Source organism: Sciurus carolinensis, unplaced genomic scaffold (genome assembly GCF_902686445.1).
Source record: "Sciurus carolinensis unplaced genomic scaffold, mSciCar1.2, whole genome shotgun sequence".
Lineage (NCBI taxonomy): Eukaryota > Metazoa > Chordata > Mammalia > Rodentia > Sciuridae > Sciurus > Sciurus carolinensis.
Window position 1 is genome coordinate 212,810 of NW_025920269.1, and position 133,614 is coordinate 346,423.

General features: G+C 37.8%; 2 pseudogenes; both read left to right on the forward strand.

The window, feature by feature from the left end:
• LOC124975413 (chromodomain-helicase-DNA-binding protein 1-like) overlaps positions 1–2,771 on the forward strand; it is a 97,781-nt pseudogene extending 95,010 nt beyond the window's left edge.
• A 9,954-nt stretch (positions 2,772–12,725) lies between these two features.
• Positions 12,726–102,404, forward strand: LOC124975415 (chromodomain-helicase-DNA-binding protein 1-like; annotated as a pseudogene).
• Positions 102,405–133,614: the final 31,210 nt, after the last annotated feature.

Below are 133,614 nucleotides of genomic sequence, written 5' to 3' on the forward strand. Positions count from 1 at the left end.
TATATCATATATATTATATAACAGTTTCTTTATCCATTCAGCAACTGAAGGACATCTAGGTTGGTTCCACAATCTGACTATTGTGAATTGAGCAGCTATGAACATTGATGTGGTTGTATCTCTGTAGTATGCTGATTTAAGTCCTTTGGGTATAGGCCAAGGAGTGGGATAGCTGGGTCAAATGGTAGGTCCATTCCAAGTTTTCTAAGGAATCTCCACACTGCTTTCCAGAGTAACTGCACTAATTTGAAGCCCCACCAGCAATGTATGAGTGTACCTTTTTCCCCACATCCTCTCCAACACCTATTGTTGCTTGTATTCTTGATAATTGCCATTCTAATTGGGTGAGATGGAATCTTAGTGTGGTTTTGATTTGCATTTGTCTTATTACTAAAGATGTTGAACATTTTTTCCATATGTTTGTTGATTGCTTGTAGATCTTATTCTGTGAAACATCTGTTCATATCCTTAGACCATTGTTGATTGGGTTATTTGTATTCTTGGTGTAGAATTTTTTGAGTTCTTTATATATTCTGGAGATAGTGCTCTATTGAAGTATGAGTGGCAAAGACATTCTCCCACTCTGTGGGCTCTCTCTTCGCATTGCTGATAGTTTCCTTTGCTGAGAGAAATCTATTTAGTTTGAATCTATTCCAATTATTGATTCTTGCTTTTACTTATTGTGCTATGGGAGTTCTGTAAGGAAGTCTGATCCTTAGCCAAGATTGAAGATTTGGACCTACTTTTTTTTCTATAAGATGCAGGGTCTCTGGACTGATTTCAAGGTCCTTGATCCATTTTGAGTTGATTTTTGTGCATGGTGAGAGATAGGGATTTAGTTTTATTCTGTTGCATATGGATTTCCAGTTTTCCCAGCACCATTTGTTGAAGAGGCTATCTTTTCTCCATTGTATATTTTTGGCACCTTTGTCTAGTATGAGAAAATTGTATTTATTTGGGTTTGTGTCCATGTCCTTTATTCTGTACCATTGATCTACCTGTCTATTTTGGTACCAATACCATGCCGTTTTTGTTACTATTTCTTTGTAATATAGTTAAAGTTCTGGTATGTGATACCACCTGTTTCATTCTTTCTGCTAAGGGTTCCTTTAACTTTTCCGGGTTTCTTATTCATCCAGATGAATTTCATGATTGCTTGCTCTAGTTCTGTAAGGTACATCATTGGGATTTTAATTGGAATTGCATTGAATCTGTATAGCACTTTTGGTAGTATGGCCATTTTGACAATATTCTTTCTGCCTATTCAAGAACATGAGAGATCTTTTCATCTTCTAAGGTCTTCCTCAATTTCTTTCTTCAATGTTTTGTAGTTTTCATTGTAGAGATCTTCTACCTCTTTGGTTAGATTGATTCCCATGTATTTTTTTTGGGGGGGGCTCTTGCAAATGGAGTTGTTTTCCTCATTTCTCTTTCAGATGTTTCATCACTTGCATATAAAAATGCTTTAGATTTATGTGTTTTGATTTTATAGCCTGCTATTTTGCTGAATTCATTGATGTTGTCTAGAAATTTTCTGGAATTTTTTGATTCCTCTAAATATAGAATCATGTCATCAGCAAATAGTGACAGCTTAAGTTCTGTTATGGGGCGCAACTTAAGAACAGACTGATCACCACTGAAAAGTAAAAATTTGAGAGTCTTTATTAAGGTAGCCAGCTGACTCTCTCACACAATGCACCAAAAAATGGCTTTTGGGAGAACAGACTGGACCACAGTGTTCTTATACCAAAAATCACATTTATCATAAGTGTCTGTTGCTATGATTCGAAATTACACATGAACATAATTAGATCACCAACAGAGGGGGAAGTGGGTCAAAATGACCCTTACCTAGGAACAAACTAAAGAATGGTTACTAACATCCACAGAACCACCATTCACATAATACATTGTTTAGGAGCAATAGTGAGCAAAAGAGAGCAATGTTTCTTTACATAGGAATTATCATTCTGTAGTGTTAATCATGTCACACTAAGTAACGGATGATGGGCACATAGGCGCAGTGTTCCCATGGGAGAATCTTATTTCCTACATAACATGGATTCTCAGAGCAAAATGGAGTCTATTTAGTCATTTCCCTTAGAGTCTGGCCTGTAACATTCTCATGGAGACAGATCTGTCAGCCCATTAAATTTCCCAGTGGTTTTTTGTACTTAATCAAATCTTTGTTGATTCATTAGTAGTGTAAGAGAAAAAACATGATTAACATTTTTTCAGTCTTATCTTTAGACAGTGGATGGGGTCTCTGAGGTCTGTCCATTTTTCTGTTGTCTTAACTCAGATGTGATGAGTTCATGTTATGAGTAAGGTCCCTTCCATTTCAACTGGGTGTTAGTCCTTTCTGGATCAATTTGATGTAGACATAGTCTTCTGACTGAGATGGGTGTTGGAAATTAGTTGTCTCTTGGGGCTGGTTGTCTCATAATTTGAACCTGTTAGAGAGACTTAACAATAGGTTAGAACAGGAACAGGTTCTTGGTAAGGGTGGAGGAAGGACTCTGAAACATTACCATTTTAATTTCTCAGAGGTCATTTGCCTCCAACATTCTGGACCCAATATGGCCTTTATTTTTGTGTTTTAACCCAACTTACCTATCTATATTGACTGTCTTTTAAAATTTTTTTTATTACTTCTCTAATTTTAGGGACTTTCTAATGCTGTAAGGAAAATGGCTGATGACCGATCTTGCTGCTTCAAGTTGAGAGGGGGCGACATGGGGTGGGTTAAAGCAGTAAAAAGTTCCTTTTAGAAATTGGGTCTTTCGAGGGGTAAAAGTCTTGTTTTATGAAAGAAACAAAAAACCATGAGTACAAAATATATAGCATCTGGAACATGTCAATGAATATCATGAAGCTAATAGAAATTAATAATCTCTTACCAGGAAATGGAAGAGCTGAGATGTTGTTTACATAAAAAGGCCTAACAAAGTCTAAGAAGGTTGGAGAAGATAAGGCCTTAATTGTAAACCTTATCACTGTTGGAGTTATCAGGAATATAAACACACCATTTAGTTAAGCTACTTACTGTTATCTGATTTTTGCAAAATATCTTTTTACTGGCATAATATTTTTGTTTAGTAGAGATCCTTTATTTTTGTTACTCAGGGTTAGAGAATTGTACTAGCAAACATTGATTAAGTCTACCTGTATCAATGGTTAGAAATATCTGTAGGCTTAAACTGACTAAAAATATAACTGATAGTTTCTTTTGATAATTATCAGGCATTTTGGTCTAAGAATTTTTTTTTGTTACCTTTAGTTCTACTTATTTTGGGGGGACTAACCCAAGTGTATATTCCAAGTTACATTAAAGTAACTATTGTTTAGTTTTTAAAATGTCCACGAATGACTGTGTTTTGGTTTTAACTGTTTTGCTAGGTGTTTAAGATCAAGCTTGTCAAATTGACCTTCTTCCTATCTGCTGTTAAGAGATAGCTGAGTTCCCACAGGGGACACTCTTGGGGAACTTGAGAGCAGCTTCTTAGCTCCTTTAGTGCCATTCACCTGGTAGGTTCTCCTTGATGAGATGGCTTCCTTTGGAAGCATTAGGGATATCTCCCTTCCCTGAGGATCCTCCTCTGCAGTAGGTGCACTGATTGACTTCTTATCCTCTAGTGGTCTCAACATTTTCCCTGATTGGAAGGTTGTGTGGCCCAGAGTTGCAAAGCTCCTTAGAGAAGTTCTCTTGTTCCCTGGGTTTAGGCTGACTCTGAGGGCAAGAGCCAAATATTGATTCTCTTGACCCCTTATTTTAATCTCAATCTTTAACTTTTGATCTTAAACATCCACCACGTCAGTTTCATCAGTCATAGAGTAAGAGTACTGGGTTTTAACTTTAATGACTATGACTTTATAGTTATTTACCAACTTTTATTAAACTGGGTCTATATTATCTGTCCTGTAGGTGATGACTTATTATCTCAAATTAATTTTAGGTTGTTCTTGAAACAGTACCTCTGTAAAACATTAATCAGTCAACAGTTACAGAGTTTACAAGGAAAATACAAAATGGAATTAACAACAGTAAAAACATATTTAGTTGTGTAATAGCTATCTTAAGTTTTGAATGAGCTATATATTATATCCCCTGTTTGAGATCAGAGTAATTTTACAATTAAAAAACAATCTTTTGAATATAACTTTAAGTGAACTGAAGTCTGCCTTATTTTGGAGCCTCTGTAACATGTAGTAAGGTGGGAGGCAGAACCTTATCTCAGGTAAGGCAGGGCTCTTCATAAATACATGAATGTTAGTTAACATAGTATGATATTACACCTAAAGTGTGAATCAAAGAAAGCTTAGAGAGCTTTTAATTTTCATTTTGTGTAGTAAAGTGGCAAAATATTTTTTCTGTTCCATGATATTAGCCTTTAAACATATCAGACTCCTATTATCTTTTAGAAATACATTGACATTTTTATCCCAGTGCAGAAGGAAACATAAGGTTCAGATTCAGTTATGGAACACTAAATGATATAAATAAATCCCCAATAAATTTCTTATTCTGGTAAGTTTTAAATTACCATTACAATTTTAGGTTGGAGAACACCAGCTTGATAAAATGTTCTTTTAAACCTTTTAAAGACTTGTATACCTGTAAGATATGAACACATTTAATATATAAATAAGAGTAATAGAATCATATTTACATTGATGTTTTTATATTAACCATGTTTAGCTTTTAAAGAAAATTTAGACTTTGTAATGTAGTGTAATTCTCTAAAATAACAGTTGCTGTTTAACCAGAATTGTACAAACCCTTAATTTTTAAGACTAATTGCTCTATAAAATAAAACTTAATAGATACAATGTTAAGAGTAAATTAATATTTTAAGAATTATTGGTCATTTTAGCAAATATACTGAAATTGGTTTATATCAGTACATTAATATTTGACCTTAGGAAAAAACCTTGAATAGTTTTAACTGTTGTGTTACTTCTATATACACATAAACCTTTTGAAATTTACGCTTGATTAACACTTTTTAATTACTTAATTAGACACTCTAGTTGTTTAATTAGATGAATTACAGCCTTATTTATCACATAAAGACTTTTTATCTAGAAACATTTTATTAAATATATTTTTATATTTAAAACCTTATAATGTTTTAATCTGTTGACCTCCTTTTTAAAATTTATGTTCTGAAACAACTATAAATTTTGAATTTAGATAAATTACTCTATTTTCATCTGATGAATACTTTGTACTTACAGAATTCTATTTAAATACACTTTAAATTTTTGGACCCTTTATATAGAATAATATCTGTTAAGACTTTTAGTAATCATGTTTTCAGTGATAACATGAAGTAAATTTAAATTCTTTTTTATTTACCAATTTATGAAACACTAAAAATGTTTTAAGTATATTACTCTGTGGAATTTAAGGAGTTAAGACTACTTGATGTTATATTTAACAGCATTCTAATTCTTTAAATCAATCAGATATCTCTAACAAACACATCCATGATCAATCCTATAATGTTAATATAATTTAGTTATTTTTTTTAACAACCAAGGTATCAGAAAATTATATTGAGCTATATTAGTCATTTCTTTCCTGTTGAAGAAAAACCTAGAAACAATGGATATTAGACATTTTATAAAAATTAACATTTTATTTACTTTTTTACCACCTGGAAACAAAACTGTGTTAGTAACTTGAAAACCATACTTTTGTTTACCCAATTTAAAAACCTTTTAAATCATTTAAATAAAAAAAGTATTTGGATCCATTTTTTGTGAATTTTAATTTATGAGCTCATATGTCAATTTTGGTACCAAATATATGTAGACATGATAATACACTGGTGTACATATACATAAAATAAACAGATGGAAAAGGCCTTATAACTTATTTTAAAACCCATTAGATTGAGAGTTAACCCTTGTAAACTGGCCTCTGAATTAACAGAGCATTAAGAAAACTTTATATTTGAGTAAAATATGTCTGATAAAAAAATCAACTTAGGCACACCAGATCGAAATTATGAACTCAAAAGAATAGAATTTTAAAGTTGTTTTGGACTCCATCCTGATGTGGTCCCTCTCATTGGAGATGAAAATGAATTAAGAGAATAAGACAAATGTTATGCCCTGTCCTTCCCTGAAGGAGTTTCAAAAAGATACAGCAAGGGAGCTGCTTCCATTGGTCTCCTGGGAGAGCTACCTCAGTTTGGGGTCTTGTTCTAAACCAGTTTTTCTGTTCTCTTGGATAGCAGCCATCAAAATGTTAGCCTGGCATTTTGGTGGACCAACTCCAATAGTTGGAAGTTCCTATTGGCAGCAGTTTACATTTTAATGTACGCTTCAGCGAACATGGCTAAAAACATTCCTAACCATTTTTTTTTTTTTACCCAAATTGACTATAAAACATTTGATCAGGATGTTCAGGTTGCCCAAAAATATTTGGTGGACCCCTGAGGGGGTCATCTGACCTCAAAAGTTGGTCATTATCTCTCACAGAATTTAGAGAGAGAAAAGACATTGCAGTGGGTTTCATAGTCACTGGCTCTTTTCTGGAATTCCTGGAAATTAGTTAACTTGCTCTGGAGGGGAGTACATACACATGCTTATGCTTAAAGGTAACAAAAAACAGAAAAGGACAAACAAACACAGAACAGATAAAATACCAAAGACACAGACAAGTGGCCACTCAGATTCCAGACCAGAGGAACTGAGCAACATCTTGTCAGTTCTGGACTCAGGAAGTAATGCTGCGTCCAGCCTTCCTCAGAGCCCCCAGATGCAGATCTGCCAGAAACAAACTTACCAGTCCCCCAGGGGTGCAGAAAATAGTGACTCTCAGAGAGTTAGTTCACTCCTGGGGTGGGGCTCCCCAGACCTTGCAGCCTGGGGCTGAGGAATGTCTCTCAGAGACCTTCCCCTAGGAGCAACGCTGTGGCCTCTCCCCTCCACAGGAGTTTCCAGGTCAGAGGTAAGAGGTGATTGCTCACCATGCAGTGAGGTTCTCGCTGGGGCCTCCAAGTGTTATGGGGCACAACTTAAAAACAGACTGATCACCACTGAGAAGTCCAAATTTGAGAGTCTTTCTTAAGTTGGCCAGCTGACTGTCTCACACAATGTCCCAAAACATGGCTATTGGGAGAACAGCCTCAAACACAGGGTTGTAGGGATTCTTATACCAAAAATCACATTAATCATAAGTGTTTGTTGCTATGATTCAAAATTACACATTAACATAATGAGATCATCAACAGAGGGGGAAGGGACTCAAAGTTACCCTTAACTAGTAACAAACTAAAGAATGATTACTAACATCCACACAATAACCATTCACATGGTACTTGTTTAGGAGCAATAAGGATCAAAAGTGCTTGCGAGGCAAGCACTCTACGAGCTGAGCTATCTCCCCAGCCCAGAGCAATGCTTCTTTACATAGGAATTATCATTCTGTATTGTTAAACATGTCACACTAAGTAACTGATGATGAGCACAGAGGCTGGGTGTTCCCAAGGGAGAAAATTTTTTTCCTGCATAACATGGATTCTCAGAGCAAAATGGAGTCTGTTTAGTCATTTCCCTTAGAGTCTAGCCAATAACATTTTCATGGAGTCAGATCTGTCAGCCCATCACAGTTCCTCTTTTCCTCTTTGTATCCCTTTAATTTCTTTTGTCTGCCTATTTGCTCTGGCTAGAGTTTCTAGGACCATGTTTAATAGAAGTGGTGAAAGAGGACATCACTGTCTTGTTCCCATTTTTAAAGGGAATGATTTCAGTTTTTCTCCATGAGGAATGATGTTGGCCATGGGCTTAGCATAAATAGCCTATACAATGTTCAAGTATGTTCCTATTATCCCTATTTTTTCTAGTGTTTTGAGCATTAAGGGGTGTTGTATTTTGTCAAACGCTTTTTCTGCATCAATTGAAATAACCATATGATTCTTATACTTAGGTCTATTGACATGATGGATTACATTTATTGATTTACAGATGTTAAACCATCCTTGCATTCCAGGGATGAACCTCACTTGACCATGGTGCACGATTTTCTTAATATGTTTTTGGATATGGTTTGCCAATATTTTGTTAAGGATATTTGCGTCTATATTTATCAACTCATTATCCTGGTTTGGGTATGAGGGTGATATTAGCTTCATAGAATGAGTTTGTTAGGGTACCCTCTTTTTCTATTTCCTGGAATACTTTGAGAAATATTGGAATGAGTTCTTCTTTGATGGTCTTGTAGAACTCCGTTGAGAATCCATCTGGTCCTGGGCTTTTCTTGGATGGTAGGTTTTTATTGGCTTCTTCTGTTTCGTTGCTTGATATTGATCTGTTTAAATTGTGTATGTCCTCCTGGTTCAGTTTTGGAGGAGCTTATGTCTCTAGAAATTTGTCAATGTCTTTCGTAGTTTCTATTTTGTTGGAATACAGATTTTCAAAGTAGCTTCTCATTATCTTATGTATCTCAGTGGCGTCTGTCATGATATTTCCATTTTCATCACAACTTTTATAAATCTGAGTTTTCACTCTCTTTCTCTTTGTTAGTGTGGCTATGTGTTTGTCTATTTTGTTTACTTTTTCAAAGATCGAACTTTGTTTTGCCACTTTTTTGAATTGTTTCTTTTGTTTCAATTTCATTGATTTCAGCTCTGATTTTAATTATTTCCTGTCTTCATTTACTTTTGCTGTTATTCTGTTCTTCTTTTTCTAGGGCTTTGAGTTGTAATGTTAGGTCATTTAGTTGTTGACTTTTCATTCTTTTCTTTAATGTGCTCCATGCAATGAATTTTCCTCTTAGTACCACTTTCATAGTGTTCCAGAAATTTGATATGTGGTATCATTGTTCTCATTGACCTCTAAGAATATTTTTTTTATCTCAACACTGATGTTTTGTGTTATCCATGTTTCATTCAATAGCAAATTAGTCTCCAGGTGTTGGAGTAATTTCTCTGTTTTATTTTGTCATTGATTTCTACTTTCAGTCCATTATGATATGATAGAACACGTCAGTATCTCTATTTTTTTGCATTTCCTAAGGGCTGCTTTGTGGCATAACATATGGTCTATTTTCGAGAAGTTTCCATGTGCTGCTGAGAAGAAAGTGAATCTGCTCGTTAATGGATGTAATATTCTATATATGTCTATTAAGTCTAGGTTATTGATTGTGTTATTGAGTTCTCTGGTTTCTTTGGTTTGTTTTTGTTTGGAAAATTTATCTAGTGGTGACAGTCATGTGTAAAATCACCCAGAATTATTGTGTTGTGGTCTATGTGATTCCTGAAATTGAGAAGGATTTTTTTTTTGATGTACAGGAATGCACCATTGTTTGGGGCATAAATATTTACTATCATTATGTCTTCCTCATTTATGGTTCCCTTAAGCAGTATGAAATGTCCATCTTTATCCCTTCTGACTAACTTTGGCTTGAAGTCCACTTTATCTGATAAAAGGATGGAAACCCCTGCTTTTTTACTGAGTCCATGTGCATGGTAGGTTTTTTCCCATCCTTTCATCTTTAGTCTGTGGATGTCTTTTTCTTTGAGATGAGTCTCTTGCAGGCAGCATATTGTTGGATCTTTCTTTTTAATCCATTCTGACAGTCTATGTCTTTTGATGGATGAGTTTAGGCCATTAACGTTCAGGGTTATTAATGAGATATGATTCGCATTCCTAGTCATTTGGGCTTGTTTTTGGTTTTTAAATTGGCTTTGTTTCTCCTTTGAGTGGTTTTTCTCTAAGGTAGTTCCTCCCTTTGCTGACCTCCATTGTTGTTTTTTATTTCCTCCTCATGGAATATTTGTTGACAACATTCTGTAGCACAGGCTTTCTATTTTTAAATTCTTTTAACTTTTGTTTATCATGGAAGGACTTTATTTCATCTTCAAATATGAAGGTTATATTTGCTGGGTATAGGATTCTTGGTTGGCAACCATGTTCTTTCAGAGATTGAAATATTTTGTTTCGGGCCCTTCTACCTTTTAGAATCTGGTTTGATAAGTTGGCTCCTATCCATATTGGTCTCCCCCTGTATGTAATCTGATGCTTTTCTCTCACGGCCTTCAAAACCCTATCTTTGAATGTTAGGCATTTTCATTATAATGTGCCTTGGTGTGGATCTGTTGTGATTTTGTGCTTTTGGTGTTCTATAAGCCTCTTGTATTTGATTTTCCATTTCATTCTTCAGGTTTGGGAAATTTTCTGATATTATTTCATTGAATAGGTTGTTCATTCCTTTGCTTCATATCTCTGTGCCTTCCTCAATCCCAATAATTCTTAAATTTGGTCTTTTCATAATGTCCCATAGTTCCTGGAGTTTCTGTTCATGATTTCTTACCATCTTCTCTGTTTGGTCAACTTTATTTTCAAGATTAAATGTTTTGTCTTCATTGTCTGAGGTTCTGTCTTCCAAGTGGTCTAGTCTTTGGTGATGTTTTCAATTGAGTTTTTATTTGGTTTACTGTTTCCTTCATTTCAAAGATTTCCATTTTTTTTTGAGAATCTCTCTTTGTTGAAATGATCTTTTGCTTCCTGCACTTGCTCTTTAAAGTGCTTATTGGTATTATCATTCATTGCCTGCATTTGCTCTCTTTTCTCATCCTTTGCTTTGTGAATCATCTTAATCATGTATAATCTGAAGTCCTTTTCTGACATTTCTTCTAATATACTGTAATTGGATTATATTAATATAGAATCTAGATTTATTTGGAGCATTTTCTTCCCTTGTTTTTTCATGTTGTTCATGTAGCTTCCCCTCTAGCAGTGCAGATCTGGGGTATTGCATATTTCCTCCTATAGGCCTATAGTGGCCCTATAGGTTTCCAGAATGTTCTCTTTAAGGGGAGATCATTATTAGCAGTGCCCTATTCAGACACTAAGTAATTCTAGACCAAATAACCCCTATGAGGACAATAACAAAATTTTCATAATAAACAGTATGAGTTCAAATATTATCTTCAGTAAAAGCAAACAGATTTGCAATAAAGTCTGCAGTTTCTAATGGAGGACAAAGAGGATGCAGGGGGATGTAGAATGTGACTGTTAATGGAATAAGAATAGAATATACAGAAGTTCTGGATAATGGAAAGTGTGAGAGTGTTATCAAAAGAAATTGGATGTTAGCAGGCAAAAAAAGGAGAAAGAGATTCTGAGGAAGCAGGTGAACAAATGGAAAAGAGAGCAAGGAAAGTAAATAAATAAAAACTTAAAATTTTTCAATAAGGAAAAAAATGAAAATATACAATATAACAGTCATATAGTAATGAAACCTCCCAGTGTTCAGTAGCCTGATGCATGAGAGGTACCTGACATTGAGCTTCAAGTCTCCAGCAGTCATCTCAGGATGGGATGTGCCCCATCTAAATATCGGAGCTCTGGCTTCCAGGATTTTCCATGATAGCTGCTCTGGCTTCCAAATACGTTGGCAATGGGGAGCTGCAGCTCAGGGTGTGGACATGGTGAGCTGGAGGTCCTGGAGTTGGGGTGTGGTTGTTCAGGCAGGGGTCCTGGAGTTTGGGTGTTTGGTGTGGTTGTGGGATCCTGGAGCCCAGGTGAAGTTGGTCTGGGATCCTGATGACAGTGTGCAGCCGGTTGGTCTGGGGGTCCTGGTGGCAGGGAGCAATCAATGTGAGGGTCCCAGAGGTACAAAGTCATTGGTCAAACTGAGGTCTCCTGGAGACGGGGCTCAGTCAGTCTGTCCAGGGGTCCTATAGGGCCTGGTTGTTGTTTCAAAATGATGGCAGCCACATGTAATCAAACCTGCAGGTACTGTAACAGTAAAGTTCTAGGCAAGAGCAGGCAGCTGGCACTGCACTGGCAGTCGGTGATCAGTTTGCTGACTATTGTTGGATGATCAGGAGATGAACCTCATGTGTTTGGTGATGGATAGGTGTAAGGCAGGCCCCGTACAGGTGAGAGGCAGGCAAATGTTTGATGATAGGTGCCTGACAGTGAGTAATCTGCACTCAAAAAAGGCATTGATATACTGGCAGACTGCAGGTGGTCACAGCATACAAATGGGGTAAACAGCAGGGGATTGATAAGCAGCAAAAACTACCTCACCAAGAAACAAATATCCTCTGCTGGAAACTGGAGTTACGGAGTGACAAGGAATGCAGCCTCCCTCTAGTCCACCATCTTGGATCTCCCTTGTGCTTATTGTTGAGGTATGTGGTATTGGTGTTTTGATTCATGTATACATTGAGTAGTGATCAATTTAGATAATTAGCATATCATATATTCAAACTTCTTTATGTTGAGTATATTCAAAATTGTGTCTAAATTCTAATTGGTTTGAGATATATAATGCATTATTGTTAGTTATATTAAAATGTTCAATATCATTAATCATCAGGAAAATGCAAATCATAACCACAATGAGAAACTACCTCACCCGAGTGAGAATGGATATTAGAAAAAGACAAAAAAACTAACAAATGCTAGCAAGGATGTGGTGAAAGGGGAATTCTGATATACTGCTGGCAGAAGTAATTGTTCCAAACATAATGGAAAACAGGAAGGAGTTTCCTCAAAAAACAAAACTAGAACTGCTGTACAATTCAACAATCCCATCAAATGAAGGAACATCAACATGACACAGAGATATCCCTACTCCTGTGTTTATTGCAGCACCATTCACAGTACCCAAAATTTGGAACAAACCTAAATGTCCATTAGCAGATGAAAAAAGGAAGTGTGGTGTATGTACACAATGGAATACTACTCAGTCATAAGACAACATGAGTATCAGTCTTTTTGAGGCTAGAGATAGGGTGGGTAGCAGCAGCAAGTCACAACTCCCCAGTTCCCCGGATGAACATGAGTGTAAATAACTAATACTCTACAGTGTTCTATGTTGTCAGTGTTGTTTAGACATGGGTATTCATTAAATTACATCAAGTATTCAACAGTTTTTCATAAAGTATTATTATATTAGATTATTTTGCCTGAGTTGACTATTGTAAGTGTTGTGAGCACATTTAATGTAGGGTGGGCTAAGCTGTGATGTTTGGTTTGGTAGGTCTGTTAAATATATTTTTTACTTACATGATATTTTCAATTTGTGATGGATTTATAAGAATGCAGTCACTTTGTAAGTCCAGGAGTGTTTGTACTATGAAAATTGCTATACTAACCTAGAATGCAGAATTAGCTTGAAAATGAGGAAAGTAAATTATTACTATATGTTCTCTAGTAGTTCAGTGCCTTTGTTGTATTTTTGAACCACTCTCTTGTATTTTTTTCCTTACACAGCAAGTGAACCACACAACCTCTTCCAGCCATTTATGCTGAGGAGTGTAAAAGCTGAGGTAGCTACAGACCTTCCCAAGAAGACAGAAGTAGTGATATACCATGTCATGTCAGTTTTGCAGAAAAAATACTACAAGGCTATTTTGATGAAAGACCAAGGTAATCAAGAGAACTTCATCCATTTAGAAACTAAATGAGGATGTGATTTGGGGGCAGGGAAATATTTTATAATTACACTCACATTGTATAGCAAGAATATATGGCAATATTTTGCATTCTGAATGATACTCAGGTCAGCTGCAGTAAGACAATGGCAGAGTTAAGTGTATCAGACTTAGTTGCTGCATGATGAAATTTCCCTTTTCCTTTTGCCTAGTTTTTCTTATTCCTTAGAGAAAAGCACATACTTTTAAATATCCATTCATGCCCTATGTCCTCCATTTGCCTTTCCCCCCTCTTAAATCCACAATAGATGTTAAAGAAGAAAATTTCAGAAATTTCCAGTCATTATAAAAATCTACCCCCAAGTTCAATTTGTAGACTTTCTTCTCAAAACAAAGTGATGTATAGGAAAGTTCCATGTGGATATGCTATTAATTCTCAGTGCAGATGAGCCACTGGGAGTTAGTATAAATTTGAGGAATGTTCAATAAAATTAGTAAGGTTATTTATAAAGTGTTGGGTTTGGTTTTTTGTTTTTGTTTTTGATTTGTTAGTCCATTTTCCTTTCTATCTTCAAAATTACAGATGCATTTGAAAATGAGATGGCAAATAAAGTTAAACTTCAGAATATCTTATCCCAGCTTCAAAAGTATGTGGATCATCCATATTTGTTTGATGGTGAGGCAGTGTCCTTTATCCCCACATTGTTTTTCTTTAGTAGTTCTGGGTTCAAAATCATAGCAGAATTCTTCAAGAAAAAAAAACTATCTGTATTTACTGTATGCATTTTGCTTATTCTCATTTTCTCTATATTATCTAATGTTATTCAGATTTCTTCAGATGTTCCTGTAATGTGCCTTATGCCTATGTTTTTATTTTTCTCTCTTAATCTAAGATCCATAGGTTCTGTATTGCATTTACCATGTCTCTATTTTTCTGCAATCTAGAAATGTTTTTAAGCTTGGGGGGGTGCGGGGAGGGGACCTTTTTGTCTTTCATGATGTTGACAGTTATGGAGAATAAAACTGGTATTTTTTCAGAATGTGTCATAATCTGGATTTGTCTGAGCATTTCTTTGTGATTAGATTTTCTCTAGTCTTGAACCTACTCAGCCACTATGCCAAGTTCACCAGTGATCTCTGTGATGTCCAGAGATTGTCAATTCACATTTCAGTTAACTTCTCAGAAACCCTTGACACAGTAGATCACTTTTTCCTTGAAATACTCTTGACACAGTAGATCATTTTTCCTTGAAATACTCTTCAATCAGTTTCTGAAGTAGCACTTTCACTTGCTTTTCCTCCTGCCCACATGCTTCTTAGAATCACTTGCTGCTTCCCCTTCATCTTACTGACTTCTGTATGTTTCTATGCTTTAGTGCTTTTCTACAAAACTGATGTGTTGTGTTTTCATTTTCATTCAAATAATTTTTTAACACACTCTGATAGGCAATTCTCTGGCCATGGAGGCTCCAGTATAGAAAGAATGCAAAAGATTTGCTGTACTTGTGTTAAAAACTTTTTGCCAAGTAGCACTGTGAACTATTTAAAAGTTTAACAGGATCTTAAGCAGATGCACATTAGAATATTATTTTTAAGGAAGAAGAGGCATTAGGATGTAGATAATCTTTATGTTTTCAAAATTTGTTCTAATTAGTTGTACATGATGGTAAAATGTATCATACATTTTGTAGATCATACATAAATAAAGTATAATTCTCATTTTTCTGATTATACATGTAGGATCACATCGGTCATTGTAGTCATGCATGTACACGAGGTAAAAATGTTTGTTTTACTCAACTGTCCTTCTTACCCCCATACCTCTTCCCTTCCATTCACTCCCTCTACCTAATATAAAGTAACTCTATTCTTCCTCTACCCCACCTTATTATGAATAAGCAACTGCATATCAGAGAAAACATTTGGCCTTTAATTTTGGGTGTTTGGCTTATTTCACTTAGCATGACATTCTCTAACTCCATCCATTTACCTACAAATGTCATAATTTCATTCTTTTTTTAAAGCTGAGTAGTATTCCATCATATATACATACCACATTTTCTTTATCCATTCATGTGGTTGAAGGGCATCTAGGTTGGTTTCATAGTTTAGCAATTGTGAATTGAGCTGCTATAAACATTGATGTGTCTGCATCACTGTAGTATGCTGATTTTAAGTCCTTTAGGGATAAACCAATGAGTGGAATACCTGGGTAAAATGGTGGTTCTATTCCAAGTTTTCTGAAGAATCATCATACTGCTTTCCATAATGGTTGCACCAATTTGCATTCCCAGCAGAAATGTATGAGTGTACCTTTTTCCTCATATCCTTGTCAACATTTATTGTTGCTTGTATTCTTGACAATTACATTCTAATTGGAGTGAGAAGAAATTCTAGAGTAGTTTTGATTTGCATTTCTCTAATTGCTTGCAATTGAAAATTTTTTTTCATATATTTATTGACGATTGTATAACTTCTGTGACATATCTGTTAGCCCATTTATTCATTGGGTTATTTGTTTTTGGTGTTAAGTTTTTGAGTTGTTTATATATCCTAGAGATGAATGCTTAATCTGAGGTGCATGTGAAAAAAAGTTTCTCCCACTCTGTAGGCTCTCTGTTCACATTATTGATTGTTTCATTTCCTGAGAAGTTTTTTAGTTTGAATCCAATTTCATTTATTGATTCTTGATTGAACATATTGCAACCTTTAGAGGTCTTGTTAAGGAAATCAGATTCTAGGCTGACGTGGTATAGATTTGGGCTAGTTTTTCTACTATTACGCCTGAGTCTTTGATCTTCTTTGAGTTGAGTTTCATGCAGGGTGAGAGATAAAGATGTAATTTTTATTTTGTTACATGTTCTTTTCATTATTCCCAGCACCATTTGTTAAATAGGCTATCTTTTCTCAAGTGAATATTTTTGGCACTCCTGTTCTAGTATGAGATACCTGTTGTTTATGTGGGTTTTTCTCCGTGTCTTCTGTTCTGTACTATTGGTCTATGTGTCTGTTTTGGCACCAAACCATGCTGCTTTATACTATACCTCTGTAGTATAGTTTAACATCTGGTAATGTGATATCTCCTCCTTCACTATTCTTGCTAAGGATTGCTTTGGCTATTCTGGATCTCTAATTTTTCCAATTGAATTTCATGATTTTTTTTCTAGTTCTATGAAGAATGTTATTGGGATTTTAATAGGAATTGCATTAAATTTGTATAACACTTTTGGTAGTATGGCCATTTTGATAATATTAATTCTGCCTTTCTAGGAACATGGGAGGTCTTTCCATCCTCTAATGTCATCTTCAGTTTCTTTCTTTCATGTTCTGTAGTTTTCATTGTAGCCTTCTTTCACCTCTTTTGTTAGATTGATAACTATTTTTTTTTTGAGGCTACTGTGAATGGGATAGTTTACTCTCTTTTTGGGGGGAGTGGGATATTTTCTTATTTCTCTTTTATTGAATTCATTTATAATGTATAGGAAGGCATTTAATTTATGGGTATTGACTTTATATCCTGCTACTTTGCTGAATTTATTTATTAGTTCTAGAAGTTTTTCTCATGGAATTCTTAGATCTTCTAAATACAGAATCATGTTATTGGCAAATAGTGACAGTTTGTGTTCTTCTTATCTATTTATACACTTTTAATTTCTTTCTCTTTTCTAATTGCTCTGGCTAGAGTTTCAAGGATATTTTTTGCATAAAAGTGATGAAAGGGCATCCTTGTTTTGCTACAGATTTTAGAGGGAATGCTTTCCAATTTTTCTCCATTTAGAATTATGTTGGCCTTGGATTTAGCATATGTGGCTTTTACGATGTTGAGGTTTGTTCCTACTGTACCTAAGTTTTTCTAGTTTTTAAACATGAGGGGTTCTGTATTTTGTCAAATTCTTTTCTGCATCTTTTGAGATAATAATTCTTGTTTTTAAGTCTATTGATATGATGAATTACATTTATTTTTTTCCATATGTTGAACCAATTCTGCATCCCTGGATGAACCACACTTGATAGTGGTGCACTATCTTTTTTAATACGTTTTGGTAGAAATTTTCCAGGATTTTATTGAGAATTTTGCATCTGTGTTTATCAGGAATATTGGTCTGAAGTTTTCTCCTCTTAATATGTCTTTGTCTGATTTTTGTATCAAGGTGATATTAATCTCATAGAATGAGTTTGAAAGGTTCCCTCCTTCTATTTTATGGAATAATTTGAGGAGTACTGGTATTAATTCTTCTTTGAAGATCTTCTATAACTCAGCTGAGAATTCATCTGGTTCTGGAATTTTCTTAATTGGTAGAATTTTGATGGCATTTCTTATTTTATTACTTAAAATTATTCTGTTTAGATCATGTATGATTTCAAGATTCAGATTAGATAGGTCATATGTCTCTGGAAATTTGTTGATATCTGCAGTATTTCTTTTGTTGGAGTATGAATTTTTCCAAAATAGTTTCTAATTATTCTGTATTTCAGTTGGGTCTGTTGTGATATTTCCTTTTTAATTTTGTATTTTGTTAATTCAGGTTTTCTCTCTCTCTTCATAGTGTGGCTAGGGATTATCAATTTTATTGATTTTTCAAAGAACCAACTTTTGGTTTTGTCAATTTTTTTTCAATTTCATTGATTTCAGTTCTGACTTTAATTATTTCTATCTTCTCCTACTTTTTGGTGTTGATTGTTTCTTCTTTTTCTAGGGCTTGAGATATAATGTTAGGTCATTTACTTGTTGACTTTTTATTCTTTTAACAAATGAGCTCAATGCAGTGAACTTTTTCTCTTAGTACTGCCTTCATTGTGTTCCAGAGATTTTGGTTTGTTGTATCCATATTTTCATTTTCTCTAAGTATTTTCTTCATGTCATCCTTGATTTCTTCTACTATCCATTTGTCTTTCAATAGTGTATTATTCTCCATATGTTACAGTAGCTTCTATTTTTTTATCTTATTGATTTCTAATTTTAGTCCATTATGATCTGATAGACTGTGGGGTATTATCTCCATTTTTTTTTTGTATTTACTAAGAGATACTTTGTGGCATATTATGTGGTTTGTTTTAGAGAAGGATCCATGTACTGCTGAGAAAAAAGTGTATCACTCATTTATATATGAAATATTGTATATATGTCTGTTAAGTCTAAGTTATTTATTGTATTATTGAGTTCTATAATTTTTATTTAGATTTTATTTAGATCTGTCCAGTAGTGAGAGAGATATGTTAAAGTCACCCAGTATTATTTTGCTGTGGTCTGTTTGATTCTTGAAATTGTGAAGAGTTTGATGTACATAGATGCTCCATTGTTTGGGTCACAAGTATTTATAATTACATGTCTTGCTGATGTATAATTCCCTTCAGTAGAATGAAATGACTTTCTTTGTCCCTTCTGATTAACTTTGGCTACAAGTCACCTTTTCTGATATAGGATGGAAATCCCTGATTGTTTCCACAATTCATATGAGTGATATGTTTTTTCCCATTCTTTCACCTTCAGTCCTGTGGATACGTTTGCCTATGAAGTGAATCTCTTGGAAACACCATATGTTGGATTTTGTTTTTAATCAATCTGCAAGTCTTATCTTTGCTTGATGAATTGGGACCATTAACATTCAAGGTTATTACTGAGATATGATTTGTATTCATGCTCATTTCATTTATTTCTGGCTTTTAATTTGATGTAGTTTCTTCTTTGACTATTCCTTTAGTGTAATTTCTCCCTTGCTGGTTTTCACTTTTTTTTTTCCCTCTTCATCCTCATGGAATATTTTGTCGAGAATGTTGTGTACTGCAGACTTTCTAATTGTGAATTTTTTTAACTTTTGTTTTTCATGGAAGGTTTTTATTTCATTTTCAAATCTGAAACTTAATTTTGCTGGTTATAAACTTCTTGCTTGGCATCCCTTTTCTTTCCAAGCTTGAAATATGTTGTTCTATGACCTCCTAGCTTTGTGGGTCTGGATTGATAAATCACTTGAGATCTGAATTGGTTTTATCCTATATGTAATTTGTTTTTTTTTTCTCACAGCCTTTAAGAATTTACCCTTATTCTGTATTTTAGTCATCCTCATTTTAATGTGTCTTGGTGTGGGTCTGCTGTAATTTTGTACATTTGGAGTCCTGTAAGCCTCCTGTATTTGATTTTCCATTTTATTCTTTAGATTTGGAAAATTTTCTGATGTTATGTCATTGAAAAGATTATACATTCCCTTGGTTTATACCTCTGCTCCTTCATCTATCCAGGTAACTCCTAAATTTGGTCTTTTTGTGTTTTCCCATTCTTGGAAGGTCTGTTCATGGATTTTTGCAATCTTCTCTGCATGATGAACATTATTTTCAATAGTAAATAATATTGTCTTCATTGCCTGAGGCTCTGTATTCTAAATAGTTTAGTCTGTTGGTGATGCTTTCCATTAGAAGTTAATTTGGTTTATGGATAACTTCATTTCAAGGATTTCTGCTTGTTTTTTTTTTCCCATAATCTCTAACACTTATTGAAGTGATCCTTCACATCCTGTATTTTCTCTTTGATTTCACTCTTTATACCATCCTTTAATCATAGATCAGTTTAAGTATGTACATTCTAAACTCCTTCGAGGACATTTCTTCTACTGTTATGTCAGTGGATTCTAATATTGGGGCATCTCGATTTGTTTGGGGCACTTTTTTTCCTTAATTTTTCATGTTGCTTGTGTGTTTCCCCATCTGTCTCTATGAATCTGAGGCACTACAGATGCTACCCTGTAGACTATATTGTCCCTGAAGTTTTCTAGTACACCACCATTAAGACGCTACCCTGTAGAAATGTATTGTCCCTGAAGTTTTCTAGTATACCACCATTAAGAGGGAGACCAACCTCAACAGCACCCAGTACAAACAATACACAAGCCTCAAATCTAATAGCTTCCACCAAGGTGTTCACTGCCCTCTACCTATAAACAGCAATGATGAGTTCAAACACAGTCCACAATATAACAGAAAATTTGCCAAAGGATTTGCAATTTCAAATATTGGACACTGAGAAATCAGAAATAGTGCAGGACATGATGTTCATGGAGGAGGGAGAGAGAAACGACAAGCAAAATCCACAGGAAGAGTGGAAGAAGAACCAACAGAGATTGACTATTAGGGAGAGAAAAGTTAGAAAGGGAATCCAGAGAAACAGACAAGGAAGTAGAAGAATATATATATATATATATAGATATATATATATATATATATGGAGAGAGAGAGAGAGAGAGAGAGAGAAAGTTAAAAATAATATAATATACAGCAGAACTGCAAAACACCATGCATAACTCCATCCTCAACAAATTGGTGCATGAAAAACACCATGCTCCAAATACAGTGGAGAGAGATGCCAGGGGAAAAAATAAAATAAAATGAATAAATAAAATAAAATGAATAAAATAAAATAAAATAAATCTCAGGAGAAAATTGAAAAACTGTCTCTGCTAGTATCCAAAAGTTTCTCAGCCCTACTCTGCTGGGGTCCAGCGCTAGCATGGGTAGTAGTGGTCACAGGTGATGGAGTAGGCATTGGCAAGTTGGAGAACAAAGCAACACAAACTCAAGGGATGGATGCTAAGTTCTAAATTTTATTTTTCCCAGACAGATTTTTATACCTTAAAAGGTTGACAGTTACACATGTTTTTCCAGAACAGAAAAAGAGCACAAGGAAAAATAACAAAAATATCTTGTATAATCATTACTAGACCAGGCAATGAAGTGTTCTAATTATTTTTAGTAATTGCTTACTCATGATAAACTATAACTAAACACTAAGACATATTATTATTATTATTATTTTTTTGCAGTACTGGGGATCAAACCCAGGTCTTTGTGCTTGCAAGGCAAGCACTCTACTGACTGTGCTAGCTCCCCAGCCCAAGACATATTAATATTGCTTAACTAATCATAAAGGTTAAAGCAAGTTCAGCAGGGTTGAGTACTTACTCAACCCTGTGAGTTGTGTGGCTACTGCTGTGGTTAATAAGTGCTAGACAGTTTAAGCTAACAATAATATTACATCATCTTCTTCTGTGTGAACTTAACATTGAGGAACTTTTTCTCTGGGGGATGGGTGGCCAATAATATTTACAGCAGTTAGTAAATCCTAATCTTTAAGAAATGGAATATTTTGTACTCTTGTATGTATACTTTCAAACCAGATTATAACATGTCCTGATTTTACATCTAAGTATCCCATGGGAGATAAAGGAGGGATCTAAATTCAGGGGCTAAAGAGTCATCCCTCTGTAAGGATGTCATGGCTTTCCATTAATTATATAAGCATTATCATAAGGTGTTTTAACTGTAGAAACTGTATTTTCTTTATTTCTTCTGTTCCTGTTAATCATTCCTGATGGGGTTGGAGTTATTTGCCTACATACTTCAGGTCATCTGAGAGTAGTCAACAGGGGATCAGCAGCTAGAATCTATTTTTGTATTTTCTCATAACATTCTTGGTTACTCAGTTTTATTACAAATGACTAAATCTGAAATCACTGTTCCATTAGAAGTCTGCTTTCTATGTTTTAAACCTGGTTCTGTTAAGACTCCTGTTTTCAGGGAGAACACATAAAATATTAATAGTAAGCCTACACATATTAGGCAAGCAAGGAAGGAAAGTTTGCAACTGAATTTCCAATACGATGAGACTTTGCAAACACCTTTGTTACTCAGCAGAAACCTTGTCAAGCACTGAGGGGAATTGCAGGTGGTGTAACACTACCCCTGACTTCCCACAAGACTTCCTGGCCCAGAGAGGCCCTGACAGACCGAGTCACTATTCCACCAATCTGGGCCTCATATGTCTTAGGTTTGCCCATGTTTCAGTCCCAAGAACTCAACGATATTGGAATTTGGAAATACAAAACCAGGGATGAGCAATCCTGAGAGACAATAACTAGATGGCAGCAACCAACACCCCCAGGAGGAAGACCCCAGGTACAGCCAAACCCACAGGCACCTGACACTCAACCTCCAGGTCCTGGTGGGTGTTCCCAGACAGGTGCACCTTGACTCCCCAAGATTGCAATAGCAGGAAACACACCAGAATCTCATACCTCAGGCTCTGACTGGTTTCTCAAAATGGATACAATCATGTGCAACTAAATCTGGAGTCTCCCTGGAAGCAAACCTCTGGGCAGTGGTAGAAGTGGTAAGTGGCAGGGGGTCAGTGACAGCAGGCAGGTGCTCAGCAGCAGCTCAGTCATTTGTGTTGTTGGCAGTGGTGGGGGATCAGCAGCCACAGTGGTGGCAGCTGTAGCTGTAGCTGCAGTGGCAACCAGAGAGAAGATCTTCAAGTGACCTCCAGCGAGCAGCAGCACCTTTGGCAGCAGGGATATCAGGGGAAGCAATGTCAGTGACAGCAGTGTAGACCACAGGCATGAGCAGAGAAAAGACCTCTGGTGTGCAGCAGCAGTGTGGGCAGCAGGAGCACCCAAAGAAAACACCTCCAGGCATCTGGTCAGTGGCCTCAGGGTCACTTTTGCCCCAACTAAGAGAAGACCTCCAGGCAATGACCCCTTCCACAATATTCTGACTGCCACCCCATACCTTGAGAATCATTTATATACACCTAAGCCCGTTTCTTGATTCCTTTTGGATATTCTTGACCTTTGGCATCGCCCTTTGCCTCAGTTTCCTAAAGAGTGGGTTTGATTCCTAGGCAAGTATTTATAAGACTTTTTTGGATGTGCCAGTCTCTGCAATTGGTGTTAAGCTGCACTGAGATAGTAACATAAGCAAATAGTTATAAAATGCCTCAGATAGATGTGACTAAGGGACATAATGGATTAAAAAGAGAAAGGGTTCTCTTGCTGTTGCCTACCTATTGATTTTTCTATTCAAGAAGTTTGCCCTGAGTCAGGGCATGTGATTGGGAATGGGCCCTTTCTTTTCCAGGTGTAGAGTCAGAGCCTTTTGAAGTTGGAGACCACCTGATTGAGGCTAGTGGGCAACGTCACCTGCTGAATGAGTTGCTGGACTTCCTGCATTCCAAGTACAGGTATATGTACTGCTCTCATCTGGCGACTGTTTAAAACCTAATTAATGAGTAACTTACTTATTTCGTGAGACTGATTCAAGTTTTCCTCTTTTACAAGACCCTAATTCAGGGTCAAATTTCTCTGAAATTAAACACCCACACCATTTTATCTCATACAACCCCACTCTTCCCCACCATTATTCTTTCTTTCCTGAATTCCTATACCATTTAAAATCCCTCTCCAGCACTTGGCAAACTCTACATTAATCTACTGCCTGATTGATCAGTGTATGTTCACTTCATCCATCCAGCTATATTGTTTAGAGCCACAAGGACAGAGTCAGCATTGAGCATTTCTTTTATAATTGCCTGCTGGCACTTTGTGTTAAATTGACACATAATAAAGGCTCAGTAAGCATTTATTCTTGTTAACCTGTGGGGTTTGAATTAAACTCAAGGGGTAATTGGAATAGTCTTTCCCAGAAATGTGAGCTGGGTATCAGAAGACCAGAATTTCAAAATTGTCCCTTTAGGATGACTGTCCCAGGTGTGGCCTGAACTAACCTAATATTTCAGATTTGGCAAAAATTTTCCAATCTTTTGCAAGTTAAATATTTGCATGTATTACTGTGCTTAATCTTCTTTGACATATCAACTATAGGTGTGTTAGAGATGGAGAAAAGACCATAAATACCTTCCATGCAAGTTTTTTATGTCCCAGACCCAGAAATGTCTTGTCCAAATTCATATAGCTAGCAAATGTGAGAGATGAGATAAGAATTGAAGTACTCACCTTTATTTAAACTCAATGCTTTCCCAAAAATTTGGGCTAGAATCTGGCAGGAGTTCTTCCTAACTCTTGATCTTATGTTTGTGGTAAGCTTAAATTAAGTTCATTTTCTTAAAAAAGAATATTGTTTTGTCAGCACTTCTTTGTTCAGGCAAATTTTAAAACAGTGTCTGATAATAAGAAATTCTCAGCTTGATTTTGTTCTTAATACATTATTTTGAATTTTTTCCTCTTTTCACTATCTGTATGCAAGTTTCCTCATGTATCATGGGGGAATTGCTTCTCTAAAGTGATGCTTCTCAGACTTTTCTAGATGATAATGACTTACACCCCCAAGTGAGGAATAGCAGTAAATAGCTGACCACAGCTCTTTAGGATCTTGGGGAAGGGGTACACACATAAGTGAATCTTGCTGTTTACCCTACATGTGTTTATTTATTTCACTATTAATGTGAAAGTTTATATTTATTTTCAATGTGTGAAGTGACATTCAAGAAATAGGCTCCTTGGTTGCTCTAGGGTTTCCATAGTTCCTGTTGAATTGACATGTGCCACTGTAGCTTTATAACTGCTCTAAAGGATGCAACTACATGAAGAGGCACTTTGTATTCTTATGTAAACTATGTAGAGTTTCTGAGAAAGTTATGTGACATTTATATTTCTACTTTAGTATTTGACTTACTTATAAAATTGTATTGTTTGATAAATTTTGTGTGAGGATAACTCACCTTAAATACTACTACAGTTTCTCCTTTTCTTTTCCTTGCCAGAGGCCATTGAGCTTTACTTTTCTCCCAAATGACCCATATGTTGGATATTCTCCAAGATTATATGAATTACAGAGGTGATGCCCCTGGGCCACTATATTACTGAAGACTTTTTTAGATTTAATGATCAAATAGGTTCATGATGAGTATTAAGGTGTGTGGGAATGTTACAGAGGAAGAAAGTGCAAAAACATTATTCAGAAACAAAAGAAGATGAGGAGAGGGGATAGCACTATGTGAAGCAGATGTGAAAATGTTGAGTATCTTCAAAATATGATGTCAAGTTTCAGTGACAGAAATTTTCAGTGTCTTGGAACATTCAACTCAACACTTCTGTACTTATTCAGGATTAGTAAGAAAATGAATATTGATAGTATAGAGATCCCACAAATCATGCAGGGGAAGGTAAGACCAATTATTTCTATAAACAATAGGGAATGCAAGGCAATTACCTGAGAACTCTGTTTTATATATAATAAAATTGATGTGAGAAAATGGGAAAAAGCTTAAACAGTGGATGATTTTTGAGCCTTTGGTAGATTATCAGCTGCAGAAATAAGAGTTTTAAAATTTAGTTCAGAGTGGTCTCTCAGATCCACTTGATGCCCTCCAAGTACTGCAGTAATGGAAACTTCAGAAATGCCATTGGCACATTGAGGAATCTCCACTGTCAAAACATGATGAATTTATAATTCCCCTTTCTGACCTGATGCATGGTGGTAACTGGAGAGCCTGAAAGATTCCTTGAAAAGCAGATGCTGGATAATCAATCAGGCAGGCTCCTAAGTGCTTGTATTACTGGTTGACTAAGTAATGATTGTATCTCAGCAAATAGAAATTGACAGAGAATGTGGACTTTTAGGGTTGCCTAGGAATAATCAAAACTGAATATTATCAGTTTTAAGTGCCAAAACTTTGGATGAATGTATTTTAAAAACCCAGGATAGAGTGTTATGGTGAGTTTTTTTTTTTTTTTAAAGTGATGTATTGTCCCCCTAAATTTAGATTTTTCCCATGGGATTTTTTTAAAGTAGGGTCATGCCTGGATATGGAAAAGACAATATAGGCATTTGGTTTAGGAATGACTTGACTTTTTTTATTTCCTGAAGAGTCCTTGAAAAGAATTAAACTCTGTTTTTGTTCTTGTCTATTAAAGGCTACGGCTATGAGCATGTGGATGATTCCGTGAGAAGAGAATAGAGACACCTGGCTATAAAGAACTTTGGGCAGCAGCCCATTTTTATTTTTCTCCTAAGTACTAGGGCAGAAAAGCCACATAAATATTGATGAAAGCAGACAAAAAAGGAGTTGTGTAGTACTTTTACATCCCAAACATTGGTACATTTTTTTCATAATTCTCTGAAAGGTGAAGTTATTATCAAGGAGTATAATAAAAGGAGAGAATCAAAGCAGTTGACATAGCAAAGTACTGGACTTCTACTTTGGAGCTCTTTTCTGTCCCACCTGTCTAAGTTGTGATTTCACAAAGAAGTGAAGCTGGAACCTGAGCTTATTTGAAAGTAATTCTGATCTCCTTTGACCTCTGACCTGGGAAAGTCCTGGATTTTTTTTTTTTTGTAATTTTGAGGAAGTTTTATTTATATTCAGTGGAGGCAGCTTTACTTCTCAGCTGTGAATTTGGAAAATAAGATAATCTTGTTGCTAGTTGCCTCTCCTCCATGAGTACCCCTGGAATAGTGTTGTAAAGTTTAACAAACATTTTGTTATTTAAAATGTGATCATAGTGATACTGCCAGAGATTTGTAATTCTTATGGAATTGTCCATATGACTTAAATCATAAATATCATATGACATCTGAGGTGCTTTGTCAGTTATGGGGTGCACTCATGTACTATTAAATAATTTGATATCAGTTATGGGAGATGGAATTTTCTTACATCCTGAATTGAAAAGACCTTAAATCAATTTTGAATTCATAATCTGAGTCTCATTATCCTATTTTTATAGACCTTAATTCATATGGAATACATATAGAAATACAAAAAGGATGTGTGTCCTTGATGAAAGAGAGATTAATATATTTATAAAAAGAAAGTTCAGACTTATTTTGAAAGCATTTATTAAGTGCTTTGTAATATATGGGTATATAAAAGAGGTGTTAGATATAATCCTTGAGTATAAGAATATTATTTCTCCAGTATATGTCTTTCTGTCTAATAAACTCAATAATAAGATATAATCAGACTCCTTTGGCCTTAGTCTCTTTCAAGGTCACATGCTACTCCCTGCATCAGAGCCATTCATTCAGTTGTCTCATGGTTAGTCTTAGGGGAAACTTGAAGGATCTAGACAAATGCATCATCAGGTTGTGAGAGGAATTTCATTTGTGTTTTAAAGATTTTATTATTCATATTTAGAGAGCAGATATTTGAATCATCTAAAATTAGAAAGAAACATCTGCTTTTCCATTAATCTCCCTGGAAACCTTAGTAGATTATCTAGGATCTGAAGCAGTCCTAGATGTTAACCTTTCCAAACAGATTGTCATATTTGGTATCACATTTTTGCTATAGTTCTGCAGCATTTTCATTTAATGGGTTTCCTTCCAACTTTCAAGAGGTGAGTTTGTTACCACATATTGCCAGCAGGTGGCAGTGATAGCTTATGACTATGTCCCAAACAACTAAATACAGCTTAAAATGTTCCCCTTAGTGAAGAAGAGCTGCACTAGCCAACTTGAACCCAAGAGGAAGATAATTTTTATGGTATACATTTTTAAATAAAATGATTGTCTAGGTAGTAGTAGGATAGAGTGGATAAAAAGTTTCTGGAGCCAAGTGCAGTAGTGCATGCCTATAGTCCCAGTTACTCAGGAGGTTGAGGCAGAAGGATGGTGTGAGCCCAGGAGTTCAAGTCCAGTGAGGGTAGCACAGCAGAATCCTGTCTCAAACCCAGGAGTAATAACCACAGATTCTTAAATATGGGCTGGAGTCCTGACTCTCATATTCTAGTGGTGCAACTTCAAAGAAGTACCTTAATCTAGCTGTGTTTCCTTTTCAGCATCTGCAAAATGAGAATTATACTGGAAAGGATGCAGAGTTGTGAGGGTTAAAAATTAATTCATGAAAACCTTTTTGAACAATGCTTAGTGAATAGTAAAGTAGAGGTATAATGTCATTATTAGATATAATTTAGCATCTCTCAGTTATCAGTCATTATTATTTCTTTTTTCCAACTTTAAATTTATATGAAGGCTTTAATGAGAATGTTCCTGCCTGACTTGTCTTGAGATCCAGCTGAGAGTCAGTAGTCCTTATGAAGAGGAACCCTTCATTCAACTCTTGGAACAAGTCCTTTTAGACTTGTTTCAGCCATGAGCTGTAACAACCCTGGGAAGAATAGTCTGCTCTATACTTGTTTTCATATTAATCAAAGAGAATGTTGTAATTTACCTTCAAAGTGGTCTAAATTCCTGTAACCCAAAGTACTTCCTTGACCCTTTTTCTGCACCACTCAATAAAGACCAGAAAGTAGTTGCATTGAGTGTTCTTGTCTTGAATTCATTTTACGACTTTGTCTTTGATTAATGTGGAAACCAATTCAGGAAGACATGTTCAAGTTTTCTCTCATCAGAGGCAAGTAACATCCCATCTTCTCATTAACTGGCTTCAGGGACTTCCTATCTTGTAGCTTGCAAGTGTGTTTAAGTGCTTTTCTTAATGTGCATTGCAGACCTCTCCTTTTTTTAAATACATATTTTAGTTGTAGATAGACACTGTATCATTCAGCTTTTTTACCAATGTGACTAAAAGACCTGACCTGAACAACTATAGAGGAGATAAGTTTATTTGATGGCTCATGGTTTCAGGGGTCTTAGTCCATATTAGGCTGGCTTCATTCCTTGGGGCTCAAGGTGAGGCTGAATATCATGATGAGATAGTGTGGCAGAGGGAAGCAGCACACATCATGATCAGGAGCAGAGAGAGACTCCACTTTCCATATAAATTATATACCCCATATCTATGCCCCCAATGAGCAAGTTCCTTCAGCCACACCATACCTGCCTCTAATTACCATTCAGATAATCCTATTAGGGTTTTATTAAGGTTTTAGGCCAAAGCTAGAATCCAATCATTTCTCCTCCAAACATTCTTGCATTGTCTCATATGTGAGCATTTTGGGGACATCACATCTAAACATAACAGACAATATTTTTATTTTGTTTATTTTCATGTGGTGCTGAGGATTGATCCCAGTGCCTCACACATGCTAGGTGAGAACACTCTCACTGAGCTACAATGGTAGACCCAAGACCTCTCATTTTTGGAGTTGTTTTCTGTGTCCTTATTCACAGATTTTTCTAAGCAAAATCCTATCAAGGTTTTCAAACATGGCTTCACAGCATTAAATTAAGCATTCTTTTCTGCCCCTTACCTCTGATTCTGTTATATTTGATAATTAAATTTTCCCAGGTCAGGCAACATAAGATGAGGTGACACTTTTGGCCACTCCAGGGCTCTGGAGTTGGGGGCAGAGATGTCAGCCTGAAGGAGGAAACCACTCAGTTGAACTGATTTCAGGTGTTCAGTAGGACCGAGTCTAGCCTTGTGTCTGTTTTCCAGTTCCTTATTTGTATGTTGCTGATCATGCTTCTTTTTTGCATAGTTTGCTGGTGGAATTGGCATAAACTTAGCAGCAGCAGATACTGTTATTTTTGTTGACAGTGATTTTAATCCTCAAAATGACTTACAAGCAGCTGCCAGAGCTCACCAAATTGGCCAGAACAAGTGAGTGAGTTAAACATCTTCATTTTCCTGTGCTGTTGGCTTGTAGTTCTGGATTGGGGAGGAAGGTGAAGAATGTAGTCCTGACAACAGTGTCATACTGGGAGTTGAGAACCACTGGGTTTTAACCCCATTTTGGCACTGACTTGCAGAGTCATGTTCAGTGGGTCACATGATCAATTCAGTCTCATTTTGTTAAAAAGAACAGTTAAATTACAAAATGATTAGAATAAACTTTTAGGCATTAGTTAGAACCTAACTCAGTTTACAAATGGAGTTAAAGCTGGTATGGTGGCACATACCTGTAATCATAGCAACTTGGGGGGCTGAGGCAGGAGGATCACAAGTTCAAGGTCAGCCTTGGCAACTTACTAAAACCCTGTCTCAAAATAAAATATTTTGGGACTGTGGTTGTGGCTCACTGGTAGAGCACTTGCCTAGCATGTGTGAGGCAGTGGGTTGAATTCTTAGCACTGTATAAAAATAAATGAATAAAATAAAGGTCCATGAATATCTATAAAAAATTTAAGTAAATAAATAAAAATAAAACATTTTTTTTATAAAATGCTAGGGATATAACTCATTGGTAATGCTCCCCTGGATTTGCTTTCCAGTACCAGGAAAAGGAAAAAAAGTGGGGTAAGAGGTTGTGGAACTACCCTTTGACCTCAAGATAACATGCCTGCCAAGGTTTGTCCTTGACTATAAATTAAGTCCCAATTGTGGTCACTTCAACATTCTTTCCCTGACTCTTTTGGAAAAGGTTCAGAGATAAGTTGAGGCCAGATCTCTCTAACAAGTTCTCAGGTCCAAATGAGCAATGCCCTTTGAATTGTTTTCTTAATATGGTCTTTGGTTCTGCTTCCTTTTTGGTGTATTTTTTTTTTGGCATGCTTTTCCCCCCAGCTTTGCAGACTCATAGCACACTGATCTCACTTGACATGCATACAGGGTTATGAAACTCATTTGACTGATTGGCCAAGACACTGTAGAAGAATTAATTTATAGGAAAGCAACCTCCAAACTGCAGCTCACCAACATGATTATAGGAGGACATTTTACTCTTGGAACCCAGAAACCTTTAGCTTATGCTCACCTCCAAGTAAAATATGTTGTTCTTTTATTTAAAGTCCCATGATTTATAATCAGCACTCTCTGTGGATGTGAATTCAAATAAAAAGTACCAGTATTAACCACCCTTTGTCTCCAGTTACATTTTAGTTTGTTACCCTAATTCATACCCACTCAGTACCTTCTACATGCAAGGTGCTATAGAAGCTAAATGAGTGTGGCATTTAAAGGCAGAGAAAGTAGAATAAAGAGAATGGACTTTAAATAGTCAAATTTGGATTCAGATTTACACCTTATCACTTACTGGATGTATGACTTTGAGCAGGTAACTTAACATCATGGATATAATCTCTCTGGGGTTTCTAAAAATGAGTATGCCACTAGTTATCTCAGAGAGAATTTGTTTGTTTGGTTTTTTTTTTTTTTGGTTGTTGTTGGTTTTTAAAAAATAACTTGACTTAATCAGTAATGATTAATTCCATACCTCCTCTTTAATCCCAGACCCTTTATGCAGTGACTTACAGTACTCATTCTATACCCAGAGGAGGATGAACAAGATTGGGAATTCAAAATTATACCATAGGATATATGGATAAAAGGCAAGAGTTAATTTGCTTGAGGAAACAAAAATTAGATAGGAGTCAAATGCTGACTTGGAAGATTCTGGAGAGAGCTCTCTTTTGGAAAAAGGCTTAGAGTTATTCCATAGTAGCAGCTTTTGAACTAAAATTAGAACCCTTATTATAATATACCCTAGGTCCTTTTGAGGAATTAGATACACAGAGATCAACCCCTAGGATTCTGGAATGATTCAGGCATGAAGTGAGTAAGAAATGGCTGACAAGGGCAGTTGCTGTGGGAAGGTCTGCTGTAGGAAACATTGCAGAGAAGAAATGACAGGAGTTGACTGTTTTTTTGAGGCAGGAAGTGAGAGAGATAGCAAATACAAAGATGACTTTAAGGCTTTAAGCCTGAATGATGAGAATAAAAATTAGGAAGATAGGTGTTAAAGTGTTACAAAGGTAAAAATAATGTAGACTTTAGTCAACAGGGTTTGTAGTAAATATCAATGTAAATTGTCTTTAGAAGGAGACTCAAAAAGGAAGGGATTTCATTTAGAAAAGTTCACAGGAAAAACCAGACTTTAAAGACCAGCTATCAAAAGATTCAAGAGGTATGCAAAAGGGGAAAAATTACACAGTATTATAAGCAGAATTATCAAGTGTACAATTACCCCAAGTGTGGGTTAAAAAATAGCAGTTTTCTCTCACGCACACCTGTATCTTTGCACATCAGCATTGCAGACAGGGATCAGTGCTATTTTTTTAGGGAGTCATTGCCATGCATAAAAAGTTCACAGTTTTTTGGGGTACTAGGACCTGAAAGAAGAACACTAGGTTTTGTTTGTTTACTTGGTTTTTGTTCACATTAGGGAGTAACTATGGAGTCTGGCTTTTTCTATATTTTTAGTGTTCTGCATACTCATCTGTCATGATGGCAGGGCAGCTATGCATTTTGTTTTCATACTATTGAAGAGGCAATTACAAATGTAAGGTGAAAGCTTGAGAGAGAGGTAGGTATATACTGTAGATGTCTAAATACATTTCTTCACAGACCCTTGAGAGATGAGATCATTGTGTGCTGTAGTGAAGGTGAATATATTGGGAGTTAGAGGAGATGAGGTCACAAATGCTCAAACTCTTCCCCAGTGGAGGAAACTCCAGGCATTCAATTAGGGGTTTCCCTGTGATGTGGTCTACCAGAACATCATTGTGAAGTGCACAGGCACAACTTCCTGCTGTGGGCCAATGTAGACTACTGGCTGTTGGAGAGGAACTTGATGGGACTTCATGCCCAGGCCAGGGGCAAAAAAATCTCATTCTGGTTCTGTATGATTTTTTTCCTCCCCATCCAGACAATGAGTTATTTATGGTTTCCAAGGGCAAGGGTAATAACTCACTGCCTTGTCTCAAAAGAAAGCAGGGCATTTTTAAAAAATTATTAAAGAATCTAAAAGTAAAAGACATGGTTCTGGTTTGATAAATCTAAGAAGTGTAGAGTTGAGAAGTCCTGAAAAAGGACAGAAGGTTCTTTATCCTGCAAGGAGAATACAACAGAAAGAGAGGGACAGATATAGATATAGTGAACATTTATTGAATGCTTACTGTGTGCTAAGCATTGTCTGAGGTGTACTTTTTCCAGTTGTTTTATGAAGAAGAGTAACAGAAGAATGACATAGACAATGTCCTTAAAATTTTTAAGAAATTTTCTAAACATCATTCAGAGCCACTCTAATCTAAGCACTCTGTGACTTCCAAATATATGCTCTTAATTACTATAATATACTGTTTTCATTTTTAAAAAAAGGGAGTTTCTTAAAAACACATTGTGAGTGCTCAATAGCAAGGGAAGTCAGGAGATTTTTAAGTCCAAGGGAGTGGAAGGGAGGGTCCCAGTATGAACTGAGCTTCATCATAAATACTTGACTTTCTTCTATTTTGGTTACTAAATGCCAAAGCCGTTTGCCTTGGTTTATATATATGTATTTTTATATTTTATGTTTGTATATATAAATATATATGTATATATATATATATTAATATAAGTAATTTATATACATATTCATGTATATGTCTCTCTGTGTGTGTATATCATACACACATACAAAGGCTAAATGTAAATATATCCAGGTATGTTCTTGCTTAGTTTTTATCTCAAGTGTTTTTAAGCTACAGAATACCTTTAAGGTTTCAAGTTACAAAATAGACACTCTAGAGATAACTAACCAAAACTAAAAGGGCAAAATGCAAATGAGGGCCCATCATGTGGATTCCAATTGTTTCAGAACTCTTAAGTGATAGTGCTTAGGAAGGTGTAAAGTTGGAAGTAGCAAGTGAAAGCCAGGTAATACTATCTAAGCTTTCTGGGTGGTTCCTGTAGCCTTAGGAAATAGACAGAGTATCCCCTATGGAGGAGTGAGAGGAAAGGGCAGGATAGGGAGTGCACAGGACTCTTCAGGGTTCCATAAAGTAGTGAGGTAGGAAAGCAATTTGACAAAGGAAAGGAGTCAGCTTATTATGAAGTGAAGTACTGAGTGGCATCTTCTCTTTCTAAGAATTTTGACAATGGGAGAGGTAGGAAGGTAGCTAACAGGGTCTCTGACTTCTCACAGGACTGCTGGAAGTACTTGGAAAAAATTGCTGGTGAGAGGTGCTATAGAAGATGCAGGAAATCATTTTATTCTTACCATCCCCCCAAAATAAAAGAAATTGGTGGCTAACAATTTTTTTCTTGCATTTATAGATAATTATCAAAATCAATAGCTCTGGCGATCGTTTATCACATTTATGCTTATTCCTCATCTAACCCCACAATAGCCTGGTTCAAGTCATTTGCCATGGGAGAGAAGAAAGTTCACAAGGGAAGGAATGTGCTTGGTGTCACTTAGCCACTCAGCAGATCACCACATCCTGATCTTTGTTTTCATGAGAACTACTGGATTTTTTGTTTTCTCCATTCAAGTTGAGTGAAATACTCAAATTTGGCTTTGATAAACTGCTGTCTTCTAAGGGGAGCACCATGGACGAGATAGACCTGGAGTCCACCCTGGGATAAAAAAAGTGGCCTGTGGGTCTCAGATGCCTTGCCTGCAGCTGGAAGAGGGAGCAGAAAGCAGTAGGAAGGAAGTGATTTGGGGGTTAGGGTGAGCAAATGGCACAGTCACCTCAAGCTAGGGCATGAGTGTTATGCATCTCCATAGGAAGTCCTGTATCCTACACCCTGGGACCTCTTTTTCCTACCCAGTCTTATTGTCATCTTGAGCACATTCTTTAAGCTTCTTGATCCAAGAAATTGAAAATATATCTGGCTGTTCCCATGTGACTGAACTTTGAATCCAAGTCATGATATTAATGTATATGGTCCTGTCATCAAGGGTTCAGTTTGTAGCTTTTCTCTCTTGGTGCAGACATCTTATCTGGTTTTTATTTGAGAAGCATGCTATCTTTATGATGATGCTATGCCCAATGATTTCTCTTCTCAATAGATTTTTTTACTTGTAGCTAATATTTATGGGCATTTTTTGTGGGTTCATCAACAGCGCTGCCAACTATGTCATGTGCTTTATATCTTTTTCCATTTAACCTTCATAAGACCCATGAGGTGTAGATTATTTGTCTTCCTTTTTCTTTTTTCTTCAAATTTGGTTAAAATATGTATTTTTAAAGCATTTTTTTGTAGATGTAGATGGACAGCATGCCTTTATTTTGTTTATTTACTTTTTGAATGCAGTGCTAAGGATCAAACCCAATGCCTCACACATGCTCAGATAGGCAAATGCTCAGATACTAAGCTATAGCCCTAGTACCAATATTTTTCTTTTTATCCTTTTCTGAAATTTTTGAAATTCAGATTTGAAGGGATTTTACGGTTTTGTTTTTTGTCTTTTCTTTTCACATAATGACTTTGTATCATGCTCCCTAATATTGCATAACTTTTAAAATGACTGTTTTCCTGTATCAGCAGTTATAGGTTGTCAATATGGCCTGGAGTGAGAGGGTTCTTACTGAGCTTCTTAATTCAAGAGTTCCTTCTAGCTGAGCATGGTGGTGCATGTCTTTAATCCAAGTGGCTCAGAAGCAGAGGCAGGAGGATCCTGAGTTCAAAGTCAGCCTCAGCAAAAGCAAGGCACTAAACAACTCAGTGACACCCTGTCTCTAAGTAAAATACAAAATACAGCTGGGGATCTGACTCAGAGACTGAGTGCCCCTGAGTTCAATCCCAGAACCCCTAACCCCACAAAGAAGAGTTTCTTCTCCAACCAATACAGAGAAGCACCATGGTTTCAGTAGGTGGTGCTTCCTTTACTGGTAGGGAGTGGGCTGGGAAGGGCTTTTGGTTTTGTAATTCTCAATTTTTACTCTTTGCTTCTTTCTTTCTCTTTGCCATAAAATTGTCAAAGGATGCCTCCCTTTTTAAATTACCTCTTTCTCACCTAAAAGCAGTTTTTCCTCAAATTTTTAAATGCATCGACTTTCTGGCCTTTCTCTTTTGATTCTTTAGTAGGCACTGCTGTGATCTACCAGGACTCAGACCCATCCTCATTGTTTTCCCATTTTGAGTGTGATTCTCATTTTGGAGAATAAATTTCCTCTGGCACTACTAGAAACCCACTGTCTTTCTCCTATGCAATCTCTGTCTGCCTACCCAGACAAGTGAGCACTTCAGAGTTGGCTCACGTGGTTTGGGATGTTCATTTCTCTACTTACCTACAAATGGAAGTTTAGAGTAGTTTCTGATTCCTAATTTTGTAGTAGGCTTTGATTAGGGGTGGTTTCATTATTCTTGTTGATTGGTGCAATTCTTCCTCTTCCTCTTCTTTTTTCAAAAAGAATCCCTTGATCTTACTAGCAGTTTTCCTGAAACATCTTGTGTCCTGTGACTTTCTGATCAGGGTGCTGGTGAAATGCCCCAAAGCTGACAGATAGTTCTATTGTAAGCAGGTGGACAGCCTTTGGGCCTCATGCCAGCAGCACTGGTTGGCAAGTCATCTTTTGCACTGGGGGAGTCTTTCCAGACACCCAGATTTGAAGACATAACTAGACAACTCATTTTATCCTTAGACGAGTCCTCTTTTATCATTCTTGGAAGATAAACCATTACAGAAAAATTGTTTAATTTGAAAATACAGGGATCCAAGAGCTCATGGTGCTCCCATTACTTGGTGTGTGGATCCCTTCAGTTCCCCCATGTCATGGTGCCCTGTAAGGACCATGAGTCTAGGCTTTTAGAGTATTCAGAGGGTTTCTATTCCTCTAGTTAGTCCCAGCTGGATACCTGTGTTTTGGTTCCCCAGCTCTTCTTAAACTGTTTTCATTTTCCAAAGAGTTTGTGAACATTTTAACATACCATTGCCTCATACAGCGTTTCGGTAATCCATTTATTGTCATTTAGCTGTTTCAGGTGAGAGAAAAAATAAATGTGTATGGTCATAATTTTAAGTTATATTTGATGACCTTAGTATCAAGTTTGCACACTTTTCTTTAGTCATCTATATTAATTTTATTTGCTAGAACAAAATAAAATTGCAGTGTTTTTAGAAAGATGATTGTATATCTTCACCTGCCTAAAAAAAGGTATTTTTCCAGACAATCTAACTGCCAAAAAATTCTCCAGTTTGATTAAATTCTGGAATGTTGTCTTCAATGACCATGTCCTGGTTCTCTTTGTGATGATAAATGATTCCTCTGGCAGGATACAGATGAGGGTCTAGACCTGTGGGCTCCAGCTGCCTATTAGAAACAGACTAAATACATGGAGCATCATTAAAAATAATGTAAATAAACATTAAAGATTAGTAATTATAGCAGCCCAATCAAATTTAAGTAAAAAGTAAGGTTTCTTTTCCTTTAATGCTAAAGTTTTTTTAAAAAGAATATTTACATGGTAAATTGAGAATTTCATGCAGTTTGATGCTATATATGTTGATCATATTTGACACATCTCAGCTCTTTATTTTTTCCACTTGTTGATAGAGTGCCTCACTGAATGCCCCCTGCTGATTTAAGTAGCAAATGCCAATTAGTATTACACCTGGTTAGATTTGGATATAAGTGTGAAGCAATTGATCTCTAGAGAATGAAAATATTTTGTTTTCATACTCTCTAGGGAAAACATACTTTGAGTTGATTTCATAATGCTGTGAAAATACATTATTTGATAACATGTGTTATTAAATACGCTTCACTTTTGAATCATTATCTTACCTCTCTGTGGTTACTGGTCTTGGTTTTTTATCACTTGATTCATGATCTTGGCAGATCACGCAACCACATTGGACTTTTGTGTCTGCATCTGTAAAATAATGCTATTAATATCTTCCTTACTCCTTTACACAGCTGCAAAAATCAAATGTGGTAATAGATGTGAAATTGCTCTGATAGTATAAAGTGCTACTTAAGAGTACTATATCAGCTGGCTGTGTCACTCAGTGGTGGAGCTTTTACCTAGCAAGTGTGAGTCCCTGGGTTTGATCCCAAGTACTGCAAAAATTAAGGAAAAAAATCAAACTATTTCCTTGTTGTTTTTGCCATAATTATTTGCAAGATTGTTTTCTCTCTAATTTTCTATACACACTAATCTACTAAAAAGAACATACTTACCTTATAATCAGAAAAACCTACCTTATTCATTTTGTAGCAGAGAGAATTAAGGAACCCTTTAATCCCTGTGTGAATCTCAGTTTCCTCTTTCATAAGTGGGGTTAGTTATACCAGGATTGAGGTAAGAAACATGAAGATCCTTTGTGAGGTCTACAGAGAATATTATAAATATAAGGAATTATTTTTTGTGACTTTGTAAAATTTCTTATAGATTTGCCCCTTGTTCCTTTTAATATTATAGAAAAAGGGAAAAAGAGTTGAGTATTAAAAGTGTGTTTGGACTAAAATTGTTGAGATTTTATTAGGGGATCTTAAAAGTCAGGGAGATTTGCACTGGGAATATTTGTGGAATGCATGAATGATTTGAGACTCAGCAGTGTAGAGGGATTAAGCAGAGATTCCCACATCATGTTGGGTGGACAAAAAGAGTTTAAGCCAATACTCTGTCCTTTGAAAAGTGAACATGTTTAGAACCTAAACTCATCAGTATTGGTGCAACAGGAAATGAAATGCCTTCCTCACAAGCTGGTCTTCACCCATTTAGAGTATGGGCTATTCTCTTATTCACCTAGTTATTATTTGAATAGCATTAACCTATTTTTCAATGTCTTAACATTTCTCACTCTGTGTTTTATATTCTTAGACAACCATATGTATTTATTTGATGGTAAAGATTATTCTAAAGAGCCCAGTAAGGAAGATAGAAAATCCTTTGAACCACTGGTGAATCTTCAGAAAAATCTTTTGAAAAAAAAAGTCAAGAGGGTCGGTTACTCCAAAATAAAGGCAGTGTAAATGCTGTTAATTTGTGTGAGATCATAAATTCTTCCAAACTTTCTTTCTATAAAAGAACCAAAAATGATCCAGTATCATTTTTTTGTTCTCTTATGATGATTTAAGAAATAAGTGTCTCTTGAAATGTAACAAATTAACTGAACCCTAGTATAAAAGCTATGTAAAAATCTAGGATAAAAAACATTAATAAGGTGAGTATATTGTACAATTTAGTGTAGGTAAAAGCAGCTCTGTCCCTCTTCTAAACCACCCCTAAAGGGATCACCATATTAAATCAAAATATCATATCCTGTTGTCAATAATCATGATTCTAATTCATTAAGAGAAGATGGCAATCACAAATTATTTATGTAATGTTCACAGTGTTGGTGCTTAAAATGTACTTTCTAAATGTTATCTATCATTAAGATAATCATGCTAAAATTCTCTGTATTAAAATAAATTGTACATTTATAGAAAGTTTTATGTTAAAATTGTTTAAACTTTAAATGATATCCTACAATGTATGCTTTCAATCAAGGGGAAAATATCTATTTTGAATTACCTTATTGCTCATGAAATGAATCAAAATGACTGTACTATCCATGTGAGTACTTTGGCTGAACTTAGAACTCAGTGGCCACCATGCCAATTAGATTCATAATATGAACAGTAAATTGAAGTATCTTACTGCCTGTGTCCACCACACAGGGATACAGTGTTTTGTGAAAGCCTAAGCATGTTGTCTCTGTAGAGAGTCTGCTTTGGGGATAAATGAAACTCATGGAGGAAGAGGAAGATCCTGACCTTCCTGGCTTTTGATCTTTTCCTTCCTGCAGGTTCTTATCCCAGGCCTCTTGGAGGGGTCTACCAAAAAGAAGAATATTCTGAGCCCAGAAGAAATGGAGGAAAGACAGAAAAAAAGAAAGAAGCAGCAGCCAAGAGAAAGAGACTAATAGAGGAAAAGAATAGGGAAAAGGAAGAAGCTGAACATAAGAAAAAGTATGCTAGAGAGTACTGTCATTTCCAGTGACATAGATATTTTGGTCTTCTCCACTAGAATCACTTAAAAATTTAAAAACTTATCAATCTGCTAGTTCCTGTTGGTAGCAGAATACTTTTTTTTTTTTTTTAACTACTGTTTGAACCCAGGGGCACTCTACCACTGATCTATTTCTCCAGTCCTTTTTATTTTTTTTATTTAGAACAGGGTCTCACTAAGTTGTTTACTTGGCCTCCAACTTGTGATCCTCCTGTCTTAGTTTCCTGAGTAGCTAGGATCACAAGTTTGCACCACCACACTTTTTTAAAAGATTCAGCTTTAACATTTAGTCTACTTTAGTGAGAAGACTTCAGTGCCTAAAGCAGAGAAGATGCTTTCTATTGAAACAAGAAATTTTAAAGGTTTTATTGTAGCCAATGTGGAACCATTAATTTAACAGTCCATTTTAGTCATGTTCTTAAAAACAGGGACATTTGGTGGATGATCATTATTGAAGTGTAATCAGGAGAGCGGCTAATGAGTAAAACTTGTTTATTTACAAATGAGCAAAAATCTTTGCAGGGTCCAGCCCTAGCAGGGGTCGGGGATCATAGGTGGATGGGAGGCTTCAGTATAGTGGAGAAACAGCACACAGAGACACCAAGTGTTCTGAGGCTGATTCTGAATCTTTATTTTTCTGCCAGTCTTTTTATAGATTCTTTCTTTAGTAATGATTATATCATTTTATGTTTATAAAATGATTATATCATTTTATGGTTAGTTTAAAACAAGAAAAACCTTCAAAAGTACAATCTATGCTTCTTCCCAAAGTACACATTCACTCTGTATGATAGTCCAGACTAAAACAACCTTATTTCCCAGCTAGATTAAAACAATCTGTCTCCCAGCTAAACTAAAAAAAACTTGTATCCCAGCTAAACAGAGGGCACCATGATCTGCCAGCCTTCAATCTTCAGAACAAACACATCACTAGATTTTCTGAGAAACCACCCCCACCATGAATTCCAGTGTTTAACAGATTTTACTATTATTAAAGGGCAAAAAAAAAAAAAATCAATTTATACTTAATATTTTGTCTATTCTAATTTTATATATTGGCAGACTACAATCTTATTCTGATTCTCAAAGAATTAGACTAAACATAGGAAAAACACAAGTTATATGTATGACTAACCTAAATGTTTTTATTATGTAAACTATCTCCAGAATCAACTATTAAAACTAGGAAATCTACAAAGGCCAAACGCCACATCCAAGCTCAGTGGAATGCCTCTTTATCCATCTATTATTATACTAAAGCAATCACAGTCTCCTTTAATCTTGAGCACAGCTACAATTGTTTATTTTCATCTATTTATTTATGTATTACTGCTAAATTTTCAGTGTGCACTATTTTGTGTCCCAATACAGTAAAACCTTCTCAATGTTTTCCAATTAGCTTCTAATGTTATATTGTTTATTAATAATAAAAAGCAACTACACATGGAGACATGCCACACCTATGGCCCCCAAGAGGGAGGATGGTCAACAGAATCATGTCAAGTTTTCAGTCCTCTATTCCAACAGACCATGTCAAGTGTTGGATCCTGTACTCCAAGAAAGCCATGTCGAATGTTGGAGTGGCAGGAAATAGACATGGCAAAACTTTAGTCAGGGTGTTTCTAATTACATTTTACTTGGTAGTTATTTTTTTGTGAATAGCAGTGCAAAATGTGCTCCAAGAAGTGGCTAATTTTTTTTCTCTCTGTTGAGTTAAAGGATGGCTTGGTGGGAGTCCAACAATTACCAATCATTCTGCTTGCCCTCTTAGAAGAGCAAGTCTGAGGAACTTGAGGATGGGGAAGATGAGAGTGCTCCCTAATTGGGTTATGATGACACAGACTCAATCTCCATCAAGTATGTTAGTGGTGATGTCATGCACACTCAGACAGTGACAGAGGATGCTCTCATGGTGCACTGTATATGTATAAGAAATGGTGTGGGACAGGGAATGTGCCTCAGTCTTTATGGTGCCAGGAAATTGAGAAGATGAGTCTAAATCATGACTTAAGGGTGCTTGTCCCAGTGCAATGTCATATGGTCAAAAAAGCATGAATCGTAGAATCAGTAGACACGAATTTGACTCTTGGCTTTTTGGTTTACCTGATTGAGTTACCTACTTTCCCTAAGCATGAGCTTCCTAATCTATATTAATGGGATAATATCTGTCTTATTCTCTGCATAAGTTTTTTAAGATGGTGAAATGAGGCTACATTTTAGAAGAAAAATGCATTCTCTCAGAAACTCCCTGTGTTTCCACCTCACAACTGTTGGGGGCTGTGCCAGCCAGAACAGTGCCTGATTACATCGGCAGTGAGGAGGTTAATTGCCATAAGTGCACTCAGGTAATTTATCACTGCATATTCAGTTAAGTCCATGTGCACAACACATGCACAGGTGTTCCTGAGTGCACCTGCTTGGGCGTGCTCATTTTTGATCCTTGTTGTGATGGGGCAGCTGGCTTCTCGCCTGATTACAACTGGTGTGGCCCTGCCCTCCACCTCCTGGAGGGAATACAGGCAGGTGGTGGGCGGGGATGTGGGAGTAAGGAGTAAGGAGCGACAGTAAGGAGCAGCAGCAGAGATAAGTGGCAAGGAGTAAGGCGTGACAGAAAGAGCAGCAGCTAGCAGAAAGAAGTGGAGTAGTAGCCATTAGCATAAAGGAAGAAGAAGAAGCGGCAAGCAGATAGAAAGCACCTCTGAAAAGAAGCACCTCAGATATACCTACCCTTAGTTCACAGGATGCAGGATGTACCTTTAAGAAGATGCAGCAGCACTAAGAAGAAATAGGTCTCTGATAAGCGTAGAAGCCTCTTTCTCTAAAACTTTTTCTCTAAGCAAAGTTTCTCTTCCTCTAAGCAAAGACTCTCTTCCTCTAAGCAAAGTCTCTCTTCCTGATAAGCAAAGTTTCTCTTCCTTTAAGCAAAGTCTATCTTTCTCTCAAAGTCTCTCTTCCTCTATAAATTAGTGAATATAGGAAAAATAGTTTATTTCCAGGCCCCTCCGATAAATACCTGTGCAACTGTTGCCATGGGTGGTGACAACAACCTCTGCATGTTCTGTATCCTCTGCCTGGAACCTTATTTTCTCTAATCACATCAAGCATTATTTAAATGTCTGCCTCTCAGAAAGGTCTTACCTGATCACCTCATATAGAACAGTTCACATGCCCCCTCTGTTACTCTTTGCCCTCTTTCTACCCTACTTAGCTTTATCAACTCCTCATATGTTAACATATATATCTGTTTATCTCCTTCAGTTAGAAAATAAGCTCAATAGAAGAGGATTGTGTATGTGTATATGTGCACTGCAGTAGCTCCAGTACCTAGATGATGTTTGACATGTAATACATGTAAACAAATATTTGTGGTATAAATGAGTATAAATACAAGGTGCTAACCCACTATGTTAATGAAAACTTGAATGAGTCATTTAACTTTTCCTCTTCCTGACCTGTAAAGTGGGAGTTGTATGCCATGATATTAACAGCACTTGCTCATTGCTTTGTTCCCCCCACTCTCCACCCTTCCATATTCACCTCCCCCAGTGTTATAGACCCACCAGAGATTTTTCTCATTCATAACACTCATTTTTTAGATGTCTTTCTGTTCCAATGACCAGGTATATCTTTCAGAAAACCTGAAAATATTTGAGAATTCAACTATGATTCTCCTAGGAGATCAGATAAAGCTTTCCTTCAGTTTGAAAAATCATTCTTCTACAAGCCTATTTTGTGTGCTTTTGTTTCTCTAAATTGTGGGCTTTACCTTTTATGATGAAAATTTTCTTTCTTCCATCAGATGACTCTTGCCACTGGGACAGAGTTGGCTTATTCACAGTTCTGGAAGCATTGTCAGCTGAGCCAAGAAAAGTATATGAGCTGGCAGGGGAAATTAAAGGTAAGAAGAAAAACAGAACAATGGAATAAGAGAGGAGTGGACACTTAGGATGATATTGTGTGGGTAAAGTACTGTTAGAAAAGGATTCAGAAGAACTGATTGTGATTGAGTTCTATCATCAGCTAGTTTTATGTGACTGTGACCCCTTTCTTCCTGCTTTCTCATTTAATGTGTGTAACTTCTCCTCCATTTGGAAAAGATTTTTTTTTCCTTTTAGACTTTGAGGTGATTTGCAAAATTAAATATTTGCTCTCCCAAGTTGTTTATGCCTATTACTATCTCTAAATTAAGATGTTGAATTGGAAAAAATATATAAATAGGCTGTTCAAATAACTCTACCTCATGTTTGCTCTGGAACACAAATAAGAACACATGGTTGAGCTGCTTCTCCAGAGAGGTATTGATGTCTCTGCTGCAGATAACTTTGGACAGATGGCATTAGCTTATGCTGCTGCTAGTGGTCATAGTGGGTGTTTACATTAAAATACTAATCAAACTTGATTGGAGACTCAACATAATAACAGCTATTGCATTTCACACATAAGGTGAAATTTCATGGTACAGCTATGATTGCCCACCACCCGCGGGGACAATCACAACACATACGCTCTTCTTGATCACAGGAACCAAAAGGGCTTTATTCCACAAGTCTCAGACTTATATTGAGAACATCAGCCTATCAGAGAGTAGACTACCAGGAAAGTCAGCCTATCAAGGAACGGTCTCCAGGCAGATACCAGGATTGCCTCATGAACAACAGCCAACCACAGTTACTTCCTAAAACTTGTATATGAGTGTAGCTATGTCTGGCAAGCTGCCAGTCACCATCTTAGAGATCAGGCCACAGTGCGGCTCTGGGGCCCTCAGAGCCTGCCCCTGACATCTCCCCCTTATTCTTTAAAAAAAGAAAAAGATGACTTGGGACCATGCCTGTCTTAGGTTGTCCATGGCTAATTACATCCTTACCCGTCATTGGAATTCTGACCTCCAGGCATCAGAACACTGTCTTAGGTTGGTATGCATTTCCACAGATCTTACTCGTCTTTGACTACTGGTCCAGCATGCTTAGCCATACTTGGGGGGATGTGCCTGTCTCAATGGCTGTCAAAGTCTGTACTATAGCCCATTGATGACATCAGCATCTTGACGAGATCTGATTTGGCTGCATATAACATAGGCTATCCCTAAGCAGATAATAATCAGAACAGCTACTGTTCCAGTCCACTGTTTTGTCAATCCCAGGGTTTTAGATACTGATGCAACTTGAACCCTGGTGGCATTGACTCTGAGTATTTCAGCTCATGGCTGACTGGCTAAATTATCAAACGTAGATGACCAATTACCAGTAAGGTAGACATAGAGATTTTTAGATAACATAACCACAGAACTAAGGTTATTATAAGCAATAGGGGTGACACACACTGCTCTTAAAGAATAAACACATCCCAGTCCCAAAAGTTTTTGCAAGATATCCACTTGTTCTTGTAGTAAGTCCACTCTTTGATTTACAAGGAGTATACCTGCTGTTAGATGTTGGTTTAGGGTCTCTTTAGTCTGTAAGGCTGCAGCTGTATTTTCGGCCAAGTGATTGTTGCTGCTGTCTGTATGGTTGTGTCAATGCTGCTGCTGTGGTTGTGGCTGCCGCTGCAGAGACTGCTACCGTGGTGACCATGGCTGCTGTGATGCCAAAATGTCTCCTGTTTCTTGATAGTAACACTGGCAATTCCGCATCTGTAACAGAGACTGGGACTGGTGGGAAGGTAGGGACACACATTAAGACTGCCAACGGGAACCTAGAAGCATTCCAACATTGAGAGATAGCACAAATCTGAAGTACAATTGAGAGAAGCAGTTGTTTTGTTAGTTAGCAGAAACATAAAAAAGGGGGAAACACACAAACTGGGGTAGGTGGAAAGGTACATAATTGAACTGTTCCTCCTAAGAGACTAAAAAGAGGTTGTCAAGGGGGGAAAGGCTACTTGTTGATAGTATTAGCCCTGGTTGAGTTAGTCATTCAGGAACCCAGATAGGCGATGTTTTATCCTGTGGAAACACACAAACCGAGCCACGGCTCCAGTAAAGCACCGGGTCCGGGCCGTTCCATTTTCCTGTAAGAACATCCTTCCATTTTACCGTCACTCTATCATGTTGTTTATGATTGCCATGTCTCTCAGCGGCAGAGTGACCCTCATTATCCAGAGTTAAAAAATCTAAAATAAAGAGGCAAAGAGAAAGTATATCTTTAGGGGACCTGAAGGTCTCCCCTATTCCCCCTTTTTGTTTATAAAGAGTATTTTTGAGGGTGAGATGTGCACATTAAAGTCCATAAAGGATGAAAAATAGTGGAGTTTGAGGCAATAAGCCCTGCACATTCTAAGTTACTGAGAGCTTGAACTACATATAAACTATCTGAGTAAACATTGAATGGAATATTAGGGAACATTTTAAAAACTTCAAGAACTGTTAAGAGTTCTGTTGTTGAGCAGAAGAGTTAGGGAAAAGGAATATTTGGACTTTATCTTGATAACAAATAGCTCCAGTCCCTGTTTTGGATCCATCAGTGAAAATCACAGGAGCCTTAGGAATAGGTTGTTGTATATAAGGATGTTTAGGGTAGTGAATATCAAAGTTAGCTTGAGTGGAGCATCTAACAACAGTCCAAGAATCCATGAAATTACATAACCAAGAAAGTTGATGCTTATCATAGGGAATAATGATAGTAGCTGGATGAATTCCAAGCACTGTGATAGATGATTTAAGTGTCTTTAAGATTACTTGAGCTACTGCTTCAGGGTAGGGTAAGAGAGTTTTATTGGGTACCATTACAGACAAGTTTAGTTTGGAAAATAGCAGCTTGATAAATTCCCTGTTTCAAAAACTTGTATACCTGGAAAATATGAACACATTTAATATACAAAGAGTGACCATTTCACAATTACCTTGACACTTATCTTACCAAATTTAGCTTTTAAAGAAAAATTTAGACTGTATAACGTAGTACAATACTCTAACAGTTGCTTAACCATAATTGTATAAACCCCTATATTTTTTTTTATTTATTTATTTTTTTTACGTTTACATAGGGTAATGATGTTTATTATATTTTTCCCCTCCCCCCCACCCCTCCCACCCCTCCCCCCCCTCTTTTCCCTCTACACAGTCCTTCTTTCCTTCATTCTTACTGCTCTCCTTAGCCTAACTCTAAACCTAACCCTAAACCTAATGCTAGCCCCTCCCACCCCCCATTATATGTCCTCATCCGCTTATCAGCGAGATCATTTGTCCTTTAGTTTTTTGATATTGGCTTATCTCACTTAGCATGATATTCTCCAATTTCGACCATTTGCCTACAAATGCCATAATTTTATCATTCTTCATTGCGGAGTAATATTCCATTGTATAAATATGCCACAGTTTCTTTATCCATTCATCAACTGAAGGGCATCTAGGTTGGTTCCACAATCTGGCTATGGTGAATTGAGCAGCAATGAACATTGATGTGGCTGTATCTCTGTAGTATGCTGATTTTAAGTCCTTTGGGTATAGGCCAAGGAGTGGGATAGCTGGGTCAAATGGTGTTTCCATTCCAAGCTTTCTGAGGAATCTCCACACTGCTTTCCAGAGTGGTTGCACTAATTTGCAACCCCACCAGCAATGTATGAGTGTTCCTTTTTCACCACATCCTCGCCAACACCTATTGTTGCTTGTATTCTTGATAATCGCCATTCTAATTGGGGTGAGATGAAATCTTAGGGTGGTTTTGATTTGCATTTCCCTTATTACTAGGGATGTTGAACATTTTTTCATATATCTGGTGATTACTTGTACATCTTCTTCTGTGAAGTGTCTGTTCATTTCCTTAGCCCATTTGTTGATTGGATTATTTGTATTCTTCGTGTAGAGTTTTTTGAGTTCTTTATAGATTCTGGAAATTAGCGCTCTATCTGAGGTATGGTTGGCAAAGATATTCTCCCACTCTGTAGGCTCTCTCTTCACATTTCTGATAGTTTCCTTTGCTGAGAGAAAGCTTTTTAGTTTGAATCTATCCCAGTTGTTTATTCTTGCTTTCATTTCTTGTGCTATGGGAGTCCTGTTAAGGAAATCTGATCCTGAGCCAACAAGTTGAAGATTTGGACCTACTTTTTCTTCTATAAGATGCAGGGTCTCTGGTCTGATTCCGAGGTCCTTGATCCATTTTGAGTTGAGTTTTGTGTAGGGTGAGAGATAGGGGTTTAGTTTCATTCTATTGCATATAGTTTTCCAGTTTTCCCAGCACCATTAGTTGAAGAGGCTATCTTTTCTCCATTGCATATTGTTGGAACCTTTGTCTAGTATGAGAAAATTGTATTTATTTGGGTTTGTGTCCATGTCCTCTATTCTGTACCATTGATCTACCTGTCTATTTGGTACCAATACCATGCCGTTTTTGTTACTATTGCTTTGTAGTAGAGTTGAAGATCTGGTATTGCAATACCCCCTGCTTCGCTCTTGCTACTGAGGATTGCTTTAGCTATTCTAGGTTTTTTATTCTTCCAGATGAATTTCATAATTGCTTGCTCTATTTCTGCGAGGTACATCATTGGGATTTTAATTGGAATTGCATTGAATCTGTATAGAACTTTAGGTAGTATAGCCATTTTGACAATATTAATTCTGCCTATCCAGGAACATGGGAGATCTTTCCATCTTCTAAGGTTTTCTTGAATTTCTTTCTTTAGTGTTCTGTAGTTCTCATTGTAGAGGTCTTTCACCTCTTTTGTGAGATTGATTCCCAAGTATTTTATTTTTTTCGATGCTATTGTGAATGGAGTAGTTTTCCTAATTTCTCTTTCTGAAGATTCATCACTTATGTATAAAAATGCATTGGATTTATGAGCATTGATCTTGTAACCTGCTACTTTACTGAATTCACTTATGAATTCTAAAAGTTTTCTGGTGGAATTTCCAGGGTCCTCTAAATATATAATCATGTCATCAGCAAACAGGGATAGTTTGAGTTCTTCTTTTCCTATTCGTATCCCTTTAATTTCTTTGGTTTGTCTGATTGCTCTGGCTAGAGTCTCAAGGACGATGTTGAATAGAAGCGGTGAAAGAGGGCATCCCTGCCTTGTTCCAGTTTTTAGGGGGAACGCTTTCAGTTTTTCACCATTTAGAATGATATTAGCCATGGGCTTAGCGTAGATGGCCTTTATAATGTTTAGGAATGTTCCCATTACCCCAATTTTTTCTAGTGTTTTGAGCATGAAGGGATGCTGTATTTTATCAAATGCTTTTTCTGCATCTATTGAAATAATCATGTGATTCTTAACTTTAAGTCTGTTGATATGGTGAATGACATTTATTGATTTCCGAATGTTGAACCAACCTTGCATCCCTGGGATAAAACCCACTTGATCGTGGTGCACTATCTTTTTAATATATATTTGTATGCGATTTGCTAAAATTTTGTTGAGAATTTTTGCATCGATGTTCATTAAGGATATTGGTCTGAAATTTTCTTTCCTTGATGTGTCTCTGTCTGGTTTAGGTATCAGGGTGATATTGGCTTCATAGAACGAGTTTGGTAGGGTTCCCTCCTCTTCTATTTCATGGAATAGTTTGAGGAGTATTGGAATGAGCTCTTCTTTAAAGGTTTTATAGAACTCGGCTGAGAACCCATCTGGTCCTGGACTTTTCTTTGTTGGTAGGCTTTTGATGACCTCTTCTATTTCATTGCTTGAAATTGGTTTATTTAAGTTGTATATGTCCTCCTCGTTCAGTTTAGGTATTTCATATGTCTCTAGAAATTTGTTGATGTCTTCAAGGTTTTCTGTTTTGTTGGAGTATAGATTTTCGAAATAGCTTCTAATTATGTTTTGTATTTCACTCGTGTCTGTTGTGATGTTTCCTTGTTCATTCCGAATTTTAGTAATTTGAGTTTTCTCCCTCTTTCTCTTTGTTAGTGTGGCTAAGGGTTTATCAATTTTATTTATTTTTTCAAAGAACCAACTATTTATTTTATTAATTTTTCCGATTGTTTCTTTTGTTTCGATTTCGTTGATTTCGGCTCTGATTTTAACTATTTCCTGTCTTCTACTACTTTTGGTATTGGTCTGCTCTTCTTTTTCTAGTGCTTTGAGCTGTAGTGTTAACTCGTTTATTTGTTGATTTCTACTTCTTTTTTTGAATGCACCCCATGAAATAAATCTTCCTCTAAGTACTGCTTTCATAGTCTCCCAGAGATTTTGATATGATGTGTCTTTGTTCTCGTTTACTTCTAAGAATTTTTAATTTCCCTCCTGATGTCTTCTGTTATCCATTCATCATATAATAGTGTATTATTTAGTCTCCAGGTATTGGAGAAGTTTCTGTTTTTTATTCTGTCATTTATTTCTAATTTCAATCCATTATGATCTGATAGAGTACAAGGTAGTATCTCTATCTTCTTGTATTTACTAACAGTAGCTTTGTGGCATAAAATATGGTCTATTTTAGAGAAGGATCCATGTGCTGCTGAGAAGAAAGTGTATTCATTCTTTGTTGGATGGTATATTCTATATATGTCCGTTAAGTCTAAATTGCTGATTGTGTTGTTGAGATCTATAGTTTCTTTATTCAATTTTTGTTTGGAAGATCTATCCAGTGGTGAGAGAGGTGTGTTAAAATCGCCTAGTATTATTGTGTTGTGGTCTATTTCATTTCTGGAATTGAGAAGGATTTGTTTGACGTACGTGGATGAGCCAATGTTCGGGGCATAGATATTTATGATTGTTATGTCTTGCTGATTTATGCTTCCCTTAAGCAGCATGTAATGTCCTTCTTTATCCCTTCTGACTAGTTTTGGTTTGAAGTCCACATTATCTGAGATGAGGATGGATACTCCAGCTTTTTTGCTGTGTCCGTGTGCATGGTATGTTTTTCCCCATCCTTTCACCTTTAGTCTATGGGTGTCTCTTTCTATGAGATGTGTCTCTTGCAGGCAGCATATTGTTGGATTTTTCTTTTTAATCCAATCTGCCAGTCTGTGTCTTTTGATTGATGAATTCAGGCCATTAACATTCAGGGTTATTATTGTGATATGATTTGTATTCCCAGTCAATTGACTCATATTTGTTTTTGACATGATTTGGTTTCTCCTTTATTTGGCTATTCCTTTAGGCTAGCGCCTCCTGTTGCTGATTTGCATCGTTGTTTTTCATCTCTTCCTCATGGAATATTTTGCTGAGAATGTTCTGTAATGCTGGCTTTCTTTTTGTAAATTCCTTTAGCTTTTGTTTATCATGGAAGGATCTTATTTCATCGTCAAATTTGAAGGTAAGTTTTGCTGGGTATAAGATTCTTGGTTGGCATCCGTTTTCTTTCAGGGCTTGGTATATGTTGTTCCAGGCCCTTCTAGCTTTTAGGGTCTGGATTGAAAAATCTGCTGATATTCTTATTGGTTTCCCTCTGAATGTAATTTGATTCTTTTCTCTCGCGGCCTTTAAAATTCTGTCTTTATTTTGTATGTTAGGTATTTTCATAATAATGTGCCTTGGTGTGGGTCTGTTGTAATTTTGTATGTTTGGAGTTCTATAAGCCTCTTGTACTTGGTTTTCCATTTTGTTCTTCAGATTTGGGAAATTTTCTGTTATTATTTCATTGAATAGATTGTTCATTCCTTTGGTTTGTTTCTCTAAGCCTTCCTCAATCCCAATAATTCTCAAATTTGGCCTTTTCATGATATCCCATAGTTCTTGGAGATTCTGTTCATGATTTCTTACCATCTTCTCTGTTTGTTCCACTTTGTTTTCAAGGTTAAATATTTTGTCTTCAATGTCTGAGGTTCTGTCTTCCAGGTGTTCTATCCTATTGGTTATGCTTTCTATGGAGTTTTTAACTTGGTTTATTGTTTCCTTCATTTCAAGGATTTCAGTTTGGTTTTTTTTCAGTATCTCTAACTCTTTATTGAAATGATCTCTTGCTTCCCGTATTTGGTCTTTTAACTGCTGATTGGTGCGATCATTTAATGCCTGCATTTGCTCTTTCATCTCCTCCTTCAATGCCTGCATTTGCTCTTTCATCTCCTCATTAGCTTCCCTGATCGTTTTAATTACGTACATTCTGAACTCCCTTTCTGACATTTCTTCTGCTCTGCTGTCATTGGGTTTTATTGATGTAGTATCTAGGTTTGTTTGGGACATTTTCTTCCCTTGTTTTCTCATAATGGTCAGTTGTCAGTGGGACCCTGAGATATTGCAGTTTTCCACTATTGGCTTATAGTGTCCCAGTAGATTTCCAGTGTATCACCTCCCAGCCTTCAGTAGCCTGATGTCTTGGAGGAATCTGATAAAGCAGCTCATTCGAAGAATACTGCCCCTAGCCCCCTACTGGTTCCACGTTTTGGAACTGGCTCTGTGCGGAAATGCTCTCACTGTGGGCCTGCACCGTGCAGCTGGCCGTGTGGGAAGAGCCCACTGCCGGAGTGTGGAAGACTACCTTGGGAAGACTCAAGCTGCCCTGCCCGGCTCTGCTAAGCCACCTCTATCTGGGCCTGCCACCCAGGCTGAGCTTTACCCAGTGGGCAGACTCACCCGTGGCTCCACTTCAGTCCGAGTCTCTCAATGCCTCCCCTTCTTAACTCCTGGGTTCTGGAGCGACCGGGGGTGCAGTCTCCCTCTAGGCCGCCATCTTGGATCGCCCCGTGAAGAGAGCCCGCAGCCGGAGTGGGCAGAGCCGCCTGAAGAGGTCTCCGGCTGCCCTGACCTTATCCCTGAGGCTGACTGCAGATCGAGGCTCTCCGCTGGTTCTTTGCAGGAGTACACTGCACTGCAGGGGCTCCGGGACTCGGAGCGTGCTCTGTTCAGACAGGCTCTCACTAGCGGGCCAGTTCCGTTCCGAGAACCTGGAGAAGCTGGCTGTGTGGGCGGGGCCCACCGCCGGTGTGCGCAGGACTGCCTGTGGATGACTCTAGCTGCCCTGCCCGGCTCCGATAAGCCACCTCTATCTGGGCCTGCCACCCGGGCCGAGCTTTACCCAGTGGGCAGACTCACCCGTGGCTCCACTTCAGTCCGAGTCTCTCAATGCCTCCCCTTCTTAACTCCTGGGTTCTGGAGCGACCGGGGGGTGCAGTCTCCCTCTAGGCCGCCATCTTGGATCGCCCTGTGAAGAGAGCCCGCAGCCGGAGTGGGCAGAGCCGCCTGAAGAGGTCTCCGGCTGCCCTGACCTTATCCCTGAGGCTGACTGCAGATCGAGGCTCTCCGCTGGTTCTTTGCAGGAGTACACTGCACTGCAGGGGCTCCGGGACTCGGAGCGTGCTCTGTTCAGACAGGCTCTCACTAGCGGGCCAGTTCCGTTCCGAGAACCTGGAGAAGCTGGCTGTGTGGGCGGGGCCCACCGCCGGAGTGCGCAGGACTGCCTGTGGATGACTCTAGCTGCCCTGCCCGGCTCCGATAAGCCACCTCTATCTGGGCCTGCCACCCGGGCCGAGCTTTACCCAGTGGGCAGACTCACCCGTGGCTCCACTTCAGTCCGAGTCTCTCAATGCCTCCCCTTCTTAACTCCTGGGTTCTGGAGTGACCAGGGGGTGCAGTCTCCCTCTAGGCCGCCATCTTGGATCGCCCCGTGAAGAGAGCCCGCAGCCGGAGTGGGCAGAGCCGCCTGAAGAGGTCTCCGGCTGCCCTGACCTTATCCCTGAGGCTGACTGCAGATCGAGGCTCTCCGCTGGTTCTTTGCAGGAGTACACTGCACTGCAGGGGCTCCGGGACTCGGAGCGTGCTCTGTTCAGACAGGCTCTCACTAGCCTAAACCCCTATTTTTAAGACTAATTGTTCTAAAGAATAAAACTTAATAGACACAAAGTTAAGAGTAAATTAGTGTTTCTAAGAAATCCTTGTTATTTTACCATGTCATTTTACCATATAGATTAAACTTTGGTTTAGGAAAAACCTTAAATAGCTTTACAACCAACTTAGTTACATGCAAACTTGTTGAAACTTGCCCTTTAATTACATAGACTTTCTTAGCACTTACTTAGACCCTCATTTATTTCATCACACAAGCACTTTCTTACCCAGAAACATTTCCTTTTCCCTTTTAATAAATATGTTTCCATACCCAGAACCTTTATTTTCTCTTTCCTGTTGACCCCTTTTTGTTCACATTCTGAAACAACTCTTATGAAATTTCTGAATTAAAAAAAAATTACACTATTTTAATAAGATTAAATATTTTGTTGTGTATAGTACTCTAATTGAAACACAGTTGAAACTTTTAGAACCCTTTGTATATAGAATTATACCTATTAGGATATAACTCTTAGTAACCTTGTTATTAGTTTAGTGATGACACAAAACAATTTTTTCTACAAACACATTTGAGTAATCCCATGCATGTCAACTCTAATTAAATCACGTGAATTAAAAGTATTTGGATCCATTTTTAAATTTTAATTTTAGGAGCGCTCAGTTTTGATACAGACAAAACATGATATCAGACAGCACAACATACACATAACACAAAATCAAAGGCCTTGAAACTTTATAGGTGAATCTCCATTGCAATGTAACAGATGTTCAAAAATTCTAGTTGAATAGAACTGATCAAAAAAGTCATGAGCTCAAAAAATATGTAGAATTCAAAAAAAAAAAAAAAAAACAAGAGTCCTGGAAAAATGATACGGGAAAAATGATACGGCTGTTAATTACTTTAGTAAAGCACCATAAAATTTACTTTTGCTGGAGATCAGGTAAGACTTTTTTTTTTTTTTTTTTTTGGGTTTGAGACTGGTCTCCTACTGAGCCTTCAGGCTTTCTCTATTTACATTTCAATGTAAATCTTGACTGAGATTTGGATCTGAAAGGGGATAAAATGTTCCAGCAGAAACTTGATGCCTAGGGCATTTTAACCCTTAATCTTGGTTAGTAATCAATTCAGGTTTGGACGCAGAAAATTGTGAAACAATTATCTCCCAATATTTGTGGGGACTGGGGCTACTATATTATACTCCTTACTAGAACATACCACTGATGGTTGGGCTGGTTACTCCCTACCCACCGGTGTATGTGGGACCTCATGGCAGGAGGACTAGGTGGCCTGGGTGGGGCGAAGTTGGAGGAGGAGAAGGAATTAGCATAGAAGCGCAAGAAAGAAGAGACTTGAAGATATAGAATCCCTTTCCATCTGCCCACTCGCTTGCGGAAGCTGTGTACCAATATCTTTGGTAGCCACAATCCACCTTCCCATGGAGCTATCTTTCATCCCTGCACAGGCCAATTTGTGATCGGTAGTCTTTCTTTCCAAAACTAACATTTTAACATTTATCAGGAGGGCCATAAAAGGAGGGGGGAGGTTAGAATCTGTGAGTTCTTGCCCAGTATCATAAAATGGCCACCGGGAAGATTTCCCACCATCTGGAAGGAGGAGGGTGAGGGCTTTCATTGGAGTCTGATGTGGACTCAGAATACAAGATGGCAGAAATGATCCTCCCCGGGGTGGTAGTGGGCCCTCCCTATGTGTAGAGGCTGGCTTCCCTCGTGGTTCCTCAACCTTGGGAGGAGCGGATTGAGATGGATTAGGCTCCTCATTAAAGGTCTCCCAATGTTGTTTACTATGTGGCAAGTTTCTGGAAGGAGATGCAACGAGAGGATCCAGTGGTTCTTTAGGCGGCGGCTCTTTGGGGAGAAACTTGGAGCCCCCTTTGGGAGGTCCTGGAGAGAAGCAGGCCTTAAGGGTGGAGAACGTAGGGCAGACTCCTAATGGGGGACCCTCACCTAAACTGATTTCCCTCTTAAACTGTCCCAGGCTTTTTCTGCCTGTATATCAGACCACTCAAGGCTACTACTCTTCAGCATGACTCTAAGAGCTGAGAGCACAGGGTCACCATGTGTGGTGTGTGTTTGCCCCATATTTTCTTTAGTAGATCCTGTAGTAGCAAGATTTTTTGTTTTACATAGTAAATCCTCCTCTTCATCTGAACTATCCTCACACCCAGTTTCATTTTCCTTGTCTGTCTCTGATCTTATTGACGCCCTTTCTGATGCTTTAGACCTTTCCTCTTTTATTTCCTCCAAAATCTCTTCCCCTTGTTTTATGGCCTCTCTGCATTTGGTATTAGGAGTATCTAAACACCCTCTAACTAACATCCATATGGCCATGGGTCCCAGGGTTAATGGTTTTACTCTCTCTGTCACTCTCAAATCCTCCCCTAGAAGCTCCCATTGAGGGATATTCAGTAATCCCTCATCCAAGAACCATGGCGCAATATCTTCCACTGTGCATAAAAAGTTTCGGGCTGTTTTAGTTTTAAGAGGAATTCCATTGGCCTGGAGCAAATCCCTTAAGGGACCTTCCATGTGCATTTGTGACATTTCAGTGCCCATACCCATATTTCTCTATTAAACTAACAGAATGCAAAGCACTTTAACTAGCAAAACAAAAGCAAAAACACTTACAAACACTCAATCTCCGTCGCTTATCCCGCGAACTTTAACTCGACGCTTATCCAGTGAAATTTAACTCATTGCTTATCCTGCGAACTTTAACCTGGCCAGACTGTACTTTACTTTCTCTGTATTTACCTGATCAGTTCCTTCTTTGTAACTCGAGATCCCAGGTTTCGGCACCACCTATGATTGCCCACCGCCCGCGGGGAAAATCACAACACGTACGCTCTTCTTGATCACAGGAACCAAAAGGGCTTTATTCCACAAGTCTCAGACTTATATTGAGAACATCAGCCTATCAGAGAGTAGACTACCAGGAAAGTCAGCCTATCAAGGAATGGTCTCCAGGCAGATACCAGGATTGCCTCATGAACAAGTAACCACAGTTACTTCCTAAAACTTGTATATGAGTGTAGGTATGTCTGGCAAGCTGCCAGGTGCTATCTTAGAGATCAGGCCATGGTGTGGCTCTCAGGCCTTCAGAGCCTGCCCCTGACAACAGCTATGTATGAAACAATAGAGTAGTTCATCAGTCAGCAGTTCTGCAAGAATCTAGATGAGAAGTGGTGATGAGTGTGAGTTTTCTCCAAGGTACATTTCTTTTCTCCTCTCCTTATCTTCCCTCATCTCCTTATACATGTTAGTGAATTGCTGTACCACACAAATGCATCACTAGCCAGTATCTTAGGGTTTTAGAGATTTTATCATCATGGTTCCCAGCCTTATCTCTGTCATTCCAAGTATAATTCCTGACCATGGGGTATAAACTGTGTCTCACTTTGATTTTCCTAATTAGCTGTTTGGGTCTTGAAATGCCCAGTTGAGCAGAAAATCTTTTTACTCTCCCCTGAAAATCAGCTCTTCCACCATCTTTTAATTTCTTGAGGACCTGAGGATTTTCTTAAAGTCTAAGGGGTGTGGAGAGGATGTTTAAAATGCTTTTGTTTCTGTCAAATCTCTTGCTGCTATGGTGCACTGCAGTCTGGTGATGATTACATTTTACTACAAAATGCCCTTATTCATTCCAGTCGCTGAGTATCCATGATAATACACACTTAAACTTAAAAGTTACAGAAATATTTTAAGTTAGGGTTCAACCCTTATTTATGAAAGAAGTCCTTAATATTAAGAGAAATTATTTGTGCAAGAAAAAAGAGCTATTGTTTACAGGGACATGACATTTTCTGAGTTCAAGCTATTATCATTTAATATACTTACCTTATTGCCCTCAATGCATGATCATTACATCTTACTTTCTTTTTATTTTAATATAAGCTTGTGGGTGCAGTGGTATGTGTGTGTTCACCCCAGCTATTTGGGAGACTGCATGAGAATTGCTTGAAATCAGAAATCCAGACCAGCACAGACTTCATTGTGAAATCCCATCTCAAAAACAAATGAAAATAGAACAATTTACAAATAATTGTCAAGTTAACAAAATGTCTGGTCTTACAAATTTAAACTGCATATTATAAAGTCTGATATTATGCCTTTTAAAACATTTTTATGTACTGAATATGTTTTTTTGTTTTTCAAATCAATATTAAAATTCTAATTTTATTAATATTTCAAACATAGTCATAGAGAATTAATTGGTTGATATATAAAAGCAGAAACTAAAAATTCTGAAAATATCAACCCAGGTGAGATTTCTGAAAGTGAATTTTTCTTGGTATTCATGGCTTATATCAAAACATAAGAGTATGCTGTGTGCAGTGTCAACAATTATGTAATCTTGGCTGCTCAGGAGCCTGAGGCAGGATGATTGCAAGTTTAAAGCCTCAGAAACTTATTGAGGCCCTAAGCGACTCAGCAAGACACTACCTCAAAAGTTACAAAAGGACTGGGTTATCTTTCAGTGGTTCAGCTCCCCTGGGTTCAATTCCTGGTGTGAAAATAAGTAAATAGGAATAAGAATGTTTTCATGGCAAATGAGTGTGTGTGTACCTATTTATCTATCTATATATATACATATACATATATATTTTATATATGTATATGTATATATATATATTTTTTACATATATATTTACATATATATTTTACATATATATTTACATATATATTTTACATTCATATTGTTCTTATTTACTTTTTTTTTGCGATACTGGGGATCGAACTCAGGGCTTTGTGCTTTCGAGGCAAGCACTCTACCAGCTGAGCTATCTCCCCAGCCCCTTATTTACTTTCTTAATGGTATAGAATTCATGATTATTTAACCAACTAATTGTAGGAAATTTATAATCTGAAATAATATTGTCTAAAGAAATTTATGTCAATTTAATTTTGGTTCCTGAAAACTTATTTATTTTTTGTATAAATAAAAAAAGTATTTCCAAATTATTATGTTGTGTTTCCTCTACCTGGAGCTGTTGTGTGTCACAACAACATTAGAATATTCTCTGATAATTGTTCCTACTGCAATTATTCTAGAAAAATTATTTTACACTTTATATTCCTGAATCTGCTAATAATATTGCTTTCTGTTCATTTGCAACTTTTAGTTAAAATTACAGTCATGGGACCAACTGTTTACTTTTAGGTATCAAATTTTGGAGAAATCCTATGGTTCTTGCTAGCATTTGAAAAGTACAAAGTATGGGACATTGGAATTCTTAATTCATTAATTGCCTGTCAGAAATATAATTAGTATCTACTATAGAAAATTCTCCATATAGAGGCCCAGAGGAATACTCTGTAACAAAGAATCACAGTTGTACACATTTAATCTTTTATATTTTCTATTACTGATTAAATAAACATTTCATTGTCTTCTTTAATAGTGATTGGAAATTCTACAGATGACCCTTTATACTAGTAGGATTTCATATAATTTACAAGATAGTATGCTAAGTGATTAGAAAATGAAAATAAAAGGAATAAAGATTTTTTGAGTGTTCCAGTCTGTGATAAAAAATTATTCCTAACCCTTCTTTATTAAAGTCATCATGATGACTTTGAATGTGCCTGTGCTATTATAACCTGTTATTTACTAAGTAAGCAGCTATCATTAATAGAAGTTGACTCTTTGTCCCATGTTCCCATAATTAATAAGTGCCAGACCTGCACTTAGACTGTAAACTTGCCTGACTGACAACTCCATTGTATTCCTCCACTGTATATGTTGATGCCAGTGCAGAACTAGATTCAAGATGCAGAGATAGAGCATCAATTCAGAAAGGCAAAATCAGTTGTGTGTTAATTCTTATTCCTTATTTATCTGAGCAGCCTGCTTATAGAGTTTTAGGAAAAATCTCACAGAGTTATGGTCACACATTTTCTTCATAAAAAAGATCAGGCTAGTTCTGTAGAGGAATTATTTTACTTGAAGTCAAGAATACCTTTGTGTAGACCATGTTATATTAGATATATTAACCCTCTCTATAGAGATATATCTACTTTGCAATTTTCCAGTTTGGTTTCCTTCAATACCTACCTGCACATTGTGTTTTTAAGAGTTACATTTCCCTTCAGGCTACTATTTATATTTAGTTTGATGAAGAAATGTATAATTCCTTTATACAATTTTTTCTTTTTCTATGATTAAAATATTTTCTTGAATTTTTATGTTTACTTTCTGTTGTGCTCTCTTGCTGTTTCTTTTTTATTCTGTCAATTGAATATTCTCTTCTTCTATTGACTAAATATAAATCTCAGCAAATTTCAGAATTTTAAGAAATTTTAATGACTAATCAGTGTACCCACTCATCCTCCAATATGTGTTTGACATGCTGGCCAAATGATGGTCATGATGGTGAGCCTGAATTATAGGTATTAAAGGGAATTTTCTGATTTTTAAAAGGGGTAGTAATGAGATTTGAACTGAGGTTCCTCAGTTCTAAACTCAGTGCTTCTCCTGATTATCACTGTGTAGTGAATGTGTTTACCACAGACATAACAGGGAGGAGTGACTGTAAAAATTAACTGAAGTGGGTAAGAATGGGATTACTAAGTGAGCCCAGTAGTAGAGTATCAGAGTGAAACTAACCAAGGGAAGGGCAAGACTGAGGAAGAACATCACTGAATTGGATAGAAATAAGGGTTATATAAAATAGACCAAAACCTTGGAGTTCATGACCAGTTTGATTAACACAAAACAGATATTCAGGACATAGAGTATGGGATGCTCTCTAGAAAGGTATATTAAAATAGAATTTGAAAGAAGTTCTGATAGTCCCATTACACTCTTATTTTTTTTAATTGGAATAAGTGACAAAATTCAAATTTCTGTTGAAAAATATTAAAATAATTTGAGACACTGGAAAAAGTTTCCAGAGTTTACAGTGATGTGAGAGTGGCTTTAGAGACTAAAACACTAGGGATTAGAATCTGTGGAATACATGGATCTATAGTCTCTAGCAGGTGTCCATTCTCCTCCACTTCTTTTCCCAACTTACTGATGTCCTTCCCATGTATATGTATGGTAGATCATGGTAGATCATGGAGATAACTGATGGGCAAGTCATTGAAGAGGTTCAGTTCAGTAGTTGGTAATGTGTTTATGCTAAGACCTGTGATTGAAACCCAATTTAGCTTATTTTCCAGAATCAGAAACAAAAACAGAAAGAGCTCTGACTCTTGGTCCTTTGAGTGTAACCTTGTGTCAGTCATCTGCATCTTCATAGGATGTAGATTTAAAGATGGAGAGTTCCACTGACCCTGAAAATGAGAGACTGGGGAGTTGGATACCAGAGGAAGAATGATATTTCAATAATATTTAGGAAAACACAGGCACAATTACCAGTATTCTGCTTTTGTAGAAATCTTTCCTCTTGAGTATCTGATTACCTGTAAATGTAAGTGCTTGCTAGTTCATGTTCATGTGGATCTGAATAAAGTGAGACCTACACAGGTAAAAAGGTATTTTATGATTTATAATATTTCAGTGTGCCTGACAATAGTATTCCCAATAACAAAATATACTTGAACATTCAGTGTTTAAATTTTTTTTAAGGTTTCATGAAACTCAATATACTGTTTGTGAGTAAAGTGAAGCAATAGGTTTATTTATTTTTTCTATTTTGATGGGTCCTGGAGATTGAACTCACGTGAAAAAACTAAGCCACATCCCCAGACTTATTTTATATTTTATTTAGAGACAGCATTTCCCTGAGTTGCTTAGGACCTTGCTTGTGCTGAGTTATTTTTATTTTTGTTTAGTTTTTGTTTTTCCTTTCTTTTTTTGTACTGAGGACTAAACCCAGGGATGCTTAAGCACTGAGACTTATCCTAAGCCTTTGTCTTATGTTCTGTTTTGAGATAGGGTGTTATCAAGTTGTAGAGGGTCTCACTAATTTGCTGAGACTGGTTTTAAACTTAAAATGCTCCTGCCTCAATTTCCCCATTTGCTGGGATTACAGGCAGGCATCACCACACTCTGCAAAATGGGGTATTATCTGTAGATGATATCCATGCTGAAAAACCAGTACCACAATTTTCAAGCTGGCTTACTTAGTCTGTGATCCATGAATAACCAAGAGAGAAGGCAGTCTGCATCTTGCTACCTTGTCTTGCATTATCAAATGTCTGTTCCACTTCAGGTAAAAAGAAAACATTATGACAGCTATAAATTGGAATTCAAGTTCAGTCTTCAAGAGGCAGTTTCTGAGAATAAACTGTTCTCAAGTTCTGCCAATATAGTAGCTTTCAGTGTGAAATGGAATTAAGAGTGTGTTCATTGAGGGGCTGGGTTGTGGCTCATTGTAGAGCACTTGTTTTTCATGTGAGACACTCAACACCACATATAGATAAATTAATTAATTAATTAATTAAAGGTCCACCAACAAAATGGGTATGTTCATTGACTATTTCATAGTTTGAAAAAGTTGAGGCAGAATTTTATAAAACAGCTTATATTTTAATCAAATCAGTCAAAAAATAGCATTTCATATAGGTGAATCCAAATTTTCACCACAGTTTATTGAGAAAACCTACCTACCCACTTTATTATACATTTTTTCTCTAAAGTCATCCCACTGAAACTGATCCAAATGGTGCCTGTCTTACATTGGATGAGCTCTACTATCAATCTCATTTAAAAGTAAAGTGATCTTTTGTGCAATTAATTTTCTTGCTCTTAATATTGAATTTTGAGATGTTAATACTTGAAACTTAGCAATGTTTCCCATTAGCAATGTGTTCCATTGAGTAGTTTAGTTGAGGGGGCGTGGAGGAAACATTGGGTTGGAAAATACATATGACAGTAAAACTGTATTAGGAGTGAATTTCTCAATGCAGAAGAAATAGGAAATTTGGTCAAGGATTTTTTGTTAGGTTTACATTAGTGTGAAATTTAAATCATACTTACATTACATTCTTTTTAACATTCATGTCCAAGTTATTTTTGGCAGAATCTTGGGATTTCCCTCATGCCTTTAATTTGAAATAAGTAAAGCACATTGCTTGCAGTTTTTTTTTTTTTATTGGACCATTTATATTTTACTACCATACTTTTCTAGGAGAACTTTTTCAATATTTCTTTTCTTGGCTCCATTTTTATACTAAAATAATGTTAGAAATTAAGGAAATATAGAAATTTAGAATATGTATATTAATTTATATTAATTTATGGATTTGCCTCATCTATGTGAGTCACTGAGTCCAATCTTCACCATCACATAAAACTAAGTAAATAATAAAGTATGAAAATACAATAAAATTATAAAATATTTGCATTTAAAAGGGATTTCACCATGCTTTTGACTGTTTCCCCTAAGAGTATATTTAAAACTCTTAATCTAATTGAAGATAGATGTCATGTGCAAAATAATAACAAATTCTAGAAGCAGAGCCTCTCATTAACCATATGATGATGTTAGTTTCATAATTTTTTGTATCATAGTGTCTGAAAATATCAAAGCCCTTATATCACACTCTGAGATCCCAAAATTTTAAAACTTATTTGCTTAGTTATGTAACTATTCACTTTATAGCTTTTGATTTTTAATCAGCTTTTCAAAGTTCACAAATATATTTTCATATTTTCTGGAGTAGCTACAATAAGATTTCAAATGTAAAAAACTTCTTAATTTTTTGAAAATGAATAAATTTGTAGAAAAAATGCTATATAATAAAATGTTCTATATAACATACATGAAATGACTGTTAACTCTACTGAATTTTAAAAATTATCCCTTAAGTTTGTATTCACCTTTGATTTCTGGGATATATAAGTTCAGGTGAGTTTTCTTGAGTTGGTGCCATAAAAAGAAGCAAACAGGTTAGAGAAATGCCATAAATATAAAAGTAGGAACCAGAATATCATCCAAGCATCCTCTAATCATGAAGCATGTATTTAAGATGAAAGTTTGTTTATTTTTTTAAATGATTTACTCCATGACTCAATATTTCCTTGCAGAAAACATTTCTCCAATGTCTGTTCTTTGAGCCATCTCTGTCACCATTCTTTAGTAATTTAGTAAATCTTTTCTTTTAGTAACTGTGTGTGGTTTCCACTCACTGACCCCTCAAGATTGTGGCATTCTTCTTCTCTTTCTTGGAAAGATTAACATTTATATTTACATTTATTGTTAGCTATTTGGCACATAGGATGGACAGAGCTTATACTCTGTGAGATTCTAATCAATATTATTTATAAGGTACTCTTAAAGCTCAGGTCTCATGTTTTCACCTCATGAGATAATTTGTGCCAATAAAAGTCACAAAAGCTCATTCAAAATATCACATTTAAATTTCTAATTTTTTAAAAGCACACTAAACTACACATGACTATAATTTATCCTAGGTAATTTGGATTAATAAAATAGCTTTATGAATGTCAGTATTTGTGAAATTATCTTGGAGGTTAGGGGAGTAACCTTTCAGTAACATTTCTCTCTTATCTCTAATCATTCTCACCCCCATGAGAAGACATAGCTTAGTAAGTTAAAGAATTGAAGTTTGGATTTATACTGGAATGGCTAAGAAATGTGTTCCCTTTCTTTTTGTATCCCACAGTAAAGGAAACTATTATGATAACTTTTCATATTTAGTGCATTTACTCCTAAATATTTTTTCCTTCTTAGAATGTCCCCAAAGAAGAAGGAAAATCACATCAATTTCTAATGAATCAAGGAAAGAGGGTAATCTATTTGAAGAATACCTATTGCTGGACTACTCATTGATTTGAAATTATGGAGAATTTTCATATACTATCTGCTTTGTTTGTATTATTATAGAAGAAAACACTGACACTAGGGAACTAGAAGTCAGAACATTACCTGAAAACTGTAATGCTGATCATAAAAAGAAAAAGGTGGTTGAAACCACTCTGGTAGAACAGTGCAGCAGAAAGAGCAATCCACTTTTTTTCTTCACATTAGTTGACCCAAAAGTAAAATTTAAAAAAAATATATATTTTCTGTATTGTTTTTACATGACATCTCTCATATGCAAATAATGATGCCAAACAACCTAAATATAAGTTTAAGGCCTCAGGGTCCTAATAACAAGGATAGCAACAGTTGTGGTTTATGCATAGAATCAACATTTGTAGAATATGGTGGGAGTAGTAAATTCTGTAGTAAGTCATCATATAACAAGAATCAGAATACAATGCTAAAGTACAACTTGATTAACATAATTAGGAAGAATTTATTTATGAAGGGAAAGATATACTTGGTCTTTGGTATGTTATGGTAAGTTCCTTCTCTTTCTAGTTCCTCAGGGCTTTGTAATGAAGGGCCATTGAATATTGTCAAAGACTTTTCCTGCATCTATTGAAATTATCTTATGATGTTGTCCTTGATTCTTTATCTGGTGTATTAATTGTATTAGTTTTCATAAATTGAACCATTCTTGCATCACTTGAATGAAACCAGCTGGTTAATGGTGTATGGTGTGTGTGTGTATGTGTTTGTGTGTGACCCCAGAGACTTAACCAAGGTGTACTCTACAACTGGCCATACCTCCAGCTCCTTTTGTTGTTCATTTTGAGCCCAGATCTCTAAATTGCCCAGGTTGACTGAAACTACAAATCACCTGAAACAAACTCCTGAATTTCTGGTAATGCAAATATACACCACTTTGTCCAGCAGTGTTTGTTGATTTTAATGTGATGTTGAGGATATTTTGCAAGTACTTTATAAAGATTTTTAGACTGCCACCCTCAAGGATATTGGCCTGTAGTTTTTTTTTTTTTTTCCTTGTTGTGTCCTTATTTTGCTTTTCAATCGGGGTAATATTGACTTTGTAGAATTACTTTGGAAGTGTCTTTCCTTCTCTTTTACATATAATGGTGGGGCACTTGTATCAGTACTTCTTTGAATATCTGATAAAATTCAACCCTGTGTTCACCTCTGGTCCTGGAAGCTTTTTATTACTGCTTCAACATAATTGCCTGTTATTAGGTTGGATTGTTGCATTTCTTTGATTTATATTTGAGTTGTTTAGATTTATATCTACTACTTCATACATATATTCTAGGATTTCCATTTTTTACCATGTCAGTCTTCATAATGCTTATTGAAAAATAAGTTTTACAGATAATTCCTAGTAGTGTTCTGGATTTCAGTGATGTCTGTTTTAATACTTCTCTTCTGGTTTCTAAGTTTATTTATTTGTTACTTCTTTCTCTTTCCTTTCATTACCTTGGTTAGGGGTTTATCAATTTTGATTCCCTTTTCAAAAACAAACTCTATTCCTTTATTATGTTGTATTTTTCCTTTATTTTCTATTTTATAGTTTAAACTCTGATAATTAATATTTCTTTTATTTTACTGGTTCAAATTGATTTATTGTTGTTTTCATAATACCTTGGGTTGCAACATTAGTATTTTTATTTGAAATCTCTCAGATTTTTTAAATGTAGGGAGTCATTTTTCTGAAGTTTCCTCTTACAACCACTTTTGCTAGATCAGGGGGGAGAGATGGGAAGGGAAGAGAAAAGGACTACTATGCAAATTTATGTATACAATATAAAGAATCCCACTATTATGTATGAAAATGCTTCAGTAAAAGAAAATAAAATACTGGGATAAAAGAACTGTTTTTATTGTATCACATAGATTCTGGGATGCTGTATCTCCATTCTCATTTTGTTCTGAGATTTTTAAAAATTTACCCCAACTTCATCAGTGATCCATGAACATGCAAATGTATTGTTCATTCTCCAAGTGTTCAGACAGATTTGTAGATTTTTATTGTGATTTATTATTTTTCTTAGTTCTTTATATATTTTAAATTTATTTTTATTGTACACAAATTGGATACATACTGTTTCTCTGTACATGAACTAAAGGCTTACCATTTGTGTAGACATACTTTTACATAGGATAATATTGTTTGATTCATTCTGTTATTTTTTCCTTCCCCCACCCCTCCCACCCCTCCTTTCCCTCTATACAATTCCTATTTCCTCCATTCTTACCTCCTTCCCACTCCCCACTATGTGTATCATCCACTGATCAGGGAGATAATTCATCCTTTGGATTTATGAGATTGGCTCATCTCACTTAGCATGGTATCCTCCAATTGCATACATTTCCACCAAATGCCATATTTTGATTATTCTTTATGGCTGAGTAATATTCCAGTGTGTGTGTGTGTGTGTGTGTGTGTGTGTGTGTGTGTATAAGTTTCTTTTTCCATTCATCAATTGAAGGGCATCTAGGTTGGTTCCACAATCTGGGTATTGGGAATTCAGCAGCTATGAACATTGATGTGGCTGCAATCTCTGTAGTATGCTGATTTTAAGTCCTTTGGGTTTAGGCCAAGGAGAATGATAGCTGGGTCAAATGGTGGTTCCATTACAAGTTTTCTAAGGAATCTCCACATTGCTTTCCAGAGAGACTGCACTAATTTGCAGCCGCACCAGCAATGTATGAGTGTAAATTTTTCCCCACATCCTCACCAACAACTGTTGTTGCTTGTATTCTTGATAATCGTCATTCTAATTGGGGTGAGATGGACTCTTAGGGTGGTTTTGATTTGCATTTCTCTTTTTACTAGAGATGTTGAACATTTTTTCATATGTTTGTTGATTGCTTGTAGATTTTATTCTGTGAAGTGTCTGTACATTTCCTTAGCCCATTTGTTAATTGGGTTATTTGTATTCTTGGTGTAGAGTTTTTTGAGTTCTTTATATAGTCTGGAAATTAGTGCTCTATCTGAAGTATGAGTGGCAAAGATTTTCTCCCACTCTGTAGGCTCTTTCTTCACGTTGCTGATGGTTTCCTTTGCTGAGAGTATGCTTTTTAGTTTGAATCTATCCCAGTTACTGATTCTTGCTTTTATTTCTTGTGCTATGGGAGTCCTGTTGAGGAAGTTTAATCCTAAACCAACATGTTGAAATATTGAACATAACATTTCTTCTATAATATGCAGGGTGAATGTTCTGATTTCAAGGTCCTTGATCCATTTTGAGTTGAGTTTTGTGCATGGTGAAAGATAGGGGTTTAATTTCATTTTGCTGCATATGGATTTCTAATTTTCCCAGCACCATTTTCTGAAGGGGCTGTTTTTTCTTCATTGCATATTTTTTGCACCATTGTCTAGTATGAGAATATTGTATTTATTTGGGTTTGTGTTCATGTCCTCTATTCTGAACCTTTGATCTACCTGTCTATTTTGGTACAAATAACATGACATTTTTTTTACTATTGCTTTGTAGTTAGTTGACTACAAAGTTCTTGTACTGTGATACCCCTTGCTTAACTTTTCCTGTGAAGGATTGCTTTAGTTTTTCTGGGTTTCCTATTCTTCCAGATGAATTTCATGATTTCTTGCTCTATTTCTGTAAGGTACGTCACTGGGATTTTAATAGAATTGCATTAAATCTGTATAGCACTTTTCATAGTATGACCATTTTGACAATATTAATTCTGCCTATCCAAGAACTTGAAAGATCTTTCCATCTTCTAAGTTTTTTTTTTTAATTTCTTTCTTTAGTGTTCTGTAGTTCTCATTGTAGAGGTCTTTCACTTCTTTTTTTAGATTGATTCCCAAGTATTTTATTTTTTTAAGGCTATTGTGAGAGGGGTAGTTTTTCTAATTTCTCTTTCCAAAGATTCATCACTTATGTATAAAAATGCATTAGATTTATGAGCATTGATCTCATATCCTGCTACTTTACTGAATTCACTCATGAGTTCTAAAAGTTTTCTGGTGGAATTTCCTGGTTCCTCTAAGTATAATCATGTCATAAACAAATAGGGATACTTTGAGTTCCTCTTTTCCTATTCATATCCCTTTAATTTCTTTGGTCTGTCTAATTGCTCTGGCTAGAGTTTCAAGGATGATGTTGAATAGAAGTGGTGAAAGAAACCATCCCTTTCTTGTCCAGATTTTAGAGGGAATGCTTTCAGTTTTTCCCCAGTTAGAATGATATTAGCCACGGGCTAAGCATAGACAGCCTTCACATTGTTAAGGAATGTACCCACTATCCCTATTTTTTTCTAGCGTTTTGAGCATAAGGGGTGTTGTGTTTTATCAAATGCTTTTTCTGCATCTATCACAATATTCATGTGATTCTTGACTTTAAGTTTGTTGATATGGTGAAACACATTTATTGATTTTCAAATGTTGTACCAACCTTGCATCCCTGGGATAAAACTCACTTGATCGTGATTCACTATCTTTTTAATATATTTTTGTATGTGATTTCCTAAAACTTTGTTGAGAATTTTTGAGTCGATGTTCATTAAGGATATTGGTCTGAAATTTTCTTTCCTTGATGTGCCTCTGTCTGGTTTAGGTGTCAGGGTAATATTGACTTCATAGAATGAGCTTGTAGAGTTCCCTCCTCTTCTATTTCATGGAATACTTTGAGAAGCATTGAAATGAGCTCTTCTTTAAAGGTTTTGTAGAACTCGGCTGAGAACCCATCTGGTCCTGGACTCTTCTTTGTTGGTAGACTTTTGATGACTTCTTCTGTTTCATTACTTGAAATTGGTTTATTTAAATTGTGTATCTCCTCCTGATTCAGTTTAGATAATTCATATGTCTCTAGATACCTATTGATATCTTCAAGATTTTCTATTTTGTTGGAGTAGAGATTTTCAAAATATCTTCTAATTAGGTTTTGTATTTCACTCGTGTCTGTCATGATATTTCCTTGTTCATTCTGAATTTTAGTAATTTGAGTTTTCGTCTCCTTCTCTTTGTTAGTGTGCCTAAGGTTTTATCAATTTTGTTTATTTTTTCCAAGAACCAACTATTTATTTTGTCAATTTTTTAGATGTTTCTTTTTTTCAATTTCATTGATTTTAACTATTTCCTGTCTTCACTACTTTTAGTGTTGCTCTGTTCTTCCTTTTCTAGGGCTTTGAGCCGTAATGTTAGGTCATTTATTTGTGCATTTTTTCTTTTTTTTTTTTTTTGAATGCGGTCCATGAAATAAATTTTCCTCTAAGTACTGCTTTTATAGTGTCCCAGAGATTTTGATATGATATTTCTTTGTTCTCATTTAACTCTAAGATTTTTTAAAATTTCCTTCCTGATATCTTCTGCAATCCATTCATCATACAATAGCATATTATTTAATCTCCAGGTGTTGGAGTAGTTTCTGTTTTTTACTCTGTCATTTATTTCTAATTTCAATCCATTATGATCTGATAGAATACAAGGTAATATTCCTATCTTCTTTTATTTGCTAACATTAGCTTTGTGGCATAATATATTGTCTATTTTAGAGAAGGAATCTATGTGCTGCTGAGAAGAAAGTGTATTCACTCTTTGTTGAATGGCATATTCTATATATGTCTGTTAAATCTAAATTATTGATTGTGTTATTGAGATCTATGGCTTCTTTCTTCAATTTTTGTTTGGAAGATCTGTCCAGTGGTGAGAGACGTATGGTAATATCACCTAGTAGTATTGTGTTGTGGTCTATTTGTTTTCTGAAACTGAGAAGGATTTGTTTTACATACATGGATAAGCTACTGTTTGGGGATCAGATATTTATGATTGCTATGTCTTGCTGATTTATGCTTCCCTTAAGCCGTATGAAATGTCCTTCTTTATCCCTTCTGACTTGGTTTGGCTTGAAGTCCACATTATCTGAAATGAGGTTGGATACCCTGACTGTTTTGCTGAGTCCATGTGCATGGTATGTTTTTCCCCATCCTTTCACCTTTAGTCTCTGGGTATCTCTTTCTGTGAGGTGAGTCTCTTGCAGGAAACATATTGTTGGATCTTTCTTCTAACTTCAATCTGCCAGTCTATGTCTTTTGATTGATGAGTTCAGGCCATTAATATACAGGGTTATTATTGAGATAGGATTTGTATTCCTGGTAATTTGGCTCAAATTTTAGAGAACTTTGTTTGTCCTTTATTTGACTATTCCTTTAAGATAGTTCCTCCCTTTGCTGATTTGCATCATTGTTTTTCATCTCTTCCTCATGGAATATTTTGCTGAGAATGTTCTGTAATGCTGACTTTCCTTTTGTAAATTCTTTTAGCTTTTGTTTATCATGGAAGGATTTTATTTCATCGTCAAATTTGAAGGTAAGTTTTGCTAGGTATAAGATTCTTGGTTGGCATCCGTTTTCTTTCATGACTTGAAAAATGTTACAGGCCCTTCTAGCTTTTAAGGTCTGGATTGAAAAATCTGCTGTTATCCATTTTGGTTTCCACCTGAATGTAATTTAGTTCTTTTCTTTTGCAGCCTTTAAAATTCTGTCTTTATTTTGTATGTTAGGTATTTTCATTATAATGTGACTTGGTGTGGGTCCATTGTAATTTTGTGCATTTGGAGTCCTATAAACCTCTTGTACTTGATTTTCCATTTCATTCTTCAGAGTTTGAAAATTTTCTTATATTATTACATTGAATAGATTGCTCATTCCTTTGGTTTGTTTCTCTAAGCCTTCCTCAATCCCAATAATTCTTAAATTTGGCCTTTTCTTGATATCCAATAATTCTTGTAGATTCTGTTCAGGATTTCTTACCATCTTCTCTGTTTGGTAAACTTTGTTTCCAAGATTAAATATTTTGTCTTCAATATCTGAGGTTCTTTCTTCCAGGTGTTCTATCCTATTGGTTATGCTTTCTGTAGAGTTCTTAATTTGGTTTATTGTTTCCTTCATTTCAAAGATTTCTGTTTGGTTTTTTTCAATATCTCTAACTCTTTATTGAAATGATCTTTTGCTTCCTGTATTTGCTCTTTTACCTGTCAATTGGTGCCATCATTCAATGCCTGCATTTGCTCTTTCATCTCATCATTTGCTTTGCTGATCATTTTAATTATGTACATTCTGATCTCCCTTACTGACATTTCTTCTGCCATGCTGTCATTGGATTTTATTGATGTAACATCTAGAATTTTGGGGGGCATTTTCTTCCCTCATTTTCTCATATTGTTCAGGTATCAGTGGATCGCTGAGATATTGCAGATTTCCTCTATTGACTTATAGTGTCTGTGAATATTCCTTGTATATCACCTCTTAACCTTCAGTAGTCTGAAGTCTTGGATGAAGTTGATAATGCAGTGCACAACAAAGTAGCTGCCTCTCTAGGTGGCCTTCAGGTGGGGTATATTCCCTGCTAGTGGGAAGAGGTGACTCCACTTGTTTACCAATGGTTATCCAAAGGGGTACTAGGCTGCTGGCAGAGGCAAGGCCAGTTTGGGCCTGTGTCTCTGGTTTTACCATCCTTGTGGGAAAATCTTGTCCAGCAGGGAAGACTCACCTGTTGGGGATGTCTCGCTGGTCAGCTCCCCTCCTAGAATTTCCCTTCAATCCACAACTACTGCCTGGGTTGGGCAGCCTTCCTCTGCAATGTCCCCAAGGTCCCATATTGCCTCCTGGGTCTGGGAGCCTCGTCCTGCACTGACGAATCTCCTTAGGCTGCCCCTCCTCAGAGAAGATCCCACAGTCCTGGAAACTTCGCTCTGCCCCTAAGCATCTCTCTGCAGCTCCTCTACCAAGAAGCCATCTAGGTCCTATTACCGTGCTCTGCACCTAATCATCTGACTGTGTGGCCCCTCCCCTGTGCAGTCACCTGGAGCCCTGGTGCAGTCGCTCTGAGTCTAAGCGACTCGTTGTGTGCCTCCCCAAATTCATCAGTGATCCGTTGAACATGCAAATGTATTGTTCATGCTCCAAGAGATCATACAGTTTCTATAGGTTTTTATGAGGTTTAATTCTTCTTCTTAGTTCTTTATTGTTGTACATAAGATCACAGTTCATTTTCACATAATTATAAGCTTGGAATAAAACTTTCTCCAATTAAGTACCCAATATTTTCCCATTTTCATCCTCCCTCCTGATGTCAGCTTCCTCTAGTTCACATATCATTCTTCTGTTTGTTTATAGTTGTCTTATTTTGTGCTTTATGGGTATACATAAAGTTCAAAGTCACAGTGGTATTCTCACATGTGTACACAGTAAAGTTTGCTCAGATTCATTCCATCATTGCTCTCTGTGCTTTCCCTCCTCTCTCCAGTCCTAATTCATTTCCTCTACTCATCTGTTCTCTTTTTTATTTTTCATAAAACTACCCATTTTTACCCTTTATTTTTGTCTTGCTTCTTCAAATGACAGAAAATATTCTTCAAATGATGGAAATCTTTTACATTCTAAGTCTCTTGTCTATTTTACCTAGTATGATATATTTTCCTTTTTCATTCATTTACTAAAAAGTGCCATGATATCATTCTCATTTATGACTAGAAAAACTTCACTATGGGGGCTGGGATTGTAGCTTGGTTGTAGAACACTTGCCTGGTGCTTGTGAGTAACTGGGTTTGATCTTCAGCACCATATTAAAAAAAATAAAGATATTGTGTTCATCTACAAATAAAAATATTTTTAAAAATAATATATACACACAAATCACATATATACCTCTATATACATATATGTATATGTGTGTGCATATATATATATTTATATACATATATATATATATATAATTTGTTTATTAATCTGCTGATTGGTACCTAGACTGATTACATCACCTGGCTATGTTGAATTTTGCTGCTATATACATTATGTTTCTACCAATAAATAATATGCTTATTTTAGATCTTTTGAATATGTTTCAGTAACTGAGGTAGCTGGATCATACAGTGGTCCCATTACTATTGTTTTTGAAGTTTCTCTATAGTGCTTACCAGGGTAATGGTGCTAATTTGAAGTTCCATCAACAAAAGATGAGTGAACTTGAACTTTTCCTTGCATCTCTGTTAGCATTTACTTATAGTTGACATTTTAACTGGAGTACAATTTCAAAGTACTTTTCATTTGTAATTCCCTTACTGTTAGACTAGTTGAAAATTTTTTTCATATACTTATTGTCATTTGCATTTCTTTCTTAAAGAAGTATCTCTGTAGTTCTTTTGTCCATTTATTTCTTGGGTCATTTGTTACTTGGAGATAAGTCTTGTGAGATTTTTACATATTCTGAATGTTAATCCCATATTTGAGAATAAGGTGGCAAAAATCTTCCCCCATTCTGTAAGCTTACTTTCTACATTATTAATTGTTTCCATTGGTGTGTAGAAGCTTTTTAATTTGATGCCATCCCAACTACTGATTCTTGGTTTTATTTGTTATGCTTTAGGTGTCTTGTTAAGGAAAATGATACTCAAGTGAACATGTTGAAGTATTCAGCTTTAATTTTCTTGTAGCAGTTGAAGCATTACTAGAATAATTCCTGGGTCTTTGATTCACTTTCAGTTGACTTATGTGAGGGGTAAGAGTTAGGGATCAAACTTCATTCATCTTTGTATGGATACATGGTTTTCCCAGGACTGTGTGTTGTTTTCTAATAGTTTTCCATTGTAATATGTTGAGTCTCATGATTGATTTTGCTTTTATTTATTTGTTTCTGCATTTACTAAGTCTTGTTTTGTATTCTAATACTTGATATATTATAAAATTCCTTGTGTTACTGAAATCTAGGTATGTTCTTCTATTATCAGATGAAACATTCTGTAGACATCTGTTAAGTCATTCTGAATTCAATTTGAGGTACTTTATTGATATTTTATTCAGGTGACCTTTTCACTAATTATGTTGTATTAAAGTCACCTGCTCTTACATCATTGGGGCCTATCTGTCCCTACAGAATATGTAGTGTTTATTTTATAAAATTGGGTGCACTATCATTCAAGCATAAGTATTTACACCCATTTATCTTCTTTTTTGGTGTTTTCCATTATCAATATGTAGTTACCTTCTTTGTCACCTGAGGGTAATTGTTGCTTGAATTCATCAAGTATGAGAATAGCAACCCTTTCTTGCCTGTGGCTTTTGTTTGTATGGAATATTGTTTCTCATCTTTTCAGTTCTAGTATGTGAACACCTTTGGAAGTCAGCAGGGTTTCTTGCTGACAATATATATTTGGGTGTATTTTAGGCTATATGTTTTAAGTGGAGAATTAAAAATTAAGACATTTTGCATGCAGTGTTAAAATAGTGAGGTGTGTGTTGCTTTTTAATATTGGATTCACTATTAATTCTCATCTGCTTATCTATAATTCTAGTAAAATGTATTATTTCCTATGCTGTCAAGATTGGTTTTGCTTTTCTTTTTGTTCACATCAGATTCCTCTGTGTATCTTCCACAATGTTTACTTACTTGTAATGAATTATTTCAGTTTATTCTTGTCTTCATTTTTATTTCTGCTTTGATTCTGAACAATTACTTTGACTCAGATAGCAAGAAAGGTTGGCAATATTTCTGTTTTATCACTTGAAATGTGCTGCTGGCCTTTAGGATTATCCAGATGTATCAGCTTTTATAAGTGACTTGGGGCTTCTTTCCTGAATTTCTACAAACAATGATTTGTTCTGAATTTTTGGCATTTTCACTGAAGTATAATCTGGACAGATTCTGTATAGGCCACATCTATTTGGGTTTCAAAATGAATCCTGTGCCTGGATGTCCATTGTTCCCATAAGTACGGAACTCTTTAGTTATATGCTCCCTGAATGAGTTTTCTATGAAATTTGTCTCTATCTTCATTCCTTCCTCAAGGTCTGAGTCTTCCATTGGGTCTTTTGAACTTGTCCCAGAACTCATGTATATTTTTGTTTAATGTCTTTCATTCTTATTACTATACAGAAGTCTACTTCTTCCACATCATCAAGATTTAACATTCTTCCTTCTGATTGATACAGTAATTTGATGATATTTCCCATTCAGATATTTTTGAGTGAGTGAATTTATCATTTTCAGAGTTTCTTCAGGATCTCAATTTCCTTGTTAGAATGTACTTTCAAAATCTGTATTGAGTCCATTAACTTATTTCTTATTTTTCTTAGTTTCTCAATTATTTACAATCAATTATTTGAATTTGTGTACAGCATATCTTTCACAAAAATGTCTGTGGATTAAGTTCTCAGGGAACTAGAAACTTTTGGTGGTTTCTTATTGCTTTGCTCTCTTGTGTTTTCTGTGTTAATATGCATAGGTTTGTCATGCATTTGAATAGAGTTCTTTCCCCTTCTTAATTATGGTCACATTATGTGAACCAATTTCTCTTTTGATATAACCTGATCATGGTTTATATTTCATTGTCAAAGACCTAAATCAGTGTGACAAAAGTTCCAGGATCACTCACTCATCCAAAATTCTTTAAGAACAAAGAACAACTACCAGTAGTAGCAAAATCTTAGAAGCAAAGCACATGTTTAACTTATAAAACATTAAAATAATCTCTGTAATGTTAATAACCAATGAGAAGTGATGAGTGATAATGTACAATGAACAAAACTTTAGCCACTAATGATTCCAAAATTAATATTAAAATATATAGGCAAATGTTGGCTGGGAATGGTGATGCACACCTGTTATCACAGTGGCTTTGAAGGCTGGGACAGAAGGACCATGAGTCTAAAGCCATCACAGCAATTTAGTGAGACCATAAACACTCAGCAAGACTGTCTGTAAATAAAATGTAAAAGGACTGAGGTCGTGGGTCAGTGGTTGAACACCTCTCAGTTACATTCCTGGCACCAAAATGTAAGTGGTGGAAGGGAAAAAGAAGGAGAAGGAGGATGAATACTACAAATGGAATATTGAGCAGATACACATGATAGAAAAGAAGACAAATGCAAAGAAAAATAAACAATGAAAAGAGCATAAGAAATAGAAAGGTAAAAACCTAAATGATAAGCAAAAAACATGGAAGACACTTAAAAATTGTAAGACCAAGAGGAGTATATGGTTTTCTCCTTCCTGATGTAACTAAAATGTCAACACTTGTTTCCACAACTTCTAGTTGTACAATGTACCAGCTTGGGGAGGTTTCTGCAGAGTAATTATATTTCTACTTGTGTCTTCTCTATTCTTCCCCAAACAGGCCAATGCTTCATCTGAAGACTTTAATGTGAAAAACTCATCCTTGCCTACCAGGAAGTGTTATGGAACACATACCAGCTGAAGAAGAGAAGGTAAAATTTATTTTATTTGCAGAGGATATATGAGCTTATGGTATAAAATGTGTCAGCTTTCAAAGTGTCATTCTCTAGTTTTTAAGTTTAATTTATTTCAAACTGGAAAATTGGGTGTCACCTTAGTGATTAATAAACCTTTATGCACCTCATTATTGATGTTTATTTTGCCAGGGTATCTCTCTGAGTCTTCCTCAGAAGTGCATTGATCATTTATCTGGTGATGCATATCAAAGAGAAAAACATGGCATAACAGGACCTATAGAAGGTAAGAACCACATATTATAAAATAACATTGGCTATGTTTATTTAAAACATGGATACTAGTAGATTTAATAGTTGAAGAGTTAAACATAAGAAATATATAGAAAGGAAAAAGAGTGAAATGGTAATAAGTGGCATATCTTATTAAGTTTCAGTAACAGATTAAATTAGAATGTCAATAAAGTAGTTGAATTCCATTTCAGGATCTGCTTAGTGTGGAGGTCCTCTCTGCCATGTCCCATGTGGATGAGGAAAGGTTTAACTGGTGGAGGAGGATGTTGACTGTTTTTCAGTGTATTTCCCAAAAGCTTATGTACTCAAGAAACACACAAGAGACAATAATCTTTTTAAATGAGAGGAGACATAATGGGCCTGGTCTTACAATCGCTATCCTCTAACTACTCATCCAACTCTCTTTTATTTTTAATTCACAGGTAAAGGGGGTTAAAACATGGAGGAGCTTCTTCTGTGATCAAAAAGATAGAGTGCAGTTAGGGAAACCATCCCCTTAGGGGAGATATTCCAGAAGGAGACAGGGAACCACTGGCATGCAGCACCACATGCTTCCTGGTAATCTAGGACAGACCTTTTCGCCTGTTAGTTCCTGGAAATCAGGTCCCTGCATCCCATGGCTCAGCCTAGTCTGATTTTGCTAAATAAGGATTGCTTCCCATAGCTTATATCAGAGGAAAGTTGGTAAATAAAAAAGTGGAGAGAAGAAGAGAGAACAAAGAATAAGAAAACTAAATAAAACAGACAACAAAAGAAAGCAAAAGAAGTGGGCATACATTGTGAAGGGAAGTAAACTCAGATTAAACATTAGAAAGTGGAAGAGCAGAGCATTAGAAAAAATTGTGAGTTTTCTGTAACAACACAGGTATGAGAGACAGAGTAAAATTTTCCAACAGTTCTTTTCTTTATCAACAATGGAAAGTAATTAAAAAATGCATACCACATCATGCAGTGATATATTTGGTTTGCCATAAATAAACATAAACACAGTGATCCATCATAGATGTAAGTAATTAATTGCTATGTGAAAATTTTTGATTTTCTACAAATGTAAATATGGTGCAGGATAATATGATATGGAAATGAAAAAAGTTAGGACTATTATGAAAGGATCAGTAAAGTATACCCTGATAAAATGTTCACTGAAATATAATAAATACTAATACACCTACAATTTGGGAAACAAAATATGAGGATTTCAAATACGTAAGTTATGTTAGAGGAACTGGTAGAAGAGTAGCTATACCCAAGAATGCTCAAACTTTATTGAATTCAATTTTGGTGAACATGTTCAAAATGCACATTGTACTCAACAGGCTTTCGCATCCACATTTTGAAAACATTTAAAGATGTTTCCAATGTTCCTGATCCATGGACCTCATTCTGATTTGCAAGGGAGGTAACTGCCTTGAGGAAGATTAAATGAAGAGCTGTTGCATGTTAATTCAGTCATACCCAGATCCAGTGAAAGCACAAATATATTTTTTTTATTCTGAGAGTATCTCTGGGGAAAGGAAAAGGATAAAAACAAGGAAGAAACAAAATTTACATTCCTAGGCAACAAAGTATGTTGACACACCTGAAATCACAGTGAACCAAGAGGCTGGTACAGGAGGATCACAGGTTCTAGGCCAGCCTCAGCAGAGTGAAGTCATAGCAATTTAACAAGAAGTTATCTCAGAAATAAATAAACATCAGTCCATTAGTTATTAAGAAAGTAAAAAATGCTGAAGATGAGGCTCAGTCATATAGGTCTCCTGGGTTATATAGTTGGTACCAAATATATGTATTTTAATATACAACTACTGAAAAGGAAGAAATTGTAATAGGAAAAATCAAAGACCAAGCTCTAAAAATTTCCTGTTAGCTTTTGAATAGCTAACAGGAAAGGGAAATGAACTAGGTAATTCTGGAAAGGAATGCAAAGGAAACAAGGGGAAGCATTTCAGCTGGCCCAGCTTCTTAAACTTTGTTCATTTAATTAAACTTAATTCTATACAGGTCACTGAAAATTGTCTATCCTCTGTATTTCTGGAAACACTCCCTCCATTCAGTCCTGCTTGAATGTCACACTGCACTGTTGCCTTCTCATTATTCATCTGTATTTTCACAAAGGCCCTTCATGTCTATCACCCACAGCATTGATATTGGTCTAGTGATACTGCATATGCAGCCATCAGTCTTTATCCCTTTTTCTGCCTGTGCTGTCCTCTGTCATTACTTCTCACCTATCCCTATATGGTCATACAAATACAGGTCCATTTGGTGCTTTTCTCTGTGCTACAGTCTTCCCTGTTCTTACCATTTTCTACCTCTGGATGATAGTCTCACTCCTTAAGCCTCTCTTCATACCAACCTCCAGAAAAGGTACCTTTTTTCTCAACTACCTCTTACCAAAAACTTATTCAGTTATTGGCTCTTATAATTAGAACTGTTGACACCATGGTGATATAAAAAACATCCCCAACAATCTGGGAGTAAATGTATTAGATTTGTACAGAAAAAATTTACAGGTAAATTTGTTAGGTCCTAAGTAGAATAGTTACTAAGGTAGCCCCAAGAGAGGAAACCACTACATCAGGAAGGATAACCATAGTCCTGAAGGACTGCATGAATAGTTTGCCTTCTAAAAGAAGAAAATAAATTTGTCAGAATAGTGGAAAAAACATTTTAGATATAGAGGTATTCATTGACAAATGAGTAAGAAGTATCAGTCATTAGGAAAACAATACTGATGAACAGAGCATGTTGAAAGTTATTATTATGAAGAGAAGAGCGAACTGTAAATTTGGATATTTTGTGTGTATTTTTAAAAATTTATTTTGGGGAACTTTTAATTTTTATGGAGGGATAATTCTTTGTGTTATTTTAATGAATTAAACCTGTTCACATGTAGTTTTTTTCTGATAAATTTTGAAGTTCTTAAATAGGAAAAGCATGCATAGTATAGTAAATATTTGCTGGGTATAGTTGGTCACAGATAAACATATCTTCTTAGGAGACTGAGAGGGGTGAATGGCAAGATTGATGACACCATGAACAATTAAGAGTGACTCCGTCTCAAAGAAAAATAGGTTTGGCAAAACCACTCATTGGTAAATTAATTGCTAAGGTTGCCAAAGTCCCTGGATAAAATCACAAAACATGAATACACACACACACACACACAAAAGCACACACAAACACACACAGAGCAGTAAGATAGTTTCTAAAGTAAATGATGATCTAGTATAAAGCCTATTATTAGTTTTTAATTTGATAGACTGTTACTCTTTCCAGGAGTACTAAGTAACTTAAGTAAACTATCCATTTGTCAACAGACTTCTGTTAGATGTAACATCAGAGGAATAGGAGGAAAGGCTTAGTGGCACTGAAAATAAGCAGTCACAGGTATGTAAACATGGGAATTTGAATTCATGATTTCATCCTGTTTTCACATCCAGAATGAAATTAGTTCAAAGGAAATGACCTTTTGCAAAACTCTTTAGGAATCTAAATGTCATAAATTAATATTTAGATCTAATGCAAACTAATGACTATGAAAATAACGCTGGAAATCATGGCAACATAACCGTGAGGTTTATTCTAGTAACTGAAGAATTTTTTTCTGAATATTGTTTGTGTTTTTATTGGTAAAACATCACTGATGAAAACAATATAAGATGTATGAATAAACAGTTAAAATTATGAACATACATAACTGTGATTGCCACTGATCTCATTTATGTCCAAGAACAGTTATTCCCAATGGTGCAAAATTTTAAATTCACAGTACCATTCATTAATGACAAGGTTAAAGCTTCCATTATCCCTTGAAATCATTGTCTATGTTGAAGCAGATAATAGTCTCAAATGAGTCTCAAATGTAATTTTTAAGCAAATAATAACCGTCTAGAATGGGATCTTTGTGGTTAGCATACAGTCAGTAATTTTCCAGTTCATTTCCTTAGTGGATGTTAGAAAAAAAAAGTCCTTGGATGTAGTTATTGGAGAACTATAAAAATTTTGGAGGGGTCTTATTGTTTTCTCATGCTGTGTGTTAATAGGCTGAAATTTTATGTGCATTTAGAAGGATCCCTCTTAGGTGTGGGTCCTTTGGGGGTATAGCTTCCTCCATGTGTTGTGCCTAGGTAATGTGAGGTCTCAGTGTCAGATCCCCACTGAACTTGACCAACATGCATGGCTCATGTTCCACTTCTTTTTTGCATTGACTAATTGGTTTGGTGGTATTTTTCTCAGCAGACTAGAAGGGAACTTTTAATCTTCCACTCAGCCAGGTTTCCCAGACACAGCTGTGGACTCTTCCTCCTGTGTATGCTTTTATCATTCTAAAAGCCAGTATTTCTGGGTTTTATCTGGCAGCAGGCTGTCTGTTCTGACCCTCCACTGAGTCCCCCAGCCCCCTTTTTATCAAGCAGCCACACTCCACTCAGGCTGACTTCATCCGTGGAAACATCGGGAAGCATTATATGCACTGTATGTATCTGTGTTGCCACTATTCTTTATTGGAAGAATTTTTTAGTTTATCTTCAATGAAATGTTAAACAATGTTGGGAGAAATCCTAGTTCTTGGCTCACACCAGTTAATGTCTCAAGTGTGTAAACTTGCAGAGAGGAGCATTCCAATTTTCTGACCTAGGAATATAAATATCTGCCCCAAGTTGACCAAGCATTACCAAGGGAAACAGTATAGGAGCCTGGTGGTCTGATCTCCTGTGGCATATTGTGATTGGGCAAGAAACTTATAAAGTGTATAACTTTTCCTGCAATAAATGAGTTTGCAGGCTGCTTGCCATCAGCCTGCTTCCACCAAACTCCCTGAGTCTGTGGGTCTTCACTCAGCCGGGCTTACCTGCACCAGAGCTACCCTACAGTTGAGGTAGAGAAAAGTGTTTCTCCTGAGCAAAGACTTTTTCCCTAAATTAGGGAATGCCTCAGCAACTCAGTCAGATGCTGTCAGTAAATCTATACAAGCAAAGGGAAGAAGTCCCAGGACCGATAATTGCTGGCAAGAAAAAAAAAATTCCTCATAATGTCCATCTGCTGCTAGCTACGTTTGCAGCTATTTCTCTCAAGATTCAGTGGAGTGAGATCAGTGGTTGAAAGTAATATCTGGAATCTCTCATTCAACTGCAATCTATTCCACTCTGAAAATGGCCTCATTTGGTTTCCAGTGCCCCTGTGCCATGAGAGCAAAAGATGGGAGAGTGAATGTATTCCAAATGGAAGGGGCTGGCTTCCAGCATGGTGGGTGTGAAGGGTGTAGAGGTTTCAGGGTCTGATAGGAGCATGCACATTATGTCTCTCCCCAGAGACTTTCTCTTTGCCTTGGGACACCTGGATATTGAGGAGTGGTTTCCATGACCTTGTGCCTGCACCACAGACAGCGCTGAGGTCAGAGATGGGCAGCTTGACAGTGCGATGACTTCATGGTTCCCATGGCAACTGGAGACACTTCTGGTCCTGGCAGCTTAAGACAGAGATTCAATACAAGTGCAGGCTCTGTGGTGATGGTAAAAGGAAAGATGAAGGGAGGAAGGACAGGGGGCCTGATGTTTCAAGAAATGGAATCCTAACCTCTTGACCCAGTTGAAGAGGAGCTATGGCATGTCTGGGATGCAGCTTAGTGGGCCATGGATTGCTTTGGGTCCAGGTGGGACAGGGGACCCCGCTGAAGCCTGACAGCTCAAACTACTATCCAGGTCTGCTAGTTGGTGCTGTGCTGATTGGACCCCATCTGGCATCATGAAAGCCCAGTCTCCTGGCTCCTGCTGTGAGCAGTCAGGCCCCCCAAGATCTAGGGGACCAGGCAAAAATGGAGAGCTGCATGAGGGCATGTGGGTCACCAAGCCTTGCACCAGCCCCCAGCAGCAATGCCCTCGGAAACCACTTCTCCAGGTCTGGGCACAACTGGGCTTTGGCTGAGTCAGGTAACTGGCCTGGGGCCTAGCTACCACATGGCATGATGGCTGCTGACAACTCAGGGTCAGGGAGTGTGCAGCACAGCTCCCTGGATTAGGCATTCCTTGAATTGGGAAACATCACACCCTGTCTGGTTGGTTGCCCTCCTTTCTGAGAAAGCCCTAACCAGAGACAGCTGGAACCTGGGGAGTTGGTCTCCCAAGTGGAGGTGGGTGACTGCTGGGAAGGCTCATGATGAGAACAGGGAGTCCTTCAGTCAGCATGTTGGATGGAGGACAGGAGGGAGCTGTGAAGCAAAGAGAGATGTTCTGTACTCACTCCACCTGCCAGGGTCAATCACCTTGGCTGCTGTCTTAGAACTGGGATTCACTCAGAAATTGTTCTGCCATGATTTTTCCAGAGGTCCTTCAACTCACCTTCAGATGCAGAATTATATGTCCAATCTGTGTTCACTCAAGTGTTCACTCCCTTGACCACACTAGTGCCTCTGTGGCACAAGTCTTTGGGAAATTGCCAAGAGTCCTCTTACCAGGCTCTGAAAGATGCAGAGCACAAGCCAGTGGATGAAACAAGAACCTGCCATTGGCATGATGAACACAATTTCACAAGGCACAATACCAAATATGAACATGCATCATGCTGAAAGAGGAATGGCACAAAACTTCAAGGCTGAATACTACAAAAGGAAGAGTAAGGACCTTTGGAGGACATGAAAAGCAGAAGGGTGTTGGTGCTAAAAGCCAACCTCGGTGAAGAGACACTCACAAATTGGTCATTGTTTAAGGTCTATGCCCAAAGTCCAGGACATTTCTTCAGCTTCAACATACTGTACAGATACAGGAGGTAGTCAGTGCCAGATCATTCTGTAAGGAACCATTATGACTGACCCTAATTCCCCTTGCAAGGACATCAATGCCCTTGCAAATTCCTGGCTCTTTCCTGTTGCTTGAAAGGGAAAGATGATGATACATATGTGAATTTTAATTTTTTTAGCACAAGATCTGTGAGGAAAGGCTTTCCTTATACCACACCAGCTACTCCATTGACCTTCAATGTAAATGACTTCACACTGGGATATGCAGCACTGAAGTATGACTCTGGAAATCAAGAGTGCACCTCAGTATCAGAAATTTATTCAAAACCATCCTGCTCAATAGGAAAAGTCAAGACCCAACATGGGTTAAACCTGAATATCAAAACAGAATATGTTGAAGAACATCCAAAAGTGTGATAGGCCTTAGTGAGCAGAAAGAGTGTATCCTGAAGAATTTTCAAGTTTTAACATCCATTTTATTTCTTGGACTTGCTCATATCCACCACCAACACACCACATGCCTAATGCCTCTACTTTCATTTTCATTCTTTCAGTGTGACTTCTTTCAAAAAGGGCTTTTTGTGTCATTCTTGACCCTGCAAACCACAATCCACTCATTCCCAGAACCATGGTGCGTATGAGAACACCATGTCCTTAACTCAATTATACACTGCATCTCTTCAGAACCTCCATCAAAATTAACAACAGTCACTTAAAGGGCTTCATTCCTGTTGACACTGGACCTCCAATGATACTGGGAGACTAGGTTGCAAATCCCCCTCTTCCTCCTGAATGCTATCAGCAGGAGCTAACATGTGTTCATCCCAAAATCATACAATTTCAGTTCAAGTCATTTGCAACCGGATACAAAGGAAAACAGAAAAGCCAGAGCCAAGAGTAACTGTCTTTGGTCCTCACCTCTTGATTTTCCAGATGACACTGAGGTTCCCATTTAAAGTGCTGAGGTGTGCATGTCCACTTCACTTGCAGAGTCTGGAGTGTTTCCTAGAAGCCTAGTCATTCCCAAAGATGAGTGCAGGTGTCATTTTGAAGTTCCTGCCATTGCAACCTGGTGAGCATCATCTTCTTCAAGAATTGCTGAGGATATACCCCCATGAGCACTTTCGTCAGAATGATCTGACCTATGAGCTCCTGAGAGTTGACTGATCTCTAGGAACATCTCCTATTGAGAAATGCAGGTGACAGGAAGCTAACTTTCATCGCAGCTCCATGGTGAAAGTCTGATTGGAAAACACTTGCGTGTGCAACTAGTACGTTTCCAATTGTGCCGATTGAGTTGATGAAAAGAGGAGAAAAGTTGAGATAAGGGAGGGTTGGCATATTCAAAATAGTTTTTTTTTTTTTTTGCCCTCTGAGGGGCTGGGGATTCGAACTGCACACAGCCCTTGCTCATGCTAGGCATGCACTTTCCAAAACAAGCTATTTCATCAGCTCTGCAGGATCCCATTTTAGATACCCCCTTGTTCCCCTACTCATCTGACTGTCAAATTCTCTGCAGAAAACCCAGCCCCAGACAAATTAAATGAATTTCTAAAGAATTCTTCATCTTCCTTCTCATAGCAATCCTGCAAAGAACATTTTGTACACATCAGGACCCACAATCTAGTGGTGCATCTGGAGGGGAAAGGTTTATTCCTTTCAATTGAAGGAGGAAAAGTCTTTAGCTGATCACTGAGCAGAAAATGATGGCAGTGAGCATGGAGGCCATGGGGCATTAGAAGAGGCAAACCTATGTGGGAATCAGAATATGCTCAGTGTTTTAGTAGGAAGGGAGATTTCTGGGATCATTCACAACTGGATCCCTAGTCAATCTAATCACAATCTGCTGATACCTTCCTCAATCCTCTTTTTTCCCCTGGAATTTCCTTGGAAAATTTCTAACCAGGAGATATCTGAGCAAAAGGCACAAGCCAGTGGAGGTGCTGGATCTTGCCTACAGTCTCATTTATGGGGTAGGTAGAGGAAGGTGTTTCTCCTGGGAAAAGCATTTTTCCCTATATTAGAAAATGCCTCAGCAACTCAGCCAGATGTTGTCAGTTAATCTAAATAGGCAAAGAGAAGTGGTGATGGCTCACAGGGTCTGGGGTCCCAGGACATATATTTGCAGGCTGGGAAAAACAATTCTTCATCTAATGTTTTTCTGCTGCTAGTTACGTTTGCAGCTCTTTCTCTCAAGATTCAATGGAGTGAGATAAGTGACTGTAAGTCATATCCAGGATCTCTCAATAATTCAACTGCAATCTGTTCTCCTCTGAAAATGGCCTCATTTTGTTTCCAGTGCCCCTGTGCCATGAGAGCAAAAGATGGGAGAGCAACTGTATTCCAAGTGAAAGGGGCAGGCTTCAGGCATGGCGGGTGTGAAGGGCCTATACATTCCAGACTCTGGTAGGAGCACAAACTTTCTCTCTCTCCCCAGAGGACTTCTCTGGGCCTTTGGCCACCTGGATGTTGAGGAGTAACTTTCATGACCTCGTACCTGCACTGCATACAGTGCCTGAGGTCACAGATGGGTGGCATGACAGCGCGGTGGTTTCATGGTTTCCATGGCAACTGGAAACGCTTCTGGTCCTGGCTGCTTGAGACTGAGATTCTAAATAAGTGAAAGCTCTGTGATGATGGTAAGAGGACAGATGAAGGGAGCATGGACTGGGGGCCTGATGTTTCAAGAAATGGGATCCTAACCTCTTGATCCAGTTGAAGAGGAGCTATGGTGTTTGCGGGGCACAGTCTAGCGGGCCATGGATTGCTCTGGGTCGAGGAAGGACAGGGGACCCCACTGAAGCCTGAGAGCTTGCACTACCCTCCAGGCCTTCTAGGTGGCGCTGGGCTGCTTTGGCTGTCCTGGGCATCATTAAAGCCTGGTCACCTAGGTCCTGCTGAGGGTAGTGAACACTCCCAAGGTCTAGGAGACAAGGCAGGGATGGAGGGTTGCATGAGGACACGTGGGTCACCAGTTTAGCACTGGTCCAAGCAACATTGCCCTCCAAAACTGCTCCTCCAGTTCTGGGCACACCTGGGTTTTGGCCAAGTCAGGTAACTGGCCTTGGGCCCTAGCAGCCACATGGAATGATGGTTCCTGGCAGCTCAGGGTTGTGGAGCATGCACAACAGCTCCCTGGCTTAGCTGCTCTTGAATTTGGAAACATCACACCCAGTATGGTTGGTTGCTCCTCCATTGGCCTTAGGTCTTCAGGCCTGTGTGGATTGACTGCAGCTTGGTAGCATCTGAGCCCTGTGCTGCCCATCTGGTGCCTCTTTTCCTGCAGGGTGTGTCTGACTGGACCTGCCAATGGAGGCGGGTGGGGTTGGGTTTCTGGGGGCTCCATGGGTGTAGGGGTAGTCTGGCATGTGGGGTGGGGCCAAGGGGACTTTGCATCAGGAGTCTCAAAAGAGCAGCTGGGTGGGAGTCTCCAGGGGCTTGGGAGTTGGACAGGTGTGAACAGCAGAACCTTCCCCATGTGTTCATGTGGTGCTGGCACCTGGCCTTGCTTCCCAGTGCAATGCATCACAAAACTTAGGAGCACGTGGCAGGGTCTGTTAGAGTCAGGAAGCCAAACAACCTACTCGTATCTACCCGGCCCCTCTTTTCTGCACTTTCCCTTAGAAAAAACTGTTTTCTTTTCTCAATTAAGGGTCCCATTCAATCTTCACCCAGCCCTGATGGGGTGCTGGAGGAAACCTGGATCCTGAGAGGGCTCTTTCCCACACCTTGGAACCTTTGGAGTTCCCTTCAGTCAAGGGGGTGGTGACAAAGATTAAATGAGCGTGTGCCCACTCCCTGCTAGGGACAACCTCACCAAGCCAGTCCCACAGCCAGGGAGCACAAACAGGCAGAATTCCCTGCCTCCAGAAGGCACATTCAATCCTCACTTTCAGGAGATTAATCCCCAGAAGCAAATTAGGCAGTGAATAAGATCTTATGTCTCAAAATTCATCACTAGCAAGCTCCCCCCAACATCCAGATGGTGATATCCCCCACTTGGTGGAGTGCTCTGTAGTAAGAGAGTTTGATCAAGGAAATGTGTTTACCATACTAGTGGGACTGGTGCTGGCAACAGCTGTGTCTCTCCTGTGAATAGAGTGTATGCATGTGAAGTCAAGTCCAGAGCCTCTGGTGAACCAGACACCACAACAAGAGTTAGAGAAAAGGTTTAGTTCTTGAAGGAGAAGGGGTCAGGAGAAAGGAGATGTCCAGGCCAGTGACCTGTTGATAAGTGCAGGGGACAGAAGAGAAGCTCAAACCCCAGGTGGATGGCTATAGAGAGTACCCAGGTCAGTGCTTTGCACCATCAACCATTAGGGTGTTTAGAAGAAAATTCTAGAAGGTGTGTGATGTAGGTCTCCTCTCTCAGGTTCACTCTGACTGTCCTATGCAGATGTTGCTGTGCTCAGGGTCACATATCACACACACTTGGTCTAAAGATAGACAGATGGAAAGAACAAGCTCTGTGATGGAGAGGATGCAGAGATTCCTGGCACAACTGAAGGAGTGTGAGGGCTGCTTATAGCCCCCAGCAGAGCTGGTGATCCTGGCAGGCATGCTATGCTAAGACATGCAGGTTGACCTTGCCAAGGCATAGCCATTGGTTTCTGCCATTCTGGGGAGCCAACTCCACCTGCACCTCCTGGACAATGTGGATGTCATCCTGCTGTGTGCATGTGTCCTGGTCTAGCAGGAGAAACTGCAGGCAGCCTACTAGCTTCTAGAGGTAAGCCTGGGTGGTGAGGCAAGGTGTACAGGGAAGAGGAGGCTGTTTCTATTATACCCAGCAGGACAAGAGCTCAGTCAGGGTGACCTACCCACACTGGATCAACTTTAACTGGCTTGGAAACAGGAAGTAAACTACCTAATCAACAAGTCCATGTTCAGTGGTCATCCTGTGCTGCACTGTGCTAAATAATTAAAAAAAATAATAATCAATGAATGAGACATGGTCCACATTTGGAAAACCGTGTCCTTGTCTTGTAAACCCATGATCTCAATCTGTAGTAGGTCTTGTTAGAAATAAGGAGGTGCCACACAAAATAATACCATGCCCAAAAGTGAGGGAGCAAGGCAAACCTTTACTTCAGGTAGGCTATGCTACCAGAACCTGCCTAGCAAGTGCCTGGGTGGGCTGTCCACCTGCTTTTATCTCTCACCTAATGCAGTGCTGCTCTTCACTCTGACTTGAGGAGTTTGGGGTTACAGTCTGCTTAATTGACTAATTTTACAATTAGGGCATGGAAAAGGGAAAGATTACAATTGGATCCAACTAAGGTTGAATACTAGATTCTGAAAATGAACTAACGGACCTTTTTCTCACACTCTGAAGACCAGAAGTGTCTCTCCAGTCATCTGGTGGTACCTTGGATCTCAGAATGTTTGGCATCACAACATGATCTTATTGGTAGAGAGCCACTTGTAATCTTTATTTGCCCATCTACTATGAGGCTTGTGCTTCATGCTTCTCCCTAAACAGTGGTGTATATGATTAAAGTGTGTCTGGGTGATGCTGGGCAGTTTAAAAATAGTGACATGTCTGGCCCGAAGGGGATATTTTTGGTACCAGGGATTAAACCCAGGGACCCTCAACCACTGAGTTACATCCCAAACTTTTTTATTTATTTATTTTATTTTTAATATTGAGACAGGGACTCACTAAGTTGCTTATGGCCTTGCTAAGTTCCCCCAGCAGCCAGAGGCATCTGTAAAGAGAAGGCATATATCTGGCAGGACCCCCAGGGATTGTCTCTGGGCCTGCCCAATTTTCAGTCCTGTATCTGGGCCCCCAGTTCCCTTAAAGGGTAAGTGACCTCTTCCTCATCCTAGAACTCCCAAGACATTTCTGTCTAGGACCTCTTGATATTTTTCTCCCTGTGCCAGAGGCTGTGACCTGCCTTACCTCATATTGCTGAGGAGAAGCCCCAGAGAGGGTTATAACCTCAGTCATGATGGCTCACAGGTATGTCTGATGATGTAACATGTAGCTGAGACCTGAGGGAACATGACCACTGCACCTAGCACAGGGCAGAACCTGTCCTGTGCAGGGACTTTTTACCAGAGCCAAGTCCTGCATCTGGGTCAGGGATGCCAATAGTGTTTTGAGATGGCAGAGGGCCATGGAATCACAACCTCAGAGAGCAGGGCATGTAATTTTCAGTACCTTATGCCAGTTCTGTGGACACAGTACCAGAGGCAACAGCATGGGCTGTCAGGGTTTAGTAAATGGAGGGACCATACAGGGTACTGGAAGTGCCTGGGCATCCTTGGTGTTGGTCAAATCTGACTCAGGATGAGTGAGCTGTTACTGGGCAAGGATAGGGTCCCCTTTATTCCACTCAACTTTGAACATTTCTAGCATCTGAAGGCCTGGCCCTATTGGGTGGTCATTCACTTAAGGTGTGGGTCAACACTGGCCCGTTGGGTCCAAATCCTGTGGCACTGACAGTGGTGTCACCCTAGCTGTGCACCAAAGGATGGATTGTCAGGTCTCTCTCTTCATGCCTTAACTTCTTCACCTCTGCAGCTGAGAACCATCCTCTGTTGGGAAAGGTGAAGAGTGTCAAGGTGAGTTGACAGGTCTGGCTAGTTGAAGGGTGAGGTGAGGTTCTCAGCATGACTTGAAAAGTGCCTGGGTGTTCAGGGAAATTCCTCAGAGCCTTGTGGGCACTGTAGTACCTGCCCTGCTTCACCACACTGTGGATTTGATGATCGTTGTGTTCAATCCCAGACATTAATCCCTTCACCAAGGTTGGTTTGCAGGGTTGTGTGCCAGGGAACTGAGGGCAGCCAGGGCTCAGCATGTTCTTCCAGAATTGCCATGTGCCAGGAGGCAGCAAGGAGCTGGTGCAGCTCTGTAATGACATCCACTACTGCATGGATCTGAGGATGCTGAGTGCGGTGGTGCTGACCAACCTGTAGAGCTACTGCTGCAAAAGAGATTCTGTGAGCATATGTCTGCACTGGTTCCACCAGTGGCGCCAAGGGATTGCATGTACCACCAAGGACCCAGTGGGGAACTGGAGGGAAGAGCAAGTGTTTACAGCCACAACACCATAAGCAGTATGGCATCAGTGTTTCTTGCTGACTGTGAGCCAGGCCCAAACCGCACTCCCCCTACCTCCTCAGGAGTAGATGGCTGAGGTCATGTTCAAGACCATCTCCTCCCATTTGCCACCTGAGCCTGGGTATATGATAGAACCTGTGGTTAGTGACAGTGGGACTGGATGGCAAGTGTGTCTCATATATAGGCCTCAGAGAGCCTCTCAGGGTGATGGGAATGGAAGTGTGGCAAGGAATGAACAGGAGAAAATCATGGAGGGAAGTACTGGGAGGCAATGGGAAGGCAAGAAAGGTTGCAGTTTGGTGAACAGGAAGTGAGTCTCAGGCAGTGTTTTGTGAACCACTTTCTCCCACATGTATGGGATTGAGAAGGAATCCTGGATTTGGGAAGAGTGGTAGGTCAGCAGGGTGCATGACCCAGAGGGACTCCTCAGACAGACTCCTTGCAGTACTCTGTGCTTTTGTGTCAGGGAATGTGCATTTTTGTGGGAAAGGCTGTGGACAGGAGAGATGTCCCCTAGAAGGAGGTTTGTGGATGGTGGTTCAGGGTGACAAGTGATATCATCCTCAGAGAGCTGGTCCTGATAAGTAAATATGTGGAGGATGCTGGTCTGAAACCACCATCCTCACTGTCTTCATCCAGGAACCCATCACCCTACTCCATCTGCTCCAAAGGATGCCAAGATCTTGCACTATCCCAGAGAGGTGTTCCAGAGGCTAGGGGATTTTGCATTAGCCATGACCACCAAACCCAGCAAGGTTCAACAGTTAAGGATTACAGGCCACCCCAGATGACTCCCCTGGCACCCTCAAAAGTACCCCAAGCACCACAGGGGGCTTCTCTCACACCTCAGGCAGGTACCTTGACCACCAGATGGTTCCCTATCTCCCCCTTGCCAACTCTTCCCAGCCCAAAGCAGTTACCTCTACCATCACAGGCTCTCCCCTCCTCCACTCAGGTTGCTTCTCCCACTCCACAGGTGCTCCTCCTAGCAAAAGGTGGCTCTTCCCTCTGTGGTTTCTCCAATCCCAAGGGGGCTCCCTAAACTCCTTCCTGTACTTCCTCTCTCCCAGGTGTCTGCTCCTCTCCTCAGGTGCCCCCACTTCACCAGGTGGTTCCCTCACCTCTTTCCATCCTTTCCTCTGTCCTGGGTGCCTTCTCCTGTCCCCCAGTCCCCTTCAATGATCAGTCCCCCTGCTACTGGTGCCATGTCCCTTTGAACTCTTCCCTCCAGGGTTGCTTTCTCACATGGGGTGTGCCCACTTCTCACTCTGGCTAATCTGCAGGGGTTACAAGAGCTGAGCTGAGCCTTAGAAAACTAGGCCTATGGTAATTACAGGCAAAGAAGTGACCCTGGCCAGGAGCATCTGCAGGCCCTGCCCTTCCAGGGGTGCAGGATGTTCCACACCTAGTCTTTGTGTGTTCTGGAGTTCAGCTTGGAGGGGTTGGGGTCAGCTTGGGAGGCAGGTTCCACATCTGACTGGGAGTGGGGTCAGCACAGAAAGTAGGGCCCATGTGGCCTGTCCACATGGACCTGCTCTGCCTCCCCAGCACATGTTCACAACTCAGCCCACTCTCCAGTGAGAAATTGCAAGGCCTATTGCTCTGCAGTCTTTGGAAAACTTAGCAGGGCTTACACCACTTATGTGGTGGAAATGAGTTGCCCCAGCCAGCTCTGTGCATATCTGTATCCCAGAGCTAGAAGTATTGTTGGGCAGGAGAATTTTCCTTCAGAGACAAGCTTGACCACTAAGCAGGTGCATAGCTGTTTTGCCTATTACCAATGGCACCAAAAGATACTTTCTGAGCATGTTCTGTCAGCCTGAGTTGCTTAAGGTATCTCTAAATTGTTGAGGCTGACTTTGAACTCAAGATTCTTCTGCATCTGCATTCCCAGTCACTGGTATTATGGGTGCACACCATCACGCCTACCTTCTATATGCCTTTTTCTTTTTGTTTTGCACATCTGCTTTTATCACACCATTACATCTCCCAGGGTTTCAAGAACCCCATATGAGAATTCTCTGCATAGGGCCTCCTCTTCCTGTTGCCACTGTGAGGGATAGCTTCCAGGGTTGGGTGTGGTGGCATTGCCATGACTGGAGCTCTCATCCCTGCTTTGCTGGGTGGCTCCAGTGCTTGCAGAATGGAAATCTTGTTCTTTTTTCCTTGACTCCCTTGTTTTCTTAGAGAACATGCTCAATTAGCTTTCACAACAAAGCACCAAGAAGATAAATTTTCTGAATTGCTGAATGCCTTAAAAATGTCTAAAATTAACCCTTCAACCTTACTAACCAATTGGCAGGGGCAGAATTCTGAGCTGGAAACACTTCCCTTCAGAAATGTAAAAAAAAAGTCACCTTTTAAATGAAGTTGGTGTAGTTAAGCAAGGTGTTAAGTTCTTGACAGAGAGCCTGCCATTGCCTGCTCAGAACTTTTGGGTTTTTACTCATCTTGCTGTTCTGAATCTTCACACTGGTGCTCCTGGCTTGGACATTTGAATTGTCCTCTTGTTACAACTTTCAGCTTACAGAATAAGTCACCTTTGATCCCTGGGTGTCTTCTTGTACTGTTCCCTTTCAGCTGCCCCAAGGCTGTGGGCCTGTCCCTGCCTTCCAACTACAGGCTGCTTCTGTCTCTCAGAGTTCTCTCCATGTTCTGATGAATGAGGAGGCAGAAAAATCAGGAGCAGAGTCACATACCAGGTGGACAGGCAGGTCTTGGGCAGCTGGACACAAGAGAATCTTGTGACAGTTGTGTCAGAAGAGAGGCCAGAACAATCTCTACCCAAGACCTGGGTTCTGTATCTGAGGCCACAAGATCAAAGGTGGTTGTCCTGCCTTATATGCTCAAGACAGAGAGAAACCTGCCTTCTCCAGCCCTTTCCTCTTACACCTATGTACACTTAGAGCTGACCAAGTTATGACAGATCATCTTTAAGTGTGAAGCAAATTCTGAGATATTGTCAGACACATCTTACAGGGAGAGAAAGACAGGGTGAGGCAGGGTGAGGTAGTGATAGTTTCACCTCAGAGAGATGAAGTATGAGTGGAGAAAAAGGAAACCTTAGTGGTTGGTGACCAGGTTTCTGTGCACCTGCCAAAGGAGGATGGCAGAATGTACTACACATCTTCATGGTGGTGGAAGGGAGTGCACAGCAGATCCTGGCTCAGTGGCACTTGTTGGAGAGAGACTTGGATGGCAGAACACAGTTTGAAGTCAGTGGATCCCATGGTCACTTGGTCTCTGGAAACCTGAGAAAGCTTTTGGGATCAATGTTGGTACAGATCCTTCCAGAGAGGTAGGTGAAGGCCAAACATGTTGAGCTTGGCTCTAGGGGCCCAGGATAGTGGGCTGGATGCTGTGTCTGCCTCCCCACCTGAGGCTGTGTGGTTTCACACATGGACCACACTCCTGCTCCCACCAGTGGGTTGTGGACTTTCTTTATGTGCAGGTCTTACCAACCCACCCAAGCAGCAGTCCCCAGAATTTGTAACTGGAGTAAGGTCTATGTGCAAGTGTTGTATCAGTAGAGATATGCAGCTTCCTGGTGGCACAGCCACCACCTTAGGTTCCTGAACCTTTCCTCCTGGAGAGGTAAGCCCCAACAGCCACTTGGATTGCATGGTGCTGTGTGTAGGCCAAGAAGTAGGGCAGTGCCTGATTTACAGACCCACTACCACAGATTTTGCCAGTCAAGGCCTGTCCTATGGATTTCTAAAAACAATAATATTACCTTCAGACTGCGTCTCTGAAAACAGCACTGCTTTTCTTTTTTTCTTTTGGTACTGGGGTTTCACTGTCTGTCCAGGGGCACTTTTCCACTGAGCTATATGTCCAACCCTCTATTTTTTAAATTTTGAGACAAGGTCACTGAGACTGGCCTGGAAATTTCCATCCTCCTGCCTCAGCCTCTCATTTGCTGGGATTATACATGTTCACTAGTGTACCTGGCCTAAAATCTGCAGTTTTCCCCTCAAAGAGAAGAATGCACCAAGCACCAGTGCAGATTTGAGCATCGTGTTCTTTGGCAGGTGCTCAGGGTTCACCCCTTTCCTGCAGTCAGCCTGGGGTTCAGCAACCTCTTCCTGTGTTTTATTTCCCAGACAATGTCCATTGTGTTTGGGCAGCATTATATCCAAGCTGTGGGGTATTTGTGGTTGTTATTTAGTTTTTGTTTGTTTGTTTTTGCCATCTGTGTTTTTTTTCTTTCATACCAGGGTTTAAATTCAGGGGCACTCAACTACTGAGCCACATCCCCAGTCTTATTTTGTATTTTATTTAGAGACAGAGTCTTACTGAGTTGCTTAAAATCTTGCTTTTGCTGATTCTGTCTTTCAATTCTCAATCCTTCCACCTCAACTTCCTGAGCCACTGGAACTACAGGCAAGTGCCACCCTGCCCAGTCAAGTTCACAGCACATCTTATTATGGAAACTGCTTCAGTCTAACAGGCATTGGGATTGAGATGTGGAAGTTCATTTTTGATCCTTCTGCTGTCTGTGCCATCTATTCTAAATTCAGAGAGAGTTCACTGGATATTTGAGAGTGATTGTACCTATTCATAAATCAAATTTGAGTAAATATCATCCTATGTAGAGACTTGAACAAGGAATATCTCTGCAATTATTTATATTTTGTTTTTTTTAATTTTATTTCTTAGTTATCTGAAAGTATAATTCTAATTTATAAGTTATTTAAAATTTTCAGTTTTGGGGGTGTTATGACTGTTACTGTTTATGATTCTTTCTAAGTCTAGTTTCAAATTCCAATTTTTTCAAAAAATTATTGCTGATATATTAGAAATCTATGAACTTTGACCTGTCTACCATATATTTTGCTTTTTAATATCACCTTACTTTCTCATCAAACATGGGATGGTGGGTTTTATTGCTGTTTTCTTTAAATTTTTAAAATTTCTTCTAATTACTTACACATGGCAGTAGAATGGATTTATGCATTTTGGTAAATCATACATAAATGGAATATAATTTCTTTTTTCTGATTGTACATATTGTAGGATCACATTGGTCATGCAGTCATAAATGTAGGTAAGGAATGTCTGTTTTCCTCTACTGTTCTTCCTATCCACAAGTTACCAAAATAACAGCCAGGAAAAATCAAAACTATGAATTTCAGAGCTTTCTCACAACTGTCACAAGGGGGTGCAGGGGCACCGCTAAACAGTGAGCATTAAGTGTCCTGTTTTGCCCACAGTGACCAGCAAGTTGTTCTCAGTGTGACTTTTCCTGATCCTCTCGAATCATCTGCCTGCCAGGGATGGGTGTCCTGTGCCCACAGGGGAAATAAACTAAGACTGAGAACACTTTGGGGCTATGACTCTGGTGACAAAAGCCTCCTTCCACTTGAGACCCATACAGGGAGATAGATGCCTCTACTGGGAACACCTGGAGACCATGTCTCCTTGGCATCTACCTGTGAAATGTCACTGTGGCTTCAGGATAACCAAAGTGCATCTGAAGAGGTAAGAAAGAATGAGGGAAAGGCTGTCATCTACTATTCTATGTGCTGAGGAGGAAGCTCTGCCATGTTCTTTACTTTCATAGGTAATATTTTATCTGGGCTTAATTTTCCAGAAGCATCTTTTGTTGAGGCTTTGGCTGTTCATTTTCATAACATGATGCCATAGCATAATATTTTTATAAATTGGGTGTGTATCTGGGGATGAATCCCAGGACACTGAAAAAAAAAAGAAAAAACTGGAACACAACCTCAGAATGTTGCAGGAATGGCATAGGATTCCCCTGGAGCCTCATGGGGAATTGAGAGAAGGCTAGTGCCATCTCACTGCCTAATTTTATTTCTGTTTTTATGGTTCTCTTTTTTCAGTGTTAAAGTACTTGAAACAATGAGAAATTGTTGTATCAATGCAATAACATTGTAGAAAGACTTCTTTAACTATGTGACCTTGATTTTTACAAAAGACACTGGTGCTTTCTTGGTGAGTCTGCACACAGATGGGTGGGTTACCTGATATTTTCCAGAAACCACTGTGGTGACAACTGTGGCAATAGATGCCAGACTACACTGCTCAGAAACTGTGGGGGTACCTGGACATACATACTGCTCACAATCCTTTATAGAGAGGGCTAGAAAGATAGGATTGTGAGCTACACTACTCAGAATCCTTGGGATACCAGGGAAAGCACATAGTCCAAAGCTTCTGGGGGCCATATTTGTCATTGCTGGGTAGCAGAATGCTGGACCACATTGCCCAGAGTTCTCAGGGGTGACTGGTTGGGGATGTAGCAAGAAGCTTCTAAGAGGCTCTCAGGTCAGGGTTGCAAAATTTACAATGGACTGCACTGCCCAGAGTCCTTCAGGGTCTACAGTTTCCAGGGCCCAGTGCAATGAGGGCAGCAGAGACCAAATGACAGAGTGCATTACCAATAGCCCTTGGGTACCTGCAGCTCACAGAGACTTTTGCAGTTAGGGATGGGCAGGCAGAATGATTAACTGTGCTACTAACTGTGTTACACTTGGGTACCTGCTGTTTCCAGGAGCCTTTGGTGTGAGAACTGCAAGAACGGAATACCAAACTTTAGTGCACAAATTCCCCGGGGATGCCTGTACTCTGCAACTCCTAGAGGTTTCTGTGATGAGGGCTGCAATGTTAGAGCACACTACCTGGAATCTTCATGGTACCAGGAAAGCAGAGTTTGTAGTTACTGTGACCCTTTTCCAAGCAGGTCTGTGCACATAAAACACTAGATTAAATTATCTAGAGCTCTCAGGCACTACAACTCCCAGTATTCTCTGTGGTGATCAGATAAACCACTAGCTTTGTGTACCCACAATCCTCAGGTGCTCTAGCTTCCAAGATTATGTGTAATTATTGAGCAAGAACACTGTCCTTCATTACACATAGTCCTATGGTACTGCCAGTATCCTCTGTGTTGAGTGAGCAAACCACTGGACTGCATTACCTACAATTCTAATAGGACTTGAGCTACCAGGTTTCTCCATGTGGAATGGGCAAAACACAAGACTACATTATCCACAATACATAGTGCCAGCAACTCCCAAGCTCCTCTGCATTGAGAACTGTACTATCTAAAATCCTTGAGTGTGTTGCTGAGATGAGTTTCAGCCTGCAACTTTAAGAGGACTCCACAGTGAAGGCTGGACATACTTAAGGTCAAACTACACTAACCATAAGTCCTGAGATTAACTTAGATGTGAAGCCTAGAATTTAATTTCCAGAGGCCTCCACAGTGAGGACTGCATTGGTACAGGACTGTATTCCATTAGAATTTTCAGGGTACCAAGGTAAACATATGCCCTGTTGTTCTCATGGCTCTCCCAGCAGAGGCACATAGGCAAGATACTGAACTACATTGCTCAGAATACTCAGGGACCAGATTCTCCCAGAATTCTCATTGGTGATTACTGTGGGGTAGAGAAGTAAACTTCACTACCCAAGATTCTTGGAGGGGCCCAGGTGCCTGTGTGGCCTACCACTCACAGAGCGTTCCACAGTGAGGGCTTTTCAGACAGAAGGTCAGACTACAAAATCCAGAATGGACCTGCAGTTCATAGACAACTTCCTATTGAGGACTACATGTATGAGCTTTGCATTGCACTATCCAGACTCCTCAGGGGTATAGAGGCAGGCTTGCAGCATTCAAGCCTGGGAGTATTGCAGTACTCAAGTATCGGGAGTCTTCAAATCTGAAGGTTAGTTTTGCTGGGTATAGGATTCTTGGTTGGCAACCATGTTCTTTCAGAGATTGAAATATGCTGTTCCAGGCCCTTTTAGCTTTTAGAGTCTGGGTTGAGAAGTCTGCTGCTATCTGTATTGGTTTCCTCCTATATGCAACCTGATGCTTTTCTCTCACAGCCTTGAAAATTGTCTTTATTTTGAATGTTAGGCATTTTCATTATAATGTGCCTTGCTGTGGATCTGTTGTGATTTTGTGCATTTGGTATTCTGTAAGCCTCTTGTATTTCATTTTCCATTTCATTCTTCAGGTTTGGGAAATTTTCTGATTTTATTTCATTGAATAGGTTGTTCATTCCTTTGGTTTGTATCTCTGTGCCTTCCTCAATCCCAATAATTCTTAAATTTGGTCTTTTCATGATGTCCCATAGTTCTTGGAGATTCTGTTCATGATTTCTTACCATCTTCTCTGTTTGGGCAACTTTAGTTTCAAGATTAAATATTTTGTCTTCATTGTCTGAGGTTCTGTCTTCCAAGTGGTCTAGTCTTTTGGTGATACTTTACATTGAGTTTTTAAATTTGGTATATTGTTTCCTTCATTTCAAGGATATCCATTTTTTTTGAGAATCTCTCTTTGTTGAAATGATCTTTCGCTTCCTGCACTTGCTCTTTCAACTGCTTATTGGTATTATCATTCATTGCCTGCATTTGCTCTCTTATCTCATCCTTTGCTTACTGAATCATCTTGATCATGTATAATCTGAAGTTTTTTCTAATATTTCTTCTACCATACTGTCCATTGGATTCTATTAATATAGAATCTAGATTTGTTTGGATCATTTTTCCCTTGTTTTTTCATGTTGTTTATGAATCTTCCCCTCTAGCTATGCAGATCTGGGGTATTGCAGATTTCCCCCCATAGGCTTATAGTGGTCCAATGGGTTTCCAAAACTTTTCTTTAAGGGGAGTTCAATATTAGCAGTGCCCAATTCAGGCAGTATGCAATCCTAGACCAAATAACCCCTCTGAGGATATTAACAATATTGTCATAATAAACAAAATGAGTTCAATTATTATCTTCAGTATAACAAACAGATTTGCAATAAGGTCTGCAGTTTCTAATGGAGGACAAATAGGATGCAGAGGGATATATGTTGTAGCTGTTAATGGGATAAGAAAAGAGTATACAGAAGTTCTAGATAATAGAAAACATGAGAGTATAATCAAAAGAAATTGGATGTTAGCATGCAAAAAATGAGAAAGAGACTTTGAGGGAACAGGTGAACACAAGGAAAAGAGAACAAGAAAAGTAAAGAAATAAAAACTTAAAATTGTTCAATAGGGAGAAAGAAGAAAATCTACAGTATAACAGTCATATAGTATTCAAACCTCCCAGTCTTCAGTAGCGTGATGCATGAGAGGTACCTGACAATGAGCTTCAAGTATCCAGCATGTGCCTCAAGATGGGATTTTCCCCACCTAAAGATAGAAGCTACAGCTTTCATGATTATCCAAGATGGCCACTCTGGCTTCCAAATGTGTTCCAAATGGGGAGCTGCAGTTCGGGGTGTGGATGAGGTCAGTTGGAGGTTCTGGAGGTGGGGTGCAGTTGGTTAGGCAGGGGTCTTAGGGGTGGGGTGTGTTTGGTGTGGTTGCAAGATTCTGAAGGCGGGGTGCAATCAGTTGATCTAGGGTTCTGGTGATAAGGAACAGTCAATTTGTCTGGGGCTCTTGGTGGCAGGGGGCCTTCAGTCAGTGTGAGGGCCATGGAGGCAGGGAGTGATTGATTGGGCTGAGAGATCCTGGATGGGGCTCAGTCACTCCAGCCAGGGGACCTAGGGGGCCTGGCTGTTGTCTCAAAATGGCAGCAGTCACGTGTAATCAAACCTTCTGGTACTGTGACAGTGAGCTTCCAGGTAACAGCAGGCAGCTGGAGCTCCACTGGCAGTAGGTGATCAGTTTTCACCTGGGAGTCTTGATGGTGAGTTTCCCTTAGGATGGACTGTAAAAATCAATGACCTGCTGTTCTCAAGACCTCTGATATCAGTGCTAACTTAGAGTGAACTACAATAATGAGAATTCCTGGGGTCTCAGAGCTCTGTAGAGTCACTATTGTGTGGGCTGTACCAACATAGCAGTATGCTATAATGTTCATGTTCTTTGGGGCCTACATCTTCCACATGCCTCTATGATGAGGGATACATGGGTAGAACACTACACAACACTGCCAAGAAGACTTAGAGTTGCCTGGGTGTCTATGAATTCTGCAACTCCCAGAGACCTCTGTAGCAAGGAAGGCATTTAGGTTGTATAGTTCTTATAAACTTCAACAATAGCACTTTAACACTGGTCAAGCAAATATTAAAACAAGGTGGGGGATTTGCTGCTCTTTGGTACCTATTTTCTTGAGGAGAATCCTGGGGTGTACCAGGCATGGATCCAAGGTATGGACTGGGCTTGAGCACAGAACACTGGGCTCTCTTCCTGTCACATGAGAACACTCTGTGATGACCCAATGCCTCTTGGGCCTTCCTGGTCCCAAGTAGAAGTCTGCTCTCTTCCCTGTAGTATGGTATTGTAAACATGTAACCTGAGCAGGGGCCTGGCTATCTCATTAAAATAATTGGTTCTCACTCCATATATAAACTATTGCACTTCTTGAATAAATTGAGTCGGTCACAGAACCTGGCTCCCGGTGTCTGAATTAAGGGGCACCGCTGCACTCACTCCCTTCCCAAGAGGCCAACCCACATTTGACATTTTGGCACTCAATGTGGGGCCTCAGAGGAAGACAAAGCCCTCAGAGCTGCTGGGTGAGTGACCTCTTTATGGGGAATCTACCGCCTTCGGTTAGAGTTACCCAGGCATGAGATTTACAAGCACTGCTAGGGAGTAGGCGAGTAAAAGTTTCAGAAAAGGTAGTTATAAATGTGTAGGACAATGTTATAGATTTGCCCCATGGATGGCATTAGATAAAATATGGGATCCTGAGTTATGGGAGAGGGTTATACATTTAGCCCATAGAAAAGAAATACAGGAGGGTAAAACTTACCCTCTCACTTTTTACCCAATTTTTACTGCTCTTTTAGCATGCCTTAGGGGGATCCCTGAGGAAAAACACTTAGACTTACAAGATATTCTGGCTGCTCAAGTAGAGCATGGGAACAGTGAAAAGGAAGATGAAATTATAAATGCCAATCAACAGGCAACAGTAGAAAACAGGGAAAAACAAGAGCTAGAAAAACCATAGGAATTTAGAGATAAGGAGGATGACAATCATCCACAGCTGTGGCCTAGTCAGTTTCATCCTATATTGCCATCTTGTGGCCAGAGTGTTACATTACCATCAAATGACAGTAAGGAACCACCATGGGTAGCTGGAGAATCTGTTTCTGCTCCTCCAGCATATTCAAATAATAGCCCATGGGGGGCACATTTTAATGATTTGTGTCAAACTAGGGATTGTAATTGGGGAACTCCTTTACAAGCTTTTCCAGTAAATGTCAATAGAACAGCCCAATGACCTTTGTATTGGTATCCTCATGAACAAAAGACAGTTACTACTATTAGGAAAGCAATTCAATAGGATGGTCTTCATTCCCCTTATGCTACTTAGTTAATAGAAAATTTTAGTCTATATCTTAACACTCCCAAGGATTGGAAAGATTTGTGTTGTATGATATTGGGCTCTGGTGAGTACCTCCTATGGAGAGCAAGTTTCTATGATCAATGTGAACTATAAGCTGAAAGGAATAATAGGGCAGGAGTACAGTTAAATGCTGAATGTTTACAGGGAGAAGGAGTCTATGCTTCACCATCTGTACAGGTGCAAGGCCCACCTCAGTATTTCAATCAAGTGTGCTTATGTGCCTTGCGAGATTTAAGACAGATCCCTAGCAAAGGAGGAACTAAGTCATTAAAACAGTTAGTACAAAAGCTTACTGAACCTTTTTCAGATTTTGTTGCATGTGCTTCTGAGGCAATAACACGAAAGATTCAACATGCAGAGGCAGCAGAAGCTCTTTTGAAGGAGGTATTATGGGAGGGAGTCACCTCAGAAGCTAGGAGGATTATTACTCCCTTTAAGGGTGTCTCTATTGATGACTGGATTATAGCAATCAAAGACCTAGGTACTGCATCAGTCCACACTGCTGCTTTAGCTGAAGCTTTTTCTGCATTCGTGAAGTTGAAGGAAGCTGAGAGCAACAAGGGTACTAAAAATCAAACTTGTTTTTTCATGTGGAGGATTAGGCCATTACCAGAAAGAGTGTCCCAGTAGGCTGGGGAGTACACAGAATAAAGTAAAACCAAAAATACCACCCTCTAAATGCCCTATATGCACAAAAGGGTTCCACTGGGCACGTGATTGTTGTTCTAAAGAGGCTGTTGATAGAAAGCCTTTAAACAGGTCACGGGGCAATCCTCAGTCCCGCAAGTAAGAGGACATCTGAAAATAATGTGGACCATTCCAATATCTGAGACCAAAGCTCGGATAGTGCTCCAGTTAGATGGAGTTCCTTTCAAGGGTGTTATTGATACAGGAGCTGATGTTACTATTATTAGGATGGAAGAAGCAGAAAAACCAAAATGGAAAACTAAAACTGGTCTCAATATTCAAGGAGTAGGAGGACTACAACCTACCAGGGATGTAATTCACCCTGTCATTTGGAAAGACCCCAATGGGGAAATGGGAGCCATTAAGCCCTTGTTGGCAGAAGGATTCCCTATGAACTTGTGGGGCAGAGATATTCTGCAGGACATGGATGCTGTGCTAACCACTGATGATAAAGTATTTTACCAAGATATCATTGTGCAAGTTAAAACAGGGTGCAGTAATAGGCTCCCCCAATTATAAGAGCCACTGTTCCATTAGTACAAAAACCTGAACCTATTCCATTGCAATGGGACACTCAAGATTGCATTTGGGTGGAACAGTGGCCTATACCAAATGAAAAACTAAAACACCTAAAGCTCATAGTTCAAGAATAGCTAAACAGGGGTCATATTGAACCATCTACAAGTCCACATAATACACCAATTTTTGCCATAGAGACAAAAGATAAATCAAAATGGAGACTATTACATGATCTGAGGGCTGTGAATGCTCACATGAAAAAAAATGAAAACTTTATAGCCTGGTTTACTGCACTAAGCTTCCATTCCCTTTAATTTTCATATAATTATACTTGATATTAGGGACTGTTTTTTCCCTATTCCTCTTCATGAAAAGGATAGGCCTTACTTTGCCTTCTCAGTACACGAGCCCAATCATCAGCTCCTTATGCAAAGATATCATTGGAAAGTATTGCCTCAAGGAATGAAAAATAGTCCAACCATTTGTCAGCATTATGTCAGTCATGCCACAAGGCCCCTACAAGAAAAATGCCTTATTATACATTATATGGATGATATTTTATTAGCACATGAGGAACAAGATTACTTAAATAAGTGCCTTCAACAACTTTTAAGAAATTTAGAAATATCGGGTCTTAAGGTTGCAGAAGAAAAATTCAAAAGGTAGCCCCATTTACATTTTTGGGTTTTAAATTATGGAAATCTATTTCTCCGGCAAGACCACAACTGCTAGTACAAAACCATTATTCATTGACTGAACTACAAAAATTGTGTGGCCAAATCAACTGGTTAAAGAATTTTATTCCTATTTCCACTGCTCAGTGGGCACCATTATTTAGCTTATTAAAGGGGAATGCCTACCCAACTTCAAAGAGACACCTAACCACCCAGGCTAAAGAAGTTATTAACAAAATTAATGATGTTTTAAAGCAAGCTCAGTTAATCAGGTATGATCCAAGTCTCCCCATACAAGCCATTTGCATAGCCATGCCTGGGTTACCAATAGGGGTTCTATATCAACAAGGTCCAATATATTAGGTGCATTTAGCTTACAGCAAAACACACAAAATTATACCTTTTATACAGCTTTTGGGGCTTATGGGTCTACAGTTATGAGATGTAACTCAAAAGATCTTTAATAAGGACTCTGATATCCTTATCATGCCTTTAGAAAAACATATGATAGATCATCTTATTATGACTGAATTGCTTTTCCAGACTCTAATTAGTGGATTCCCAGGCATTATAGATTCACATTATCCTCCTGATAGATTTATACAGAGATTAAAATCATTACAATTGAAACTCACTCCCTTTTGTTGGCCCACTGGTAAACCTATTCCAGGGGCTGCAACCCTTTTTACAGACACTAATAAATACATTTGTGGATTAATTTATCATGGACTTTCCTCACCCAAAAGGCATAGAACCTCCCATGGAGGCTCAGTTCAACAAGGAGAACTAAGAGCACTTTCTTTAGCCTTAGAGCAATTTCAAAAGGAACCTCTAAATGTGTTTTCAGATAGCATTTATGTTATACAAGTAAGTAAGGGTATAGCTCACTCCTCATTTCATGTTCAAGACAAGGCAATCAATCCTTATTTACAGGAATTAAAGTTCATCTTAGAACATAGGCAATTTCCTTGGTATACACAACATGTGAGAGCACCCTCCTATTTACCAGGACCTAACTCTGAAGGTAATGATGAAATTGATAAATACATAATGTTAACACAACAAGAAACCTTACAGCAGGCATGTGAGTTACATGCCAAGTTCCATTTTTCCAGTGAGTCCATAAAATCTTTGTATCCCCAATTGACTATCCAACAATGCAGACATCTCATGCAGGCATGCAGTAAATGTGCCCCTCTATTGCCTTTGGGACCATTACAGCCACAAGGTGTAAATCCTAGGGGTCTCTCACTTAATAAGTTATGGCAAATGGATGCCACTCACATACCATCATTTGGGAATCTTAAGTATGTACACGTCATTGTAGATACATATTCCAAATTCACATATGCCACTCCATTGGCTGGTGAAACTGTGAAACATGTTGTTCAAGCATGCATGGGTGCCATACTATTTATGGGTGTGCCTTGGGCCATCAAAACAGACAATGGACCTGCAAATACCTCAAACAAATTTGAAACTTGGACATCTTCTTGGAATATCAAGGTAATTACAGGAATCCCATACAATCTGCAAGGACAAGGAATTATAGAAAGAACACACCATACTATAAAAGCTCAGCTACAAAAAGAAAAAGGGGAAGAAGAGGGAAAACATATGCCCCCGTTATACACACTCAATCACATTCTGTTCACTCTGAATTCCCTAACCTTTGATGACCACAGTATTTCACCAACCATGAAGCATTGGAGATCCTTTCCCGGTAACACTCCTCTGCCATTAGTGTATTGGAAGGACCCCCTATCAAATTGTCTTCATGGACCACACCCTTTACTAACTAAGGGGTGAGGTTTTACTTGTGTTCTCACAGAAAGTGAATCTACACCAATTTGGATACCAGTCAGATTGGTCAAGCCCACTACATCATATGGAGGGCAACAAGAAAAGAAGTTCACAAACCCCGATGGAGGAACTGAAGTGACAGTGCCTTGAGGACACAGAGGGCTCCTCAGCCAAACAAAGACAATCATCAAAAACACAAGAAAAATGAAGAAAAAAAAAGGTCACCATGCACCTCCAGTAACTTGGGGGGGGGATTAAAAAGGTAGCTCAGGAGGCTCAACAAATGGCTCCTGAAGGTGATACTTCCCCATCCACTTTGTTTTTACTAATGTGTGCTATTATCATTTCCAATTCTCACTGCACTGGTGCAACAATAATTGGGATCCCAAATCTATCCATGGTAATGCCATTAGGCTTAGATACAGATGTCCTGCCTTCTATCTTAACTTCTATTACTTCCATAGGCATTCATGCCACTTCAGCACCACCTCATCAAGCTCAATTTAATACTACTGTTAATACTACTGGTAGTTGGCTATTCATGAAACTGTCCATTTGTTCCTCCACTTCTGAGCTTTCATTATGTGATCACATGATCTGCTTATATCCTGATACTCTCCTAGATCACACTATAGGAAACATCACAGGTCTTAGGGAGGTTAAATTAACTTCTGTATCCAAGAATAATTCTACAAATGCCTTCCCCAGTTTGCCTGTTTGCCCATGGATTCCTGCCAATATCACTAAAAATGTAAACAGAATTAGACCATTGGCAGACATCCATCCCCCCAGCGTGTGCATAGTCACACTCCTTTTAGAGTTACCCAGCAGCTTTCATCCTTTGCCAGACCTTTAGTAATATATACCTCAGAACCCACCACAAGCTCACAGAACATATATTATAATTATTCTGGAAGTGCCTCACTGTTAGGTACTCAATTGTTATGCAATCAGCAAAGATGTTTAGATATAGGAACTATGCTTTTCCTCAATGGGACTCGTTTTAATGGAACATCTTCACAAATGTTTAATGCACCTCTCTGTGTTCAGCATCAGTTTTATTTCATTGTCTCTAATCAAACAACCAATATGTGTATATATTTTCATGATTCTATACAGTGCTTCCTGACCAATTGTTGGTCTCCTGGTTTTTCAACTGCATTGTTAGCTAGAGTACCTCCTTACATTTGGGCTATATCAAATGATACTCATACTATTCAACCAATAGTTCTTACTAAACATGTACAGTTAATACGTGCTAAAAGAGATTTTGGACTTATTGCATTGCTTGCAAGTATCATCATTGCTGCTCTAGCTGCTTCAACTGCTGCCACGATAGCCTTAGTACAAACTGGTGCTAATGCCGTAGTGCTAAAGGCACAGGCTACTAGAGTCAGTGAAGCCTTCACTCTTCAACACCAAACTAATACATTAATACAAGGGGGTATCCTAAATTTGCAGCAGCAAATGGATCTAACGAATGAAAGAATGGATATTATGCAAATGACACTGCATCTGCAATATAATCCCACATTACCCTATATTTGTGAAATTATGGCAACACTTGACAATGTGACTAAGTGGAGGCAAGAATTAAGTACCTATTTAAGGGATCCTTGGAATGCCCGGTTTCAAAACTTAATGCTCAACTAGGTCATGCAATCATGTCAATCAATGAAACCAGAGCCCAACTTGTACTAAATGCTTCTTTCTTCACATAATTATGGAACAAAAATCACCTCCGCATTTGATCTTGTAAATATTGTGTTATTTGACCTCTCCCTTGCTGGCATTGTAATATCATTTCTATGTATTCATTGAGACTAGACAGATCATGTTAACTCAGGTTATGATGGTAAAAAAGAAAAAGGGGAAAATGTGGAGAATCCTGGGGTGTATCAGGCATGGAACAAAGGTATGGACTGGGCTTGAGCACAGAACACTGGACTCCCTTCCTGTCACATGAGAACACTCTGTGATGACCCAAATTCTCTTGGGCCTTCATGGTCCCAAGTAGAAGTCTGCTCTCTTCCCTGTAGTACGGTATTGCAAATATGTAACCTGAGCAGTGGCCTGACTATCTCATTAAAATGATTTGTTCTCACTCCACATATAAACTATTGCACTTCCTGAATAAATTGAGTCTGTCACAGAACCTGGCTCCCGGTGTCTGAATTAAGGGGCACCATTGCACTCACTCCCTTCCCAAGAGACCAACCCACATTTGACATTTTCTGACTAAATTACTTATTTTAAGAACACACACACACAGCATGAAGCAGTGCTCTGAGAGTTATTCTTCTATTTCTACAGTTGTACCTGAATAGAGCATTTTGATCCATCAAAATATTAATCTTTCCATTTTAGTACGTGGATCTGCAGTGAAGTAAAAGTATTTTGAGAAGGAAAAACACCAAGAATCAGATTTCTGGTCACTTGAATATTTTCAATCAGCATTTAATTTTAAAATTATATTAAATTTCTTTGGTCTCACAAATCTAAAGTGAGAAGCCCAGGTCCATGCCATCAGACCCTCCATCTGCAGTGCCCACACTGTGGCTGATCATCTATCAACATGGGGGTCACCTTTTCCCACAAGCATTGATTATTCCTGACCTGGAGGTATTGGGATAGCAGCCTTCTTAGGGTACTGAATTTTCAATTTCATCTCAAGCATCAGGCTATTGAAGAGTAGAAGGTTTGAAAAGTACAGTATAATTTTATTGCTGAATTCTTTTTTAATTAGTATTATTAAGATTATTCCTATTATACCTATTCTATTTCTACCTTTTTCTTTATTAATATTTTTTCTCAGTCTATTTTTCTCTTATGTATCTGTTACCTTGGAGACTCTTTCTCCTTTTCTCACAACCTATTTCATTTAATTCTGCTTTCAATATTCCTACAGCACAGTACCTCTATAGACTTACTTCTTATCTCATTAACATTATGTCCTACACCTCTCCCCGTCCCCTTTGCCCACCATTAGAAATTGTAGTCCTTATCGCAAACCTCTTGGTTTTGATATAGATAATATTTTGAACTCATCTCTGTTTATTAAGACAACATGGTTAATATCTTAAAAGGGACTATTTGGATTAAGGACACATATTTATTGGTGCACTGCTAATATTGATCTCTCACTTCAAGGTGAGGCATTGGAAATCTGCAGGGAAACTATAAGTCTACAGGGGGAACCTGCAATCCCTCAAATTTGCACTGCTAGAGGGGAAGATACATGAACAACATGAGAAAACAAAGGAAGAAAATGCCCCAAACAAACATAGATGTTATATCAGAAGATCTTAATGACAACATGAAAGAAGAAATGTCAGAAAGGGATTTCAGAATGTACATAATCAAAATGATCCTAGAAATGAACAATAAGAGATCAAATGCAGGCAATGAATGATTGCACCAATAAAGAGTTAAAAGAATAATTGCAGGAAACAAAGTTCATTTCAATAAAAATATTCTGAAAATAAACCAAACAGAAATTCTTGAAATGAAGACAACAATAAACCAAATTTAAAACTCAATAGAACGCATAAACAAAAGGCAAGATCACTTGGAAAACAGAACCTCAAAAAAAGAAGACAAAGTATTTAATCTTGAAAACAATGTTGTTCAAAAAGAGAAGATGGTAAGAAATCACAAATGGAACCTCAAAATTTTATGGGATATTATGAAAGGACCAAATTTAAAATTTATTGGGATTGAGGAAGGCACAGAGACATAATCAAAGGAATGAATAGCCTATTCAATAAAATAATAGCAGAAAATTTTCCAAATCGGATGAATGAAATAGAAAATCAAATACAAGAGACTTAAAGGACACCAAATATACAAAATTACAACAGACCCACACCAAGGCACATTATAATGAAAATACCTAAAATAAAAAATAAAGAAAATTTTAAAGGCTGTGAGAGAAAAGCATAAGATTACATACAGGGGAAACCAATGTGAATATCAGCAGATTTTTCAGTCCAACTCTAAAAGCAAGAAACACATGGAAAAACATAATTCAAGCTCTGAAAGAAAAAGGATGCCACCAAGAATCTTTTCACCAGCAAAACTAACATTCAGATTTGTTGATGAAATAAAATCATATGATAAACAAAAGCTAAAAGAACTTACAAATAGAAAGTCTGTGCTACAGAACATTTTCAGCAAAATATTCCATGAGGAAGAAATAAAAAACAACAAGGAAAGTCAGTAAAGGTATGACTTACCCTAAAGGAATAGCCAATTAAGGAGAAACCAAGTTAAGTTTAAGTAAAAAATAAGTCAAAATAACCAGGAATACAAGTCATATCTCAATATTAACCCTGAATGTTAATGGTCTGAACTCATCAACCAAAAGAAACAGACTAGCTGATTGGATTAAAAAGAAAGACCCAAAAATATGCTTTCTTCAAGAGGCTCTCCTCAAAGAAATAGACATCCACAGGCTAAAGGTGAAAGGATGGAGAAAAGCATACCATGTACATGGACTCAGTAGAAAGGGGTCTCCATTCTTATATCAGATAAAGCAGACTTCAAGCCAGAGATAGTCAGAAGAGATAAAGGAGGACATTTCATACTGCTTAAGGGAAGCATAAATCAGCAAGACATAACAATTGTAAATATTTATGTATATGTGCATCCATGTACTTTAAACACATACTTCTCAATTCCAGGAAACAAATAGACCAAAATACAACAATACTAGGTGACTTTGACACAACACTGTCACAATTGAACAGATCTTCCAAAAACAATTGAACAAAAAAAATAGAAATCAATAACCAATTATTAATTTAGAATTAACAGATGTATATATAATATTTCAACCATCAAAGAGGGAATACACTTTCTTCTCAGCAGCACATAGATTCTTCTCTAAAACAGACCACATGTTATGCCACAACACTACTTTTAGCAAATACAAAAAGAGATGCTACCTTGCACTCTGTCAGATCATAGTGGAATGAAAATAGAAATCAATGACAAAGTATAAAACAGAAAATACTCCAACACCTGGATATTAAATAACACACTATTGTATGATGCATGGATAACAGAAGACATTGGGGGAAGATTAAAAATTCTTAGAGGTAAACGAGAACAATGATACTACATTTCAAAATTTTTAGACACTTTGAAAGCAGTACTAAGAGAAAAATTTATTGCATGGAGCACATTCAATAAAAGAAGAAAAAGTCAACAATTAAATGACCTAACATTATAGCTCAAATCCCTAGTAAAGGAACAGATCAACACCAAAAGTAGAAGACAGGAAATAATTAAAATCAGAGCTGAAATCAATGAAATTGAAATAAAAGAAACAATACAAAAATTGTCAAAACAAAAAGTTAGTTCTTTGAAAAATAAACATAATTGATAAGCCCTTAGCCACACTATGAAGAGAAGAGAGAAAACTCACATTACTAAAATGTATGATGTAAAAGGAAATAACACAAGACACACTACTGAAATGCAAAACAACAATATAGAAATTACTTTGAAATCTATACTCCAACAAAACAGAAAATCTAGAAGACATTTACAGTTTTCTAGAGATATGATCCACCCAAACTGAATCTGGAGGACATACACAATTTAAATAGGTCAATTTCAAGCAAAGAATAAAAGAATTCATCAAAAGTCTACCAACAAAGTGTAGTTCAAGGCCAGATGGATTCTCAGCTGAGTTCTACAAGACCTTCAAAGAAGAACTCATTCCAATACTCCTCAAAGTATTCCATGAAATAAAAGAGGAGGAAACCAATCCTAACTCATTCTATGAAGCTAATATCACCCTGATACCAAAGACAAAGACACATCAAGGAAAGAAAATTTCAGAACAATATCTCTAATGAATATAGATGCAAAAATTCTTAACAAAATTTTACCAAAACACATACAAAAATATATTAAAAAGAGAGTGCACCATGATCAAGTAGGTTTCATCCCAGGGATGCAAGGCTTGTTCAACATCAAGAAATCTACAAATGTAATTCAACACATCAACAGGTTTAAAGTTAAGAATCACAAGATTATTTCATTAGATGCAGAAAAGCCACTTGATAAAATATAGCACCCCTTCAAGCTCCAAACACTAGAAAATATAGGGATAGTAGGAACATTCCTCAACATTGTAAAGGCTCTCTCTGATAAGTCCACGGACAGTATTATTGTAAATGGAGAAAAAGTGAAAGCATTCCCCCTAAAAACTGAAACAAGGCAGGGATGCCCTCTTTCACCACTTCTATTCAACATCATCCTTCAAACTCTAGCCAGAGCAATTAAACAGATGAAAGAAGCTAAAGGGATATGAAGAGGAAAAGAAGAACTCAAACTCTCACTATTTGATGACATGAGTATATTTAGATAAGCAGAAAAATTCCAAGAGAAAACTTTAGAACTCATAAAGGAATTCAGTAATGTAGCACAATATAAAATCAACACTCATAAATCTAATGCAATTTTTTCATAAGTGATGAATTCTCTGAAAGTGAAATTAGAAAAACTATTCCATTCACAGTAGCCTCAAAAATAAAAGTAAAATACTTGGGAATTGATCTAACAAAAGAGGTGAAGGACATCTACAATGAGAATTATAAAACACTAAAGAAAGAAATTAAAGAAAATCTTAGAAGATGAAAAGATCTCCCTTGTTCTTGGAGAGGCAAAGTTAATATTGTCAAAATGGCCATACTACCAAATGTGCAATACAAATTCAATGAAATTCCAATTAAAACCCCAATGATATTTTTCATATAAATACAGATAGTAATCATGAAATTCATTTGGAGGAATAAGATGCCCAGAATATCTAACGCAATCCTTAGCAGGAAGAGTAAATCAGGGAGTATCACCAGACCTTTCAACTATACTACAGAGCAGTAGTAACAAAAATGGCAGGATATTGGCATAAAAATAGTCAGGTAGACCAATGGTAGAGAATAGAGGATGAAAAGACAAACCCACATAAATACAGTTATCTCCTACTAGAAAAAGCTGCCAAAAACATACAATGGAGAAAAGATAGCTTCTTCAACAAATGGTGCTGGGAAAACTGGAAATCCATATGCAACAGAATGAAACTAAACCCCTATCTCTCACCCTGCACAAAACACAACTCAAAATGGATCAAGGACCTAGGAATTAGACCAGAGACCCTGCACCTAATAGAAGAAAATGTAGATCCAAATCTCCATCATATCCTCTTAGGACCAAACTTTCTTAACTTGACTCCCAAAGCATAAAAATTAAAAGCAGGAATCAATAATTGGGATAGATTCAAACTAAAATTTTTCTTATCAAAGGAAACAATCAACAATGTGAAGAGAGAGCCTACAGAATGGAAGAATCTTTGCACACATGCTTCTGATAGAACACTTATCTCCAGAATCTATAAAGAACTCAAAAAAATTTTACACCAAGAATATAAATGACTCAATCAATAAATCGGTTAAGGAAATGAAGTGACACTTCAAAGAGGACCTAAAAGTAATCAACAAATACATGAAAAACTGTTGAACAATTGTAGCAATAAGAGAAATGGAAAGCAAAAGTACCCTAAGATTTCATCTCACCCCAATTTGAAAGGCAATTATCAAGAATACAAGCAACAATAGATGTTGGCAAGGATGTGGGGACAAAGGTACACTCATACATTGCTGCTGGCATTACAAGTTGGTGTAGCCACTCTGGAAATCAGTATGGAGGCTCCTTAGAAAACTTAGACTGGAACAACCATTTGACACAGCTATCCCACTCCTTGGCCTATACCAATAGGACTTAAAATCAGCATACTAGAGTGAGGTAGCCACATCAATGTTTATAGCAGCTTAATTCACAGTGGACAGACTGTGGAACCAACCTTTATGCCCTTCAATAAATAAATGGAAAAACAAAATGTGGTACATATACACAATGGAATATTATTCAGCCATAAAGAAGAATAAAATAATATCATTTGCAGGTAAATGGATGGAGTTGGAGAATATCATGATAAGTGAAATAAGCCAATTCTGGAAAGCCAAAGGTCAAATGATTTCTTTGATAAATGGTTGGTGATACTTTATGGGGGCATTTGGAGGTAAGGGAAAAATGGAATTAGGATGAATTGTTTAGATGGCAATGAGGAATGGGCAGGGAATGGGGGAAGGGAATATAATAGAATGAGACAAACATTGTTACCCTATGTACAAGTATAAAAATACAAATGGTATGACTATATGTACAACCAGAGAAACGATAATTGTACTGCATTTGTGTATAATAAATCAAAAGAAAAAATTATATATCTGAAAAAAATTTTAGTTGAAATTCTTGCTGTTGACTTATTTTAGTTTCTCTATAAGAATATTGCATTTTGTATGTTCTCTTTTATCCTTCAATTAAATAGTTTTCAATTGACCTCTATTTTATATATTTCCATGTGGTGATGAGATTCAAGCCTAGTGCCTCACACATGCTAGGCAAGTGCTCTAAAACTGAGTTCTAACCCCAGCCCTTATCCTGATTTATATTTTTTTGTTACCTAATTATCTAACCTAACAGTAGATAATTACAGCTAGGCCTTGGGGAAATGAAATTGGAATGACCATCACAGTTCTATCTTCAATGAGTTCAGTGGCCCCAGGCAAATCTCAGCTTCTGCAAACCTGTCCTGATCAAGAAGCAGGTGGAGGAAAGCATTCTCAAAGGTCCCTTCAGCTCTTCTAGCTCACACATTTGACTGTCAGGAATTGTCAGTTCCCTGAACAAGCTCCTTTAATTTTAGTAAAGGACAGTCATGTCTATTTGTGGATTTTGAAACCAGTCCCATTACTTTACAGTTACAGCATACTGGATTTGTTGAATTTTTTTTTCCATAAAATCCTGTGTCTCCACACAACAGAGAGGAGCTTGATTCCAATTGAAAATCTGAATTTCTAACTGAGCCTAATTTTAGTATTTGAAAATTCAAGAAATATTTTTCATAAAGTTCACTTTTTAGTCTTTTCATAATCCCTGCCATTTAATGACTGGTTTAGATCAACTATTTATTCACATTTCAAGTTGGTTTCTGCTACTATGTAGTTAAGGATTACAGCTAACCTAATCTTAAATGGGCATTTTCTAGTTCATTTATCTACTTTGGAAAATTTCTGCTTCATGTGTAGGTTTGGTGCCATGGGAATGGTGCCTAGTAATTTAATTTTTACAGAACACAAAATGTTTTTTTTTTTTTTAAATCACTGATCTAATCTATACTACACAAATTAATTTCTTTGTTGTATCTGCAGGTAGATCCACAGTAATGTGATTCCTAAAGAATTTTTGCCAGGGTTTCTTCCATTGTTACCATCAATTTAGTAAAATATAAAGCAGTTTATTATGTCTCACTTTCCACATATAATTCCTTTATTATCTCATTCTATATTTGTATTACAGTACATTTTTTGATCCATCAAAAATTGTGTCTATCCTTACAAAGGTGCTACAAAATTGTTTCTTTTTTGTTAGAACTCATCACCAATGAGCTTTCAAAATATTAAATTTTTAAACATTAAATATGGTTCCAAGTATTTAGAGAAACACAATTACTATTTACACAGTAAATATATCAGGTTGGTGTGATTTTTCTGTAGGAAGAATCAGGGCTAACCTTTTGAAATAACAATATGCTCACCCAGAAATTATAGCAGTCTGAATGCTATGGACTGGTAACGTTCCATTTCAGATGTCTTTTTTTTTCTTTTTTTCAGTGCTGGGGATTGAACTCAGGGACTTGTGCTGCAATGCAAGCACTCTACTGACTGAGCTATCTCCCCAGCCCTCCATTTCAGATTTCTGTTAGTGAGGAAAAAAGACATGAATATCTAAGTGGCTTCAAAGTTTAAAAAATGTTCTTTAGAATGTTTTATAGAGAGGATCCAAGATGGCGGACTAGAGGGAGGCCGTGTTCCTTGTCACTCCGTAACTCCGGTTTCAAGCAGAGGATATCTGTTTTTTGGTGAGGCAGTTTTTGCTGCTTATGGACCCCTGCTGTTTATGCCATTTGTATACTGTGATCACCTGCAGTCTGCCAGCATATCGACACCTTTTTTGAGTGCAGATTGCTCACTGTCAGGCACCTATCATCTGCCATTTGTCTACCTCTTGCCTGTCCATCGCCTGCCTTACACCTATCCATCACCCACCACCCAAGGTTCACATAGTGATCATCCAACAATAGTCAGCAAACTGATCGCTGACCACTAGTGGAGCACCAGATGCCTGCTGCTACCTGGAAGCTCACTGTCACAATACCAGAAGGTTTGATTACACATGGTTGCCACCATTTTGAGACAACAGCCAAGCCCCATAGGACTACTGGCTGGACTTATTGAGTCCTGTCTCTAGGCGCTCTCAGCCAGGACTGCTCACTCCTTGCCTCCAGGACCCTCACATCCACTGACTGCTCCCTGCCACCAAGAGCCCCAGAAAAACTGACTGCACCCTAACACCAGAACCCCAGACCAACTGATTGCACCATGTCTCCTGTATCCTGCAACCACACAAATTATACCCCAACTCCAGAACCCCTGCCTGACCAACCACACTCCACTTCCAGGACCACCAGCTGACCTCCTCCACACCCCGAGCTGCAGCTCCCCATTTGCAAACACATTTGGAAGCCAGAGTGGCCATCTTAGATAATCAAGGGAGCCATAGCTCTGATCATTACGTGGGGCAAATCCAATCCTGAGGCACCTGCTGGAGATTTAAATCTCATTGTCAGGAACCTCTCATGCATCAGGCTACTGAAGACTGGGAGGTTTCACTACTATAAGACTGTCATACTGTAGATTTTCTTCTTTCTCCTATTGAACAATTTTAAATTTTTATTTCTTTACTTTTCTTGTTCTCTTTTCCTTGTGTTCACCTGTTCCCTCAAAGTCTCTTTCTCACTTTTTGCATACTATCATCCAATTTCTTATGATTATACTCTCATGTTTTCTATTATCTAAAACTTCTGTATACTCTTTTCTTATCCCATTAACAGCTACAACATCTATCCCTCTGCATCCTATTTGTCCTCCATTAGAAACTGCAGACCTTATTGCAAATCTGTTTGTTATACTGAAGATAATAATTGAACTCATTCTGTTTATTATGACAATATTGTTAATGTAATCAGAGGGGCTATTTGGTCTAGGATTGCATACTGTCTGAATTGGGCACTGCTAATATTGAATTCCCCTTAAAGAAAAGTTTTGGAAACCCATCAGGCCACTATAAGCCTATAGGGGGAAATCTGCAGTACCCCAGATCTGCATAGCTAGAGGGGAAGATTCATAAACAGCATGAAAAAACAAGGGAAAAATGATCCAAAAAAATCTAGATTCTATATTAATAGAATCCAATGACAGTATGGTAGAAGAAATATTAGAAAAAACTTCAGATTATACATGATTAAGATGATTCATGAAGCAAAGGATGAAATAAGAGAGCAAATGCAGACAATGAATGGTAATACCAATAAGCAGTTGAAAGAGCAAGTGCAGGAAGCAAAAGATCATTTAAACAAAGAGATAGAGATTCTCAAAAAAAAATGGAAATCCTTGAAATGAAGGATACAATACACCAAATTAAAAAACTCAATGTAAAGTATCACCAAAAGACTAGACCACTTGGAAGACAAAACCTCAGACAATGAAGACAAAGTATTTAATCTTGAAAATAAAGTTGCCCAAACAAAGAAGATGGTAAGAAATCATGAACAGAATCTCCAAAACTATGAGACATCATGAAAAGACCAAATTTAAGAATTATTGGGAATGAGGAAGGCACAGAGATACAAACCAAAGGAATGAACAACCTATTCAATGAAATAATATGAGAAAATTTTCCAAACCTGAAGAATGAAATGAAAAATAAAATACAAGAGGCTTACAGATCACAAAATGCACAAAATCACAATAGATCCACAGCAAGACTCATTATAATAAAAATACTTAACATTCAAAATAAAGATAGATATTTGAAGACTGTGAGAAAAAGGATGAGATTACATTCAGGGGGAAATCAATATGGATAGCAGTAGAGTTCTCAGCACACATTCTGAAAGCTAGAAGGGCCTGAAACAACATATTTCAAGTTCTGAAAGAACATGGTTGCCAACCAAGAATCCTATACCCAGCAAAACTAACCTTCAGATTTGAAGATAAAATAAAATCCTTCCATAATAAACAAACATTAAAAGAATTTAAAAATAGAAAGCCTGCAGTACAAAGTGTTCTTAACAAAATATTCCATGAGGATGAAATGAAAAACAACAATGTAGGTCAGCAAAGGGAGAAACTACATTAGAGAAAAATCCACTCAAATGAGAAACCAAGCCAACTTAAAAACCAAAATAAGCCCAAATGACTGGAAATACAAATCATATCTCAGTAATAACTTTGAAAATTAATGGCCTAAACTCATCAATCAAAAGACATGGACTGGCCTAATGAATTAAAAAGAAAGACCCAACAATATGCTGCCTGAAAGAGACTCATCTCATAGGAAAAGGCATCCGCAAACTAAAGATGAAAGGATGGGAATAATCTATGACCCACATGGACTCAGCAAAAAAGTGGGGATTTCCATCCTTATATCAGATAAAGAGGACTTCAAGCCAAAGTTAGTCAGAAGGGATAAAGAAGGACATTTCATACTGCTTAAGGAAAACATAAATCAGAAAGACGTAATGATTGTGAATATTTATGCCCCCCAAAATTGCGCATCCCTGTACATCAAACAAATCTTTCTCAATTTCAGTAATCAAATAGACCACAACACAATAATTCTGGGTGACTTTAACACATCCCTGTCACCACTGAATAGATCTTTGAAACAAAAATCAAACAAAGAAACCATAGAACTCAATAAAACAATCAATGATCTAGACTTAATGGACATGTATAGAATATTCCATCCATCAGTGAGTGAATTCACTTTCTTCTCAGCAGCACATGGAACCTTCTCGAACATAGACCATATTTTATGCCACAAAGCAGCCCTTAAGAAATGCAAAAAAATACAGATACTGCCTTCTGTTCTATCAGATCATAATAGAATGAGAGTAGAAATCAATGGCAAAATAAACAACAGAAATTACTCCAACACCTGGAGACTAAATAATATGTTATTGAATGAAACATGGATAACAGAAAATATCAGGAAGGAATTAAAAAAATCTTAGAGGTCAATGAGAATGATGATACAACATATCAAAATCTCTGGGACACTGTGGAACTGGTACTAAGAGGAAAATTCATTGAATGGAGCACATTCAAGAAAAGAATGAAAAGTCAACAGTTAAATTACATAACAAAACAGCTCAAAGCTCTAGAAAAACTGAATAACAGTAAATGTACTAGAAGACAGGAAAGAATTAAAATCAGAGCTGAAAGCAATGAAATTGAAAAAAAGAAACAATTCCAAAAATTGACAAAACAAAAAGTTGGTTCTTTGAAAAAGTAAACAAAATAGAGAAACCCTTAGCCACACTAACAAAGAGAAGAAGAGAGAAAACTCATATTCCTAAAATTCATGATGTAAAAAGAAATATCATGAAAGTCACCACTGAGATACAGAACATAATGAGAAGCTACATTGAAATCTGTATGTCAAAAAAAGAGAAACTACGAAAGACATTGACAAATTTCTAGAGACATATGGTCCTCCAAAACTGAACCAGGAGGATATACGCAATTTAAACAGATTAATATCAAGCAATGAAATAGAAGAAGACATTTAATACCTACCATCCAAGAAAAGCCCGATACCAGACAGATTCTCAGCCGAGTTCTACAAGACCTTGAAAGAAGAACTCATTCCAATATTCTCAAAGTATTCCAGGAAATAGAAAAGGAGGGTACCCTACCAAACTCATTCTGTAAAGTTAATATCACCCTCATACCCAAACCATGCAAAGACACATCAAGGAAAGAAAATTTTAGACCAATATCCGTGATGAATGTAGATGCAAAATCCTTAACAAAATATTGGCAAACCATATCCAAAAACATATTAAGAAAATCGTGCACCACGATGAAGTGGGGTTCATCCCTGGAATGCAAGGATGGTTTAAAATCCATAAATCAACAAATGTAATCCATCATGTCAATAGACTTAAGGATAAGTATCATATGGTTATTTCAATTGATGCAGAAAAAGCGTTTGACAAAATACAACACCCCTTCATGCTCAAAACACTAGAAAAAAATAGGGATAGTAGGAACATACCTGAAAATTGTAAAGGTTATTTATGCTAAACCCATGGTCAACATCATTCTTAATGGAGAAAAACTGAAAGCATTCCCTTTAAAAATGGGAACAAGACAGGTATGTCCTTTTTCACCACTTCTATTCAACATTCTTCTTGAAGTACTAGGCAGAGAAATTAGACTAAAGAAATTAAAGGGATATGAATAGGAGAAGAGGAATTTAAGCTGTCAATATTTGCTGATGACATGTTTCTATATTTAAAGCATCCATGAAACTCCTCCAGAAAACTTCTACACCTCATCAATGAATTCAGCAAAATAGTAGGCTATAAAATCAACACACATAAATCTAAAGCATTTTTATACTCAAGCGATGAAACATCTGAAAAGGAAATGAGGAAAACAACTCAATTTGCAATAGCCTCAAAATTAATAAAATACTTGGGAATCAATTTAACCAAAGAGGTAAAAGATCTCTACAATGAGAACTACAAATATTGATGAAAGAAATTGAGGAATACCTTAAAAGATGGAAAGATCTCCCATGTTCTTGGATAGGCAGAATTAATATTGTCAAAATGGCCATACTACCAAAAGTGCTATACAGATTCAATGCAATTCTGATTAAAAACCCAATGATGTATTTTACAGAAATAGAGCAAACAATCATGAAATACATCTGGATGAATAAGAAACCCAGAATAGCTAAAGCAATCCTTAGCAGGAAGAGTGAAACAGGGGGTATCGCAATACCAGATCTTCAAATATACTACAAAGTAAGAGTAACGAAAATGGCATCATATTGGCACCAAAATAGACAGGTAGATCATGGTACAGAATAGAGCACATGGACACAAATCCAAAAAAATTCAATTTTCTCATTCTACACAAAAGTGCCAAAAATATACAATGGAGAAAAGTAGCTTCTTCAACAAATGGTGCTGGGAAAACTGGAAAACCATACACAACAGGATGAAACTAAACTCCTATCTTTCATCCTGCACAAAATTCATCTCACAATGGACCAAAGAACTTGGAATCAGATCAGAGGCCCTTTATCTTATACAAGAAAAAGTAGGTCCAAATCTTCAACATGTCAGCTTACAGACTTTCTTAACAGGAGTCCCATAGCACAAGAAATAAAGACAAGAATCAATAACTGGGATAGATTCAAACTAAAAAAGCTTTCTCTCAGGAAAGGAAACTATCAGCAATGCAAAGAGAGAACTTACAGAGTGGGAGAAAATCTTTGCCACTCATACTTCACATAGAACACTCATTTCTAGAATATATAAAAAATTCAAAAAACTGCCACATCTATTTCCTGCCCCTCTAACACTTGACATGGTCTATTGGGGGATCCAACACTTGAAATTTTCTGTTGGAATAAAGGACTCAACACTGGACACAGTTTTGTTGATTTTCCTTCCTCTTGGGAGCCATAGGCATGTCATGTCTCCATGTGTAGTTGCTTTTTAATATTAATAATCAATATATCATTAAGAAACTTATTGGAAAACATTGGGAAGGTTTTATTGTATTGGGACACAAAATGGTGCACAATAAAAATTTGGCAGTAGTACATAGAGAAAATATATGAAAATAAACAATTGTGGCAGTGCTTGAGTTTAAAGGAGTCTGTGATTGCTTTAGTATAATAATAGATGGATAAAGAGGCATTCCTCTGAGCTTGGATGTGCTGTTTAACTTTTGTTGCTTTCCTGGTTTCAATAGTTGATTCTAGAGATACTTTACATAATAAAAACATTTAGGTTAGTTATAAATATAACTTGTGCTTTTCCTATGTTTAGTCTAATTCTTTGAGAATCAGAATAAGATCATAGTCTGCCATTATATGAAATTAGAATAGACTAAATTTTAATTATATGTTGATTTCTTTATCCTTTAATAATAGTAAAAACTTTTCACTGTTAAACACTGGAATTCATGGTGGGGGTGGTTTCTCAGAAAATCTAGTGATATATTTGTTCTAAAGGTCAAAGACCATGGTGCCCTCAGTTTACGTGTGAGACAAGTTTGTTTCAGTTTAGCAGGGAAAAGGGGTTGTTTTAATCTAGCTGGGAAATAAGATTGTTTTTGTCTGGACTGTCATACAGAGAGAATATGTACTTTGAGAAGAAGTATAGATTGTACTTTTCAAGGTTTTTCTTGTTTTAAACTAACCAAAAATGATATAATCATTACTAAAGAAAAATATCTATAAAAAGGTTGGCAGAAGAAATAAAGACAGATTCAGCCTCAGAACACTTGGTGTCTCTGTGTGCTATTTCTCCACCACATTGACACCTCCCATCCACCTAGGACTCCCAACCCCTGCTAGGTCTGAACTCTGGCAGCCACCCAGAATACAAATAACCCAATCAACAAATGGGCTAAGAAAATGAACAGACACTTCAAAGAAAATCTACAACCAGTCAAAATATATATGAAATAATGTTCAACATATCTAGTAATAAGAGAAATGCAAATCAAAACTACCCTAAGATTTCATCTCACCCCAATTAGGATGGTGATCATCAAAAATACAAGGAACAAGAGGTGTTGGTGAGGATGTGGGGAAAAAGGTACACTTGTACATTGCTGGTGGGGTTGCAAATTAGTGCAGCCACTCTGGAAAGCAGTGTGGAGATTCCTCAGAAAGCTTGGAATGGAACCTCCACTTGACACAGCTATCCCACTCCTCAGCCTATACCCAAAGGACATAAAATCAGCATACTACAGAGATGCAGCCACATCAATGTTCATAGGTGCTCAATTCACAATAGCCAGATTGTGGAACCAACATAGATGTCCTTCAATTGATGAATGGATAAAGAAACTGTGGTATATATATACAATGAAATATTTTTCAGTCATAAAGAATATCAAAATTATGGCATTTGCAGGCCAATGGATGAAATTGGAGAATATCATGCTAAGTGAGATAAGCCAATCTTTCAAAAAAATAAAGGACAAATGATCTTGCTGATAAGCAGATGATGATACATAATGGGGGGTTGGGAGGGGGTAAGAATGGAGGAATGAGGGACTGTATAGAGGGAAAAGAGGGTTGGGAGGGGTGGGGGAGAAGGGAAAAATAATAGAATTAATCAATCATTACCCTATGTAAATGTATGATTACACAAATGGTATGCATTTACTTCATGCATAAAGAGAAAAAACATGTATCCCATTTGTTTACAATAAAAATAAATAAAAAGAAAGAAAGAAAGAAGGAAAGAGAAAGAAAGAATGTTTTGTTATATGAATGTTTATTGTCTAAGTATGGCTTAGTTTACTCTTATAAAAATGTTACTTGTGCATCACATTTACTTAATTTCAATTGACAAGAGATTCTAAGGCAATTCTTATACAATTGAAAGCTAAAAAGAAAAAGTGATATAAATATTTTCATATTTTGCCTACTTGTAAAGAATAATAAAAACTTCTAGACAGTTGTTTGATACTAATTTTTGTTTTTCAAATCTTTTCTATTAATAAAAAATATATAAATCTTTTACATAAAACTAAATGCAAAAAAAGTCAGAGTTGGTTATAGTGTGTATACAAGCACAGTTCAGCATTTGCAGAATTGAAAAGGAAATTGGGGAGGTTTCAAGATGGCGGCCTAGAGGGCGGCTGCATTTCACGTTGCTCCAGGACGCAGGATTCAAAAGAGGAGATAGTGAGAGACTTGGGACCAACTCAAAGCCGCCGGGTGAGTCTCTTCCGTTGGGGATGCATCCTGGATGGGGCGGTAGCCCCGAAAATGCAGGGGACTTTGTGAAGTAGAGTTGCTCGGCAAGACACCCCTCCCCCCACTGGAGCGGTAAACACGGACAACTGGGATCATCATAGAGGAGGCGGCTCAGCACAGTGCTTGGACTCGGAGCAACCACTGGGGCTCCTGGCAGCTGCCTGAGGAGGAGCTGTGTGGTGAGCTGTTTAGACTCAGAGGGACTGCTTCTGAACACCGGGAGGCTGCCTGGAGGAAGAGGAGAAGCGCGGCGGGTCGCTTGATCTAGGAGTGACTGCATCAGAGCCACAGGCAGTTGCCAGAGGAGGAGCTGCATCGCGAGCTGTTTGGACTCAGAACGACTGCTTCCAAAAACCGGGGGGTTACCCGGAGGAAGAGGAGAAGCGCAGTGGGTCGCTTGGTCTAGGAGTGACTGCATCAGAGCCACAGGCGGTCACCAGAGGAGGAGGCGAGTGGTGAGTTGATTGCAATCAAAGTGACCGCTCCTGAACACCGGTGGCCTGCCTGCAGGAGGAGCGCGATGGGTCGCTTGGTCTCGGAGCCACCGCTCCTGAACAACCGGGGGGCTACCCCGAGGAGGAGGAGGAGGAACAGGGCGGGTCACTTGGGCTTGGAGTGACTGACTAGGGCTACGGGCGGTTGGCGGGAGGAGGAGACGCGAAGTGAGTTGCTTGAACTCCTAGTGACTGCGTCAGAAACCGGGTGGCTGTCCGGAGGAGGAGGAGTGTGGCGGGTCTCTGGGTATCAGAGCTATTGTATGGGGCTCCAGGTGGTGGCTCAGAGGAGGGGCCACATAGCCAGGCAATTAGGTGCAGAGCAGGGTCCCAGGAGATAGGCAGCTTCTTTCTGGAAGACCCGCACAGAGACACGCCTAGGGGCAGAGTGAAGTTTCCAGGACTGCGGGCAGATTCTCTGGGAGAGGCAGCCTAAGGAGACTTGCCTGTGGAGGGTGAGGCTCCCAGGCCCAGGAGGTAGGTCCAGGCCCCTGGGAACATTGCAGAGGAAGACAGCCCAGCCCAAGGCGGTAGTTGTAGATTGAGGGGAACCTCTAGGAGGGGAACTGACCAGCGAGACGTCCCCACCGAGTGAGTCTTCCCTGCCGGGAGAGGTTTTCCCACAGGGACGGTAAAACCAGAGACACAGGCACAAACAGGCCTTGCCTCAGCCCGCAGCCTAGTTCCCCTTTGGATGACCATTGGTCAACAAGTGGAGGCACCTCTGACAACTAGCAGGGAATATACCCCACCTGAGGGTCACCACCCCTAGAGAGGCAGCTTCTTCATGGAGCTCTGCATTATCAACTTCCTCCAAGACTTCAGGCTACTGAAGGATAAGAGGGGATATACTAGCAATCTTCAGGGACATTATAAGTCGATAGAGAAAATCTGCAATATCTTAATGGCCCACTGATTCCTGAACATTATGAGAAAATAAGGGAAGAAAATGCCCCAAACAAATCTAGATGTTACGTCAATAGAATCCAACGACAGCATGGCAGAAGAAATGACAGAAAGGGAGTTCAGAATGTACATAATTAAAATGATTAGGGAAGCAAACGATGAGATGAAAGAGCAAATGCAGGCATTGAATGATCGCACCAATCGACAGTAAACAGAGCAAATTCAGGAAGCAAAAGATCATTTCAATAAAGAGTTAGAGATATTGAAAAAAAACCAAACAGAAATCCTTGAAATGAAGGAAACAATAAACCAAATAAAGAACTCCATAGAAAGCATAACCAATAGGATAGAACACCTGGAAGACAGAACTTCAGATATTGAAGACAAAATATTTAACCTCAACAACAAAGTTGAACAAACAGAGAAGATGGTAAGAAATCATGAACAGAATCTGCAAGAACTATGGGATATCATGTAAAGGCCAAATTTGAGAATTATTGGGATTGAGGAAGGCTTAGAGAAACAAACCAAAGAAATGAACAATCTATTCAATGAAATAATATCAGAAAATTTCCCAAATCTGAAGAATGAAATGGAAAATCAGGTTCAAGAGGCTTATAGGACTCCAAATACACAAAATTACAACAGACCCACACCAAGGCACATTATAATGAAAATACCTAACATACAAAATAAAGACAGAATTTTAAAGGCTGTGAGAGAAAAGAACCAAATTACATTCAGGGGGAAACCAATATGGATATCAGCAGATTTTTCAATCCAGACCCTAAAAGCTAGAAGGGCCTGGAAAAACATTTTTCAAGTTCTGAAAGAAAATGGATGCCAACCAAGAATCTTATACCCAGCAAAACTTACCTTCAAATTTGAAGATGAAATAAGATCCTTCCACGATAAACAAAAGCTAAAAGAATTTACAAAAAGAAAGCCAGGATTACAGAACATTCTCAGCAAAATATTTCATGAGGAAGAGATAAAAAACAAAGAAGCAAATCAGCAAAGGGAGGAATTATCCTAAAGGAACTGTCAAATAAAGGAGGAACCAAGATGTGTCAAAAAATAAATAAATAAATAAATAAAATTTTAAATATGAACCAAATGACTGGGAATACAAATCATATCTCAATAAAAACCCTGAATGTTAATGGCCTGAATTCATCAATCAAAAGACATAGAGTGGCAGATTGGATTAAAAAGAAAGATCCAACAATATGTTGCCTGCAAGAGACTCACCTCATAGAAAAAGATGCCCATAGACTAAAGGTGAAAGGATGGGAAAAAACATACCATGCACATGGACTCAGGAAAAAAGCTGGAGTATCCATCCTCATTTCAGATAATGTGGACTTCAAGCCAATGTTAGTCAGAAGGGATAAGGAAGGACATTTCATAATGCTTAAGAGAAGCATAAATCATCAAGATATAACAATCATAAACATCTATGCCCCAAACAGTGGCTCATCCATGTATGTTAAACAAATCCTTCTCAATTTTAGAAACCAAATAGACCATAACACAATAATACTAGGTGATTTTAACACGCCTCTCTCACCACTGGACAGATCTTCCAAACAAAAATTGAAGAAAGAAACCATAGATCTCAATAACACAATCAATAATTTAGACTTAACAGACATTTATAGAATATATCATCCAACCAAGAGCGAATACACTTTCTTCTCAGCAGCACATGGATCCTTCTCTAAAATAGACCATATATTATGCCACAAAGCTAATGTCTGCAAATACAAGAAGATAGAGACACTACCTTGTATTCTATCAGATCATAATGGATTGAAGTTAGAAATAAATGAAAGAGTAATAAAGAGAAACTACTCCACCACCTGGAGATTAAACAATATGCTATTATATGATGAATGGATAACAGAAGATATTAGGAAGGAAATCAAAAAATTCTTAGAGGTAAACGAGAACAAAGAAATATCATATCAAAATCTCTGGAACACTATGAAAGCAGTACTTAGAGGAAGATTTATTTCATGGAACGCATTTAATAAAAGAGGTAAAACTCAAAAAATAAACAACCTAACATTACAGCTCAAAGCCCTAGAAAAAGAAGAACAGACCAACACCAAAAGTAGTAGAAGACAGGAAATAGTTAAACTCAGAGCTGAAATCAATGAAATTGAAACAAAAGAAACAATACAAAAAATTGACAAAATAAATAGTTGGTTCTTCGAAAAAATAAACAAAATTGATAAACCTTTAGCCACACTAACAAAGAGAAGTTGAGAGAAAACCCAAATCACTAAAATTCGGAATGAATAAGGAAATATCACAACAGACACGACTGAAATACAAATCATAATTAGAAGCTATTTTGAAAATCTATACTCCAACAAAATAGAAAATTTCAAAGACATCAACAGGTTTCTAGAGACATATGAATTGCCTAAAATGAACGAGGAGGACATACACAATTTAAATAGACCAATTTCAAGTAATGAAATAGAAGAAGTCATCAAAAGCCTACCAACAAAGAAAAGTCCAGGACCAGATTGGTTCTCAGCTGAGTTCTACAAAACTTTTAGAGAAGAGCTCATTCCAATACTTCTCAAAGTATTCCATAAAATAGAAGAGGAGGGAACCCTCCCAAACTCATTCTATCAAGCCAATATTATCATGATACCTAAACCAGACAGAGACACATCGAGGAAAGAAAATTTCAGACCAATTATCCTTAATGAACATCGACACAAAAATTCTCAACAAAATTTTAGCAAATCGCATACAAAAACATATTAAAAAGATAGTGCACCATGATCAAGTGGGTTTCATCCCAGGGATGCAAGGTTGGTTCAACATCAGGAAATCCATAAATGTAATTCACCATATCAATAGACTTAAAGTCAAGAATCACATGATTATTTCGATATGCAGAAAAAGCATTTGATAAAATACAGCACCCCTTCATGCTGAAAACACTAGAAAAAATAGGGATAGTGGGAACATTCCTTAACATTTTAAAGGCCATCTATGCTAAGCCCATGGCTAATATTATTCTAAATGGTGAAAAACTGAAAAAATTCCCTCTAAAAACTGGAACAAGGCAGGGATGCCCTCTTTTACCACTTCTATTCAATATCGTCCTTGAAACTCTTGCCAGAGCAATTAGACAGACCAAAGAAATTAAAGGGATATGAATAGGAAAAGAAGAACTCAAACTATCCCTATTTGCTGATGATATGATTGTATACTTAGAGGAACCAGGAAATTCCACCAGAAAACTTTTAGATCTCATAAGTGAATTCAGTAAAGTAGTGGGATATAAGATTAATGCACATAAATCTAAGGCATTCTTATACATAAGCGATGAATCTTCAGAAAGAGAAATTAGGAAAACTACCCCATTCACAAGAGCTTTGAAAAAAAAATACTTGGGAATCAATCTCACAAAAGAGGTGAAAGACCTCTACAATGAGAACTACAGAACACTAAAGAAAGAAATTAAAGAAAATCTTAGAAGATGGAAAGATTTCCCATGTTCTTGGATAGGAAGAATTAATTTTGTCAAAATGGCCATACTACCAAAAGTGCTATACAGATTCAATGCAATTCCAATTAAAATCCCAATGATGTACCTTACAGAAATAGAACAAGAAATTATGAAATTCATCTGGAAGAATAAAAAATCCAGAATAACTAAAGCAATCCTTGGCAGGAAGAGTGAAGCAGGGGGTATTGCAATACCAGATCTTGAACTCTACTACAAAGCAATAGTAACAAAAAAGGCATGGTATTGGTACCAAAATAGAAAGGTGGATCAATGGTACAGAATAGAGGACACTGACACAAACCCAAATAAATACAATTTTCTCATACTAGACAAAGGTGCCAAAAATATGCAATGGAGAAAAGATAGCCTATTCAACAAATGGTGCTGGGAGAATTGGAAATCCATATGCAACAGAATGAAACTAAACCCAAATCTCTCACCATGCACGAAACTAAACTCAAAATGGATTAAGGATCTCGGAATCAGACCAGAGACCTTGCATCTTATAGAAGAAAAAGTAGGTCCAGAGCTTCAACATGTCGGCTTAGGACCAGACTTCCTCAACAGGACTCCCATAGGACAAGAAATAAAAGCAAGAATTAATAACTGCGATAGATTCAAACGAAAAAGATTTCTCTCAGCAAAGGAAACTATCAGCAATGCCAAGAAAGAGCCTACAGAGTGGGAGAAAATCTTTGCCAATCATACTTCAGATAGAGCACTAATCTCCAGAATCTATAAAGAACTCAAAAAACTCTACACCAAGAATGCAAATAATCAATCGACAAATGGGCTAAGGAAATGAATAGACACTTTACAGAAGAAGATCTACAAGCAACCAACAAACATATGGAAAAATGTTCAACATCTCTAGTAATAAGAGAAATGCAAATCAAAACCACCCTAAGATTCCATCTCACCCCAATTAGAATGGCGATTATCAAGAACACAAGCAACAACAGGTGTTGGCGAGGATGTGGGGAGAAAGATACACTCATACATTGCTGGTGGGGCTGCAAATTAGTGCAGCCACTCTGGAAAGCAGTATGGAGACTCCTTAGAAAACTTGGAATGGAACCACCATTTGACCCAGCTATCCCACTCCTTGGCCTATACCCAAAGGACTTAAAATCAGCATATTACAGAGATACAGCCACATCAATATTCATAGCTGCTCAGTTCACAATAGCCAGATTGTGGAACCAACCTAGATGTCCTTCAATTGATGAATGGATAAAGAAAATGTGGTATATATATACAATGGAATATTTTTCAGTCATAAAGAATATCAAAATTATGGCATTTGCAGGCAAATGGATGAAACTGGAGAATATCATGCTAAGTGAGATAAGCCAATCTCAAAACACCAAAGGAAGAATGATATCGCTAATAAGTGGATGATTACACATAATGGGGGGTGGGAGGGTTTAGTGTTAGGGTTAGAGTTAGGTTTAGGGAGGGGGGCAAGAATGGAGGAAGGAAGGACTGTATAGAGGGAAATGAGGGGTGGGAGGGGTGGGGGGAAGGGAAAAAATTATTAAAAAAAAGGAAATTGGTTCACATCCTTATTATTTACAATAAAAATATTAAGAAAATTTCTTCACTGTCAACAGTGTTCCGTGCTTAAGAACTAAGAGCATATAAAAACATAAACATTAAAATTCACTTAATGCAATACAAATTTTCATATATACTTGAATATATAAAAAACAGTTTTTAAAATGCTAAGATAAATGTAGACTACCCATGGTTTGAGAATTGTAAACCAAATGGACAAAGGATTTTAAAATGTTCTTCTCATGACACAACTAAACTAGCCAAGAGGGACAAATTTTATCAATTAATGATCACTTAATTGCAGTCAAACATCATCAGGATTTCTGAGAGCTCTAAGAAGTACTGGAGAAGCAGCTCTGTCCAGACTGGGGATTGGCACTGGCATGTGGATGTTAAGCAGTATGAGGAACTTCAGGGGACAAATTAAAATAATTACTACAAATTCCCTGGGAAAATGGGGTTTCTTATATTCCCAAACTAACCACAGTAATTTGGTTATATATAAAATGGATTGTCATTTTGTGATGGATCATTTGCCAGTCCATTGTATAGATTAATTTTCAGATGAAAATTGCAAGATTACCTAGAGCAAAGAAGAATAAAGCCCATAAAATGTCCTTAATTTTTCTATATGATAAATTACTAGAAAAAAGTTCATAATTTAGATGTTACTAAAGCATATTCAAATACTGTTTTTAAAAAGTTCTAGGCTATCTAGGAATGCTGATCTGCTTCAAATATTGAGGAAGAAAATTCTAAATCAGACTTTATAAATTGGTAATTTCTAATACTATATTTTATAATTTGTCATCAGTTTTCCAGAGAACTCTAAAGATTTTTCTCAGAAAACTAAAAATGAGGATTGTTTATCTTGAGTTATTTAGAAGTATCTCTTTTAGAGTTGAAAAAGTATTTTTAAATATTTTTATTGGTTCTATTTAGTTATACATGACAGCAGAATACATTTAGACTCATTGTGCACAAATAGTTTTTTTTTTGTTTTAGTTGTTAATGGACATTTATTTGTTCATATGTGGTGCTGAGAATCAAATCCAGTGCCCCACACATGCTAGACAAGTTCTCTACAACTGAACTATAACTCCAATCTCTAAAAAATTTTTTGTTCATAAATAATATCAAATTTATTAGAAAGATGACACATAAGAAGAAAAAACAAAATAAAGTTAATTTCTGTATTGCTACCAACTAAGATGATAAATAGCAGGATAAAAAGGTATACAGTTTAGTGACAAGTGTCAGATCTGAAGCAAATACATCATTTGTGCTCCCAACTGAACAAGTTGAGGTAAAGGCCTCCTATTAATACCTGACTCTCTGCACCTAGATATTTTATTGCCTATGATGATATGTGTCAAAATTATTCTCTATACTGTCTTGAAGCATAATTCCTATTTAGCCTGAAGTAAGTTTAAATATAAAATTTCAGCACCAAATATCAAACTGCAGAGCCTGACACCTGTTAGAAGTACAATAAATATTTGTAGAACAAGTAAATATATTTTTGCACCTTTCAACCTATTTCAGTAACTTATTTACATCTGTGATTTCTTGCTTATCAAGGGCTGTCATTTCATTTGATATCTAGGGGCTACAAAGTAAATTTAATTATCTTCAATTTACACATGAGCAGACAGTTAAAATTCTGATTACATAAAGGCCACAGCTAATAAGCAACAATACCTAACTTTAAGCTCTGATTGGAATTTATCTGTACTAAATTGCCCAAGTTCTTACTTTGGCAGTAGCTAAAGGGTGTCTTAATTACTGTTTCAATGTATTCAATGGTTATTGGTGTATTCAAGGTTCTGTTTCTTTCCTTGTGCTTTAAATTTTTAATTTTTTTCTAAAATGTTATCCACTTCAACTGTGTTTTTAAATTCTTCACGTATACATTAAACTCTTTAATTATTCTCCTAGCTACTATTTTCATTGAGTTGAAGTGAACACTGAAGGAGAGCAGGTCTTGAATTTTCATTGTCAGTTGTTTTTTTAATTTCCAGTTTGGGTCTTTGTCTATCTTGTTTATATTTTCAAAAGAATCCATTTTGGTTTTATTCATCTTGCCTGATGTTTTAAAAGACATCACTGATTTTTGCCCCATCTTCTTATTTTTTGCACTTCATTGTCACAGTTCTCGATTAGCCTGTATTTATTAGCATGTTTCTCCTTTTTATTGGCTCTTTACTACAGTCCCCAATTTTTTCTCCATAGGATGATTATTTAATAAAATGGGAGTGATAAAAGTGCAAATTATAATAAATATAAGAGATCCTACAGGTGGTCCAGTAAGTAGCTAATGTTGAGGACACATGTTTGGCAGAAGCTTAAAGCAAAGCTGGAGCCCAATGCTTCAGGTTGGAACCCATTTGTCACTGGATTTTTATTTTATTTCATTTCCTGTCTGTCAGCATCTAATCTATAGAGTAAGAATGGACAGACCAACCCTGTAGCATCAGAAGGATGTTTGGGATGACTGGCCTGAAATAACTGAGGTCAGCTTTTAGAAACCAAGAAGAAAATATGTTTGACAGAAAGGCATATCAGTTACTGACTGAGGGCAGTGTATTGTGTTGGGGAGTGGGTGATGGGAGGCAGGGGGGAACACAGAAATTTTTACATTTCAGCATAGTTCAGACTTATGTCCTCAGCCTACTTTTCTCCACAGTCATACCTGGACTTGACAACCATTTCCATTTTAATTGTCCCCAACCAATGCTTCTTTTCCAATAAAACTCCTCTTCCTGGTGCTCTAAGTCAGTGAGAGTAGTGGTAAAGAATACAAACTAAATTTGAATCAGGTCCTGCCACTTAGTGTGTGATCTTGAATAAACTGGGCAATGTCTCTGTGCCTTTGTTTCTTCATCTTTACAACAGAAGTACTGGTAGCATTAAATAAGAAGACATGATGAGTGTTCCAGACTCTGGCACATAGGAAGACCTAAATGCATATTAGCTATATTTCCTAAAACATTGCCAGCCTTGTAGTCACTTAGTCAGTTGCTCTCTTCCTCATTTTTACTACCTATTTACTCCTCAAACCAAACTGAAGTTCTTCTCAATCTTTTCTATGAAATATCTTCCAAATTCATTCCTATGTACACTGTCCCTTCAGTATTTGAAATAGTGTAATAATTTTCTCCTATCTTCCTGTTCCTTCCACTTTCTATTGAGTTCTTTCTTCACATGGATATCATGTCTGAAGGTATAACAGCAGATTAAGGTGGATCTATTCATGGCTCATACCTCCTTTTCAGACTTCATCTATCACCAGGTCTTTTCCTGAATATACTTTCTGTTTCCTAACAAGCAGATCTATTAAATACTAAAATATACTTTACTATATATCAAAATCCTGTCCCTTCTCTTAGCTCAGTGCAGGTGGCACTTCTTCCTCAGAATTTGTCCTGTCCCTGGATGCAAAGAACCATTCAGTCCCTCAGTTCCTATGCACTTTGTTTACTCTCCTGTTAATTCACATGTTGTAAATTGCTTACAGTCCCTGCTGCAGGGCATTGCAATTATTTACTGGCTCACATTTGTCAAACTAAAAATTTCAGCACACAGTCTCAAATGCAAATTTGACTAGCTCCACCAGATTTCAACATGTATCTGTACCTACTGGGTGCATTTCAAATTTTATAAATATCTGTTTA